Source organism: Phyllobates terribilis, unplaced genomic scaffold (assembly GCF_046119375.1).
Source record: "Phyllobates terribilis strain yellow unplaced genomic scaffold, ASM4611937v1 Scaffold_171__1_contigs__length_4068163, whole genome shotgun sequence".
Taxonomy (NCBI): domain Eukaryota; kingdom Metazoa; phylum Chordata; class Amphibia; order Anura; family Dendrobatidae; genus Phyllobates; species Phyllobates terribilis.
Window position 1 is genome coordinate 648509 of NW_027362931.1, and position 144179 is coordinate 792687.

Sequence of the window (144179 nt, forward strand, 5' to 3'; positions counted from 1 at the left end):
TGCACACTGCAGGAAGCGGCAGCAGTAGTTGGCACAGTGTTTCATCGTCAGCATCATCAGAGATGTGCTGCAGTGGTCTGCCGACCGTTTACACTACCCATCCCACGTACTCATCCTCCAACAAAACAAGTGGTTGGGCATCAGTGCACTCAATCTCTTCCAATTGTTGGCTAGGGCCAGATGGATGGCCCACGGAACCACAGCCAGCAGTCATCAAAAAGCAGAAGATACCGCTGCATGACTTGGGGCTCAGACTGCTTGCCAGGGGGTGAGGTGGAAGACAGATGCCCATGAGCCGCAGGTGCCAAATCTGCGCTTTCAGCAGGGGATTAGGTGGAAGACAAAGCAATGGGACTGAAGGCACTCTCAGCCAACCAACCTAAAACCACTTCTACTTGTTCTGGCCTCACCATTCACCCAACGATACTCGGGCCTACGAAATTACACAGAGAATCCTGTCGCCTACTTGCAGCAAAGGAAGGTGTTTCATTTGGGCACGTAGCCGACACAGATCGACCACGGCCTTTCTCTCCCAGCAGCAGCTACATTCACCACCACCAGCAAAACTGACACATCTATTTGATGCTCTCCGCTTTGTTTTCAACCCAAAAAATTGCAGAATATTACACGGCCTGTATTCAGAGAGAGAGTGGATCGCAGATTATTACACTGCCTGTTTTCAGAGTACCCCCTAAAAAAACAAAACCAAAAAATACAGTTTTGGCTACCTACTCCTCCTCCACTTTTTCCACCTCCACCGCCACCTCCACCTCGTCCTCCTCCTCAACCTCCTGCTTCACTTGGACCTCTGCCTCCTGGTTCAAGATTATAATTGTTTCTTTTTTTTTTATTATGTTATTTTAAGTCATTTTCCTATCAACATTTGTTTTCAGGGCAATTGTCCTGCACTTACCCCCATTTGGCTTCCTTTTGCAGCCCCTTAGCCCTTACTATGAACATTTTACAGCCCTTTTTAAGTGACTTCTATTGGGTTCAGGGTCAAGTTCGGTCCAAAACCAAACTTTTAACTGTAGCTTGGTAGAATCTGCTGAACCTGAACATCCATGGATCCACACATCCCTATCAGTAACACATCATTGTGTGCACATAGACGGTCATTTTTCTTGACAGCACATCTCTTGTTTACAGGACGATATAATTCTGAGAATGATTATTTTTAAGCTTAAAGAGGTGGTCCGCTACATTCTATAATGCCCCCTTCCATCCAGTATTGGTCCAAAATCAAGTGCGCGCTTTCCCTCTCTCCTCTGCTTTCATCGGCCGCAAGCGCTCTCTGGATTTTGGGATGTTCACGATTACAAAAATTGTCCTGCCCCCAGCTATAGAGTGAGGGGCCGGTGGAAGGGAGCTGCAGACCCCACAATCACTAGAGGATAGAAACTTTCACCGCACACTCAGGAGATCCAATGCAAAAGTTTTAATGATATTTAGAAAAACCTGCAAGTGGCGACAAAAAACAGTTCTTTAGTTTAGAGGGGACTTTTACGTTTCGGTCCGCTCCTGGGCCTCGCTCACATAGTCGCTCTGAGTAAGGTTGTGATGGTCCAAACCATATGAGAGAGATCCCAGTGGGGATGCATATTCAGTGGAGTCCTTATGGGGAATGGCATTAAGGGCGCTCCTGCACTTCCTGTGTGAAGGCCTTTTGGGATGTGACGTGCGGTGAAACGCCGTTCACAACCCAGTCAATCGTGGCGGGGGGGTTTAGTGCGTGCGACTGGGTCATGCCTAGGTGAATCCAAGAAATCCGGAAGTTGAGGTGACATCAGCCGAGGTCACGTGATGTGGACTGAGCAAGAAGGGATAGCGCCCCCCACAGGCACATCTGGCTACATAAGGTATTTCCAAAAATAGTTAGTTAAAAGGTGTAAATGGATGGGGGCATTTTACAATGTAGCGGACCACCTCTTTACACTTGTTCATTGGGTGATTGGCAGCAGTTTACACTGCACAGTTATTGGGAAACATAAGAGTATGTGATGAATGATTAGTGCCGGTCGTCATGGTGACTGTCTGTGACAATAAACCATAGGGAGCAGCGAGCATGGTGAATGGCATAGAATGGATGATAACTGACAATGATGTTACTATGGTAATAAACTGGGGTGGATGGTATGGATGATTACTGCAATCATTACACTGCTTATAATCTGGAGGGGAGATGATGAAGGATTCCTGCAATATTTACTGTAATGACGTATGTGCTTTATTCACAGCGGCCTGCTGATATATATTTATGTACCGTATATAGTCTGTTAATTGCTAGATGAATGCAGAGGAGAGGGAGAGCGCGCGGTGGATGCTGGGCTGTGACAGGAGGTGGCGCCACTGGGTCACGCCGGCATGAATCTGGAATGTGACATGACCTCAGCGGGGTCAGAGCCGGCTGTAGCCGGGGTCAGAGACGCCCAATGAGCCGTCAGCGTTAGCGCCCCTCACAGACCCTTATAACAACCAAAGGGAATCACAAAAAAACTTTTTTCCAAATTGAAATGGATGGGGGCATTATTGATTGCAGAGGACGACCTCTTTAATAAACCGTCCTGATATTTAGTAACAATTCTTTATAAAGGGACAGTGAACACTTCTGACTAATTGTAACTTATAATTTGTGGGGTCCTGTAAATGAAGAGGTTCCGGCACACGGCCCCCGCTCAGCAGACAGCAGACGGGTCACTCACCAGCACCTTTAGGAAGGCAGCTTTTCTAAGAAAAATAAAAGTAGCATGCCAAAAATGTATATTGAAATCCATGTAGCAGCCTTATGGCAGCTTTACATTCTAGCTGTAATTCCGGCTTATCTCGTCTTTTGGGTTTTATTTTGATTTTTCTACTTTTCTCTTTTCTACAACTACAAATCTGTCGGCTTTCTGATATTGGCTCGTGGACCTGTTGGTTCAACCACATTCACCGTCTCCTATTACTAAATCAGGATCATCACAGTCCAACGTTGTATTAAAATAATTTAATGTCATCAAACAATAATTAGAATTGCATGAACAGGATGTGGAGAGGAGAGTTTCAGAATCGGGTGGATTCAGTCCTCTCTTCCTAGACTTACACCCGGCGATATAACACAAGAAGCAGAATCATTAGAGCTGCGCTCACTTACATGGCAGACAGGACGTGTGATATAACACAATCATTAGAGCTGCGTCACTTACACGGCAGACAGGAAGTGTGATATAACACAATCATTAGAGCTGCGCTCACTTACACGGCAGACAGGACGTGTGATATAACACAATCATTAGAGCTGCGTCACTTACACGGCAGACAGGAAGTGCGATATAACACAATCATTAGAGCTGCGCTCACTTACACGGCAGACAGGAAGTGTGATATAACACAATCATTAGAGCTGCGCTCACTTACACGGCAGACAGGAAGTGTGATATAACACAATCATTAGAGCTGCGTCACTTACACGGCAGACAGGAAGTGCGATATAACACAATCATTAGAGCTGCGCTCACTTACACGGCAGACAGGAAGTGTGATATAACGCAATCATTAGAGCTGCGTCACTTACACCGCAGACAGGACGTGCGATATAACACAATCATTAGAGCTGCGTCACTTACACGGCAGACAGGAAGTGCGATATAACACAATCATTAGAGCTGCGCTCACTTACACCGCAGACAGGAAGTGCGATATAACACAATCTTTAGAGCTGCGTCACTTACACCGCAGACAGGAAGTGCGATATAACACAATCATTAGAGCTGCGCTCACTTACACGGCAGACAGGAAGTGCGATATAACACAATCATTAGAGCTGCGCTCACTTACACCGCAGACAGGAAGTGCGATATAACACAATCATTAGAGCTGCGCTCACTTACACGGCAGACAGGAAGTGCGATATAACACAATCATTAGAGCTGCGCTCACTTACATGGCAGACAGGAAGTGTGATATAACACAATCATTAGAGCTGCGTCACTTACACGGCAGACAGGACGTGCGATATAACACAATCATTAGAGCGGCGTCACTTACACCGCAGACAGGACGTGCGAGATTCCAATAAACATTTAAAGCTGCTTAGATTAAAAAGGTTATTCCAAAAATCGTCATTTATTCCCTATGGGACTGTAGGGAATAGTCGGGGCTGTAATCTGACAGTCTTATAGACAATGAATAAAGTTGTGGTCTAGCATGTACACCTCCACTCCATTCAATACAGGGCTATGCAGAGCCTGGTTCCTGGGATCTAGGGACCCATTGTCTGGATTGCTAAGGGGGCCAGTGGTTGGACCCCAAACGATGAGTAAGTTTTATTATTGATATGGGACAACTAGGAATTTTGGGAAAAACCCTTTAGTTTTGTAAGAGTCAAGGCTGTGTGGCACCCCAGGGGGTCTGGTTGCCACAGTGGTAGTAATACCATGTCTGGGAGCAAAACAGGGGTTTCCTGGTCAGGAACACAGTACATGCAACACCTCCTGCCCCAGACCAGAAAGGGGAGGATCCTGCCCTTTATAACTGGGTCTGGAGGCGGGGTTAGAGCAGTCTAGTCTAGGCAGTCTAGTCAAGTGTGAGGAGTCAAGTGGGACACGCAGGAGCAAGAAGCCAGGGACTGGAGCTGGAGATAGCTCGTCCTGGACGTTTTACACAGAGGACCGGACACCAGAGTCCAAGTCTGTGGGGATTGCATACCCAGCAGCAGATACCACAGGGCAGGAGATTGCAGGTCTCCTGGCCCCATCAGAAGCCCGGAGGCTCAGCCACCCGAAAGGACCAATACCTCCACAGAGGAGCGAGGAATACACAAGGCCTGAGTCGCCAGCCATACGGGTGAGCACAGCACGTTACACTCAGGGACATGGGCCGCAACACGACTATAAGCAGGATAGCCAAAGAGTACAGTCAGAACGGCAGGCCTACAACTCCAACTGGCCAGGAGGACTCTAGGATTGCTCCCAGACTGACCAGGCCTTCATCACTAGCTGGTACTCCCGTTGGGGCCCATATAATTGCCAACAGTAAAGACCCTGGGACTGCACTGCAAAAACTCCGTGTTGCCATTACTGATAACTTGCACTACTACCATCATCATCCACACACACTGCCCTGAAGCAACACTCTTCCTGTGGGGAGTTATACTACCCTGCTGCCAAACCATCAGCTTCAGAGGACTGTTCCGCAGCGGCGGTCTCTATTGACTGCATTCCACAGGGGGTGTAGTCGGACATTATAAATAACCTATACATAAATACGCCTTGGATTGACCACCTGGGTCACGGACCGGGTCACCGCCACAGTGACTACAACCCCCAGCATCTACAGGCCCTGCTCTGGGTACCCCACAGCCCAGGGGCGCGTCAGCTGTATGTGTATATATATATATATATATATATATATATATATATGGATTAGAATGTATATAAGTGGATTACATGAAGTGATAACATTCTATAATATATATATACACAGTATAGACACATATATATATATAATTAAATCCTCTTCTATTTAGTGAAATACTTTTCCACAATTAGACGTCAGAAGCAGAAGCCGTTGTATCATTTCAGTTTCTATTGTTCTTCTCTTTATGACTCTTTACATTCTTATCGGCATATATGTATCAGTACATTACAGCTGGAGATGATTTATTGCCGTTCATGTGATACAAATTAGGCAATGTCTGGAATCCCACTAATGGTTGGACTAGGACGGCCATTATATTAGTGGTCTGCAGGTTCTGAGCCTATAACTCAGATACAACCAGGGGGGAGTACGGGATTTCCAGGAGGGCCGCAGGCAGAACACTTGTATTTCTTATAATATATGATAAACTGTTCTCCGCTGTTTCAGCGCAGTAATAGCCGGGTATTATAGAAAGCCGACTGCTGACTGACACACAAGGTGACATCAATGGTCTCAAGGATTGAAAGTTGATCGTTCCATTCTCAGGGGGTCTTCTGTGTAAGGCTATGGTCACACATCATGTTTTTTTCTGCAGCAAAACCTGATCTCTTGCCAGATGTTTGTTCAGGATTTTTCTTGCTGTTTTGCTTATTTTTGGGTGCATTTTTGCTGCGTTTTTTTCACTGTCCTTTTCTCTCTTATATGTTTGTACATAACGTTCAGTGAAAACAAGATAAAAATTTCTGGTTTTGGCGCAAAAAACGCTGAAAAAAAACACTGAAAAACCTGACACCTGCATTTTTGGTGCGTTTTTCAGCGTTTTTTTCACCAACCATTACTTTCAATGGGTAAAAAAACACTGAAAAAAACGCTGAAAGAAGTGACATGCTCTATTTTGCAAAAAAAAAACCCATGATGTGTGCAGGAGATTTCTGGAATCTCATAGACTTTGCGGGTACTGCAAAACGCAGCTGAAAATTAGCATAAAAAACGCATTAGAAAAAACGCTGAAAAAAAGCCATGATGTGTGCATGAGATTTCTGGAATCTTATAGACTTTGCGGGTACTGCAAGACGCAGCTGAAAATTAGCATAAAAAACGCATTAGAAAAAACGCTGAAAAAAAACATGATGTGTGAACATAGCCTAAAGGTTGGTAAAGACTTAAAACATAATGCAATGAAGACTCGTCTGATCCTCACAGTCCTCTGCTTCTGAGATTTGTAGAATCTCATTCACACCTTCACTCAAGTGTAGGTACAAAACAGGGATCCAGGTCTCTAATAAATCCACACCTCATCCACCATGAAACTCCAGCTGCCTTCCGTCCAGCGCCGGACTGGGGTGTCTGTGGCCCACCAGGGACATTGACTCCAGGGGTCCACCCACCCGGGCCCACCCTTCAGCTATTTGCAGATACCTGTTCGCCGTTATCCCCATTATATTGGCGGCTCCTGCCCATCACTGTGCGCTCACCAGAAATGCCATGTACAATTACTGGAGTTTGCATTAAAGGGTTTTTATTGGTGAAGTTCTCAGCGATGCACAGGTTGGGAAGGGGGTCACTTATTTATTGGTGGAATCCGCGCTGTCAGGAGATTGTGGCACTAAGAGTATTTGGTGAGATTTTCACCTCTGTATTTATAAGACAAATCCAGGAGTGGAGCGATCCGAGGTCATGGTTTATGCATTTCTCACCCACTCCTGGTTTTGTCTTATAAATACAGAGGTGAAAATCTCACCAAATGCCAACTTGCTTTCTCTGGTGAACCTCTGTAACTGCATCTCTGCTGCTGTGTAATAGTCACAGGACAGGGAGGGGTTAAACATCCAAGGATTTAATATCTATTGGAAATAAAGAGGTTTCCCCTTATTGATATCAGATAAAACAAATGACCAACCACAATCCACTCTACCAAGACCAATATTACCAGATAGAAGGCAGAAATACCACCACACCTTGACCAGATCACATATTATCACCACATAGTGCCCAAATAATGCCACATACAAGGCACAAATACCGCCACACCATGACCAAAGCACATAATACCACCACATAGTGATCAAATGCTACCAGATACAAGGTATAAATACTGACACACCATGAGACCACATATTACCACCACATAGTGACCGAATAATACCACATAGAAGGGACAAATATCGTCATGTCATGACCAAAGTACATAATGCCACCACATAGTGACAAATAATACTAAAATAATAAAAATTTAAAAAAGCTCTGCATATTGGGTCAGTGTACAGGTTATACAGTGATCACCAGTGACATTATACACAGGAGCTCTGTATGTAGTGTCAGTGTACAGGTAATGCAATGATCACCATTGATATTATACACAAGAGCTCTGTATATAGTGTACAGGTTATACAGTGATCACCAGTGACATTACACACAGGAGCTATGTATATTGGGTCAGTGTACAGGTTATACAGTGATCACCAGTGATATTATACACAGGAGCTCGGTATATAGTATATAATGTACAGGTAATGCAATGATCACCATTGATATTATACACAGGAGCTCTGTATATAGTGTACAGGTTATACAGTGATCACCAGTGACATTATGCACAGGAGCTCTGTATATGGTGTATAGTGTACAGTTAATACAGTGATCACCAGTGACATTATACACAGGAGCTCTGTATGTAGTGTCAGTGTACAGGTAATACAGTGATCACCATTGATATTATACACAGGAGCTCTGTATATAGTGTACAGGTTATACAGTGATCACCAGTGACATTATGCACAGCAGCTCTGTATATAGTGTATAGTGTACAGGTAATACAGTGATCACCATTGATATTATACACAGGAGTTCTGTATATAGTGTCAGTGTACAGGTAATGCAATGATCACAAGTGATATTATACACAGGAGCTCTGTATATAGTGTCAGTGTACAGGGAATGCAATGATCACCATTGATATTATACACAGGAGCTCTGTATATAGTGTCAGTGTTCGTGTATAGGTAATACACATACTCACAAGTTCTTTATCTGCCGCAGACCGATATATCACATCTTCTATGCAGGACTTATCTCTGCAGAAAATATCATAGTTAGCTATAACTGATCACTTCCAGAGCACAATCCACACTTTTCCCAAGATTTCTACACTACATGAAATGACAAAAAAGCAACATAGTGCGGCACTCCACAGTAACAGTGCTCTAGTGTCATTCTGTGTCAGCGTCTGTGATTGGCTGTTGGGACTGTCACACATATAGAAATGTGAAAATAAATAAATAATAAAACAAAAATGATGTAGCGCTCCGCAGAATTTTTGATTCTCAGCGCAGATAAAGCAGACAGCTACGGGCTGCCACCTCCAGCTGCCTGGCTTTACCGTGGCTGCTGATCAAAAGTCAGGAAAGCCCAATGGGTTTTTTTTAATTTAAAAAAATAATTTAAAAAAAAATGCGCGGGCTCCCGCCATATTTTGATCGCCAGCCAGGCAAAACTAGGCAGCTGGGGGCTAGGATTCGCGTCCAGATGAGCTGCAGGCCTGCGCTGCCTGGGGCGACGCCGGGTCCGTCCTCCACAGTGCGCACAGGAAGCAGTCCCAGGGCGATGACGTCATCACCCTGAGACTGACCTCCTGCGCACGTGTGGCGCCCCTGGGGGTTCGGTCGCCACAGAGGTATTGCACCTCAACCAGAGGTGTGGTATCTCACTCTCAGGTAAGGAAGGAGTACAGCCCAGGACCCTAACACTACATCCACTACACCACATTTACGGGGGACAGGGCGAGATTGCTCCTACGGGAGAGCACAGTCCCTGATCCCTGGCTGAAGTGGGGAGGAACCACTTAGAGAGGGGGAACTATGTAGTGGATGGGTGGAGGACGTAGATCCTGGGAGCACTGTGGTAGGAGGTATAATAGGAAGGAACCATCTTGGTTCAGTCAGTCAGTGGGGAAGTTCCAATCAGTCAGACTGAGGTGCAGGCAGGGGGCAGAGGCTCTGTATGAGCTCTGCTCCATAGGCAGGCCCTGCCAAGAGGCATGAGCCTGGAAAGAGAGAAGAGAGGAAAGGGGAGCAGGAAGGCTCCAGGAACGAGGGAAGAAGGGACCCTAGGGGTACGGGCCATGCAGCAAGCCACCCGTATGCCCGCTGCTGCCAGGAGGTAGGGGGGTCAGGCCAAAGAAGTGGAACCGGGTTCCCCAACCAGCAGAGACTACAAGGCTCAACTGGGAACCAGAGGCTGCAGCACTTCAAGTACAGCAGGCCGCCCACACCAGCCACCAGGAAAATAGCCACATAGGGCCAGGGGATGGAACACAAGTCGCCCGCCAAGGCCCGAGGACACTGGATAGAGGTGCCGCTAGGTGTGAGGTTCAAGGAGAGAGGCCAGAGAGGACACACAGAAGGGGGTCCTGCTAAGTGCTCCAGAGCTACCTGGGAGTCGACTGAGCCCCTCACTCGGTAAACACAGGACGACGCGGGAAGTTATAAACCTGCAGTAATAACTTGGAGTGAAAGAACTGTGAGTAAAGACCCTGAGACTGCATTGCAAAGACTCCGCGTTGTCATTACTGATTCCCAGCACTATCACCACCATCATCTCTACACGCTGCCCTGAAGCTACACTCCACCTGTGGGGAGTCACATCACCTAGCTGCACATACCACCAGCCTCAGCGGACTACCAATAACCGCAATCCACAGGTGGCGTAGTCGGACATTGACATTAGTGCACATAGACTACTACCCTGGTTTGACCGCCCTGGGTCACGGACCGGGTCACCGCCACGGTGACTACAACCCCCAGCATCTACAAGGCCCGGCTCCGGGTGTCCCCAAGGCCCAGGGGGCGCATCACACGCGCCGGCAGTATTGCGCTGCGCAGAGGAGGCAGAGGGGCACTGCAGCAGCAGGCAGAGCAGGGAGATCGCTCTCCCTGCTTTGCCGCTGCAGAGGGCCCATCACTAATCATATCGGCAGTGCTGCCGATATGATTAGCGAACCGGGGGGGCCCTTTGTTCTCTGTACAGGTCCCAGGGGGGTAGGGGGTGGGGCTTGGGGGTGTGGCCATCGGGACCCGGGGCCCACTGGGGTTTTCCCGATCCTCCGGTGGGCCAGTCCGCCCCTGCTTCCGTCTCACCTACCACAAAATGATATAGCAGGAAGACATGTCCTCCCAATAGTGAAGCTCTGTGGAAAGCTTCTCTTATACTTACAGAACAAAGCCTTTTTTTACCTAGCTTACTAGAACTCCTGTTTTGCAATGAGGGTCAAATACCCTAAGATATGTGTTATTTCATCAAATCATGGAGTGTAAGTATAAAATTATGTCATATTAAGATTCAATTGATTCTTTAATAAGTTATTTCTAGAGTACCTCTTTTTAATATATTCATGAATTTATTTAATTTCTATTTATACTTCTTAATTCTATTAGTTTTATTACAAATTTTGAATGACAGGACGGAGACAAAGTTAGGCCTAGCTCCAGGCAGGTCAGAAACTTACTACGCAGAAGCCAGAACCAGGAGGCCCAAAACCTGCTCATTGGGGAGGATCCGGACATACACCCTTCACCCTACAGTGCTCCGGGGAGTGCCTGAATTTCCACCAGTAAAAGGTACTGAAGTGACTATCGTGTCCGTCCCTGTACTTGCTCTGGCCCGGCGTAGTCTTTTTGTCCTGCATCCCCATTCCTATACTGCCCTGAGGCCCAGCTCTACCTGTGGAGAGCAATACCATCAAGCTGCCCTATCATCAGCCTCAGTGGACTGCGCAGCGCTGGTGATCCTCACCAGAAACCACAGGTGGCGTCACGAACTATTATTTTTACTAAATCAAACCCTTTTTGGGCCGACCACCGCGACATCCCTGAAGCTCAGGCTAAAGGCCCGGGTACCGAGTTATCCCCCATCTTCCTCTGGGTGCTACATATATCTTCCCAGAATTCCTGTACTTTAGGGCATCCCCAGAGTCCATGTAACAGATCAGATTTTCCGAGTTTGCATTTTGGACAATGTACCAGACGATCCCTCATTGTTCTAGATACTGGTATGTTGAAGGCCAGTACAGCTCTGTGCAAAATCCTAAATTGTGTGTCTCTCCAGACCTCACTTAAGATGTTTTTCCGTACTGCCTGCCAACCCACCAGCATTTTTTTCCTGATTTCCTCACCCTCTATTTGTTTGGCCCAGGATCTGAATGTTTTCTCTATGTCTATTTTTCCAAGGATGCCTTTCAGATTTCTGTATATTGCGGATATATTGCATGTACCTGTTCGGTCAAATAATAGATTATCCATTGCATTCCTTCTCGTCTCTTCACTCACATTTATCAAATGCGTCATAATTGTCCCTTTTATTTGTCCGAATTGTAGGAATTGTTGTTCACTTGGCTTGAATTTTAATATTATCTCTTCCCTACTCAGCCACCTATTTTCTTCTTCATGTAGTAGATTAGCTATTTTATGGATCCCCCTCACCCTCCATTCCTGAAATAGTTTGTTCTCTACTATTTGTTGGAACACAGGATTTCCCCATATGGGTAAATCTCTCGATATTCTCCATGAGAATTTAAGTTTTCTCCTAAGTTCCTTCCATGTAGCTATTGTATCCCGATACACTATTGAGTTTTTTATTTTTTTAGGCATTAGGCTTTGTGGCGTGTGTAATAAGGCGGCTAAGTTCCACGGGTACGCATACGATTTTTCCAGGACCGTATCAGAGAACCCACTAGTGTCTTTAAACCAATCTACTATGTGACGGGAAATACACGCTAGATTATATCCTCTTATGTCTGGCAAGTTTACCCCTCCCTCTTCCCTGGAAGCCATCAGTGTATTCAGTTTTATACGAGGTCTTCGACCTCTCCATATAAATTTCCTAATAGCCGAGTATACTTTCTGCACATCTACATGTTTTAGGAGAACAGGAATGGTCTGCAGTGGATACATGAGTTTCGGAAAACTCATCATTTTTAAAAGGTGAATCCTGCCCAATAGACTCAAAGGCAAATTTTGCCACCGTTCTAATTCCTGTTGAATTTTGGAGATGACTGGAGGAAAGTTTAAGTTATATATCGACTCTGGTTTTCTCCCCAGCTTGATACCCAGATATGTTATATGTGTTTTGGATATTGGAATACTGCACATTTCCTTTTCCACCATACTACTTCTGCCTCTATTTGTTAAGTGGAGAATTTCGCATTTGCTTTTATTTAGAGTGAATCCCGAATACCTACCAAAATTTTCCATAAGATCCAGGACCCCTGGCAGATCTCTTGCCACCTCAGCCATGTAAAGTATGATATCGTCTGCGAAATACGAGGCCTTAAGCTTCATGCCCCCTATTGGTATCCCTTCATAAACTTCATGTTGTTCTAGGTATCGCGCAAGGGGTTCTAATGCCAGATCAAACATTAGCGGGGACAAAGGACATCCCTGACGTGTTCCCTTTTCAAGAGGGAAATTTGCCGATAAATGACCTGGGGTTTGAATTCTTGCTGCGGGGTTAGCATATAGGGCTTTTATAACATTTCTGAAGTTTCCCACAAGCCCAATTGTGTCCAAAACTTGACCTACCCAGCTCCACTTCACCTTATCAAAGGCCTTCTCCGCGTCTAGTGTAACCAGAGCCGGCTTACCTCGACTGTTTTCTTCTTTATTTATTGCATCTATGGCTAACAATGTACGTCTTACATTTGTAACTGCACTCCTATCTTTCACAAAGCCCACCTGTGCGGGTGTTACTAATGTTGGGAGTATCTCTGCTAATCTGTTTGCCATGAGTTTGGATATTATTTTAAGATCTTGATTTATCAAGGATATAGGTCTATAAGATGCTGGGTCCTCCACATTTTTCCCTTCTTTTGGTATTAAGCTAATATGAGCCACATTAGTGCCCACCAACAGATCCCCCCCCCTGTAACAATTCGTTATACCATGCAGTCAAAGTAGGGGTTATTTGTTGGGACATGACCTTATAAAAATCGCCCGTGAACCCATCCGGCCCAGGTGCTTTTCCAGCTGGCAATCCCCCAATGGTACTCTTCACCTCCCCCTCTGTAATGGGAGCATTTAGCATATTTAACTGTGGCTCTGAGACACAAGGTATGTTCATTTTTTTTAGAAAGTCCTCACCCTACTTGTGCCCTTGGCCTCTTCTAAATATAAGTTAGCATAATACTCCCGCAGGGTTGAGTTTATTTCCCTAGGGTTATCCACCATTAGGCTGAGTTCACACGATGCGTATTTGATGCGTTTCCGCGGCGTTTTTGCAGTTGCGTAAACGCATGAAAAACGCATGGTAGAAGGGAAGCAATGTTCCCCAATGGAAATCCGCATGTGCTGTGCCCATGATGCGGATTTTTCCGCAGCGTTAACGCTGCGGTCAAAAATCCGCAGCATGTCAATTAATTTTGCGGAAACGCGGGGATTTCGCCGCCATTGACTTGCATTAGAACGTGCCAATTCCGCAAGACAGCATTTGTACTTGCGTTATTGGCGCGTTCTAATATGCGGATGGTACCCGGGTGTAGAGGAGAGGAGAGTCTCATCCACACCCAGGTACCATTAAAAAAGCTGTAAAAAAAGAATAAAATAAAAAATAAATGTATTCTTACCTTCTGTCGGCCCGCGCAGCGCTCCCGCTTGGTTCCCGGCACTTGCAGTGAGTTGTAGGACCTGATCTGACGTCAGAGTCATGTGACGGGTCACGTGACGCTGACGTCGGCAGGTCTTTCAATTCAAAGTTGCCGGCGAGGGAGAACAGATTGAGCAGGACAGCGCGGGCCATCGGAGGTAAGTATATACACTCTCTCGGGTCACACTATATAAATCCATGCTGTTTGCTGTTTGCATGGATTTATATAGTGTGACCTAGTTGTCAAGCACTTTCCAGGTGATGCACATCGCCTGGAAAGCGCTTGTCAATCTGCATGCGGAAACGCATGTGAATCTGCATGTGGATCCGCATGTATTCTGCAGGAAAAACGCATGCACAATCTGCATGCGTTTTTTCTGCCAGGGAGATGCAGAAATTTTCTGCTTCATTTCTGCATCGTGTGCACATACCCTTAAACCCTCTCTAGTCTTAAGCTTTAAGATATTACTCTTTCCCTTCTTGCCCTTTGCCAAGTTTGCTAATAGCTTTCCTGCTTTATCTCCAAATCTCCTCAGCTCTATTTCCATTTGCGTCTTTCTAAATAATTCTTTTTTTTCCGCCCATATGTCAAAATCCCTTTTGGCCTCCCTCCATTCATCCCTATTTTAGCTGTTTTTTGTTGTTGAAAGTACAAGCATTTCTCCCTTAATTTCCTACTAAATTCCTCATATTTAGTGTTGGTTGGTTTTTTTAATGTATGCACATCCGCTATTAGTTTCCCTCTCAGGACCGCCTTTCCTGCTTCCCAGTATGTTTGTGGTTTCAGACCATCCACCGAATTGTGGTAAGAATACTCCTCCCACCATTGCTGTAATATCACTTTAAACCGCTCGTCTCCAAGAAGAAACGATGGGAATCTCCATATGTAGTCCGTTCCCCTTGGATATTGCTCAATTAAATTTAGAGAGATTGGCGCATGATCCGAAATCACCATTTCCTCAATTTTTGACTTTTTGCATCTGTCTAGTAGCCCTCTACTCACCAATATATAGTCAATTCTAGACCAAGTTTGATGTGGGTGGGAAAAGTGTGTAAATTCTCGTTCATTGGGTGATTCCAACCTCCAAATATCCGACAAATCTGTGTCCTCTATGAACTCTGCCAATAGAGTTGATTTCCCACTAGCTTTTCCCCCTCTTGTCCTCACGTGACTCAGTTGATCTTCCTCTATAGACTGTGTGTTGTTGTAATCTCCTCCTACTATCATGTTCTTTGTTGTGTTTTAAAACGTAGTTGTTCAAAATAAGGTTTTTGCTCTGTGTTGGGCGCATATATATTGATTCCACCAATTCCTTCCTCATTTCTTTCTAGCTTTAGCATTATGTACCTTCCATCTGTATCCCGTTCTACCTGCGTTACTTTGTACGGTAGATTTTTGTGCAGCAATATGAGAACACCTGCCTTTCTTCCCACCCCCTCTGAACCATACACCTCTCCCACCCACAATTTTTTCATCCTAAACATATCTTCATTTCTCAAATGCGTTTCCTGCAATAATGCAATATCTGCTTCTAGTTTCTTTACATGTCGCAGAACCATCATTCTTTTAGTCGGGGCTCTAAGCCCCTTTACACCCCATGATACAATGGGCATACTATGATATTTTCATTTTTGATTATATGTTGGCTGCTCACACCAAATAATCACAATTTTGTTCTGACTTACATTGTGTTCCTGCATGTCTCCCCTTTGAACAAAAAACAAGTTAACAACCAACAACAAACAATCACTCAATAGCATTTTTCTGTGACTTCCTTTTTCTGGCTTATTCCCCCACAAGCTCCTCCCCGGCAATATTTCTTTGGTTAAACCACCTCTAAGTTCTTTAAGTGGTCACCCCCTCAAATGACTACAAATAGGAGAGTCCTTGGGTCGCCAGTCTCATTAAAGTGTCCTTCTCCCTGCTTCATCCCCTCCATAGTGTATTACTTATCTGCTTCAATGTCCACTTCCTGGATTATCTTGTGATGTCTGGGTGTTCTTTGCCTTTGGGTCTGTGGGCTCATCCTCCAATTCTCGGATTCCTCTTCTCTCTCTGTACTTTGCTCTGCTTTTCTTCCCTGCTTCGGCGATGTTCCGACCTCTGTTTCATCTTGTCCGTTTTTCCTCAGCAGCTTCGATATGTACTCTTCTGCATCCTTCGGATTTTGAAGGCTTTTTGTTGAGCCATCTGTGTGCCTTACTTTCAATATGGCCGGGTACAGTAATTGGAACTGTATATGATTTTTAAATAGTCTGGAACAACAGTCACTGAACATTCTGCGCCGTTTATTAACCTCCACAGAATAGTCATTGAAAATGATAATTTTGTGTCCTTGAAAAGTTAACGGCTCTCTTCAACGTCTAAACGCTCGCAGAATGTTTTCCTTATCGTTAAAGTCCAAGTACTTGGCTATTGCTTGCCTTGGTCTCTGGTTTGTCTCTGGCGTATTGTTCGGTCTTTGAGGGCCTATTCGGAGCGCCCTTTCTACCCTCCTGTGAGAGGTTATTCCCAGAGCCTCTGGTAAATCATCTTCAAATATTCTCTGAAGTTGTCTGAGCTTGATAGTCTCCGGGAGTCCAACGACCCTTAAATTATTCCTACGTGATCTGTTTTCAAGATCTTCAATGCGATCTACCAAAATATGAACTTGCTTCTGCAGTAAACTGATGTCTTTATCAGCCTGTTCATTTATATCCTCCAGGCGCCCAATTCTGCCTTCTGCCTCCTCTATTCTCACTTCATGTTGTGAGATGTCTTCTTTAAGACCCATCAGCGTCTGTTTCATTGCATTCTCAAGGGAAACTCTTATCTGTGGGGTGAGGTGTTCGATTACTGATTCAGTAAGTTCTTTGTAGTTTATACTGCTGAAGTCTGCCTGCGTCTCTCCCATTAGCTGGCCAGACCCTCTCTGTCCTCTCCCATCTTCTCTCACCCCCATCTCCTGCTGGGAGTCTGTACACAATTCCTCCCCTCTTGGCTTCTGTGCTGTCGTCTGTGATAACGGCAAGGCACACTGAGAATCTTCATTGGTGGCCATTTTGGATGTCTCCTGAATCTCCCCTGTCATACCACTCACCGGGGTTTTACTGCTGCGGAGGAGATAACGTTCCATCGGCTGGTTAATCTGCTTCTCACTGTTCTGTGCTTTTGATCCTATGTTTTCTTAACAGTTTTTACTGCTTTGAGGGGGTGAAATCTGCCGGGGCTGCGGAGCTATTTCTTCTTATCGCCTCTCAGCCAGGGCCTGACCGGAAGTCAAAGTCGAGTTATATTTTATCGTCCACCGGTTTTCGCATGGATCCGGCAAAAATTCAGGAGGTACTGGATTGGAAGCGTCCTGAGGATTTAAAGGCGTTACAAAGGTTTTTGGGTTTCGCCAACTACTACCACAAGTTCATCAAAAACTTTTCTGTAGTAGCCAAACCTCTGACAGATATGACCAGGAAAGGGACAGACTATTCTAAATGGTCCAGTCCAGCCAGGGAGGCATTTAATACCCTAAAGGAGTGTTTTGCATCTGCGCCGATTCGCCTACGGCCTGACGTCACTCAGCCATTCATTGTAGAAGTTGACGCGTCTGAAGTGGTGGTGGGGGCTGTTTTGTCGCAGGGTGCGTGTCCTGGTAAATGACGTCGCCCGCTGAGAGAAATTATGACATTGGTAACAGAGAACTGTTGGCAATCAAGTGGGCTTTTGAGGAGTGGCGTCATTTTTTGGAGGGGACATTTCATCCGGTTATGGTAATCACGGATCATAAGAATCTGGTATATCTAGGGTCTGCAAAACGTCTAACGCCCAGACAAGCAAGATGGGTGTTATTCTTTACCAGGTTTAACTTTTTTGTCACTGTCACGTAAAGGCTGGGGAACAAGGGCATTAAGGCGGATGCCTTATCTCGCTGTTTTCCTGGAGGTGGAGATAATTGTGAACCGGTTCCTATACTTCAAAAAGGGGTTGTGGTTGCATCTACAGGTGCTTCTCACAAAATTAGAATATCATCAAAAAGTAAATTTATTTCAGTTCTTCAATACAAAAAGTAAAACTCATATATTATATAGAGTCATTACACACAGAGTGATCTATTTCAAGTGTTTATTTCTATTAATGTTGATGATTATGGCTTACAGCCAATGAAAACACAAAAGTCATTATCTCAATAAATTAAAATAATTAACAAAAAACACCTGCAAAGGTTTCCTAAGCGTATAAAATGTCCCTTAGTCTGTTTCAGTAGGCTCCACAATCATGGGGAAGACTGCTGACTTGACAGATGTCCAGAAGGCAGTCATTGACACACTCGAGGAGGGTAAGCCACAAAAAGTCATTGCTAAAGAAGCTGGCTGTTCAATGTTCATAGAGTGCTGTATCCAAGCATATTAATGGAAAGTTGAGTGGAAGGAAAAAGTGTGGTAGGAAAAGGTGCACAAGCAACCGGGATAACCGCAGCCTTGAAATGACTGTTAAGAAAAGGCCATTCAAAAATGTGGGGGAGATTCACAAGGAGTGGACTGCTGCTGGAGTCATTGCTTCAAGAGCCACCACACACAGAGGTATCCAGGACATGGGCTACAAGTGTCGCATTCCTTGTGTCATGCCACTCATGACCAATAGACAACGCCAGAAGCGTCTTACCTGGGCCAAGGAGAAAAAGACCTGGACTCATGCTTAGTGGTCCATTGTGTTGTTTTCTAATGAAAGTAAATTTTGCATTTTATTTGGAAATCAATGTCCCAGAGTCTGGAGGAAGAGTGGAGAGGCCACAATCCAAGCTGCTGGAGGTCTAGTGTGAAGTCTCCACAATCAGTGATTGTTTGGGGGCCATGTCATCTGCTGGTGTAGGTCCACTGTGTTTTATCAAGACCAAAGTCAGCGCCGCCGTCTACCAGGACATTTTACAGCCCTTCATGCTTCCCTCTGCCGACAAGCTGTTTGGAGATGGAAATTTCATTCTCCAGCAGGACTTGGCCCCTGTCCACACGGCCAAAAGTACCAATATCTGGTTTACACACAACAGTATCACTGTGCTTGATTGGCAGCAAACTCGCCTGACCTTAACCCCATAAAGAATCTATGGGGTATTATCAAGAGGAAGATGAGAGACACCAGAGCAAACAATGCAGACGAGCTGAAGGCTGCTATCAAAGCCACCTGGGCTTCCATAACACCTCAGCAGGGCCACAGGCTGATCGCCTCCATGCCACATTGCCGCATTGATGCACAAGGAGCCCCGACCAAGTATTGAGGGCATTTGCTGAACATACATTTCAGTAGGACAACATTTCGGATTTTAAAATCATTTTTCAAGCTGTTGTTATAAAGTATTCTAATTTACTGAGATAATGACTTTTGTGTTTTCATTGGCTGCAACTCATAATCATCAACATTAACAGAAATAAACACGTGAAATAGATCCCTCTGTGTGTAATGACTCTATATAATAGATCACTCTGTGTGTAATGACTCTATATAATATATGAGTTTCACTTTTGTATTGAAGAACTGAAATAAATTACCATATTTTTCGGACTATAAGACGCACTTTTTTCCTCCAGAATTTTGGAGGAAAGTGGGGGGTGCGTCTTATAGTCCGATATACATAAATACTGTTGCTGTGGGTGGTGGGGTATGTAGGGGAAGCGACAGCGGCGGAGTAGCGAGGAACAGGAGGCAGCAGCCTGCAGTAGCCTACACTGTGCCCGCTACTAAAGAAAATGAATATTCAGGAGCAGTGAACATTCATTTTCCTTAATAGCCGGCACACTATGCCTGTAGTGCGACTCCTGGTATGTATGGCCCCCCTCATCCTGGTATGCTTGGCACCCCCTGATCCTCGTAGCACTTCACAAAAAAAAAAAAAACAATTACACTCACCTCCTCTCTCCTCCAGCACTATGTCCCACTCTGTGCCGGAATAGTCACTGCTCCCCATGAGAGAATATTTTGTGTGCCTGAAGTTTTCTGTTTATCCCTGTCTGTGCTGCCCTGTTTGTCGGGTGGGTGTACTTCGGTGCACAGTAGCACCCCTCTTCCCTGAGTGGGGGAGAACAAGAGGAGGGCTAACTCAGGAGTTAGAGCGAGGATGGAGGCCTCGGCATCCTCACCTTCAGAGGTATCCCGGGGAATAGGGTGAGCTAGGGCGCTCCCTAGTGTTAGGGTTAGGATAGGAGCCCCTGATCCCTGGTCACCTGACAGCTGTGTCGTGACATGGATTCTTTAACTAAGGCTCTTATCACATCGATAAAATGACACCAACCACGACCGATGGATCCTGTAACTAAGGCTCCGATCACATCTACAAGACATCACCAACCACGACCGATGGATCCTGTAACTAAGGCTCTGATCACATCTACAAGACGTCACCGACCACGAGCGATGGATCCTGTAACTAAGGCTCCGATCACATCTACAAGACGTCACCGGCCACGACCGATGGATCCTGTAACTAAGGCTCCGATCACATCTACAAGACATCACCAACCACGACCGATGGATCATGTAACTAAGGCTCCGATCACATCTACAAGACGTCACCGACCACGAGCGATGGATCCTGTAACAAAGGCTCCAATCACATCTACAAGACGTCACCGGCCACGACCGATGGATCCTGTAACTAAGGCTCTGATCACATCTACAAGACGTCACCGGCCACGACCGATGGATCCTGTAACTAAGGCTCCGATCACATCTACAAGACGTCACCGACCACGACCGATGGATCCTGTAACTAAGGCTCCGATCACATCTACAAGACGTCACCGACCACGACCGATGGATCCTGTAACTAAGGCTCCGATCACATCTTCAAGACGTCACCGATCACGACCGATGGGCCTGTAACTAAGGCTCCGATCACATCTACAAGACGTCACCGGCCACGACCGATGGATCCTGTAACTAAGGCTCTGATCACATCTACAAGACGTCACAGGCCACGACCGATGGATCCTGTAACTAAGGCTCCGATCACATCTACAAGACGTCACCGACCACGACCGATGGATCCTGTAACTAAGGCTCCGATCACATCTACAAGACGTCACCGACCACGACCGATGGATCCTGTAACTAAGGCTCCGATCACATCTACAAGACGTCACCGATCACGACCGATGGGCCTGTAACTAAGGCTCCGATCACATCTACAAGATGGCACCAATCACGACCGATGGATCCTGTAACGAAGACTCTGATCACATCTACTAGACATCATAAAATCACTAGTTTATAAAGGATTACACCTCGGAAGTGACATCATATGTAAAACAAAAAAACGCCTACCCAATAAAATTCTTTATGCATAAATCTCGTATAACATAATTTAAAAAATACATAAAACAAAACTATATATATTTTTTATATTATTCACAGCTACATAGACATTATTGCATTAAATACAACTAATCAAAGCTATATTGATGAATCATATACTACTATACAGAAAGTTTTTTTCCTTAGAATATAATAGTGCATCAAATCTATTCTATTAGTTCTTTTTAAATTAATCCTCCTCTATTAGATAACATTTCATATAATGCCATAAGTCCCCACAGTCCCTCTTCATATCTACTCAACTCTCCTCCTCCAAAACCAGCTTCTCCGCCATCACAGAAGATCAACTTTTCTCTCCAAGTAACATCTCACCACCTGTGAACTTGACCCAATCCCGTTCCACCTCATCCTAAACCTGCAGTCTTCATCCCAACCCTAACCCACCTCTTCAACCTGTCACTAGCAACTGGTGTCTTCCCCTCATGCTCCAAACATTCCTCGATCACACCCATCCTCAAAAATCCATCCCTTGACCCATCCTCTCTGTCTAGCTATCGCCCCATATCACTTCTCCCCTTTGCCTCAAAACTACTGGAACAACACGTCCATCTTGAGGTGTCCCCCCACCTCTCCTCCTGCTCCCTCTTTCACCGCCTCCAATCTGGCTTCCGACTGCACCATTCTACTGAAACTGCCCTGACTAAAGTCACCAACGACCTACTGACCGCCAAATCCAAGCGACACTACTCTGCCCTTCTCTTTCTGGACCTGTCATCTGCCTTGGACACAGTAGACCATTCCCTCCTACCAGGGGTGGATTAAGAGTAGTCAGGGCCCCGGGCAGTTTAGAAGGCGTGGGCCCCCCCCTGGGCACCTGATGTATCACGTGACATGTCACATGATCCCCTTTGATAGATCATGTGATAGGTCATGTGAGTAACACACAGTTGCTTTGATCACATCTGTAGTCCATTATGTACAGCACTATACATAACATAGCGCTATACATAATAGAGCAGCGGTGGTAGATTATTTTTCCCAAGGGGCCACAAGAGAGACCATGACTGTTGTGGAAGCCGAACCAATAGGCTGAAATTAATTCTGCTCCATATTAATATTAATAAAATAATAAAAAATAATATTAATTGTATGACATAATATTGAGCAGTTTTAAGTATGCTGACATCCCCCTATATACTGTATGAGCCCCCATATAGCTTGCTAGATACAGTATGAGCCCCTACACAGCCGTATACATACATTTTGAGCCAACACACAGCCCCCTACACACAGTATGAGCCCCCGCACTGCCACCTACATACAGTATGAGCCCCCACATAGCCTCCTAGATACAGTATGAGCCCCCACATAGCAATCTATATACAGTAAGAGCCCGCACATAGCTCCCTATATACAATAGGAGCCTGCACATAGCTCCCTATATACAATAGGAGCCCGCACATAGCTACCTTTATACAGTATGAGCCCCCACATAGCTCCCTATATACAGTAAGAGCCCGCACATACCTCCCTATATACAATAGGAGCCCGCACATAGCTCCCTATATACAATAAGAGCCCGCACATAGCTCCCTATATACAATAAGTGCCCGCACATAGCTCCCTTTATACAGTGTGAGCTCCCACATAGCTCCCTATATACAGTAAGAGCCCGTACATAGCTCCCTTTATACAGTATGAGCCCCCACATAGCTCCCTATATACAGTAAGAGCCCATACATAGCTCCCTATATACAGTAAGTGCCCGCACATAGCTCCCTTTATACAGTATGAGCCCGCACATAGCTCCCTATATACAATAGGAGCCCGCACATAGCTCCCTATATACAGTAAGAGCCCATAAATAGCTCCCTGTCTACAGTAAGAGCCCCCACATAGCTCCCTATATACAGTAAGAGCCCATAAATAGCTCCCTGTCTACAGTAAGAGCCCCCACATAGCTCCCTATATACAGTAAGAGCCCATAAATAGCTCCCTATATACAGTAAGAGCCCGCACATAGCTCCCTATATACAATAAGTGCCCGCACATAGCTCCCTATATACAATAAGAGCCCATACATAGCTCCCTATATACAATAAGTGCCCGCACATAGCTCCCTATATACAATAAGAGCCCGCACATAGCTCCCTATATGCAATAAGTGCCCGCACATAGCTCCCTTTATACAGTATGAGCTCCCACATAGCTCCCTATATACAGTAAGAGCCCGTGCATAGCTCCCTATATACAGTAAGAGCCCGCACATAGCTCCCTATATACAGTAAGTGCCCGCACATAGCTCCCTTTATACAGTATGAGCCCCGACATAGCTCCCTATATACAGTAAGAGCCCATACATAGCTCCCTATATACAATAAGTGCCCGCACATAGCTCCCTATATACAATAAGTGCCCGCACATAGCTCCCTATATACAATAAGTGCCCGCACATAGCTCCCTATATACAATAAGAGACTGCACATAGCTCCCTATATACAATAAGTGCCCGCACATAGCTCCCTATATACAGTAAGAGCCCATACATAGCTCCCTATATACAATAAGTGCCCGCACATAGCTCCCTATATACAATAAGTGCCCGCACATAGCTCCCTATATACAATAAGTGCCCGCACATAGCTCCCTATATACAATAAGTGCCCGCACATAGCTCCCTTTATACAGTATGAGCCCCCACATAGCTCCCTATATACAGTATGAGCCCGTACATAGCTCCCTACTCTGATCGACTGTCAGTTCCACAGCCAGCTCAGAGAATGGTCGAATGCAAAATGCAGCTGCCTGGGAGAAACCTCTGACCATCGCATGAGGTGGCCCGAAGGCGCCCCCCTGACGAATGTACCCAGGTCACGTGCCCCCCCCGATTCCCCTAGGTATGGCCCTGTACAGTCTATATGACAATACATGACTGGTATCTATAGTACAATCAGGGAAGTTTCCTTCTGTCAGAAGCCTCTATAGACTGCGCCAGTGCAATACCTGCACAGTCTGGCCGCAGACAGAAAGACGCATCCACATCCCAGACAGGGAAGAGGAGTGTGGAGCCAGAGATCGCGGTGTGCATAAGCACTGAGCGCATACCGCGATCTCCAGCACCTTAAACACATACTTGTTCGGTCCGGTCATCTCTGGAGAGGCCGGGGGAAGAGTGTGGCGCCAAAATCGGCGCCTGCGCATAGCGCGATTTTTGGCGGTATTTTAGTGAAGACAAATATGCACAGTGTCTTCAACAAAATGGACAGCGTGGCATGCGCTTGCGCGTATTCTGGCGGCATTTTGTTGAATACACTCTGCACAATTGTATTCATTAAAATGAAAACGGATATCGCGCTATGCGTGGGTGCCGATTCCGGTGCAATTGTTAGTGAAATAACGCAGGCGATGCGCTGCAGTGGAGAGGTGGAAAAGGAAGTAGGAGTCTTTTTTTTATTTTATTTATTTATGGATGGGGGAGTACATATCAGGATGAGGAAGCATACACTAGAATGGAGGAGTATATACCAGGATGGGGGAGCAGGCTTGGGGAGCATGAACCAGGATAAGGGGGGGCCATGGACCAGGATGGGGTAGTATATACCAGGATGGAGGAGTATATACCAGGATGGGGAGGGGGGCATAGACCAGGATGGGGTAGTTCTAAAATATTGTGTTCCAAATTATTATGCAAATAATATTTTCTAAGATTTTCCCAAATTTCCTATATGAATTGCAGTCATTGTAATTTTCCAGTCAAATAACTATTAGAGTACAATTGAAAGGTTTTTGTACAAACTGCCTATGATAACAGGATATTTTTAAAAAATAAAAAACTCAAACTGCACTCAAAATGCATGTTCCAAATTATTATGCACAGCAGAGTTTTCAACCTTTTCATTTTAATAAAAAACAAAAAAATGGTCATTTTTGAAATTATAAGCATTAGCAGGTTATTACACACTGAAATCAAACAGTTTTCAACTCAAAACTTTATTCTAGGTGATGTTACATTTGCACATAGGACCGCTTGTTCGAAAGGAGCTTCTGAACTCTCTCGTCCATTGAATTTGTCAGGTTTTGGATGGTTTCTGCTTTAATTGTTTTACATGAGGACAGAATACCCTCCCAGAGCTGTTGCTTAGATGTGAACTACCTCCCGTCATCATAGACACTCCTTTTGATGATGCTCCAGAGGTTCTCAATGGGGTTGAGGTCAGGGGAGCATGGGTGCCACACCATAAGTTTGTCCCCTTTTATGCCCATAGCAGCCAGAGATGCAGATGTGTTATGTGCAGCATGAGACGGGGCATTGTCTCCCTGATGCGGCCGGTTTCTAAGGCACAGTGCGGTCCCCCGCTGCTGAAAACATTATAATGAGGGCAAATTGGCCATGGGCCCCCTGGAGGCCCGGGCCCCGGGTGGTAGCCCAGATTGCCCTTATTATAATCCACCTATGCCTCCTACTACAGACTCTCTCATCTCTTGGCATCACAAACTTGGCCCTATCTTGTATCTCCTTATACCTAACAGACTGGACATTCAGCGTCTCGCACTCCCACACCACCTCCTCACCTCGCCCCCTATCTGTCAGTGTTCCCCAAAGCTCAGTTCTAAGACTCCTGCTCTTTTCCTTCTACACCTTCAGCCTGGGACAGCTCATAGAGTCTCACGGCTTTCAGTATCACCTCTATGCCGATGACACACAGATCTACCTCTCTGGACCTGATATCACCTACTTACTAACCAGAATCCCCCAAAGTGTGTCTGCTATTTCATCTTTCTTCTCTAGATTTCTAAAACTTAATATGGATAAAACTGAATTCATCATCTTTCCACCATCTCACCCAACCCCCCATCTATCAAAGGCAATGGCTGCCCACTCTCCCCAGTCCCGCAAGCTCGCTCGCTGCCTCGGGGTAACCCTTGACTCTGATCTCTCCTTCAAACCTCATATCCAAGCCCTTTCCACTTCCTGCCGACTCCAGCTCAAAAATATTTCCCGGATCCGCACATTCCTGAACCACGAATCTGCAAAAACACAAGTGCATGCCCTCATCATCTCCCGCCTCGACTACTGCAACCTCCTGCTCTGTAGCCTCCCTTCTGCCACTCTAATCTATCCTAAACTCAGCTGCTTGACTAATCCACCTGTCCCCCCGCTATTCCCCAGCCTCTCCTCTCTGTCAATCCCTTCACTGGCTCCCCATTGCCCAGAGACTCCAGTGCAAAACCCTAGCCATGGCACAAAAAGCCATCCACAACCTGTCTCCTCCATACATCTGTGACCTAGTCTCCCGTTACATACCTGCACGCAGCCTCCGATCCTCACAAGATCTGCTTCTCTACTCCCCTCTTATCTCCTCTTCCCACAATCGTATACAAGATTTCTCCTGTGCATCCCCCCTATTCTGAAACTCTCTACCCCAAAGCATCAGACTCTCGCCTACCGTGGAAACCTTCAAAAGGAACCTGAAGACCCACCTCTTCCGACAAGCCTACAACCTGCAGTAACCACCGCTCCACCATACCGCTGCACGACCAGCTCTACCCTCACCTACTGTATCCTCACCCATCCCTTGTAGACTGTGAGACCCTCGCGGGCAGGGTCCTCTCTCCTCCTGTACCAGTCGCTGACTTGTTTTTGTTCAAATTATTGTACTTGTTGTTTGCTGTGTATATCCCTTTTAAACATGTAAAGCGCCATGGAATTAATGGTGCTATAATAATAAATAATAATAATGCGACTTATCTAATCTAATCTAATTTAATATAAACTAGTGATTGTATGATGAGTGCATTGTTGAAAAAAGCCTGGGACAGGCTGAAACATCCTTTGGAATTGGCAATGAAATAAAAGAGTAATTATTCACTGAACACGTGAGTGCTGGGAATTACTTCCTTTCTGCATATTCTACACCACGTGCACCACCACCACCGATCCACCATCCCTGTATTCATATTGGGATACGAGCACACATTTTTCACCATCGCTGCAACAAGTCGGATTTTCAATTAGGAAGAAGCCGCTGGAATTATGGCGCAATCCACAATATCAACAGATTTCCTGAAAATCCCAACAAGTGAGTTCAAAAGACGGGACTTTGAGAGGGGAAACTAAGAGGTTGATTTCATACGAGTTGCATGCTGAAACACTTGTAGAATATTATCGAGAAAAGAAAATACAGCAGGACTTAAGGGTTTAACCTACGTTCGATGCTGTTTTCAGAAGATAATATATTCTGCGATGATTTTGAGCAAGTGCTTAATAAATGCTCTATGGATTTGATGTTACTAACTATTGACAGATTGCATAAAGCCATCGCTGACCTTAAAGTTCAGAGTGCTAATATTGAAGAGCAATTAACCTCCTGTTTGAAATCGGATAAACTTTCCATTATGAAGGAATCTTTGAATTCTGTTCAGGATATTCATTGAAAGGATTTGAAAGAGAGAAAAAGAAGGAAATTTACTCGTGACACTGAAGACTGTCTTTCTAATAAAGTTTATAGATGGCGAGAGCAAACTTTCAATAGGATTAGAAATCCCAGACAATGTTTTAGGAATGATTTTTATTCATCTGATTCTAGCAGCGAGTTCTCAGGATCCTGGAGGAATCCAAGTCCTTTTTCCGCGAGAACAAAGAAGCAGAACATCACAAGAAGAGGAGGAGAGCAGGTCGCCATCACCGACACAGCTACACCTGCGATAAATTTTTTTAGATACATCAATTATTAAAAATGATAATAGTCTGGATACAGATTTATATAGAAGAAAAATACGGACAAAAATAGTGTTTTATACTTTGAAAGTGCGCACTCTTATTCTCTTTAGAGGGCTATCCCTAAATCACAGTTACAAAGGATACGCAGAATCGTGTCCGAATCCTCTCTTTGTGAACAGAGACTTACTGAAATGCGACATGATTTTATGGCGAGAGGTTATCCACGCCACCTGTTAGAGAAAGTTAAAGAGGATTCTCTGTCTAATAAAAGATCTAGAAGTGCATTATCACACAGGATACCTTTTGTCAGGGATTATCATCCAATCAATTTAAAAGTTGATCATAGTGTTAAAAAACATCGGCATATCTGACATCATGCGTATCCTCAGATATCACAGTTTGAGAATCTCCCATTGATTTGTAACAAAAAGTTGACTAATATTAAAGATAAATTAGTGCGTGCGGACCTAGGTAGTGAAAAGAGAGAATCTAAACAAACCTTTATTTCTAGTAGGAAAAAACGGTACATATCCATGTTTGGGATGTTTCCAATGTAATAATGTTGCTAAAGGAGAAATTTTTTTTTATGACTCTCAAACTGGACAACCACGAAAAAGAAAAGTTTTTTTTTACTTACCTCTCCAATAACGTGATTTATATGATAAAATGTCCCTGTGGTTTAGCTTATAGTGAAGAAACCACGCAATCAGTTGGTACAAAGATTAATAAGCACAAATCCACAATAAGGTGCGGAGATATTACCTTTATTGGTATTGCCATTACCTCTTCCAGCACATTTTCAGGAAAAAAAACCACATACTATCGCACAATTAAAATACCAAGTGCTGGAACAGGTGATAATTCCTAGAATTCCTAGGAGGGGTGGTAATATAAAGACAATGCTCCTCCGAAGTGAGGCGTATTGGATACATAATGTAAAAACGTTATCCCCGAATGTATTAGTAAAGGTTATGAAATGAGTCGCAATATATGAAATTTTATCTTTTATTTTTACCTTAAATTTGCTTGTGATTAAAAAATATACCGTATTTTTTCGGACTATAAGATGCACTTTTTTCCTCCAAAATTTTGGAGGAAAGTGAGGGTGTCTTATAGTCCGAACTGTGCCTACACTGTGCCCGCTGCTAAAGAAAATGAATATTCACTGCTCCACATGCCCATGGGCGTGGAGAACAATGATTAATTTTCCTCAAAAACGCGCACACTGTAGCCGCAGTGTGGCTCCTGCTGCCGCTGTCCGGTTTATGTTCCCGCTATTAAAGACCATGAATATTCACTACAATCCACTCCCATGGGTTGTAGTGAATATTCATGGTCTTTAATAGTGGGCACAAAGACTGCCGTCCGCAGCAGGAGCAGTGCTGCAGGTACTGTGTGAGTTAATGGTCACTGCTCCACACACACACAGTTCTGGCGCAGGGAGCAGTAACTATTCCAGAACAGCATCTCACACTGTGTGAGGGCGCATGGCAGGGACACCATGCGCGCCTTTCATAGTGAGAGTGTCGACAGCAGAGTGGGACGTAGCGCTGGAGGAGAGAGGAGGTGATTATAATTGTTTATTTTTGTGTGTGCAGCGTGATGGGGATCAGGGGATGGCCTTGTATACTAGGATGAGGGGTGCCATGCATACCAGGATGAGGGGTGCCATGCATACCAAGAAGAGGGATGAGGGGTGCCATGCATACCAAGATGAGGGGTGCCATGCATACCAAGATGAGGGGTGCCATGCATACCAGGATGAGGGGTGCCATGCATACCAAGAAGAGGGATGAGGGGTGCCATGCATACCAAGATGAGGGGTGCCATGCATACCAGGATGAGGGGTGCCATGCATACCAAGAAGAGGGATGAGGGGTGCCATGCATACCAAGATGAGGGGTGTCATGCATACCAAGAAGAGGGATGACAGGTGCCATGCATACCAAGATGAGGGGAACCATGCATACCAGGATGAGGGGTGCCATGCCTACCAAGATGAGGGGTGCCTAGCATATCAGGATGGGGATCAAGGGGTGCCATGCATACCAGGATAGGAGATTGGGGTGCCATGTATACAAAGATGGGGGATTTTGGTGCCATGCAGACCAGGATGGGGATGAGGGGTGCAATGCATATCAGGATGGTGATGAGGGCCACGTATAAGAGGAAGGAGGGGGCCATACAGACCAGGATGGGGAATATTAACAGAATTGGGGGACATTACCCCTATAACAGGGTTAGCAGCAGACCCCCTCCCCCTTAACAGGGCATCATGACCACATTTTTTGCTTACATTTTTTTTTCTATTTTCTTCCTCTAAAACCTAGGTGCGTCTTATAGTCCGAAAAATACGGTATTTCTTTGTTTTAGACAACATTGTTGCGCTGATTTAATATTGATGAATCCCTACTTGATGTAATTTCAGTGATGATACTCGACACAGTCCAAGTGGAAGTTATTTTCATAAGATAATTTACGTATGATATAATAATAATAATAATAATATAATGAGATAATCATGTTTCAACTTCATATTAGTAAATTGAATAGAAATAAATCTAATAGAGGATTAATTTAAAAATAACTAATAGAATAGATTTGATACACTATAATGTTCTAAGGAATAAACTTTCTGTATAGCATATGATTCACCAATATAGCTTTGATTAATTATAATTAATGCAACAATGTCTACGTAGCCGTGAATAATATAATAATTCAAAAAATACATAAAATAAAAAATAAATTATGTTATACGGGATTCATGCATGAAGAATTATATCGGGTAGGCAGTTTTTTGTTTTACATCTGATGTCACTTCTGAGGTGTAATCCTTTATAAACTAGTGATTGTATGATGACTGTATTGCTGAAAAAAGCCTGGGACGGGCTGAAATGTCCACTGGAATTGGCAATGAAATAAAAGATGTGACAAAGTCACTGGTAAAGTGCTGGAGGGGAGATATGTTTTCCTGAGGCCATTAGCTTTAGTGAAATAAAGCCGTTAAGTTTCCTTCAGCATATTATTTGCTGAGAAGGGTTAAGTCGCCACTTGTAAAATGTATGTCTTTATAAGAACAACCATAGAGCGGGCGGGAGGTTGTTCTCCATATCTCCACCTGAAGGTGCGGTCTGGGGTCTAAATACAAGGTCTGCTGAGGCATTACTTGTTCAGTAAGTCTGGGGAGGCAAACTCCAGACATGTTTGTGTTGAGCTGACCTGAACCTTGTGGAGTTGCTAGACTCTGAGCAGGTGGACCCCTGCTAACACAAGGACTGTGTTTTGCGTGACCAATTTATTTTTTGTTTTCCCGTTTTGCCCAAAGGGCTGTTTTATTTTTATTGACTCAATGTTGGTTTATGCCACATTCTAATAAACCAACAAGAGATATAAAGAAAGCGTACCTGTGTCTACCTCCGTGTGCAGCTGAGTGAGCGATCTAGTGAGCAATTATTCACTGAATACGTGTCGGGAATTACTTCCTTTCTGCATATTCTACTCCACGTGCACCACGCTAACGGAGTGCCGATCCACCATCCCTGTATGCAGGGTTCTAGTGAGCTGCCTACCGTCAGGAAATAGTCTAAGTATGGAATTATTAGGGTGTTCTGTTCACAAAGATTCGCTGTCATCTCCACTATGATCTTTGTAAATACTCTCGGAGCCATGGACAGACCAAAAGGCCGGGGCCCTGAACTGAAAATGTCTGATTCTCTAGTTTATGGATAGGGCCACTCTCGGGAATTTTTCAGCTTCTGCATGGATTGAAACATGGTAGTATGCATCGTTTCTCATTAAGACATACCACAGGAGAGTCCGCATAATCACACAGCTAATACACCACCACAACGGGGAGACTCATGGACGATTAACGAGAGGGCATCGCAAAAACAACTGAGAAAAATGACCAAGGAAAACATAGCGACATAAAGCCCATAAACATTATTTAGACGTAAAAAATATATAAATCTTTATTGAATATACACTGTATTCAGAATTATTAAGCAAATGAGTATTTTGCTCACATGATACTTTTTATACATGTTGTCCTACTCCAAGCTGCATATTCTTGAGAGCCAACTACCAATTAAGTAAATCTGGTGATGTGCATCTCTGTAATGAGGAGGGGTGTTGTCTAATGACATCAACACCCTATATAAGGTGTGCTTAATTATTAGGCAACGTCCTTTCCTTTGGCAAAATGGGTCAGAAGAGAGTTTTGATGGGCTCTGAAATGTCCAAAATTGTGAGCTGTCTTGCAGAGGGATGCAGCAGTCTTGAAATTTCCAAACTTTTGAAGCGTGATCACCACGTGTACATCCACCCCAACGCTCGTTTCGGCGAACCTTCGTCAGGGGGTATGTGTCAGTGTCAATGTGATCCCTTTTAAATGTTCCCACGCCAATCACCACGTGTGTAAAAAAACGGATGTCCATAGTCTGATCGATAGGTTTGAGGACCTTTGATGATGCATACCGCGTCATGATAGGCGGGGCGGCGTCGGCATCACGTGGCACCCGTGTCAGTCAGCTGACCGCGGCGCAGGTCCTCACGATATAGCAACCTAGAAACAGAAGTTTTACAGCCGATTGTTTTGACTTCATCTTGAAGGGTCGATATACCAGAAATCTGTTCAGACCTCTCAAATTTACTATAGTTCTGAAAGTGCCATCCAGCTTCTTTATCAAGAAAAGGGGGGAATATAATCCCTTTCCTTATACTTCTATGGGTACCTCCAAGAGGACAAAAAACTCTGCCTCCAGGACTAACTATTGCTTGGAAGATCTTCGGAGAGGTGTCACCATGAAGGTTCGCAAGGGTGGAAGGATAGTCTGGAATTCCAATTTTAGGTCTGCTTCCACTATCCCTAGAATCCAGACATGGGAAGATTTTTATTCGTACACATGGAGGAAGAGGGAAAGCATTCCTCCTTCCGGGGGAATGACATCACTGGGAAGACGTCCTTCCCCCTGAAGGCGACCCCCCAAACATGAAACCTTTTTTTCACTCTTCTGACTTCCTATTTTCCCTGATCCCTAGGAGGTCTTTTCCAGCTGTATCTTCTATTCCAAAAGGTACTCCTGTATTCTGGGATAGACAAACTGGGGAATCCTTTCTTTTTATCTCCAGCTTTGTCCAAGATGTCATCCAGAACTTGACCAAAAAGAAAGCCCCCATCACATTGGATTGAACACAGTTTGGTCTTTGACTGGACATCCCCAGGCCAACTTTTTACCCATAGCGCCCTATGAGTGGCAATAAAGAGGCCCGCTAACCTGGCTGCCAGCCTCACTGAGTCTGTTGAGGCATCTGCAATAAAAGCTGCTGCTCCCTGCATCAGCCAGGATCTTTTCCTTTGGGACATTATCCTTCAGTTGACCTTCTAGTTGTTGCAACCAGATAATTATAGATCTGGTTGTACAGGTCGTAGAGACCGCTGGCTTCAGGGCACCCACCGAGGACTCCCAGGTGTGTCTTAAGTAACCATCTGCCTCTCTATCCAGATGGTCTTTCAGAATACCCACATCCTCAAAAGGTAAGGTAGATTTTCTGGATGAATTGGCCACTGCTACGTCTATCTTTGGGATCTTATTCCACGAGTCTTGTTTTGGCATCTTCTCTTAGAAGATGATGGTAGTGAACCCTTTCTCTTCGTTTTTTTCTCTTAATGAGAGCCTGAATCTTTTCATTAATTAGAAATATGCGCCTCTTTTTTTTTGCTCTAATCTACACAACATGAACTCTTGTATGGATTTGGGGGTCTTAGCATCCGAGATGCCCATGGTAGCTCTCACAGCCTTAATCAACCTATCTGCGACTTTTATAGGAAAGCATGGCCTACCTCCTGTATCGCCATTAAAGAATGAAAAGGAACAAGAATCCAATCCACATTCACCTTCCGACTTTATAGATTCATCTAAATCAGGTGATAATTTTTTGGACCCCTTCCTTCCCTTTCTATTCCTTTTTTTATGAATAAGGGTCTCAAGGGAATCCTTAACTTGTGCCCTGATCACGGATCTCAAATCCATGAAGTTAGTGGATTCTTCACATGCGGTTTTCTGTATACAATCTGCACAGAGTCTTTTCTGCCACAAGTCAGGTAACTTATCCCTACAAAGGGTTCACTCCTTATTCTTTTGTGCCACATTTCTTAAGCCGTTCCTAGTAATTAGAGACAAGAAAAAGGGACTTAATTACCATGGTGAAATTTCACAAAGATCAGTCAGCATTCTGGAGTTTAATAAGGGTACCAGATTCAGAGGCTGGATCAAATCACACCATTATTCGTGGTTGGTGGTACTGTCACTTCTGCAACTCATGAGACTGCCATTGCTGCGTGAACTCTGATCCTGGCACTGACGTTCCTCCATATCACGTGGGGAAGGAGAGCCAGAGAAAACCCACTCTTTTGGCAGTCAGGCGTGATTTTAAAAGAGGGACCAGCCACAGCAACTCCCCCACCCCCTTGTGCATGCCTTCTCCAGACCCCCTGGAAGTGAAATCCAACACTTCAGGTCAGAAGTCTCCGGCATGCTCTTCATCAAGGCGCACCAATCCCAGGGCGTCCTGCACATGCGCAAGCCTGGGACATTGTTGGAGCCAACAAGCATCCAAAAGGACTTCGGCGCTCGCATCTACATGAGCCCTCAAGTGACCAGCGGTGGCGCTTCCAGGACCCGACACCTGCACTATAGACAAGGAGCCTTTCTTCCAGGCAAGGCCTGGGTAAGTTTCTCCTTTAACTTTCCTCTCCTGATTCTTCAGCTTCAGGTTCCCTCATGGACAGGAAACCAAAATGATGCGGGGTAGAGGTGCAGCCCTCTTACTCAGTATGCTTCCTGTCCTGTCCTTATTGGGTGAATTCCCTCTCTCGTGTGGCGCTGGTCATGGGGGAAAGGAAAATTTTAGAAATTGTTCTGGTATTCAGTGAGATATTAATGACAATCTTACTTATCAAAGGAAGTGTACTCATTATTCTGAGCAATTTTATTAAAAATTTTAAAACACACAGTGTACATGATTACAGTTTCTTTCCTGTATGACTTTCCTCATGTCTAACAAGATACGATTTATTTACAAAAGATTTCCCACATAGTGAACATGAATACGGCTTCTCCCCTGTGTGACTTCTCTCGTGCATCACAAGACTTAATTTACTTGTGAAGGCCTTCCCACATTCCAAACATGAAAATGGCTTTTCTCCTGTGTGAATTTTCTGATGTTTAATAAGATTCCTTTTATCTGTAAAGCATTTCCCACATTCTGAACATGAATATGGCTTCTCTCCTGTGTGAATTCTCTCATGTCTAACACATTTTGATTTCTCTGTAAAGCATTTCCCACATTCTGAACAGGAATATGGCTTCTCTCCTGTGTGAGTTTTCTGATGTCTAATAAGAGTCTTTTTATCAATAAAGCATTTCCCACATACTGAACATGAAAATGTCTTTTCTCCTGTGTGAATTCTCTCATGTATAACACAAATTGATTTATATGTAAAGCATTTCCCACATTCTGAACAGGAATATGGCTTCTCTCCTGTGTGAATTCTCTCATGTCTAATAAGAGTCCTTTTATCATTAAAGCATTTCCCACATACTGAACATGAAAATGGTTTTTCTCCTGTGTGAATTCTCTGATGTATAATAAATCTTGATTTATCTGTAAAGCATTTCCCACATTCTGAACATGAATACAGCTTCTCCCCAGTGTGACTTCTCTTGTGCAACACAAGACTTAATTTACCTGTGAAGGACTTCCCACATTCCGAACATGAAAATGTCTTTTCTCCTGTGTGAATTCTCTCATGTTTAACACAATTTGATTTATATGTAAAGCATTTCCCACATTCTGAACAGGAATACGGCTTCTCTCCTGTGTGAGTTTTCTGATGTCTAATAACAGTCCCTTTATCTGTAAAGCATTTCCCACATACTGAACATGAAAATGGTTTTTCTCCTGTGTGAATTCTCTGATGTGTAATAAATCTTGATTTACATGTAAAGCATTTCCCACATTCTGAACATGAATACGGCTTCTCTCCTGTGTGAATTCTCTGATGCGTAATAAGATTCCTTTTATCTGTAAAGTATTTCCCACATTCTGAACATGAATATGGCTTCTCTCCTGTGTGACTTCTCTGATGTGTAACAAGATTATATTTCTTTGTAAAGCATTTCCCACATTCTGAACAGCAGTATGGCTTTTCTCCTTTGTGCTTTCTTTGTGTCTGAGCTGAGCTTTTAGTTAGTTGCTTGTCACACTGAAGTCTTGTATCCACTTCGTCACCTGGAATAGTGGTAACAATGTGAGATTGCTCAGGAGATGATTCCTCATGATCAGGAGGATTATAAGAAGGTGAAGTGCTGTGAAGTCCAGGAGGTGCAGGAAGGGTGATGAGGTTTCCTCCATTAGACTGCTTCATGATATCTTCTTTTTTACAATTTAGTGATGAACCGTTATTCCCACAAGGATTTCCTATAAGGAGGAAAGATAGAAAAAAAATCACATCTAATCTACAACACAAAAGGGATTTCTAAATGTATTTTCTGGATCTCACAATGAAGACCCTCGTCAGTGAAAGTACCGGTAATAAGGAAGACAACTACATGCCATAACATTAACACAATGACGGGTAAAGTGAATGACACTTATAATCTGGTGACATTGGCACAAGTCAGGGGTGGCAGAGATTAGACAGCAAATAGACAGTTCTTAAGGGAACCTGTCATCAGGATTTACCCCCTTAATGTACCACCAGTGCCATTTCACTCTCTCAAGCTTCCTATCTCGCCCTCAGTGTAGAAAAGTGTCCACGCAATTAACAATGGAGTTTTAATCTTATATTACCGTATGCAAATGACATTGACTAATCACAAAGGTGGGCCTCATAAAGGTGGCCACCGTAATCATGTCCACAGTATGCCTAAGGACTAGTGTTGAGCGAGTATGTTGATTAACCCTTTCGGCGAGTATGCTCGGGCCGAGCACCGAGTATTTATAGCTGCTCGGTGATATGATTGAATCCCTCCCATGTGCATGATTTGCGACTGTTTGACAGCTTTATTACATGTGAGGAATGTCTATTTCTTACACATTCCTCACATGTAATAAAACTGTCAAACAGTTGCAAATCATGCACACGGGAGCGATCTAACCTTATCACCGAGCAGCTGTAAATACTCGGAGCTCGGCCCGAGCATACTCGGACAGAACATACTCGCTCAACCCTACTAAGGACATGATACGAACCTTTAGAAGAATGAAATAGCACCGAAATCATATTACAGGGTTAAATCCTAATTACAGGACCCAGGGGAGTCCTTCTCCCAATGTCTGAGAAGAAAAATCTACAGAGGTAGAAAGTGGAACGATTCCAGTATGTGAGCAACCTGTAGTGGAAATGGGCCTCCATGTACCCTCTGGAGCCTCATTATTCCATTAACCACCCTACACCACGGATCCTTCTTATCCCCTGGAGCCTCCCTACACCACGGATCCTCCTTATCCCCTGGAGCCTCCCTACACCACGGATCCTCCTTATCCCCTGGAGCCTCCCTACACCACAGAGCCTCCTTATCCCCTGGAGCCTCCCTACACCACAGAGCCTCCTTATCCCCTGGAGCCTCCCTACATTACTTGGTCTATATGCAGCTGAACCTACTGCACATGTGATACATCCGCCCCTGCCCAAAACACTAAATATATGTCCTTAAAAATTATGTTTAAAGGGAAACTGTCCGTTCCCTGTGCCCCCAGAACCCGCAGCAGCTGTGTCTGTAGATATAAACTCTCCGCCTATCATCTCTATTACATTAAACACACAAACAGATCTTTAGAAAAAGTATTGTATTTCTAAAGTTTATGATATGTAAATGAGGCCTTTGACTTGTCGATGAGGAGTTCGTGACCCGAGTAGTCGTCCCACTTAGCATGTCATCACGGCTTTGGGGGCTTGAGAACATGACAAACCTACCGCATGCGCGCGGCTTCTCCTCCTCACTGCATTGAGCCTCTGACGCCGGGTGTACGCGTCCCATTACTGAGATAGGAGAGGACGGTCACTACTGGTCAGAGTCCATGTAGATGGGAGGAGCTCGGCCTCTAGCCCCGCCCTCCTCTCCCCTCCCCCTACACAGAATCTTATCAGGAGCGGCCGTCACCTCCGATCTCAGTGATGGAACAATGTTTCCTAACTGAATAGAGATTTTACCCCGGAACCGAGAATCCTGAGACGGAAGAAGAAATACGCAGATTTCTGTGGAGACTCCGGGGACAAAGTCTCCTGTTTCCATCTCGTCTATTCTTACAATTCATGAAGTTTATTCCTCTTATTCTTGTGTAATAAAGACTGATCAGGACGTTGTGTATATTATATGGGAACAATGAGGAATACTGTCACCATGTAACAATACATCGCTTATGGTTTATGGCGCCAGGATTTGGTAACACAAAAATGTCTGAAAAGAAACAAAGTATTTATTGTAGAAAAGTCCTAAAAGAAAATGAAATAAATATATTGTTATTGGCTTGGATTAGTTGTATTACCGCAGTTACAGCGACCCTCCACCCTGGGACTGAACACTACACATTTCCCTGTACAGTCCCCTATGGGGTCCTCTGCCCTCCGCTGCCCCCTCAGCTCAGATCGGTGGTCCCTTCCCCCGGCTTCCAGGATGGCCAGTGCAGTGGTATGGGGAGTGCAGTAATACGTCTACCCCACCCTCCCCTGCCTTTCCTGTGCTGTGACCTATGGGGCAGCGCCACATCCTATTAATCTCCCAGCAGTCTGCGGGGCGTCACCAGTTACAGATGTATTCTGCACCTGCTTTCATTGCTCCTGTTTGTCTTTGGTAACCTTGTCTGGCTTCCATAATACCCCGGGATGACTTAGGCCTCCATCTACAGGACCATTCTTACTCGGCTTCCTGATTCTGACCTCGTCCCGCTTCTTGATTGTCTAGCACCTGCCATCTTTGGATCTGATCTGACATGTCGGCCTTCTTCTGCCAGCTCGCTCTACCAGCCAGCACTACTATGTGGAGCAGCCCCGGTGTCTGTGCTGTAACTCCAGATCACTGTACAGTGGTGAAAAGATGGAAGCCGGGAAACCTCTGGGACCGGCTGTATGGAGACTGTGTGTAAGAGCCTTATTATTAGGACCTGCCAGGTTTCCTCCATCGGTTCACCGTTACAGGAGGCAAATGGAGGACACAAGGAAGGGAGTCTATATATGATAACCGTATAGTCACTTCTCAGTCTCAGGGTGGACGGTCGTTTTATCACTCAACTTGTGCAGCTCATGAAGAGAGAAAAATTCTAAAAAATAACAGCAGAATAAAGATGATAAAGTAACAAGATGAGAAAAACAACTCATCCCCCACAAAAAAGCTCCTCATACAGCGAGGTCAGTAATGAGAAATAAACCATCAAGAATGGAAGAAACAATCCAACAGAGGCCGGACAGACATCTGTCTGAGATGGTGAGTCCTGCATTGAGCAGGGGGCTGGATACGGGGACCCTGGAGGTGGTCCCCTCCAACCAGAACATTCTAGGATTGTAAGTTGTTTGGTCATTTTATCTGTAAATAATTTCCCCCATTATCGGCCTTACAGATACATTATTCTATTAATTTTTATTTTTTTTTTTTTTTTCACTTTCTCGTCCTCTCATTTCCGGAGTCATAATGTTATTGGTCACTAAGCTGCGCAGTTCTCCTGCTATTCACCCTATAAATGTAAGAAAATACTGACAACTGGGCGTTACCATTGTTCCCCTACATTGTCCAATCAGCGCTGAGTGTCAGAAGTGTGGGGACACATGTATGGAGAACGGTGACACCCGGTTATCATGTCATTCATAAATGTCGGAGGAACGGCCGGGAATCTGAGCAGCAGTTTCTTTCTTTGGTAACAATTCTTGTCGGAAAAAGAATTTCATCCAATTTATTGGTAAAAAACAAAAAAACTTAAAACTTTCGGAACCTGGATGAGGACGTCTTCTTACCTTCTTTTGGTAATTTATGTATTTTACTGTTGGAAGAGAATTATTTATTCACGTTAGAGGCTCAAATGGGGGGACGATTCCTAGACGACATCTTGTTTGTCTGGAGAGACCGAGAGTGAAGATTCTTCTAAAGGGACGTTCCCAAAATCACAATGTGCTCTTATAATAAAGTACACCCTGGTTATTGTGAATATAACCCCTGTATAACATCTGGCCTCTCCTGCACATATCACCCCCTGAGTATGCCCCCTAGGATCTATATACCCAGCAGTTGAAATTGTAACCAATACACACCGAGGAGCCACATGTTATATACTGGGGGGTGGGACAGGGCTGGATGTTATACACCGGGGGGACAACAGGGCCTGAAGGAGAAGCCAGAATGCAGTGATTAATGCGTGTGGCCCAATACTATTCTCCATATAGTGAATCTCTCCATATTACAAGATTCACCATAAATGAGACGCTGACAGGGGATATAATCCGTGCATGGTGAAGGGCGCCCCCTCTGGGTAGTATTTAGTCTCCATGTTTATACGTTGGTTGAACCAGAACTCAAAAACCGACATGATGTAAGATAACGACACCTCTAGATGCGGCCATCGCAGCTGTTTGTAGATACGAGCTCCTAATCCCTTTTATGATGAAGCAATTCTCCACCCGGCACAGAGGACTAAACATCTGTCATGTACTGTCACCTACCTGGTGGCCTCCGCTTGCCTCCGACTGAGACCTGTGTTCTGGTCGTCCTACATCCAAGATGGCCTCCATAGTGGCAGAGGGACGACAGCCGTATGTCTGACCCACACATCCATAGCACGGCACTTACTGACTTACCATAGGGGTCTTCATGCCACCGGGCGGCCGGCCTGGATGAGGAGGGACCAGAACGCCGGCCTCAATGTAGGAGGCAGTGGGAGGCAAACAGAGGCGACAGGTAGGACGACTCTACATGTGACATGTGTCGTCACTCGTCAGCACCAGGCAGAGGCTGCTACATCCCCGAGATCCATAGGACGGGGAGATTCATTACCTGGAGCACAAGCTCAGTCATTTATATGGCAGCAGGGACTTGTGTAAGGAAAATATGGACGTAAAGGATGGAAAGAATATTATAGAAGGTGAAGGAAAACTAATATGTGCTTCCTAAATCATTAAGAAGAGGTGTGAAGGCGGCCCCGGTATTCATCAGTCCACAGCCGGACTCTACAGAAGCAGCCGCGCCATCACCGGACGCTTCTGCTGTGATGAGGACAACGGATAAAGCTTCACTGCACCGGAGACTTCATACAATATCACACACCGGTCATCATCATCATCACACGCCGGTCATCATCATCATCACACGCCGGTCATTATTACACACCTGTGGAAACATCTACCGGAATCTCCTCCTTCCCGTCACTCACACACGGCTGATCCCCCCTCGTCATCGCTTCTTCTTCTGTCTCGTCCTTCACTTTATTCTTAGTTGGATCTTCCTCCTGATATATCAGATGTAACAATCAGCACAATACAAGAAACCACCAAAATCTGTGACATCTATGACCTCAATCAGAACTGTCCCCTATACACAGAGCCGGTACAGGGCTCAGCACAGTCTACCTGATGACTCTCCGGGACATTGTGATTCTCCTCTGGACAGTCCTGGGAATACAGAGGACGTGGATATCTCTCTGGTGGATTTCTCCTCCTGAATCCATCTGTAGGAAACACACAGTGACGGAATAGATTGTGTCATGTGTGGCAAAGTCACTGGTAAAGTGATAGAGGGAAGATATATTTCACGGAGGCTATTAGCTTCTGTGAATTGAAATCATGAAATTTGCTCCAACATGTTATTTGCTTAAAGAGGTTAAACTTCCATGTTAAAAGGGAGTGTTTTTTGTGAATGATCATTGTGAAGGGTGGGAGGTCATTCACCATATCTCCATCTCAGAGTGTGTTTTTTGGTTTAAATACAAGTCCTACTGAGGCATTCAGTGTTCAGTGTCTGGAGAAGCTAGCTCCAGAGAGGATCTTGTGTTTGTTTTTCCTGAACCATATGGAGTTGCTGAACTCTCAGAAGGTGGATCCCTGCTATCACAAAGACTGTGCTTTTGTGTTACCATTTTGCTTTGTTTCCTGTTTTGGCCAAAGGGCCGTGATTTCTTTTATGGACTCAGTGTTGGTTTATGCTGCATTTTAATAAACCAACGAGAACTTTTTGGCCAAAGGGCCGTGATTTCTTTTATGGACTCAGTGTTGGTTTATGCTGCATTTTAATAAACCAACGAGAAGTTTTTAAAGAAACAGTGTACCTGTGTCTACCTCCGTGTGAGCGATCTACCACACATGTTATGATGAAATTATGGGAGTAGTAGTAGGTGACCACAGAACAGACATGACAGTCTCCCCTCCTCACCCTGCTGATCGGCCCATATTGCGGTCGCCTCTTGTGCTCCATGTATAACCTCAACCTTAATATCAACCAGATCTTCACCCTAAAAATAAAAATGTAAGATGAGCTCAGGTCCCATCACTTCATGGTCAGATGTTGTGGGGACTTCAGTGTCATCTACCTGATGATCCTCCGGGATGTTGTGATTCTCCTCTGGACAGTCCTGTGAATACAGAGGACGGGGACATCTCTCTGGTGGATTTCTCCTCCTGGATCCATCTGTGGAGACACACAGACTGAATACATGACCTGCCGTGTATCAGTCTATATATGAGACTTGTCTCTCAGAACTAGTAATTCTATGTTTATGCATCAGGGAATAAATTACATTGTTGTGGTCCTCACCACCGGTACCAAGGAACCAGCACATTGTGGCCTCAAGTATGAAGTGATAATCAGCGAGGCCAAAGCCTAATGCTCTCTGCTCTGCACCCGGAGGATGAGGACCCTGAGGAGAGGGACAGAGAAGACCCTCGTCAGTCAGATGGAGCAGCCGTACTAAGAAACACAACTTCTCCAAGTTTCGTCTCCAGGGATGGAACCACAGAGGAGCTGGAGAAAGCTCCACATTTCTATCCATCGGGTTCTTCTCTCCTAATTCACTGTATGGAGATTGGGGGAAGGACGGTGACCATTTACCAGTGATTATATTTTGAGATCTCATGATGTCACCATGAGGACACGGCCTCCCTCCTGGACAGGATCCTCTGGGATCACTAAGAGGAGAGAACCTTCCGTTCTATTAAAAGACGAGTTACCGCTTTCTTATTCTTCTTTAAATAGAGATAACTCTCAACATCCGCCTCGATATAAACACTAAAATAGGCAGCAAGTGTGCAAAAAGATCTGTGTTTGTCTCTGAAGGAGGAAAAAAGGGCACATGTACGGCGGACGGATGAAGTCACAGAACCCGGAAGGACGGTGTTGTGGGGAGCACCCGGTACACAGCGGTTAGCACCTATCAATGTGTAGAAAGGACAACTAGAGAGCCGGCACCGGGGTCATGGGCGCTTACTGATGCACACGGGGAGCCAAGGAGAGATTGTCTGGTCAGACTCCACAGAAAACCTCCATAATACATATTCTTCTGACAAACATCCCTTTAACCCCTTCACTCTCGCGTCTGTTTTCACCTTCCTGACCGGGCCAATGTTTTACAATTCTGAGCACTGTCACTTTATGGAGGTAATAACTCTGGAGCTTCAATGGATCCCGCTGATTCTGAAACTGTTTTTTCGTGACACATTGTGCTTCATGTTAGTGGTAAATTTAGGATTTGGCTTTTTTTTTGCGTTTATTTATGAAAATATCGAAAATTTTACGAAAAAAAATGTTGCACTTTTAATTTTTATGCCTTTTAACCAGATATGTATTAACTATTTTGTACGGTATAACTAACATTTACCACATGTCTACTTCACATCATATTTATTTTTTTTGTTAAAAGTTTAATCAGCAATTTCTTATTTTTCAAACAAAATTTACAAAACCAATTTTAAGTTTCCTCCGTTCTCCCCCTTTTGCATTTTAAGTCTGCAGTCCTGCTCCCCAATACTTATATCTATGGTCAGTTTGACGTCAATCAGCCGTTACTAACATGTCGCATTTAAGGGATCGCACTCATCGGCTGAAATAAAATTGGTCGGATATTCCTGAACAGTAGGATGATTGTCTTGCGAGTACGATGCGACTTCTCTCACCTGTCTCGCATCTGTATGACATCCGTATCAAACGCGTTTATAACATCAGCTTTTACAGACGGTCATTCTCTGACATTTCAGGCTAATTTTCTAACTAATAAAACATTTTTTATAGATCTAGAAAGATAGAAATGAGTCAGTGAGATATATCATCAGGGCAGGGCGTGTGGAGCTGCTGTACATGGATTTAGCTAATAATTAAAGAATTTAAAGTAAAAAAAGCAAAGGGGGAAAGCGGACAGCTGATGCTTATAGTCTGGGAAGCGGGTAATAAACATTAATTAACATAGATCTTCCCAGGGGATTAATATTAACATCTGCGTAGCCTTTACTGGTTATTAACAAGGGGTGACCCCCTCCCAAAAAAATGATGTGGGGGGCCCCTTCTATTTTTAATAACCAGAAAAGGCTAGGCAGACAGCTGCAGGCTGGTATTAATAGCCTAGGAAGGGGCCATGCATATTGTACCCCCTCCCAAACTAATAACATCCGCCTGCAGCCGCCCAAAAAATGGCGCATCCATTAGCCTCGGCTCTTCCCACTTTCCCTGGTGCAGTGGCAAATGGGATAATAATATTGGGGTTGATGTCAGCTTTGTAATGTCAGCTGATCTCAAGCCCAGGGTTAGTAATGGAGAGGCGTCTACAAGACACCCACATTACTAACCCCCATCAGTTTAAGTAAAAAACACACACACAGAGCAAAGTCCTTTATTTGAACAAAACACTTCCCGACCCTTTTACCCATTTAATAATATCCAAAGAAAAATAATAAAAAAACAAAGTCATCCTCAACTGTCAGCAGATAATCCATACTGATGATGTCCCGTGACGAACTCCAGCTCTGCTACATCTGTATGGTGTGTTGAGCGATGGCTCGGCACGCCAGCCAGGACACACTGGTCAGTGCAGCGAGCAGTGACGTCAGTAAGGTGAGCAGAGCTCATCGGCTATGAACTCCGGTGACCTTAGTCAGAGCAGCGCTAGACACTGCAGGAGAATTTTCACGCTACTGGCTTGCTGAGCAGTCACATCAAACAATCCAGATGTAGCACGGCTGGGGATTTTTGTTGGACAGCATCACATAAGGATTATCTGCGGACAGGTGAGGATTATTTTGTAATTTAATTTGATTTTTATAAAGGGTAAAAGAGGGTCTGGGAGTGTTCATTTCAATTAAAGGACTTTGCTCTGTGTGTGTGCTTTTTTAACTAAACTTACGGGGTTAGTAACGGGGGTGTCTTATAGACGCCTCTCCATTACTAACCCCTGGGCTCAAAGTCAGCAAACATTACAAAGCTAACATCAACCCCAATAGTATTACCCCACTCGCCACCGCACCAGGGCAAGTGGAAAGAGCCGAGGCTAGGCGCCAGAAATGGTGCATTTTATGGATGCGCCAATTCTTGGGCAGCTGAGTGCTGGTGTTCTTGCACTGGGAGGGGGACAATATCCAATTCCCTGGCTATTAATATCAGCCGGCAGCTGTCTGTTTAGCCTTTGCTGGTTGGGTCCCTGGTTTCCTGCACTGCTGGTAACATTACCATTATGTCTATCTATTGTGTCCTATTGCACTTGGTCTGTTGATGCTTATTTGTATCACCTTTGCCCAGCATACTGACTGAACCTATCACTTTATATGTTTATTACTATATCCTTTATGTCTATGAGGTATAATGCTTACTTGTGATAGTGTTTCTCTAGTCAGAAACTTTTTCATTCTAATGATATAAATAACTGATATTATATATTACTTATGTGATGTATAGTATGGACCTTTACGCATTAGTATACTCTCTAACATATAATTGGACCCATATTTCGTATTTACTTAATAGGATAATTTCACCTTTGGTCTGGGCCTTAGATGTAGCAGTGCAGTACACCAAGCTTTATATCCAGGTATACCACCATTGTTCTTCCTGAACTGGTACCTCACTTTTTGTATATATTGTATTTGTATATGAATACATATGGTATTCCTCTATATGTTTTTTTTTTTATTTGTTAATAATAAAGATATATTTTTAGCCCTTTGAAGAAAACGCTTCATCTCTTTAGTGACAGTAATTAACAGAGGCTGAAGTTACAGTTCTATCCAAAGGCTTAACCTTCTCCCCGACAATTGAGTTTGACGTTCATAGAACTTCATTAGATGTGAATAAATTTGTGAGAACTTTCACTTTGCGTTGTCATTTCATGGTCAATGAACAGAATGAGAACATGGAGAACTCGTTACAAGAAGTTTCTCATGATGATGTTCCCAATAGAACTGGAACTTTTGATGAACAGAGTTCACTTCTTGATCATAAAACTCCAGCGATTCAACACAACAGACAGTTACTTTCAATCGTTTGTTATAAAAAAAAAATCTCTATTACTATCCGGTCAAGTCTCGTCCACCAGTCTTGGATGTTTTCTAGGAAATGATTGAAGATGAACTACTTACATTAAAAAGGAACACAAAATTTCAAGGACAGAAATATCATAATCTAATGATATCAGAGCAACGAGCTCTGAAAGAACTTAACGAGAACTCTGACCTCCTCATAAGGAAAGCAAAGGACGATCCGCTGTTATATTGAATGTGGGACTTTATGAAAAATTCCATTGGGAAATCTGCAGACAAAATGTGACCGATGCTCTAAGGAAGGTGAAAGATTCTGAAAGAAGCCGCCGAGGACGAAGACTCAAGACTGATGAAGACGACAGCGGAGAAACCGCGACTCACAGATCAGAAGAGAAGAATCAGGGAATGAAAGCTGTGAGAAAATGTAGAGAAAACCAGAGCAAGTCTGGAGAAAAATCATCTATTATAGGACGAGGCCGAGAGACGTCATCACATCCACCGGAGCCAACAAGAGTCTCCTCTCACCTGGTGATGTCAGAGGCCAGAGCTCCTCCATCATCACCTCCTGGTACCGATCCTGGTGTCCTTCTAGATACTCCCACTCCTCCATGGAGAGATAGACAGCGACGTCCTGACACCTTATAGGAACCTGACAACGACACCGTCATCACCCAGAATCCTCCAGTGCTGCCCTGTATAATGTCCCAGCAGTCACCTCTCCGCTCATCACCCAGAATCCTCCAGTGCTGTCCTGTATAATGTCCCAGCAGTCACCTCTCCAGTCATCATCCAGAATCCTCCAGTGCTGTCCTGTATAATGTCCCAGCAGTCACCTCTCCGCTCATCACCCAGAATCCTCCAGTGCTGTCCTGTATAATGTCCCAGCAGTCACCTCTCCAGTCATCATCCAGAATCCTCCAGTGCTGTCCTGTATAATGTCCCAGCAGTCACCTCTCCGCTCATCACCCAGAATCCTCCAGTGCTGTCCTGTATAATGTCCCAGCAGTCACCTCTCCGCTCATCACCCAGAATCCTCCAGTGCCGTCCTGTATAATGTCCCAGCAGTCACCTCTCTGGTCATCACCCAGAATCCTCCAGTGCCGTCCTGTATAATGTCCCAGCAGTCACCTCTCCGCTCATCACCCAGAATCCTCCAGTGCCGTCCTGTATAATGTCCCAGCAGTCACCTCTCCGCTCATCACCCAGAATCCTCCAGTGCTGTCCTGTATAATGTCCCAGCAGTCACCTCTCCGGTCAACCCCCAGAATCCTCCAGTGCTGTCCTGTATAATGTCCCAGCAGTCACCTCTCCGCTCATCACCCAGAATCCTCCAGTGCCGTCCAGTATAATGTCCCAGCAGTCACCTCTCCGGTCACCATCCAGAATCCTCCAGTGCTGTCCTGTATAATGTCCCAGCAGTCACCTCTCCGATCATCACCCAGAATCCTCCAGTGCTGTCCTGTATAATGTCCCAGCAGTCACCTCTCCGCTCATCACCCAGAATCCTCCAGTGCTGTCCTGTATAATGTCCCAGCAGTCACCTCTCCGGTCATCACCCAGAATCCTCCAGTGCCGTCCTGTATAATGTCCCAGCAGTCACCTCTCCGGTCATCACCCAGAATCCTCCAGTGCTGTCCTGTATAATGTCCCAGCAGTCACCTCTCCGGTCATCACCCAGAATCCTCCAGTGCCGTCCTGTATAATGTCCCAGCAGTCACCTCTCCGGTCATCACCCAGAATCCTCCAGTGCTGTTCTGTATAATGTGTCACCCTGGCCTGGATGCCACAAAATGTATTAAAGCTGTGTCTGAGAGCAAGGGGGAGGTTCTCTCGTCAGGGGAACATTAGCATGCAATGCCTCCTGTCTCAGGCCAGTAGGGGGAGCTGGCTGCCCCTATAAAAGCTGGTACTGGGGGCAGGGTTAGAGAGAACTGGATGACCTGTCTCAGCACTGAGACGTGTCCCAGAGTGGAGCAGGGACAGAAAGTTGATTGCACCTAAGAGGAAGTGTGGCAGCAGGAGAGCCACAAGCCAGAGACAAGAGGCGATGAGAGCCTGTCTTGGCAGAGAAAAGACTTAACTTTACCAGACTTTGGTGTCTGAGGCTGGGAGGATTCCACATTCTCCAGCAGATAACCAGTCTGCAAGGGACTGTACATTCCTTGGCCTAAGAAGCCTGGAGGCCCTGCCACAACCGAAGGGACCAGTAAAGCCGTACAAGGCTGGGAGCAGAAAGGAACCCACGTCGCAGGCCATACAGGCGAGAAAACACGGAAAGCTCGGAAACGTGGGCTGTTACCCTATAAGGAGGAGATAGCCAGAAGGAGCGCAGAAAGCACGGTAGGCCTACACCCTCACCCTGACCAGGGCCAATTTCCCCGTTGCTCTCAGACATCCAGGTCCCCTCCTAGCTGGGACTGTTTGTGGGTCAGTTTACCTGTTTAGTAAAGACCCTGGACTGCAACCTGTTGTCTGTGTGCTCCTTGCTCCTCCAGCACTACCGGCACTGGAACTCTCACTACCATCACTCCCACCATCCACCACACTGCCCTGGGGCCGCACTCTTCCCGTGGGGAGTCACACCATCCCTAGCTGCACACCTCATCAGCCCCAGCTGTCTGCATGCAGCGGCGGTTCCTAATAACCGCAATCCACGGGTGGCGTAGTCGGACATTATCAATAGTGCATAGCAGACTACCACTGGCCTGACCACCCTGAGCCACGGAACCGGGTTGCCACTACTACCCCCATCGTTTCCTATTGCCCGGATCCGAGTGCCCCACGGCCCAGGGGGCGAGTCAGCTTTGGCGTAGTCGGCAGGATTTCGTGCCCGCAACCACCGGGTACTGCGTGCCTGAAAAAGACTTTTGTAACTTACCTGTGGCGAAGTTTCCCGCCGTCCGGAGTCGTTTCCCGCCATCCGGAGCCGATTCCCGCCATCAGACGCCATCTTGGACCGTTTCCCGCCGTCTTCTGCCGTCTTCCCGCCATCCGCAGCTGCTTCCCGCCATCGGACGCCATCTTCAGGACGCCGCGCGGGAAGAAGAGGGGCGTGGACGTCAAAACCGCGCGAGATCCGAAGCTCCGCCCCACGCACCGACGCTGCGCAAGGTCCTGGAAGGGAGAGAGAGCGACGCTGACGTCATCAGGACGCGACGCCAGGTCCTCGTCCATAGCAGCAGCAGCGGAGCCGTGGCCTACAGAAGAGGATCGTCGGAAGGTAGGCCACGCTTAACTAGGGGGGAGGAAGATGTCGGACACAGAGGCCCCCACTACCACCAACGCAGCTGCAGCAGCGGTGATGCCCTTTTCCCTGCCCTACATCCCTGGAGTGGCCTGGCTGCCCAAATACTCAGGGGAGCCCCATGCCCTAACTGACTTCAAGGAAAGGCTATACAGTTTGTTCCACGTTTACCCCCTGACAGAGGAACAGAAGGTCAGCATATTAACAGGGCAGTTAACTGGCGCAGCCCAAAGGGAGGTAAAATCATGGCCCACTGAGGAGAAAAGGACTGTGAAGGGTATTCTGGCCCGGCTGCGGGGTACCTTTGACACAGGTACCTCCGCTGAGATTAAAATGAGGTTCTATGGATGTAAGCAGCGGGCACAGGACAGCATCAGAGACTATGCCCTAAATCTGCAGGAAGCCTTGAGGGCTATTCAACAAACTGACCCTGGCAGTGTGCAGGAAAAGGATAAGCTGCTAACAGAACAATTCATAGAAGGACTGCTGTCTAGTGCCCACAGGGCCCAACTGCGCCTCATGTTCTTTCAGAACCCCGACCTGACCTTTGCCCAATTTAAGGACAGGGCCATAAGGGTGCTCCGTGAATCTGCAACCAGTGGCGCTATAAACCCCCGGCGCCCTGCTCTCACCTACCACCAGGAGGCGGCACCCTCCTCTATGGACCCCGTGGGGGCTGATGCAGAGGCCCTGAACCAAGCCCTGTCGAAAGACCTGCACCACCAAGTCCAGGAGCTGACCAGGAGCGTCGCGGCGTTGACCAGGACCGTCCAGGCGTTGCAAGTGGACCCGTCAAGACCCATCGAGCTGGCTTCAAGTCCGGAGGATGTCCCGTGGCGTCGACAGAGGAGGATCCCGTCGTTCCGAGGGAGGCCCACAGACCGCTACGCAGAGGATGGACAGCCCATTTGCCGTCGATGCAACCAGCCCGGACACATTTCCAGGTACTGTAATTTAAACGGGTCCAACCTGGGGCAGAGGGCCAACCCCCAGGCATAAGATCACCAGGCCCTTATAATTGGCGTGATAAGTATGTTGGGGGGCGCCCGGTTTTACCCGTGGTGCTGGACGGTATCCCCATGAGCGCCTTGCTGGATACTGGGTCGCAAGTAACCACTATCCCTTATGTACTTTTTAAGCAGTATTGGACTGATGCTGATATCACACGGTATCCAGACAGTAACTTGAGCATCATCGCCAGTAATGGCTTACCCGTGCCGCAGATGGGGTTCAAGGAGATGACCATTAAAATTGCTAAAGTTGAACTGCCGGCACAGGGAGTGATTATTGTGGACATTGACCGTCGTGAAAGTCACCCTAAAATAACTGTGGGTACTAATGTAATTGAAAATTGTCTTTCAGAGGTAATTGTAATTCTACAACAGGTGGCGGTGAATGCTAGTTCCAGCCAACAGAGAGTCCTCAACAAGGAGATAAAAGCCCTGATGAGACGGCAGCAGGTAGAACTGTCTGGTGGTGAGATCGGTAGCGTAAGACTGAGTGACCCATTCCCCATTTCCATGCCTCCCAAAAGTGAAATGATGATCTAGTGTCGGACTGCAATCGGGTTGAGAGGTAGAGACTACCAAGCCATGGTAGAACCCGTGTACTCAGACAGCAGGCCCACCATTTTGACAGCCCGGGGGGTGGTTGATGTCCGTCATGGGAGGGTGCCCGTCCGCATCCTCAACATTGGGGAGAGGGAAGTACACTTACCCAGGTACGCTACACTCGCCAAACTCTTTGTTGTCGAACACCAAGCTATCAGGGCCGTGGAAGCCTTGCCTCCATCTCCACAGGCGGAGGGTAATGGCTCCCAGAAACAAAAGGAGGACTGGTGCCAGAAACTCCATGTGGGTGCTGACTCCACTCCCCTGCACCAAAAACAAGGAGTCTACCGGGTGGTACAGGAGTACGAGAGAGTCTTTAGTAAGCACCTGCTAGACTTCGGCAGAGTAAAAGAGATAGAACACCACATCCCCACAGGGAGCCACCCACCAATAAAAGAGAGGCACAGACCTGTACCCCCTGCACATTATCAGAACGCAAAGGGCATGCTAAGAGAGATGAAAGAAGCTGGGGTTATTAGAGACAGCTGTAGCCCCTGGGCAGCCCCCTTGGTTCTGGTCAAAAAGAAAGACGGCACCATGAGAATGTGCGTCGACTATAGACAAATCAACCGTATCACCCACAAAGACGCATATCCGCTGCCTAGAATAGAGGAGTCTTTAGCCGCACTAAAATCAGCTAACTTCTTTTCTACTTTGGACCTTACTAGCGGGTACTGGCAGGTTCCTATGGCAGAGGCTGACAAGGAGAAGACCGCCTTCACCACCCCGATGGGACTGAGTGAGTTCAACTGTATGCCTTTCGGGCTCTGCAACGCACCAGGGACCTTCCAGCGGCTGATGGAATGCTGTCTAGGGCACCGAAACTTCGAGACGGTCCTCCTTTACCTGGACGACGTGATCGTCTATTCAAAGACCTACGAGGACCACCTAAAGCACCTGGCCGAGGTGTTCGAAGCCCTGGCAGGCTATGGCCTGAAGGTGAAACCATCGAAGTGTCACCTGCTGAAACCAAAGGTCCAGTACCTAGGGCACGTGGTAAGCGCGAAAGTAGTGGCCCCCGACCCTGACAAGGTCACGGCAATCAAGAGCTGGCCAAGCCCCTCGAACATCAAAGGGGTGAGACAGTTTCTCGGGTTGGTAGGCTACTACCGAAGGTTCATCCCCGGGTTCACCAAGATGGCAGCTCCTATGCAGGACCTCCTGATCGGACAGTCTAAGTCCAGGAGCCAAAAGCCGCCCTTCAAGTGGGATAAACCGGAAGAGGAGTCCTTCCGCCAGCTAAAGATGGCCCTCACAGGGGACGAGATCCTGGCCTACCCTGATTATGGCCAGCCTTTCATTCTCCACACAGATGCCAGTAATGTGGGACTGGGAGCCGTACTGTCCCAAAACCAACGGGGCAGAGAACGGGTGATCGCGTACGCCAGCCGGAAGCTGAGACCCACTGAGAGGAACCCGGAGAATTACAGCTCCTTCAAGCTAGAATTCTTGGCAGTGGTGTGGGCCGTGACGGAACGCTTCAAGCATTACCTGGCCTCCGCAAAGTTCACCGTGTACACGGACAACAATCCGTTGACACACCTGGACAATGCAAGACTGGGTGCCCTGGAACAGCGGTGGATGGCCCGTCTCTCCAACTATGACTTCGTGATCAAGTACCGGGCAGGCAAAACCAATGCCAACGCAGACGCCCTGTCGAGGATGCCTCACTTACCTGAAGGTGACGAAGACCCAGAAGAGCTGGAGGAGGTAGAACTCCCCGCGTTTCACCGATATGGAGCCGCTCAACACTCTCACCGCGTGAAGGAGGAGGATCTAACAACTGTGATGATGAATCCCCCACCTCACCACAGCTGGGCCGAGACCCAAGATAGTGACCCTGCAGTCCGCCTGGTGAAAGATCTGCTGACCCGGGAAGACGCCCGCTTAGATCCAGATGCCCCAGAGGAAGTCAAGCAGCTATGGAAGGAGAAGAGCAAGCTGTTCCTCTACGAAGGCAAGTTGTGCAGAAGGATTGTCAACCACCGGACGCATGAGCTGACCTGGCAAGTCGTGGTCCCAAGGAGGGATGCAGCTATGGTCCTGGGGGCTTACCATGACAGAGCGGGACACTTCGGTTGGAAGAAACTGGAGTTCCTACTAAGAGGAAGATTCTTTTGGGTCGGCATGAGAGGAGCTGTAGAAAAATGGTGCAGAGACTGTGGCCCTTGTCACCTAAGGAGGAAGGACCGTGCCAGCCAGAAGACACCCTTGAGGCCCATCGTCACCACGCAGCCTCTGGAGCTGGTAGCTCTGGACCATGTCAAATTGGCTCCAAGCCGGTCCGGATACATCTACGCCCTGACAATCGTGGACCACTATTCCCGTTTTCTAGTGGTGGTCCCGGTAAAGGACTTGACAGCCCAAACAGAGGCCAGATCAGGGTCCAGCGTTCGAAGCTGAAATCTTCCAGGAGTTCTGCAACCTCTATGGCTGTAATAAGATTCGTACAACGCCTTACCACCCCCAAACCAACGGGATGTGTGAGAAAATGAACAATATAGTCATTGATCTCCTGAAGACGTTGCCCCTGGAGGAACGCAGCCTGTGGCCAGAAAAACTGCCGGACCTGATAGACATGTACAACAATATCCCGGTGAATGCTACAAACTGCACCCCGACTTACCTGATGCGAGCTAGACCAGGTAAGCTGCCCGTAGACCTGGAGATGGGAGTCCTAATACCTGAGGACACCGCCCCGGATGCGGACTGGGATACGGAAAGGCAACGGCAGTACAAGAAGGTACAGGAGAGTGTGGAGAAGAGCCTGGCCCAGGTGAGAGAGAGGCAAGAAAGACTTTTCAATCAACACGCCCCTGCTGGTCCCCTAGAACCTGGTGAGCAAGTCCTAAAGTGAAAAAGAAGGCTACATAAGTTGGACGACCAGTGGGAAAGGGAACCCTACACCGTACTGCAGTCTGACCACAACAACCCAAAGGTGTGCGTAATCACCAAGGACGGAGGAGAAACCACTAGTGTCGTCTCCAGAGACCACCTCAAAAGGTGCCCCGAGCAACTCTGTAGTGCAGAAGAAGATCAGAGTGACCTTGAACCCGCAGAGGACAAGGAAGAAATGATCAGCACCGTTCTCGGAGAGTTCCCTCAGTCCTGGACTCGCATAAATGATGCCATAGTGGTACCCGTCCTGCATTTCCTGCAACCGGCACAGCAACAACCAACACCAGAGCCGGAAGGTGAAGAGGAGCAAGCGGTTCCAGAGGCAGAAGAGCCTGTACCAGCAGCCCAGGAGAGTCAACCCTCTGCTGACAGTGAGCCTGCCATGCCTGCGGTAAGCCAAAGAATCCGCAGACAGCTGCCTGCCCTACCTGTACACCCAGCTGGCACCTGTACCCCTAATGCTAGTAGGGAAAGCCAGGTTGGTCCACCACCAGACAGTGGGCTACGTAGGTCAACCAGGAGCACAAAGGGGCAGATACCCGCTCGCTGGAGAATATAGAGCGCACTAAGATTGTAAATAACCCTGTTACCAAATGTTGAATTGTTTGCCAAGTTACCTGCGTGATTATTAATAGCGTGTTTCAGTTTCTTGCAGTTACCGTAAGGACTCAAAGGTTATGGACTTTTTATAACCGGGACCTTGTATGGACTGCGTTCAGAGCCTAACCCAGGAATGAACTAAGACTGTAAAGGACTTGGGGTAGGACAGACCCCCACCTGGTTAAGGCTCCCCGTTGTGTTGGTGATATGGACGCCCGGTCACAGACCACATTGTGACCTTAAGAACTCAATTTGTGCATCATCTGTCTATTAATGTTTTATTGTTATGCATATTGTCTTTGTTTACTGTTTAGTCCCGGAGTACTAAATTTCACTAGGGGGGAATGTGTCACCCTGGCCTGGATGCCACAAAATGTATTAAAGCTGTGTCTGAGAGCAAGGGGGAGGTTCTCTGGTCAGGGGAACATTAGCATGCAATGCCTCCTGTCTCAGGCCAGTAGGGGGAGCTGGCTGCCCCTATAAAAGCTGGTACTGGGGGCAGGGTTAGAGAGAACTGGATGACCTGTCTCAGCACTGAGACGTATCCCAGAGTGGAGCAGGGACAGAAAGTTGATTGCACCTAAGAGGAAGTGTGGCAGGAGGAGAGCCACAAGCCAGAGACAAGAGGCAATGAGAGCCTGTCTTGGCAGAGAAAAGACTTAACTTTACCAGACTTTGGTGTCTGAGGCTGGGAGGATTCCACATTCTCCAGCAGATAACCAGTCTGCAAGGGACTATACATTCCTTGGCCTAAGAAGCCTGGAGGCCCTGCCACAACCGAAGGGACCAGTAAAGCCGTACAAGGCTGGGAGCAGAAAGGAACCCACGTCGCAGGCCATACAGGCGAGAAAACACGGAAAGCTCGGAAACGTGGGCTGTTACCCTATAAGGAGGAGATAGCCAGAAGGAGTGCAGAAAGCACGGTAGGCCTACACCCTCACCCTTACCAGGGCCAATTTCCCCGTTGCTCTCAGACATCCAGGTCCCCTCCTAGCTGGGACTGTTTGTGGGTCAGTTTACCTGTTTAGTAAAGACCCTGGACTGCAACCTGTTGTCTGTGTGCTCCTTGCTCCTCCAGCACTACCGGCACTGGAACTCTCACTACCATCACTCCCACCATCCACCACACTGCCCTGGGGCCGCACTCTTCCCGTGGGGAGTCACACCATCCCTAGCTGCACACCTCATCAGCCCCAGCGGTCTGCATGCAGCGGCGGTTCCTAATAACCGCAATCCACGGGTGGCGTAGTCGGACATTATCAATAGTGCATAGCAGACTACCACTGGCCTGACCACCCTGAGCCACGGAACAGGGTTGCCACTACTACCCCCATCGTTTCCTATTGCCCGGATCCGAGTGCCCCACGGCCCAGGGGGCGAGTCAATAATGTCCCAGCAGTCACCTCTCCGGTCGTCACCCAGAATCCTCCAGTGCTGTTCTGTATAATGTCCCAGCAGTCATCTCTCTGGTCATCACCCAGAATCCTCCAGTGCCGTCCTGTATAATGTCCCAGCAGTCACCTCTCCAGTCATCACCCAGAATCCTCCAGTGCTGTCCTGTATAATGTCCCAGCAGTCACCTATCCGGTCATCACCCAGAATCCTCCAGTTCTGTCCTGTATAATGTCCCAGCAGTCACCTCTCCAGTCATCACCCAGAATCCTCCAGTGCTGTCATGTATAATGTCCCAGCATTCACCTCTCCGGTCATCACCCAGAATCCTCCAGTGCTGTCCTGTATAATGTCCCAGCAGTCACCTCTCCAGTCATCACCCAGAATCCTCCAGTGCTGTCCTGTATAATGTCCCAGCAGTCACCTCTCCGCTCAGCAGCTCAATCATCTTGTTGCTGAGCTCTAGGATCTTCTTCTTCTTCCTCTCATGTATCGGGGGGTGCGGGGGAGGCTCTGTGATGGGGCCCGGGCTCCGCCCTCCTGACTCCTGGAGATGGATGATGGGAGTCACACCCTCCCCCGGTGTCTTCCTCACTATTGTGTAATCCTGTGTATGGAGAAAAGTGGTAAAACACAAAACCCCAGAGAGATAATGAAATAGTTGTGGCTTTCTAACCCAAAACCTAATTACAGGTTCCTATTAACACTTTCACCCACGAGACTGTTTTCACCTTTCTGATTAGGCCAATTTTTTCAGTTCTTATTAGTTTGACTTTAATTTTGATCAAAATTACACAGTGACCCTATTTGGGCCATGTGTGAACACGCTCTTGCATGCTGCATGTACACTCATGTATATTCCAGTTAATTTCTTTAGTTTTTTTTTTCAGTTAAAGGGGTACTCCCATCTCCAAGATCCCATCCCAATATGTAGTAGGTGTAATAATAATAATAATATTAGCAAATACCTTCAATTAGAAATGTAGTATAGTATTTTTGGTTCGCTAGCTCTCTTACCCCATGTGCAGGCATAGCAGGACCTTAGGTATCCATGGTTATGACCACTAGCAGCTAGCCAACTAACTGTGATTTTATCAGTGGACGTAACCATGGATACCTAAGGTCCTGCGATGCTCTGCACATGAGGTAAGTGGCGAATCAAAAATACTATACTACATTTCTAATTAGAGGCATTTGCTAATATCAGCTGAGGGCTGATATTATAGCCTGGGAGGGGGCCTATAACCTTGGCCCCTTTCTAGGCTATTAATATCAGGTCGCAGCTGTCCGCCTAGCCTTTGCTGGCTCCAATTTATAGGGGGACACTGTCATTTTTTTTTTTGGTCCCACTATAGAATGGACAGTAAAGGCTAAGCTAACTGCTGCGGCCTGATAATAATAGCAAGGGAAGGGGCCATGATCCTTGGCTACTTCCCAGACTATATCAGCCCTCAGCCGTCTGCTTTCCCTCTGCTGGTTATTAAAAATACACGTGAACCCACCCATTTTTTTTTTTTAAATACATTGAAATGTAAGATTATTATACAGCATATGCGTGACCAAGCATACATTGAAATGGGTCTGTGTGTGTTTCCGGTATGTGTGGAAAAAGTCATCACCATTCGTACCGGAGATTCTGACGTGTGAAAGAGCCATAATTGGATACTGGGTGAGGAGTGTGTGTGTGTGTGGGGGGGTGCCCATGTATACACACGCGTACATATCTGCATAGAGTATGTATGTGTATATATATTTTTTATATTAATTACAGGTACTGCAGTTCTTGTGGCATCCTGAATACTTCAAAAATGGTGAATAGGGGTTTGACTAGGAAATGACATTATTGGCCTTTTTTTTCCCCCATTAACTTTATTTTGCTTCAAAAACGCTTAAAAAACGCATTAAAAAGCGTCAAAAACGCACATAGAATCCGCATGCATTTTTCTGGCAAGGAGATGCAGAAATGGTCAGGAAAATTTCTGCTTCATTTCTGCATCGTGGGCACATAGCCTTATTCACAAGCGGTAGGGAGCTGAGGTACAGGATGACACTCATGGTTGAATATTGTTGTGCACCTGCAGACAGGGAGATCCTGGAAACCTCTGGTTTCATCAAATCTGAATATTTCTTCCTCAGCGCTGTGCTCTGTTTCTGCCCTGAGGTAATTCTTCCTAATATGAAGACTATCAGCTCCCCTTATTGTGTCTGTCCCCTTTTTAAGCGCAGCAGTCAGGGAGAAGGTAGGTAACTCCTTCACCTACAAAATGGCTTCCTCTTCTCAAAATGTCTGACCACCAACTGCCTCTTCAATCCTTAACTACCTCACAGGATTTAACTCCTCCCACTCCCATGTGACTGTTAGAGCTGCAGTCATTGGCTGACTGCCCAGAGGTGTTTTTCCAGAAGCTTCTGCGTATTAAACAGAGCTGGGTCACATGATCAAGCCTGTTAGAGGAAGATTAACCCTTTTTGTGCTGCCTGTCAGCAGGTCTCACAATTTATATAAAATGCAGTTTACACAAAAAAACACAGCATTTATATGAAACACACTATATATCCGGTATCCCATAGGGATAGGATCTTGGAGATGGGAATACCCCTTTAATTCTTCTGAATATTAAGTTATATCATTAATATTAACCCCCTTTACCCCCAAGGGTGGTCTGCACGTTAATGACCGGGCCAATTTTTACAATTCTGACCACTGTCACTTTATGAGGTAATTACTCTGGAACGCTTCAACGGATCCCCCTGATTCTGAGAATGTTTTTTCGTGACATATTGTACTTCATGATTGTGGTAAAATTTCTTCGATATCACTTGCGTTTATTTGTGAAAAAAATGGAAATTTGGTGAAAATTTTGAAAATTTAGCAATTTTCAAAATTTGAATTTTTATGCCCTTAAATCAGAGAGATATGTCACACAAAAGAGTTAATAAATAACATTTCCCACATGTCTACTTTACATCAGCACAATTTTGGAAGCAAATTTTTCTTTTATTAGGGACCTATAAGGGTTAAAAGTTGACCAGCGATTTCTCATTTTTACAACAAAATTTACAAAACCATTTTTTTAGGGACCACATCACATTTGAAGTCACTTTGAGGGGCCTTTATGACAGAAAATACCCAAAAGTGACACCATTCTAAAAACTGCACCCCTCAAGGTGCTCAAAACCACATTCAAGAACTTTATTAACCCTTCAGGTGCTTCACAGGAATTTTTGGAATGTGGAAGAAAAAAATTAACATTTAACTTTTTTCACAAAAATGTTACTTTAGACCCAATATTTTTTATTTTCGCAGGGGTAACAGGAAAAAATGGACCCCAAAATTTGTTGTGCAATTTCCCCTGAGCACACCGATACCCCATATGTGAGGAAAAACCAATGTTTGGGCGCACGGCAGGGCTCGGAAGGGGAGGAGCGCCATTTGACTTTTTGAATGTAAAATTTGCTTGAATAATTAGCGGACGCTAATTATTATTATTTAGTGAATCCTGCTTTGAGCAGGGGGTTGGACCAGATGACCCAGGAGGTCCCCTCCAACTCTACCATTCTATGATTCTATGACGCAATGTTGCGTTTGGAGAGCCCCTGATGTGCCTAAACAGTGGAAACCCCCCACAAGTGACACCATTTTGGAAACTAGACCCCTCAAGGATTTTATTAAGGGGTATAGTGAACATTTTGAACCCAGAGGTACGACACAGAATTTGATAATATTAGGTCATCATATTGAATAAGTTGTCATTAGTGCTCGCTACATGATTTTGCATCAGGTACTCGGGTATGCACCATGTATCGCGGGTGCTCGAGTCCCCGCTCGCATGTTTCATGGTTATTAGACACCCAAAAAAAAACATGCGGGGATCGCTCGTGCATGGCAGGCAATCCCCGCGAGGTTTTTTTGGCCACAATGCATATGGGGTGGAGACTCGAGCACCCGCGATACTCAATGCATACCCGAGCACCTGATGCAAACTCAAGTAGCGAGCACTGACGCTCGACACTAGTCGCCATATCGTCATCTTTTGTTTTTTAATTTTGAAAAAAATCCCAACGCCATCACAACCCTAACCCCAGCCCTAACCCTAGCCTAACCCTAACCCTAGAGTTTATTTTTTACGCCGTTCCTCGTGTGGTATAAGTGATTAAACGACTTTATTCTTCGGGTCGGTGCGATTACAGCGATACCAGAATCATATCGGGTTTTTATGACTGACAGCTGTCACACACTAAAAGACGCATTTTTGTAAAATCTAGTTTTTGCATCGCCATATTTTAAGAGCTATAATTTATCCATATTTTGGCCGACAGTCATGTGACAGCTTGCGGGATGAGTTGACGTATTTATTGGTGCCATTTTCAGGCACGTGACATTTTTTGATCACTTTCTATTCCAATTTTTGGGAGGCAGAATAAACAAAAACAGAACTTACAGAAAAAAATTTTATGTTTTTTTTTATTCTGTTCCGCGTGTGGTAAAATTGATAAGGCAGCTTTATTCTTCGGGTCAGTACGTTTACAGCGGTACCACATTTATAGCATTTTTCTATGTTTTGGCGCTTTTACACAATAAAAGCTATTTTATAGAAAACAATTTTTTTTTGCATCGCTTTATTCTGAGAGCTATAACTTTTTATTTTTCGGCTGATGGAGCTGTATGGCGGCTTGTTTTTTTGCGGGACAAGATGGTGTTTTCAGCGATACCATTTTTATTTACATTCGCCTTTTTGATCGCGTGTTATTACCTTTTTTGCTTGGCGCTATGGTGATAAAGCATTGTTTTTTGCTTAGGTTTTTTTTTTTTTTTTTACCATGTTCACTGAAGGGGTTAACTGGTGGGACAGTTTTATAGATCGGGTCGTTCTGGACACAGCGATACCAAAAGTGTACTTTATTTATTTTTATGTAAATATGTGTATTTAATTAATAATTTTTCCTTTCTTTGTTGTTGTTTTTTTAAAATGTTTTTACAAATTTTAAAAACTTTTTTTTTTTCACTAATTGACCTTGTCTCTGGACGGGACATCAACTTTTCCTGCCCGGATCGCTGATCTAATACTCTGGATTGCTTGCATCAGGTGCTGCATGTACGGTGAATGTCATCAAGAGGTTAAATGGAATCTGTCACCAAGTTATTGCCACTGACTGGCAGCTTTCTGCCTATGCACAGTGTACAGAGAGCGGCCAATCAGGGCTGTGGGTGGAGCTATACAGAGCTCACAGCACTACTAGAGCTACAGCAGAAAAAACAGGGATTTCATCAGAACTGCAGCGAGCAGCACAGTAAGCGACCGATCACTGGAATCAGGGTCTCTGCCCCCACATCATGATGCTCTCATAACAGATAGATGTTGGAGTAGTTACATAACACAATAAAGCTGATAGAAATGTAGAGGAGTTACCTCTCCGCTCAGCAGGGAGATGATCTCCAGGGTGAAGTGTAATAATCTTCTGGTGGTCTCGTCCTCGTCCATCCTCGGGGTCATTCAGGAGAAGGAGGGATGAAAACTGGATCAGCTGGAGGGATCTCGTCCTGCCGGCTGATAACAGAGAGCAAGAGCTGCACACAACCAGGACGGAGATCTGCATTGAGAGCTAGAGGACCTGTGGTGACGTCACCGCCATGTGATCAGGGGGCGGAGCTCAGGAGAGAAGTGAAGGACCTGTGATAATGATGACGTCACCACAGCTCCTCCCCCTCAGTGCAGCAGACACTTCATACTTCTCTTGGATCTCTGTTCTCTCTGTTATCAGCCATTATACAGAGAACTGCGCCCAGGAGACATTATATACAGAGCAGAGAACATTCCCCGCAGATTATATTCCTGGAGACAGAGCAGGATCTGTGTGACGTCAGCACTGAGGGGATTCCAGGAGGAGACCAGAGGCCTAGAGACCGGATCCATCAGTGGTCGGTGACGTCTTGTAGATGTGATCGGAGCCTTAGTTACAGGATCCATCGGTCGTGGTCGGTGATGTCTTGTAGATGTGATTGGAGCCTTAGTTACTGGATCCATCGGTCGTGGTCGGTGACGTCTTGTAGATGTGATCAGAGCATTAGTTACAGGATCCATCGGTCGTGGTCGGGGACGTCTTGTAGATGTGATCGGAGCCTTAGTTACAGGATCCATCGCTCGTGGTCGGTGACGTCTTGTAGATGTGATCGGAGTCTTAGTTACAGGATCCATCGGTAGTGGTCGGTGACATCTTGTAGATGTGATCGGAGCCTTAGTTACAGGATCCATCGGTCGTGGTCGGTGACGTCTTGTAGATGTGATCGGAGCCTTAGTTACAGGATCCATCGGTCGTGGTCGGTTACGTCTTGTAGATGTGATCGGAGCCTTAGTTACAGGATCCATCGGTCGTGGTCGGTGACGTCTTGTAGATGTGATCGGAGCCTTAGTTACAGGATCCATCGGTCGTGGTCGGTGATGTCTTGTAGATGTGATCGGTGCCTTAGTTACAGGATCCATCGGTCGTGGTCGGTGACGTCTTGTGGATGTGTTCGGAGCCTTAGTTACAGGATCCATAGCTCGTGGTTGATGACGTCTTGTAGATGTGATCGAAGCATTAGTTACAGGATCCATCGCTCGTGGTTGATGACGTCTTGTAGATGTGATCGGAGCCTTAGTTACAGGATCCATCGGTCGTGGTCAGTGACGTCTTGTAGATGTGATCGGAGCCTTAGTTACAGGATCCATCGGTCATGGACGTCTTGTAGATGTGATCGGATCCTTAGTTACAGGATCCATCGGTCGTGGTCGGTGACGTCTTGTAGATGTGATCGGAGCCTTAGCTACAGGATCCATCGCTCGTGGTTGGTGACGTCTTGTAGATGTGATCGGAGTCTTAGTTACAGGATCCTTCGTTCGTGGTCGGTGACGTCTTGTAGATGTGATCGGAGCCTTAGTTACAGGATCCATCGGTTGTGGTCGGTGACGTCTTGTTGATGTGATCGGAGCCTTAGTTACAGGATCCATCGGTCGTTGTCGGTGATGTCTTGTAGATGTGATCGGAGCCTTAGTTACAGGATCCATCGCTCGTGGTTGGTGACGTCTTGTAGATGTGATTGGAGCCTTAGTTACAGGATCCATCGGTCGTGGTCGGGGACGTCTTGTAGATGTGATCGGAGCCTTAGTTACAGGATCCTTCGTTCGTGGTCGGTGACGTCTTGTAGATGTGATTGGAGCCTTAGTTACAGGATCCATCGGTCGATGTCGGTGACGTCTTGTAGATGTGATCGGAGCCTTAGTTACAGGATCCATCGGTCGTGGTCGGTGACGTCTTGTAGATGTGATCGGAGTCTTAGTTACAGGATCCATCGGTAGTGGTCGGTGACGTCTTGTAGATGTGATCGGAGCCTTAGTTACAGGATCCATCGGTCGTGGTCGGTGACGTCTTGTAGATGTGATCGGAGCCTTAGTTACAGGATCCATCTGTCGTAGTCGGTTACGTCTTGTAGATGTGATCGGAGCCTTAGTTACAGGATCCATCGGTCGTGGTCGGTGACGTCTTGTAGATGTGATCGGAGCCTTAGTTACTGGATCCATCGGTCGTGGTCGGTGACGTCTTGTAGATGGATCAGAGCCTTAGTTACAGGATCCATCGGTCGTGGTCGGTGACGTCTTGTAGATGTGATCAGAGCGTTAGTTACAGGATCCATCGGTCGTGGTCGGTGACGTCTTGTAGATGGATCAGAGCCTTAGTTACAGGATCCATCGGTCGTGGTTGGTGACGTCTTGTAGATGTGATCAGAGCGTTAGTTACAGGATCCATCGGTCGTGGTCGGGGACGTCTTGTAGATGTGATCGGAGCCTTAGTTACAGGATCCATCGGTCGTGGTCGGTGACGTCTTGTAGATGTGATCGGAGTCTTAGTTACAGGATCCATCGGTAGTGGTCGGTGACGTCTTGTAGATGTGATCGGAGCCTTAGTTACAGGATCCATCGGTCGTGGTCGGTGACGTCTTGTAGATGTGATCGGAGCCTTAGTTACAGGATCCATCGGTCGTGGTCGGTTACGCCTTGTAGATGTGATCGGAGCCTTAGTTACAGGATCCATCGGTCGTGGTCGGTGACGTCTTGTAGATGTGATCGGAGCCTTAGTTACAGGATCCATCGGTCGTGGTCGGTCATGTCTTGTAGATGTGATCGGTGCCTTAGTTACAGGATCCATCGGTCGTGGTCGGTGACGTCTTGTGGATGTGATCGGAGCCTTAGTTACAGGATCCATCGCTCGTGGTTGATGACGTCTTGTAGATGTGATCGAAGCATTAGTTACAGGATCCATCGCTTGTGGTTGATGACGTCTTGAAGATGTGATCGGAGCCTTAGTTACAGGATCCATCGGTCGTGGTCAGTGACGTCTTGTAGATGTGATCGGAGCCTTAGTTACAGGATCCATCGGTCATGGACGTCTTGTAGATGTGATCGGATCCTTAGTTACAGGATCCATCGGTCGTGGTCGGTGACGTCTTGTAGATGTGATCGGAGCCTTAGCTACAGGATCCATCGCTCGTGGTTGGTGACGTCTTGTAGATGTGATCGGAGTCTTAGTTACAGGATCCTTTGTTCGTGGTCGGTGACGTCTTGTAGATGTGATCGGAGCCTTAGTTACAGGATCCATCGGTTGTGGTCGGTGACGTCTTGTTGATGTGATTGGAGCCTTAGTTACAGGATCCATCGGTCGTGGTCGGTGATGTCTTGTAGATGTGATCGGAGCCTTAGTTACATAATCCATCGCTCGTGGTTGGTGACGTCTTGTAGATGTGATTGGAGCCTTAGTTACAGGATCCATCGGTCATGGTCGGGGACGTCTTGTAGATGTGATCGGAGCCTTAGTTACAGGATCCTTCATTCGTGGTCGGTGACGTCTTGTAGATGTGATTGGAGCCTTAGTTACAGGATCCATCGGTCGATGTCGGTGAGGTCTTGTAGATGTGATTGGAGCCTTAGTTACAGGATCCATCGGTCGTGGTCAGTGACGTCTTGTAGATATGATCGGAGCCTTAGTTACAGGATCCATCGGTCGTGGACGTCTTGTAGATGTGATCGGATCCTTAGTTACAGGATCCATTGGTCGTGGTCGGTGACGTTTTGTAGATGTGATCGGAGCCTTAGCTACAGGATCCATCGCTCGTGGTTGGTGACGTCTTGTAGATGTGATCGGAGTCTTAGTTACAGGATCCTTCGTTCGTGGTCGGTGACGTCTTGTAGATGTGATCGGAGCCTTAGTTACAGGATCCATCGGTCGTGGACGTCTTGTAGATGTGATCAGATCCTTAGTTACAGGATCCATTGGTCGTGGTTGGTGATGTCTTGTAGATGTGATCGGAGCCTTAGCTACAGGATCCATCGCTCGTGGTTGGTGACGTCTTGTAGATGTGATCGGAGTCTTAGTTACAGGATCCTTCGTTCGTGGTCGGTGACGTCTTGTAGATGTGATCGGAGCCTTAGTTACAGGATCCATCGGTTGTGGTCGGTGACGTCTTGTTGATGTGATCGGAGCCTTAGTTACAGGATCCATCGGTCGTTGTCGGTGATGTCTTGTAGATGTGATCGGAGCCTTAGTTACAGGATCCATCGCTCGTGGTTGGTGACGTCTTGTAGATGTGATTGGAGCCTTAGTTACAGGATCCATCGGTCGTGGTCGGGGACGTCTTGTAGATGTGATCGGAGCCTTAGTTACAGGATCCTTCGTTCGTGGTCGGTGACGTCTTGTAGATGTGATTGGAGCCTTAGTTACAGGATCCATCGGTCGATGTCGGTGACGTCTTGTAGATGTGATCGGAGCCTTAGTTACAGGATCCATCGGTCGTGGTCGGTGACGTCTTGTAGATGTGATCGGAGTCTTAGTTACAGGATCCATCGCTAGTGGTCGGTGACGTCTTGTAGATGTGATCGGAGCCTTAGTTACAGGATCCATCGGTCGTGGTCGGTGACGTCTTGTAGATGTGATCGGAGCCTTAGTTACAGGATCCATCTGTCGTAGTCGGTTACGTCTTGTAGATGTGATCGGAGCCTTAGTTACAGGATGCATCGGTCGTGGTCGGTGACGTCTTGTAGATGTGATCGGAGCCTTAGTTACTGGATCCATCGGTCGTGGTCGGTGACGTCTTGTAGATGGATCAGAGCCTTAGTTACAGGATCCATCGGTCGTGGTCGGTGACGTCTTGTAGATGTGATCAGAGCGTTAGTTACAGGATCCATCGGTCGTGGTTGGTGACGTCTTGTAGATGGATCAGAGCCTTAGTTACAGGATCCATCGGTCGTGGTCGGTGACGTCTTGTAGATGTGATCAGAGCGTTAGTTACAGGATCCATCGGTCGTGGTCGGGGACGTCTTGTAGATGTGATCGGAGTCTTAGTTACAGGATCCATCGGTAGTGGTCGGTGACGTCTTGTAGATGTGATCGGAGCCTTAGTTACAGGATCCATCGGTCGTGGTCGGTGACGTCTTGTAGATGTGATCGGAGCCTTAGTTACTGGATCCATCGGTCGTGGTCGGTTACGCCTTGTAGATGTGATCGGAGCCTTAGTTACAGGATCCATCGGTCGTGGTCGGTGACGTCTTGTAGATGTGATCGGAGCCTTAGTTACAGGATCCATCGGTCGTGGTCGGTGATGTCTTGTAGATGTGATCGGTGCCTTAGTTACAGGATCCATCGGTCGTGGTCGGTGACGTCTTGTGGATGTGATCGGAGCCTTAGTTACAGGATCCATCGCTCGTGGTTGATGACGTCTTGTAGATGTGATCAAAGCATTAGTTACAGGATCCATCGCTCGTGGTTGATGACGTCTTGAAGATGTGATCGGAGCCTTAGTTACAGGATCCATCGGTCGTGGTCAGTGACGTCTTGTAGATGTGATCGGAGCCTTAGTTACAGGATCCATCGGTCATGGACGTCTTGTAGATGTGATCGGATCCTTAGTTACAGGATCCATCGGTCGTGGTCGGTGACGTCTTGTAGATGTGATCGGAGCCTTAGCTACAGGATCCATCGCTCGTGGTTGGTGACGTCTTGTAGATGTGATCGGAGTCTTAGTTACAGGATCCTTTGTTCGTGGTCGGTGACGTCTTGTAGATGTGATCGGAGCCTTAGTTACAGGATCCATCGGTTGTGGTCGGTGACGTCTTGTTGATGTGATCGGAGCCTTAGTTACAGGATCCATCGGTCGTGGTCGGTGATGTCTTGTAGATGTGATCGGAGCCTTAGTTACAGGATCCATCGCTCGTGGTTGGTGACGTCTTGTAGATGTGATTGGAGCCTTAGTTACAGGATCCATCGGTCATGGTCGGGGACGTCTTGTAGATGTGATCGGAGCCTTAGTTACAGGATCCTTCGTTCGTGGTCGGTGACGTCTTGTAGATATGATTGGAGCCTTAGTTACAGGATCCATCGGTCGATGTCGGTGAGGTCTTGTAGATGTGATTGGAGCCTTAGTTACAGGATCCATCGGTCGTGGACGTCTTGTAGATGTGATCGGATCCTTAGTTACAGGATCCATTGGTCGTGGTCGGTGACGTTTTGTAGATGTGATTGGAGCCTTAGTTACAGGATCCATCGCTCGTGGTTGGTGACGTCTTGTAGATATGATTGGAGCCTTAGTTACAGGATCCATCGGTCGATGTCGGTGATGTCTTGTAGATGTGATCGGAGCCTTAGTTACAGGATCCATCGGTCGTGGTTGTTGACGTCTTGTAGATGTGATCGGAGCCTTAGTTACAGGATCCATCGCTCGTGGTCGGTGACGTCTTGTAGATGTGATTGGAGTCTTAGTTACAGGAACCATCGCTCGTGGTCGGTGACGTTTTGTAGATGTGATCAGAGCCTTAGTTACAGGATCCGTTGGTCGTGGTCGGTGACGTCTTGTAGATGTGATCGGAGACTTAGTTACAGGATCCATCGCTCGTGGTTGATGACGTCTTGTAGATGTGATCGGAGCATTAGTTACAGGATCCATCGGTCGTGGTCAGTGACGTCTTGTAGATGTGATCGGAGCCTTAGTTACAGGATCCTTCGGTCATGGACATCTTGTAGATTTGATCGGATCCTTAGTTACAGGATCCATCGATCGTGGTCGGTGACGTCTTGTAGATGTGATCGGAGCCTTAGCTACAGGATCCATCGCTCGTTGTTGGTGACGTCTTGTAGATGTGATCGGAGTCTTAGTTACAGGAACCTTTGTTCGTGGTCGGTGACGTCTTGTAGATGTGATCGGAGCCTTAGTTACAGGATCCATCGGTTGTGGTCGGTGACGTCTTGTTGATGTGATCGGAGCCTTAGTTACAGGATCCATCGGTCGTGGTCGGTGATGTCTTGTAGATGTGATCGGAGCCTTAGTTACAGGATCCATCGGTCGTGGTCGGTGACGTCTTGTAGATGTGATTGGAGCCTTAGTTACAGGATCCATCGGTTGTGGTCAGTGACGTCTTGTAGATGTGATCGGAGCCTTAGTTACAGGATCCATCGGTCGTGGACGTCTTGCTGATGTGATCGGATCCTTAGTTACAGGATCCATTGGTCGTGGTCGGTGACGTTTTGTAGATGTGATTGGAGCCTTAGTTACAGGATCCATCGCTCGTGGTTGGTGACATCTTGTAGATATGATTGGAGCCTTAGTTACAGGATCCATCGGTCGATGTCGGTGATGTCTTGTAGATGTGATCGGAGCCTTAGTTACAGGATCCATCGGTCGTGGTTGTTGACGTCTTGTAGATGTGATCGGAGCCTTAGTTACAGGATCCATCGCTCGTGGTCGGTGACGTCTTGTAGATGTGATTGGAGTCTTAGTTACAGGATTCATCGGTCGTGGTCGGTGACGTCTTGTAGATGTGATCGGAGCCTTAGTTACAGGATCCATCTGTCGTAGTCGGTTACGTCTTGTAGATGTGATCGGAGCCTTAGTTACAGGATCCATCGGTAGTGGTCGGTGACGTCTTGTAGATGTGATCGGAGCCTTAGTTACTGGATCCATCGGTCGTGGTCGGTGACGTCTTGTAGATGGATCAGAGCCTTAGTTACAGGATCCATCGGTCGTGGTCGGTGACGTCTTGTAGATGTGATCAGAGCGTTAGTTACAGGATCCATCGGTCGTGGTCGGTGACGTCTTGTAGATGGATCAGAGCCTTAGTTACAGGATCCATCGGTCGTGGTCTGTGACGTCTTGTAGATGTGATCAGAGCGTTAGTTACAGGATCCATCGGTCGTGGTCGGGGACGTCTTGTAGATGTGATCGGAGCCTTAGTTACAGCATCCATCGGTCGTGGTCGGTGACGTCTTGTAGATGTGATCGGAGCCTTAGTTACAGGATCCATCGGTAGTGGTCGGTGACGTCTTGTGGATGTGATCGGAGCCTTAGTTACAGGATCAATCGCTCGTGGTTGATGACGTCTTGTAGATGTGATCGAAGCATTAGTTACAGGATCCATCGCTCGTGGTTGATGACGTCTTGAAGATGTGATCGGAGCCTTAGTTACAGGATCCATCGGTCGTGGTCAGTGACGTCTTGTAGATGTGATCGGAGCAATAGTTACAGGATCCATCGGTCATGGACGTCTTGTAGATGTGATCGGATCCTTAGTTACAGGATCCATCGGTCGTGGTCGGTGACGTCTTGTAGATGTGATCGGAGCCTTAGCTACAGGATCCATCGCTCGTGATTGGTGACGTCTTGTAGATGTGATCGGAGTCTTAGTTACAGGATCCTTTGTTCGTGGTCGGTGACGTCTTGTAGATGTGATCGGAGCCTTAGTTACAGGATCCTTCGGTTGTGGTCGGTGACGTCTTGTTGATGTGATCGGAGCCTTAGTTACAGGATCCATCGGTCGATGTCGGTGAGGTCTTGTAGATGTGATTGGAGCCTTAGTTACAGGATCCATCGGTCGTGGTCAGTGATGTCTTGTAGATATGATCGGAGCCTTAGTTACAGGATCCATCGGTCGTGGACGTCTTGTAGATGTGATCGGATCCTTAGTTACAGGATCCATTGGTCGTGGTCGGTGACGTCTTGTATATATGATTGGAGCCTTAGTTACAGGATCCATCGGTCGATGTCGGTGACGTCTTGTAGATGTGATCGGAGCCTTAGTTACACTATCCATCGGTCGTGGTTGTTGACGTCTTGTAGATGTGATCGGAGCCTTAGTTACAGGATCCATCGCTCGTGGTCCGTGACGTCTTGTAGATGTGATTGGAGTCTTAGTTACAGGATCCATCGCTCGTGGTCGGTGACGTCTTGTAGATGTGATCGGAGTCTCAGTTACAGGATCCATCGCTCGTGGTCGGTGACTTCTTGTAGATGTGATCAGAGCCTTAGTTACAGGATTCCTCGGTCGTGGTCGGTGACGTCTTGTAGATGTGATCAGAGTCTTAGTTACAGGATCCATCGCTCGTGGTCGGTGACGTTTTGTAGATGTGATCAGAGCCTTAGTTACAGGATCCGTTGGTCGTGGTCGGTGACGTCTTGTAGATGTGATCGGAGACTTAGTTACAGGATCCATCGCTCGTGGTTGATGACGTCTTGTAGATGTGATCGGAGCATTAGTTACAGGATCCATCGCTCGTGGTTGATGACGTCTTGCAGATGTGATCGGAGCCTTAGTTACAGGATCCATCGGTCGTGGTCAGTGACGTCTTGTAGATGTGATCGGAGCCTTAGTTACAGGATCCTTCGGTCATGGACGTCTTGTAGATGTGATCGGATCCTTAGTTACAGGATCCATCGGTCGTGGTCGCTGACGTCTTGTAGATGTGATCGGAGCCTTAGCTACAGGATCCATCGCTCGTGGTTGGTGACGTCTTGTAGATGTGATCAGAGCCTTAGTTACAGGATCCTTTGTTCGTGGTCGGTGACGTCTTGTAGATGTGATCGGAGCCTTAGTTACAGGATCCATCGGTCGTGGTCGGTGATGTCTTCTAGATGTGATCGGAGCCTTAGTTACAGGATCCATCGGTCGTGGTCGGTGACGTCTTGTAGATGTGATTGGAGCCTTAGTTACAGGATCCATCGGTTGTGGTCAGTGACGTCTTGTAGATGTGATCGGAGCCTTAGTTACAGGATCCATCGGTCGTGGACGTCTTGCTGATGTGATCGGATCCTTAGTTACAGGATCCATTGGTCGTGGTCGGTGACGTTTTGTAGATGTGATTGGAGCCTTAGTTACAGGATCCATCGCTCGTGGTTGGTGACATCTTGTAGATATGATTGGAGCCTTAGTTACAGGATCCATCGGTCGATGTCGGTGATGTCTTGTAGATGTGATCGGAGCCTTAGTTACAGGATCCATCGGTCGTGGTTGTTGACGTCTTGTAGATGTGATCGGAGCCTTAGTTACAGGATCCATCGCTCGTGGTCGGTGACGTCTTGTAGATGTGATTGGAGTCTTAGTTACAGGATCCATCGCTCGTGGTCGGTGACGTCTTGTAGATGTGATCGGAGTCTCAGTTACAGGATCCATCGCTCGTGGTCGGTGACGTCTTGTAGATGTGATCAGAGCCTTAGTTACAAGATTCGTCGGTCGTGGTCGGTGACGTCTTGTAGATGTGATCGGAGTTTTAGTTACAGGATCCATCGCTCGTGGTCGGTGACGTCTTGTAGATGTGATCAGAGCCTTAGTTACAGGATCCGTTGGTCGTGGTCGGTGACGTCTTGTAGATGTGATCGGAGACTTAGTTACAGGATCCATCGGTTGTGGTCGGTGACGTCTTGTAGATGTGATAGGAGCCTTAGTTACAGGATCCATCGGTCGTGGTCGGTGACGTCTTGTAGATTATTATTATTATTTATTATTATAGCGCCATTTATTCCATGTGAAAAAGTGGTATAATACAAGAACAATTACAATAATCTTGAACACAATGTGACAGCGACTGGTACAGGAGGAGCGAGGACCCTGCCCGCGAGGGCTCACAATCTACGAGGGATGGGTGAGGATACAGTAGGTGAGGGTAGAGCTCGTGCAGCGGTATGGTGGAGCGGTGGTTACTGCAGGTTGTAGGCTTGTCGGAAGAGGTGGGTCTTCAGGTTCCTTTTGAAGGTTTCCACGGTAGGCGAGAGTCTGATACGTTGGGGTAGAGAGTTCCAGAGTAGGGCGGAAGCACGGGAGAAATCTTGTATACGGCTGTGGGAGGTGGAGATAAGAGGGGAGTAGAATCATAGAATCATAGAATGGTAGAGTTGGAAGGGACCTCCTGGGTCATCTGGTCCAACCCCCTGCTCAAAGCAGGATTCACTAGATCATCTCAGACAGATGTCTGTCCAGCCTCTGTTTGAAGACGTCCATTGAAGGGGAACTCACCACCTCTCGTGGCAGCCTGTTCCACTCATTAATCACCCTAACTGTCAAAAAGTTTTTTCTAATATCTAATCTGTGTCTCCTCCCATTTAGTTTCATCCCATTGCTTCTAGTCTTTCCTTGTGCAAATGAGAATAAAGATGATCCTTCTACAATGTGACAGCCCTTGACATATTTGTAGACAGCTATTAAGTCTCCTCTCAGTCTTCTTTTTTGCAAGCTAAACATTCCCAAATCCTGCAACCGTTCCTCATAGGACATGGTTTGCAGACCAGTCACCATTCTGGTCGCTCTTCTCTGAACTTGCTCCAGTTTGTCTATATCTTTTTTAAAATGTGGTGCCCAAAACTGTACACAGTATTCCAGATGAGGTCTGACCAAAGAGGAGTAAAGACCGATAATGACTTCACGTGATCTAGACTGTATGCTTCTGTTAATACATCCCACAATTGTATTTGCCTTTTTTGCTGCTGCATCACACTGTTGACTCATGTTCAGTCTATGATCTATTAGTATACCTAAGTCTTTTTCACATGTACTGTTGCTTAGCTCTATTCCTCCCATTCTGTATATGCTTTTTTCATTTTTATTGCCCAGATGTAGTACTTTGCATTTTTCCCTGTTAAAAACCATTCTGTTGGTTGCTGCCCACTGCTCCAGTTTATTTAGGTCTTTTTGAATCCTCTCTCTCTCTTCTCTTGTATTAGCTATCCCTCCTAGCTTTGTGTCATCAGCAAATGTAATCAGTTTACCCTCAATTCCTTCATCTAAATCATTGATAAAGATGTTGAACAATACAGGTCCCAGGACGGTGCCCTGTGGTACCCCACTTGAGAAATTCATCCAGCTGGATGTGAAGCCATTTACAACCACCCTTTGAGTCCGATCACTAAGCCAGTTATGAATCCACCTAACAGTTGCCTGGTCCATTGCATACTTGGTCATTTTTTCAATAAGGATGGTGTGAGATACTTTGTCAAATGCTTTACTGAAGTCAAGATATACTATATCTACAGCATTTCCCTGATCCACCCAGTCAGTGATTCTGTCATAGAAGGAAATTAAGTTAGTCTGACATGACTTGTTAGTTACAAACCCATGCTGACTCTGGTTAATCACTTCATTCTTATCCATGTACTTACATACATGTTGTTTAATAATTTGTTCAAAGATCTTTCCTGGTATAGAAGTCAGACTCACCGGCCTATAGTTCCCTGGGTCCACCTTCTTCCCCTTTTTGAAGATAGGAACAACATTTGCTCTTCTCCAGTCTTCTGGGACTTCTCCTGTTCTCCAAGAATTTTCAAAGATTATGGAGAGTGGTTCTAAAATTTCTTCTACGATCTCCTTCAGTACTCTGGGGTGTAATTCATCTGGACCTGGAGACTTGAACTCATTTATGTTAGCTAAATATTCCCTCACAATCTTTCTGTTTACAGATAACTTGGATTCCTCTATTCCTTTAAAAGGACAGTGAAGATCAGTTGATGTTACATTTTCTTTCTGAGAGAAAACAGATGCAAAATAGGAATTAAAAAGTTCGGCCTTCTCAACATCCTCTCTTACCATTTCTCCATTTTCATCCTGTAAAAATCCTATAGCATCTTTGACTTTTCTTTTACTTTTGACATACCCCCAAAATCCTTTTTTATTGCTTTTGACATCTCTTGCAAGCCTTAATTCATTGTCAGCTTTAGCTAACCTGATACGTGCCCTGCAGGATCTGCAGACTGCATTATAATCTTCTTTAGATATGCCTCCCTCTTTCCATTTAATAAACATTTCTTTCTTTCTTTTTAGCATGTGTTTAAGTTCTGTGTTCATCCATCCTGGTTTCCTTAAATGCTTCCCATTCTTCCTACTTTTCGGGATTGTTAACGATTGTGCTTTGAGAATCTCATTTTTAAAAATTTCCCTTCCTTCCTGGACATTTTTGTCCTTAAGGACATCCAGCCATTGGATCCCTCCTATTCTCTTTCTGAGTCTCTTAAAATCTGCCTTTCTAAAATCTAACCTTGAAGTTTGAGTCTTCACATGTCTTCCTCCTCTAGTTATCCAAAATTCTATAATAGCATGATCGCTGCCTCCTAGGGTCCCAGCCACCTTTACCTCCTCAACCATTTCCTCCCTGTTTATAAGGATTAGATCCAAAGTAGCAGATCCCCTTGTTTTCTCCCCTACCTTTTGGAAGATAAAGTTGTCAGCATGAGAGGATAAGAATTTGCTTGACCTGTTAGTTTTACTTGAGAGAGATTCCCAACAAATGTCTGGATAGTTGAAATCTCCCATGACCACTACGTCATATTTTTTGGAGAACTTGGTCATTTGATACATAAAGAGTTCATCCATATCTTCAGCTTGCCCAGGTGGCCTGTAGTAAATGCCTACAATGGTGTCCTTTCCGTTGTTCTCTCCTTGTATTCTTACCCAAACAGTTTCCACAGAACTCCCAGTCTCTGAAGCTTCAGTCTCTGTGCAGATATACGCTTTTCTAACATACAATGCAACACCTCCTCCTCGTTTATCAAGTCTGTTTCTTGCAAATAAGTTGTATCATTTTAGCCTTTTATTCCAATCATGTGTATCGTCCCACCAAGTTTCAGTGATTCCAATGACATCATATTCCTTTTCCTGCATTAGTAGTTCCAATTCTCCTTGTTTGTTGCCCATGCTTTGTGCATTTGTATAAAAACATTTTAGTTTGTGATTGGTTTCTCTTCCTCCCATATTTTTATTATTTAAATTGTTTTGTCTTTGTTCTTCCTTTCCACTTCCAGTAGCAGAGATCTCAATAGTATTTGTCAGCTGTATGGCTTTTTCTGGCCTTTTGCTTCCCTTCCCACATTGTTCTAGTTTAAAGCTCTCCTGATGAGTGTAGCAAGGCGACTTCCAAATACATGTTTTCCAGTCTTCGTAAGGTGCACCCCATCTCTAGCAAGTAGTCCATCGTATAGGTAATTCATTCCGTGATCCAGAAATCCAAATCCTTGCTGACGGCACCATCGACGTAGCCAGTTGTTCACCTGTAGAATCTTATTCCACCTCATTGTTCCAAGGCCATCCACTGGGAGGATGGATGAGAAGACCACCTGCACTCCCAATTCTTTCACTTTCTTGCCTAAGTCTTCAAAGTCACTGCAGATGGTTTCCAGGTCCTTTCCTGCGGTGTCATTTGTCCCCACATGTATTAGCAGGAATGGGTAGTGATCTGTAGGTCTGAAGAGTCTTGATATCCTGTCAGACACATCTTTAATTTTTGCTCCTGGAAGACAGCACATTTCTCTTGAGGTTATGTCTGGTCTGCAGATAGCGGCCTCTGTTCCTCTTAACAGGGAATCCCCCATGACCACCACTCTCCGTTTTTTCTTCACAACATTCTTCTTTCTCCATCCAGGAGGATTCTGAGGGCTTACAAGGTTATTCATTGCTGGCAAAGTCTTATTTTGCTGTATTTCTTCCTCACAAGAGCAGGAGATCTTGTGAGGATCGGAGGTTGCGTGCAGGTATGTAACGGGAGACTTGGTCGGAGATATATGGAGGAGACAGGTTGTGAATGGATTTGTATGTCATGGTTAGGGTTTTGAACTGGAGTCTCTGAGCAATGGGGAGCCAGTGAAGAGATTGACAGAGAGGAGAGGCCGGGGAATAGCGGGGGGACAGGTTGATTAGTCGAGCAGCAGAGTTTAGGATAGATTGGAATGGTGCAAGAGTGTTAGAGGGAAGGCCACAGAGCAGGAGGTTGCAGTAGTCAAGGCGGGAGATGATGAGGGCGTGCACTAGTGTTTTTGCAGATTCATGGTTTAGGAATGTGCAGATCCGGGAGATATTTTTGAGTTGGAGTCGGCAGCATAGGCGGATTATGAGGGCAATCCGGGCAACCGCCCGGGGCCCCGAGCCTGCAGGGGTCCCGCGGCTCCGGGCGGGGAGTCTAATGCCGTATTGCCCTCATTATATGTGCGGGCCGCCGCGGCACATACCGGTAGCAGTGGCGAGAGGGGGGGGGCCCGGACCGCTCCCCCAGCAGCGGCCGCCGCTACTTCTTCATCGGCCGGGCCAGCACTGCAGCAGTTAACTTCCCTGTGCTGGCCTGGCCGCGTCACTGCTAGGAGACACGGCCCTGTGCGCGGCCGTGTCTCCTAGCTCTGACGTCACGCAGTGCGCCCCGGCCTGCACTGCTGCAACGGAGAAGAGAGAGAGCAGGCAGGAGGAATGGAGCCGGTGAGTGTGTATGTGTGTGTGTGTGTGCAGGTGTGTGTCTGTGTGGGCAGGTGTGTGTGTGTGTCTGTGTGGGCAGGTGTGTGTGTGTGTGTGTCTGTGTGGGCAGGTGTGTGTGTGTGTGTCTGTGTGGGCAGGTGTGTGTGTGTGTGTGGGCAGGTGTGTGTGCATGGGCAGGTGTGTGTGTGTGTGTGTGGGCAGGTGTGTGTGTGTGGGCAGGTGTGTGTGTGGGCTGGTGTGTGCATGGGCAGGTGTGTGTGCGTGGGCAGGTGTGTGTGTGTGGGCAGGTGTGTGTGTGTGGGCAGGTGTGTGTGTGGGCTGGTGTGTGTGCGTGGGCAGGTGTGTGTGTGTGTGTGGGCAGGTGTGTGGACAGGTGTGTGTGTGTGGGCAGGTGTGTGTGTGTGTGTGGGCAGGTGTGTGTGTGGGCAGGTGTGTGTGTGTGTGTGGGCAGGTGTGTGGACAGGTGTGTGTGTGTGGGCAGGTGTGTGTGTGTGTGTGTGGGCAGGTGTGTGTGTGTGTGTGGGCAGGTGTGTGTGTGTGTGAGCAGGTGTGTGTGTGTGTGGGCAGGTGTGTGTGTGTGTGTATATGTGTGTGTGTGTGGGCAGGTTAGAAAGTCTTGCCGTGTTGAACACTACACCTGACTTGAGGCCACCACCTCTTGGTTGTCCAATGTTCTTGCTTCTCTAGGGCTCTTCTCAGATATTCATTATACCAGCTCCCCAGAATACCAAAGCTAGAGTGGGTGACTGCGAGCCCTGGTGGTGGTCATAACTGCGGCCACCCAGGGACAATACTCCATAACAACAATCCCCTGAGGTGGTGTAGGATGTAAGGACCTATTCACACTACATTCAACACTGCATTCAGGTCTTTACACAAGGCTTACAACTGAATCCCTGAAATTCAGGATTGTGCTGTCTGAAATGAGACTTCTGAAAGCAGAGCAAATGGAGCCTAAAGATTCAGACTTTAGCCTCGGTTTGCTTTTGTTCAAATCAATGGCTATGTCAAGGCACATCTGAATGCCATTTTTCAGGGATTTAGATAGAAGCCTGGAAAGAGGAGATGAATGCATTGCAAAATTCAGTGTGAATAGGCCCTTATATCTGGAGTCTTGATATTGATGCCACATGCATTTTACTTGTTTTTAACTTAAAAAAAAAAATACACACACACAAATTATACACACACACACACACTATACATACACACACACACACACAGATGTGTGTGTGGGCGTGTGTGTGTGGGCAGGTGTGTGTGTGTGTGGGCAGGTGTGTGTGTGTGGGCCGGTGTGTGTGTGTGTGATGTCTGTCTGTTTGTGTGTGATGTCTGTGTGTGTGTGTGTGGGCAGATGTCATTGTGTGATGTCTGTTTGTATGTATTTTTGTGTTTCAAATGTGTTTATGCGTGTCTGTATATGTTTGTGTGTGTGCATGACTGCATGCGGCCTCCTGCTGAGTATAGTTGGCGCTGTGCGGCCTCCTGATGTCTCTGGGGGCCGTGTGGCCTCCCGCTGTGTATAGATGGCTACGTGCGCCCCCCGCTGTGTATAGATGGCTACGTGCGGCCCCCCGCTGAGTATAGATGTCGCCGTGCGGTCTCCTGCTGAGTATAGATGGCTACGTGCGGCCTCCCGCTGAGTATAGATGGCGCCGTGCAGCCTCCTGCTGTCTCTGGGGGGAGCGCCGTGCGGCATCTATACTCAGCAGGAGGCCGCACGTAGCCATCTATACACGTATACTCAGCAGGAGGCCGCACGTAGCCATGTATACACGTATACTCAGCAGGAGGCCGCACGTAGCCACCTATACACGTATACTCAGCAGGAGGCCGCACGTAGCCATCTATACGATGCCATCTATACACAGCGGGAGGCCGCACGTAGCCATCTATACACAGCGGGAGGCCGCACGGCGCCATCTATACACAGCGGGAGTCTCAGTGCTTTGCAACAGCAGTCAATAAATTCTGCTTGACTAATTCTGAGCACCATAAAGTCTGGTTCGCTTCTAACCTGCTGTCTTCATTTTCAGCTTGCTGAATTCTAACTCATTTACTGTCATTCGAGACGATGCCTTTGCTGGTCTCTTTCACCTTGAATATCTGTAAGTGCTCCACTTAATGTCATATTTTTGATTCTGTTCTTCTTCATCTTTTGGCATGTGCAATTGTATGAGCAAGTATTCATATGAATTTATGACCTACTTAAACCTTCGAGGACCTTAAATTTTATTCAATCAAATTTTTTCCAGTTTAAAACTATGGGACATATATGTGCCTTGGTCCTCAAAGGGTTTTTAAAGGGGCTGCAAACCTAAATACGAAAAAAATAATTCAATTAGTGCTTTTTGTGTTCATTTAATTTTTATTTGAAGTCCATTTTTTTATATACCTTGAAATTAAGGCCTACCCCATGGAATGAAGCCCTACCTACACGACATCTGAGAGCTACATGGATCCCGCTTGTGAGGTGCCTGTCCGTCACTACTATTCAGTTTTAGGGTCCACTCACTAAGCCATATATTCTCTCATGCAAGAGAATAGGGCCAATTATGCTAATGACACTCGGCTCAAACTCTGTCAGAGCTTCAACTGAGTGTGATCCGATTCTCTCGCAGCACAGATATGGAGAAGATGGAGAACTTAATTTCTCCATCTTCTCCATAGTCTCTGTGAGTGTTCATCGGACTGCACTTCGATGACATCCAAGTGCAGTCCAATGTTTTACGTGCACCCATAGACTTGTATGGGTGCACATGGTCCGAATATCGAATGAGATTATTTTCTCATGCCAATAATCTCAGATCTGCACTGTCCCATAGTATAACATAGGGCCGAGTCCTATCCGATAAAACATCACATAGCATTCGGCCGTGTTATACGACAGTGTGAGCGAGCCCTTAGAGTCAAGGAATATTTACATGCAGATGATGATATTACTCTCCCAGTGTATATTTTTTTAGGCGAGTTCATAGTAAATGCTTTGCCTTTTTGACATGTGATCAACTAAAGAACCAGAAAGATTTAGGACCTCCCCTATAGAGAAACGGAAAATAGTTTGGAGGACTTGCATGTCCTTTTTTATTTATTATGAGAAAATCATAAAAGATCCCGTTTTTTCACCATGCTGTGACTTTCTGCTGAGGGAGAGGGAGAGAGCTGCCCTATTCAGAGTCTGTAATAAGACCTGCTGACAAAAGGGTTGAAGATACAGTCTAATGTGAATTAACAATCAAAAAAAGTTCATTTCACAAATGGCTTGTATTTTTTTTAATACAAACTTTTTTGTGTTTACAGCTCCTTTAAAGGGAATCTGTCATCAGGTTTTTGCCACCTAATCTGAGAGCAGCATAATGTAGGGTTAGAGGCATTGATTCCAGTAATGTGTCACTTACTGGGCTGCTTAGTGTTGTTTTGATAAAATCATTGATTTGTCAGAAGGTAATTATCACTAGATGACTAGTAAGTTCTGTAGGACCCCACCCCCATCACTGATCAGTAGATTTCTGTGTACACTGAGCATGGGCAGAAAGCGGCCAATCAGTGGTGTGGGCGGGGCTATACAGAGCGCAGCATTCAGAGAGCTGCTAGATCTGCAGCAGATAAAACGGTGATTTTCTCAAAATGACAACAAGCAGCTGAAAAAGTGACACATCGCTGGAATCAGGGTATCTGCCCCAATATTGTGCTGCTCTCAGATGAGGCAGCACAATTAATATTGTGCCAAATTAATTTCCCGTGAACTATCACATGATCTATTACAGGGGATCATGTGACATGTCACGTGATAAATCAGGTGTGTGGGGGGGGGGCCGCGCCTTCTAAACTGCCCGGGCCCTTGCTACTCTTAATCCACCCCTGTATGCTGGAGATGGGAAAATCATACCGGCTCTACCTCCACCTTTGGTGGTCATGTCAAATCTTACAAGAATTTTGGAAAATCGTTTCCCAAACCTTATACGAATTGCTCCACACCAACATAGCCCTAACCCCTAAACATATTTTTCTAAACTTTCCAATTGATCCAGATAAAAAGTTCTTGTCTAAATTGGCCTCCTTCGTGTTTACTGCCGGCAAACGTCTCCTACCCCCACTTTGGCGCCCTTCAAATATCCCAAACAAGAAAGAATTAATCCTCAGAATTGATCAACTGAACCATACTGAAGAACTGGCTGCTCTCTCCATACAAAACCTTACCTCCTCCATTATGTCTGGAGTCCTCGGCAGATTTACAGGAATTCTACTCATTTTCTGTCCTCAACCATTTAATGTTTTATTAATATCTTGAAGATCTGACGTAGAATATACTGGACCCCCCTCCCCCACTCCCTCCTTCCTTTTTCCTTCTCCTATACCAAAGTCTGTCTCACCCCTCCCTCCCTCCATTTCTTATTCTCTGGTCCTATATATACCTGAGACAATCTACTTTATTCCTTATACATTATGACACTAGTTTATGAATCTAAGAAAAAATTCTTCTTTTTGGAATCAGATATTTTATTCTTAAAGTTTATATCTGACACTTCCCCTCTTCTTGTGATGTCACAAGAATAATTCACTTGAATGTATAAATATCTATATCTTATGTTTCCTTGTTATACACCTGCAAAGACTCTTCATGAAATCATCTGTTTGTCCCTACTTTATATTAGATTCTCAAGAAATAAAACATTGAAAATAAAATAAATATTGTTTCTTCTCTTTCCTCCTTTTCTGTCTGATGTTTCCTCACAGACTGTAATGATTCTATAAACTATAAAGTTATTATAATGGTGAAGGAGCTGTGATGAGGCTGCGGTCATGTGACAGTGATGACGTCACCGCAGCTCCTCCCCCTCATGGGTCATTGCCCCGCCCAGATCTGCAGATGATCCCGGCGCAGTCGCTCCTCCGGCTCCTCCTCTCTCTGACGTCACATAGTGGCCGCTTTCTCCAGTGATGAGGATTTCTCTGCTCCCGGAGGTTCTGTAAGTCCAGTAGTCTCATCAGGTCCACATCTATAGTAAGTTCATCTGTTTCCCCAGTCAGGGCTCGCTCTCACTTCAATCTGATAAAACCCCAGACTGCGTCCGTACCCAGTAATCCTCGGATTCTCTGCTCAGCGGCGTTTTGTTTTCCAGCTCCGATCGGATCGCACGCACCCATATAATCTACAGGTGCGTGTGAAACATCGCGCTGCACTCAGATACCACCCGAGTGCAGTGCGATTCCCGCCAATGCCAGCAGCAGAGGAGATGGAGATAGTGATTTCCCCGTCCCCTCCGCAGCCGTGCGAGAGGATCAGAGCATGGAGCACTGACATTCGGCTCCCGCTCGCAGCAGAGCAGCAGCGAGTGTCATTAGCATATCACATCGGGGGGTCTCGCATCGCATACCGTACGCTAGTGAGACCCCGGCCTAAGAGATACGTCTGTGTCTTGTATAGCAGAGCGGAGTTGTACAGATACCTGTCTTTACGTAGGCTCAGGTTCTCCCGGGTGCGACTCAGCCTCAGCATCCTCCCGCGCCATCTCCTCCTCTCCATGTTGTTGTGCAGAGTTCTCGGCGCCATCTTGTGATCAGGGTCTGGCGAAATTTTAATATATTATTATTTTTTTTCTCCTTTTTTATAATATTAAAATTTTTTATTAAAATGTTCTAATGCTGATAATTTAGTCGTCCGTTCAGATATTAAAATATTCACCCAATGAGAAATGAAAGCAATTCTAAACCCATAACCCTTCTATGACCTGATCACTGTCTACATACTGAAAAAACAATGAGTATACCGACATTATCACAACATAAGAGCCGAAGCCACAAATAGTAATGTGAAAGCTTCTTCCCCGGAATCCAATGTTGCTCTATCCATAAAAAACCTTCATCAAATCTCAACTTCATTCCTGACCCCGATCATTTCTATAACCATAGATGTGTTAGTGCACAATGCGGTATCTGCGCTCCAGCGAGACCACCGTGTCTGTACTGTCTGCAAGAAGAAAGAAGAGAAAGGGAACATTTGTCCCCCAGCTCTACTGACGGACTCACATTATACTCTAGATTCAGGCCTTTAGGAGACAGACGATTTACAGTCAATATCCAGAAGGCTTCCCTCCTTAATAACCTTCTCTTAATACCGCCTCCTCTCCTAGGAGCACTCACTTGTTCTATCACCTGGGATTTTGTCTCAGACAACGATATCTTCGGACTTTCTCAAAATATCCACAAGTGAATTCAGGAGACGTGACTGGGAAAAGAAACCAAAAGGTGAGTCTCCTATGAACTTCATGCTGCAACTGTAATGGAATACTGTGGAGAAAAACGCCTATCGCGAGGACTGCGAGTCCATCTGCGCCCCACTCTGTTTTCAGAGGATGGGACTTTCTGCGATCAATTCGAGCAGATTAATAAGTGTTCCCTGGATTTAATCTTGTTGACTGCTGATAGACTGCAGGCGGCAGATACAGATTTAAAAGTGGAGAATGCGAAAAATGTAAAATAAATAATATATAAATTAGGTCAATAATTTTTCCTTCCCATTTATGATATACAGAGGAGAATTAGAATGTGTTGTGGGTGAATGATGATATTTGTTTTTTAGACTTTGGTGCATATAGTTAAATGGTACGATGATTATTATCTTACTTGTTTTAACTTCTACTTTCTCACATCTCGCCCACCCTTTAACACATTCTGTGCACTCTCTCCATATCCACCCCTCCCTTCTCCCCTCTCTCATGTATAACTCTGAGGCTCCACTGATATTTCTCACCCACTCCAAACCATCCACTACCTCCATACAGCACGCAAAACGTTCATACAAATCATTGCACCACCTGCTCTTTCTCATTTTTCTCCTCCTAGTCGCTGGCAACATCTCCCCCAACACTGGGCCTCCCTGCACTAGCATACATCACTCTCCTCCAGCTGCATATAGAAACCCTGCTAATCTTAGTAACATTCAGTGCATGCCCTCTCCTATTGCTTTCATTGTGCCCTCTGGAACGCACGGTCTGTGTGTAACAAACTAACTTACATTCACGATTTTTTCCTCTCTAATTCCCTTAACCTTCTGGCTATTACAAAAATCTGGATCCAGCATTCAGACACCACCGCAGCTGCTGCTCTCTCATTTGGTGGGCTGAAATTTTTACTTACGGCCAGACCTGAGAATAGACAGGGTGGAGGTGTTGGTTTGCTCCTTTCACCACAATGTGCTTTCCAGGTCATCCCCCCAGTTCCCTCACTTATGTTTCCTTCCTTTGAAGTCCACACCATCAGACTCTTCAAACCCTTCTCACTGTGAGTGGCAGTTGTGTATCGCCCTCCAGGCTCCTCCCACCAGTTCCTGGATAACTTTGCCAACTGGCTTCTTCACTTTCTATCCTGTGACATCCCCACGCTCATCACAGGAGACTTTAACATCCCCATCGATGATCCCCTCTCCCAATCTGCCTCTCATCTACTTTCTCTAACCTCGTCATTCGGCCTCTCACAGGTTACTAATTCTCCTACACATGAAGACGGGAATACTCTGGACCTGGTTTTCTCCCGTCTATGCTCGCTGCATGACTTTACTAACTCTCCTTTCCCGCTGTCGGACCACAACCTTCTTTCCTTCTCTGTCAAGAACTGTCTCCTCACCTGGGACACCCCCACTTACCACACTTCTAGGAATACACGTACCATTAATACCCAGCAGCTTATGGACAATCTCCACACATCTTCAGCCCCCATCTCCTCCCTCTTCTGTCCAAACTTGGCATTGTCACACTACAATAATACAGTGAAGAGCGCCCTAAATGAAGCAGCACCTTCTACACGCAGAAAGACCCAACGCAGACAACGGCAGCCCTGGCACACAATGCAAACACGCTTTCTTCAGCGTTGCTCAAGGTGCGCTGAGCGTCAGTGGAGAAAATCTCTTTTAGCAGAGGACTTCATCCACTATAAATTCATGCTCAAAACCTATAACTCTGCCCTTCATCTGGCCAAACAATCCTACTTCACCCCTGTCGTCACTGCTTTCTGGTTCTTCTATCCTTTAGTATACAGGCCCGGAGAGAATAAGACACAAGACAGGTAGTATGCGTCAACAGACTCTAACTTTATTACAAAGCATAGGGTTTATATACACCCTGGAGGAAGAAACAGATTTACCATATATGGTCCGATCATACAATTTAGCTGTGCAAAAAAAGACTGGTTTCTGTTCTCGTGATGCCTATGCTTGTGTTGAAACATTTAATCAGACACATTCTGATGACTAGCAAGGACACGTTAGTTTCTATTGATACAAGGAAGGAACATTTGGTTGTTGTTTTTGACCTAAGGTAACCGTCAGACTTATATAGCATAGATGGGGTCTTTGAACTTGGGGGACCTCATCTTCTGCTATAACACCCCCCTCATCACTTCACTGTCCAACAATCCAAAATGACTTTTTGAAACCTTAAACTTCCTCCTGAAACCTAATGCACAGGCCCCCACCACCAACCTCAGCGGTGAGGATCTGGCCACTTATTTCCTAGAAAAAATCAACCACATCCATCAGGTCATTTTGGTCCAATCTCCTCAGTGCCTGGATCCCCTTCCCTGCCGCACTTCAAGCTCACTAGCCATCTTTGAGCCTGTTACAGAAGAAGAAGTTACCCAGCTCCTCACTTCTTCCCGACCTACAACCTGCAACAGTGACCCCATTCCTTCACATCTGCAGTCTCTCTCCCCGGTGGTCACCACTCACCTGACTAAAATATTTAACCTCTCTCTTTCTTCAGGTATCTTCCCCTCCTCATTTAAACATGCCATCATAACCCCTTTACTTAAAAAGCCATCCCTGGACCAGAACAATCCTACTTCACCCCTGTCGTCACTGCTTTCTGGTTCTTCTATCCTTTAGTATACAGGCCCGGAGAGAATAAGACACAAGACAGGTAGTATGCGTCAACAGACTCTAACTTTATTACAAAGCATAGGGTTTATATACACCCTGGAGGAAGAAACAGATTTACCATATATGGTCCGATCATACAATTTAGCTGTGCAAAAAAAGACTGGTTTCTGTTCTCGTGATGCCTATGCTTGTGTTGAAACATTTAATCAGACACATTCTGATGACTAGCAAGGACACGTTAGTTTCTATTGATACAAGGAAGGAACATTTGGTTGTTGTTTTTGACCTAAGGTAACCGTCAGACTTATATAGCATAGATGGGGTCTTTGAACTTGGGGGACCTCATCTTCTGCTATAACACCCCCCTCATCACTTCACTGTCCAACAATCCAAAATGACTTTTTGAAACCTTAAACTTCCTCCTGAAACCTAATGCACAGGCCCCCACCACCAACCTCAGCGGTGAGGATCTGGCCACTTATTTCCTAGAAAAAATCAACCACATCCATCAGGTCATTTTGGTCCAATCTCCTCAGTGCCTGGATCCCCTTCCCTGCCGCACTTCAAGCTCACTAGCCATCTTTGAGCCTGTTACAGAAGAAGAAGTTACCCAGCTCCTCACTTCTTCCCGACCTACAACCTGCAACAGTGACCCCATTCCTTCACATCTGCAGTCTCTCTCCCCGGTGGTCACCACTCACCTGACTAAAATATTTAACCTCTCTCTTTCTTCAGGTATCTTCCCCTCCTCATTTAAACATGCCATCATAACCCCTTTACTTAAAAAGCCATCCCTGGACCAGAACTGCGCTGCTAACTACAGACCTGTCTCTAATCTTCCTTAAATCTCTAAACTCCTGGAACGCTTGGTCCACTCCCGTCTAATCCGCTATCTCTCAGATAACTCTCTCCTCGACCCTCTACAATCTGGTTTCCGCTCCTTACACTCCACTGAAACTACCCTCACTAAAGTCTCTAATGATCTACTAACAGCTAAATCCAAAGGTCACTGCTCCCTGCTGATTCTCCTGGATCTCTCTGCCGCATTTGACACTGTGGATCACCAGCTCCTCCTCACTATGCTCCGCTCTATAGGCCTCCAGGAAACTGTTCTCCTCCTACATCTCTGACCGCTCCTTCACTGTATCTTTTGCCGGCTCCTCTTCCTCTCCTCGTCCCCTTACTATCGGTGTCCCGCAGGGATCAGTCCTATGCCCCCTCCTCTTCTCTCTATACACTGCCCCTATTGGACTAACAATCAGCAGATTTGGGTTCCAGTATCATCTCTATGCTGACACCTCTTCCCCTGACATCACCCCTACCCTAATACAAAATACTAAGAATTGTCTGTCCGCTGTCTCTAACATCATGTCCTCCCTCTATCTTAAACTGAATCTCTACAAAACTGAACTTCTTGTGTTTCTCCCCTCTACTAACCCAACTCTACCTGACATTGAAATTACCTTGGATGGTTCAACCATAACTCCCAGTAGCACGTTCGCTGCCTTGGGGTCATATTTGACACTAACCTTTCCTTTACTCCCTATATCCGATCACTCACTCGCTCTTGTCACCTGCATCTTAAAAACATCTCCAGAATCCGACCTTTTCTCACCTTTGAAACTGCTAAAACTCTTACTGTCGCTCTTATTCACTCCCGTCTGGACTACCGCAACTCTCTTCTGATCGGTCTCCCTCTTACCAAACTTTCTCCTCTCCAATCTGTCCTGAATGCAGCAGCCAGGGTCGTATTTCTGTCCAGCCGCTTCACCGATGCCTCCATCTTGTGCCAGTCATTACACTGGTTGCCCATTCGCTACAGGGTCCAATATAAACTCATAGCTGTCACCCACAAAGCTCTCCACAGTTCGGCACCACCTTATATCTCTTCTCTCATCTCTGCCTATCGCCCTACACGTGCCCTCCGTTCTACAAATGACCTAAGACTAACATCCCTCATAATTTGAACCTCGCACCTCCGTCTCCAAGACTTCTCTCGTGCTGCGCCAGTTCTCTGGAATGCTCTACCCTAGAAGAACCGACTGATGCCTAGCCCCCATGTCTTCAAGCGCGCTTTAAAAACCCATCTCTTTAAACAAGCCGACCACCTCAACTACTCAGTAAACCAACTTTCCCCTTTTTCCTCCTTCTAAATATTATTCAGAATCTGCTCCCTACTATTCATCTGTCTCCACACCCTCCATGCACACGATAACTGCACTCGATACTTGATTATTGCACTTATACATACGGGCTGATGACCGGATCATGCAGCTTTATATGAAAATCCCTATTTATTATAATTGCCAGACCTGAAATAACAAGCACTTTTCACCTACTGTGTCCCCCCATTCCCTTGTAGATTGTAAGCGTGCGAGCGGCCGGACCCTCGCTCCTAATGTAACTGTTTAAACTGTCTTACCTTGTATTGAATTTATTGTCTGTACATGTCCCCGATTAATTGTAAAGTGCTGCGGAATATGTTGGCGCTATATAAGTAAAACTTATTAGTATGTTTTTTTTGCATTTCCTACAGTGCTTGCCAAAAGTATTGGCACCCCTGCAATTCTGTCAGATAATACTCAGTTTCTTCCTGAAAAGGATTGCAATCACAAATTCTTTGGTATTATTCTCTTCATTTAATTTGTCTTCAATGAAAAAACACAAAAAGAATTGTCCTAAAGCCAAATTGGATATAATTCCACACCAAACCTAAAAAAGGGGGTGGACAAAAGTATTGGCACCCTTTTAAAAATCATGTGATGCTTCTCTAATTCGTGTAATTAACAGCACCTGTAACTTACCTGTGGCACCTAACAGGTGTTGGCAATAACTAAATCACACTTGCAGCCAGTTAACATGGATTAAAGTTGACTCAACCTCTGTCCTGTGTCCTTGTGGGACCACATTGAGCATGGAGAAAAGAAAGAAGACCAAAGAACTGTCTGAGGACTTGAGAAACCAAATTGTGAGGAAGCATGAGCAATCTCAAAGCTACAAGTCCATCTCCAAAGACCTGAATGTTCCTGTGTCTTCCGTGCGCAGTGTCATCAAGAAGTGTAAAGCCCATGGCACTGTGGCTAACCTCCCTAGATGTGGACGGAAAAGAAAAATTGACGAGAGATTTCAACGCAAGATTGTGCGGATGGTGGATAAAGAACCTCGACTAACATCCAAACAAGTTCAAGCTGCCCTGCAGTCCGAAGGTACAACAGTGTCAACCAGTACTATCCGTCGGTGTCTGAATGAAAAGGGACTGTATGGTAGGATACCCAGGAAGACCCCACTTCTTACCCCGAGACATAAAAAAGCCAGGCTGGAGTTTGCCAAAACTTACCTGAGAAAGCCTAAAACGTTTTGGAAGAATGTTCTCTGGTCAGATGAGACAAAAGTAGAGCTTTTTGGGAAAAAGCATCAACATAGAGTGTACAGGAAAAAAAAGAGGTATTCAAAGAAAAGAACACGGTCCCTACAGTCAAACATGGCGGAGGTTCCCTGATGTTTTGGGGTTGCTTTGCTGCCTCTGGCACTGAACTGCTTGACCATGTGCATGGCATTATGAAGTCTGAAGACTACTAACAAATTTTGCAGCATAATGTAGGGCCCAGTGTGAGAAAGCTGGGTCTCCCTCAGAGGTCATGGGTCTTCCAGCAGGACAATGACCTAAAACACACTTCCAAAGGCACTATAAAATGGTTTTAGAGAAAGCACTGGAGACTTCTAAGGTGGCCAGCAATGAGTCCAGACCTAAATCCCATAGAACACCTGTGGAGAGATCTCAAAATGGCAGTTTGGAGAAGGCACCCTTCAAATATCAGGGACCTGGAGCAGTTTGCCAAAGAAGAATGGTCTACAATTCCAGCAGAGCATTGTAAGAAACTCATTGATGGTTACCGGAAGCGGTTGTTCCCAGTTATTTTGGCTAAAGGTTGTGCAACCAAGTATTAGGCTGAGGGTGCCAATACTTTTGTCCGGCCCTTTTTTGGAGTTTTGTGTGAAATGATCAATGATTTGATTTTTGCTTCATTCTCTTTTGTGTTTTTTCCTTGCAAGCAAATTAAATGAAGATAATAAGACCAAAGAATTTGTGATTGCAATCATTTTCAGGAAGAAACTGAGTACTTTTGGCCAGCACTGTATATACGCCTATATATATATTTGTGGCAATGTGTATTGGTGTAAAATAAAATATTTAATTTGATAGTTATTATACTTTGTTATGGACGTTTTTTCATCTTTGCGTATATACACTGCTCAAAAAAATAAAGGGAACACTGAAATAACCCATCCTAGATCTGAATGAATGAAATATTCTCATTGAATACTTTGTTCTGTACAAAGTGGAAAAACACATTACAGGCTGATCCAACTTTGATGTAATGTCCTTAAAACAAGTCAAAATGAGGCTCAGTATTGTGTGTGGCCTCCACGTGCCTGTATGACCTCCCTACAACGCCTGGGCATGCTCCTGATGAGGCTGAGTATTGTGTGTGGCCTCCACGTGCCTGTATGACCTCCCTACAACGCCTGGGCATGCTCCTGATGAGGCTCAGTATTGTGTGTGGCCTCCACGTGCCTGTATGACCTCCCTACAACGCCTGGGCATGCTCCTGATGAGGCTGAGTATTGTGTGTGGCCTCCACGTGCCTGTATGACCTCCCTACAACGCCTGGGCATGCTCCTGATGAGGCTGAGTATTGTGTGTGGCCTCCACGTGCCTGTATGACCTCCCTACAACGCCTGGGCATGCTCCTGATGAGGCTGAGTATTGTGTGTGGCCTCCACGTGCCTGTATGACCTGCCTACAACGCCTGGGCATGCTCCTGATGAGGCTCAGTATTGTGTGTGGCCTCCACGTGCCTGTATGACCTCCCTACAATGCCTGGCCATGCTCCTGATGAGGCTCAGTATTGTGTGTGGCCTCCACGTGCCTGTATGACCTCCCTACAACGCCTGGGCATGCTCCTGATGAGGCTGAGTATTGTGTGTGGCCTCCACGTGCCTGTATGACCTCCCTACAATGCCTGGGCATGCTCCTGATGAGGCTGAGTATTGTGTGTGGCCTCCACGTGCCTGTATGACCTCCCTACAACGCCTGGGCATGCTCCTGATGAGGTTGCGGATGGTCTCCTGTGGGATCTCCTCCCAGACCTGGACTAAAGCATCCGCCAACTCCTGGACAGTCTGGGGTGCAACGTGACAACGGTGGATGGAGCGAGACATGATGTGCTCAATCGGATTCAGGTCTGGGGGAACGGGCGGCCAGTCCATAGCTTCAATGCCTTCATCTTGCAGGAACTGTTGACACACTCCAGCCACATGAGGTCTGGCATTGTCCTGCATTAGGAGGAACCCAGGGCCAATCACACCAGCATACGGTCTTACAAGGGGTCTGAGGATCTCATCTTGGTACCTAATGAGAGTCAGGCTACCTCTGGCGAGCACATGGAGGGCTGTGCGGCCCTCCAAAGAAATGCCACCCCACACCATTACTGACCCACTGCCAAACCGGTCATGCTGAAGGATGTTGCAGGCAGCAGATCGCTCTCCACGGCGTTTCCAGACTCTGTCACGCCTGTCACATGTGCTCAGTGTGAACCTGCTTTCATCTGTGAAGAGCACAGGGCGTCAGTGGCGACTTTGCCAATCCTGGTGTTCTGTGGCAAATGCCAAGCGCCCTGCACGGTGTTGGGCTGTGAGCACAACCCCCATCTGTGGACGTCGGGCCCTCATACCACCTTCATGGAGTCGGTTTATAACCGTTTGTGCAGCCACATGCACATTTGTGGCCTGCTGGAGGTCATTTTGCAGGGCTCTGGCAGTGCTCCTCCTTGCACAAAGGTGGAGGTAGCGGTCCTGCTGCTGGGTTGTTGCCCTCCTATGGCGCCCCACGTCTCCTGGTGTACTGGCCTGTCTCCTGGTACCGCCTCCAGCCTCTGGACACTACGCTGACAGACACAGCAAATCTTCTTGCCACAGCTTGCATTGATGTGCCATCTTGGATGAGCTGCACTACCTGAGCAACTTCTGTGGGTTGTAGAGTCCGTCTCATGCTACCATGAGTGTGAAAGTACAACCAATATTCAAAACTGACCAAAACATCAGCCAGAAAGCATTGTACTGAGATGTGGTCTGTGGTCCCCACCTGCAGAACCACTCCTTTATTGAGGGTGTCTTGATAATTGACAATAATTTCCATCCATTGTCTATTCCATTTGTATAACAGCATGTGAAATTGATTGTCAATCAGTGTTGCTTCCTAAGTGGACAGTTTGGTTTCAGAGAAGTTTGATTCACTTGGAGTTATATTCTGTTGTGTAAGTGTTCCCTTTATTTTTTTGAGCAGTGTATATTTTATATAATGAGACTAATATGATTATATGAATGTTTGTGGTTTTCTTCATTTTTTATTTCATTGTGATGTCATTTCCTTGTTTTTTTCTATATAAATGTTGTATTTCTATGTGATTGGCCACAATTGAGAAAAGCTCTGGAGGAGCTGAAACGTTTTGCAGATCTGTGGATGTGGAATAAATGATTGACTACAGGTGAGTGCCGGGATCTCTTTCCTTTCCCTCTCCATTACTAACCTGAGGGCTTTTAGACAGCTGTGTTTTATGACAAATCACAGCTGTCATCAACCCTAACCACCATTACCCCGATCGCCACCGCACCAGGGCAATCGTGAAGAGCCGTGCAAAGCACCTGAATTGGTGCGCCATTTCTGAGGTGGCTGAGGGCTGGTATTTTTAGGCTGGGAAGGGCCCAGTAACCGAGGACCTTCCCACCCTGATAATATCCGCTCACAGCTGTCTGCTTTACCTTTGCTGGTTATCAAAAATAGGGAGGACTCCACATCGCTTTTTTAATTTATTAGCTAAACACAAGTACAGTAAACTCCACACACAGGGCACTAATTATATATCTCACGGATATCTATCATCTATCTCAATCTTTGCACATCTAACACCTAAATATCTGTCATTTCTATTCTGCACTCTCTTCCGGCACGTGTCACACAGACGTGTGTGCGGATGTCACACTCTATGTCATCTGTGTGCAGGACGTACTGACGTCAGAGCTGCCGGCAAAAAACGGACATGTCCGGTCCGTGTGACCATGTGCGCAGCCTATAGATTATAATGGGTGTACGTGTGTGTCTCCGGTACGTGTGAAGGGGGCCTAAAGGGTATGAGCACTTTTAGTATGAATTACCAGTAGGGGGCGTGACCACTTATAGTGCCTAGGGCAGCATGAATGGCAGATACGGCCCTGAGCACAGCCCTAATAAAGTCATTAGAGCTGCAGATAAAGGGGGCTCGATCACAGCTCTGGATAGTGGGTTGTATGAGCCGGAGGTTATGTACATGGATGACGACACTAATATATGCCGCACTCTAGATGGAGATCCTACTAATTCATACAATACCCCCTTACATTGTCTTTTGGAGGAGGGTTTGGTATCGGCTGTACTTAATGCCAAACAGAACGATTAAAGGAAAATCGCCCACAATGTCCAATATTTCATACATTACCGAAAACTCACAAAGGAAACATCCATCAGTCTAGAGATACATTCAATACTGGCTGCAGAGAAGATTCCTATAATATAGTGAATATTACCAGAAAACATTTACCTATGTTATACACTGACAAGGATCCAGCAACAAGAAAGACAACTGACACGTGGATGACAAACACCAAAGGTTTCATTGAATGTGGGAGAAATAAATGTGGTTTGTGCAAGTCTGTGCACAAAGCAAAAATGTCTGCATCTACTAACCATAATAAACCCTATAATATCCGACATCTCATTAGTTGTAGCTCCACACGTCATTGACACCATACAATGTGAAGCTTGTCTGCTGCAATATGTGGGGGGCACGGTCAGACCCTTACGTCACCGCATTGGGGGACACGTTAGGGACGTTCTTGGCCCCACAACACGTAATACATCTGCAGCATCACAACATCTCATACAACACAATAGGGATTAATCACTTTACAGTTGTGGGTATTGAATATGTCACCAGACCAGCTAAGGGGGAGATTGGTATAAAAAGTACACCCCCGAGAAGCCTTGTGGATTCTGGAATTGGACTCCAGATTCCCCAGTGATATGAAGCTTCCTTCAGACCTTGTATCCATTTACTGAATTGTGTTTTTTCCTCTTTTATAGTAATTATACATAATATACACATTATAGATGCAGACACTTCATTCTTCTATTGCACGGATGCTTTTTGTTGTGGACATATGATCATCCATAGGGGTAATGTAGACATACTTGCACATGTCCATTTGGGGCTGGGGGTCTCCGCTGTGCATTAGACCCTATGATGTGTATAAGAAGCCGGTTACTGGTGATTTATTATGTCATGAAGAAGAACTGAACACAAATACCAGGTAGAAACGCAGAGATGTTTTGCTCCTATCTGTTTTTTAATGTTTCTATGATTTTAATTTGATTTGTTCAATAAAAGTTTTTGGTTTTATTCACATCGGAAAACAAGTGCTGGATTATCAGTAACGTTCTTTGTCCCGTCCATTCCTTCCCAACTGTGATTTTTCATCCAAGCATTGAGAGATGAGCTGAAAGCAGACAATGTTTTCTATAGAGGAATGGCAGACATGGGTGTTGTCCACATAGAAAGCCTCTCCTAAATCCCATACACAAAAAAGTCGCCCTACAACCTGCCAGGACACATGCGGAAACATATGAAGACTCCTGGGACTTTATACTCTGGAGTGATCAGACCAAGATAAAGGTTTTTTTGGAACTGATGGCTTCAAAACTGTATGACATTGAAGAGGTGAGGAATACAATGAGAATGCATGGGGTCTACAGTGAGACCTGGTGGTGGCCGTGTCCTTATGTGCGGCTGCATGAGGGGCTACAGGTCATTGATGGTATCTTGAATTCACAGATGTTCTGCTCTATAGTGACAGAAAAGATGCTGCCATCACTCTGTTCCCTTGGTAGGCCACTGTTACATTTCTGAAGAACAGGGTGACAGTGATTCAGTGGCCAAGTGTCTCCTGATCTGAACCCAACCAGACACCTATGGGGAATTCTGAAGAGACAAGTTGTCATCGCTCCATCCAGCATCCAGGCTCTAAGAGCTCGTTATCGAAAAAGAGATAAAAGATAGATATAGTATTGTCACTAAGTTGTTCATTCCAGGCCTAGAAAACTTGGGGACGTCTTTTAAAATCATGGAGGCCATACAAAATAATAGATGTAGTAGCCTTTGATGTGGGGTGTACTCATTTTTGCATCAACTAATTTGAGTAAAACTGAAGGTTTTGTAATGAGAGTTATATTATTACCCTTACTTTCATGTTTTGATTACAAAAAAAATGTTCTATGAAATTCAGTGTTGGCAAAATTGTAGAAATTGATCTTGTGTTCAGTGAGCTATTAAATAAAATCTTACTCATTAAAGGGGGTGTACTCATTTATGCTGAACAATGTTTATTAAACTTTATATAACACAGTGAACATAATTACACTTTCTTTCCCGTATGACTTCTCTCATGTTTTACAAGGTGTGATTTATGTATAAAAGATTTCCCACATTCTGAACATGAATACGGCTTTTCTCCTGTGTGAATTTTCTGATGTGTAATAAGATTCCCTTTACCTGTAAAGCATTTCCCACATTCTGAACATGAATATGGCTTTTCTCTTGTGTGAATTCTCTTATGAACAGAAAGATTTGATTTCTGCATAAAAGATTTCCCACATTCTGAACATGAATATGGCTTCTCTCCTGTGTGAATTTTCTGATGTGTAATAAGATTCCCTTTATTTGTAAAGCATTTCCCACATTCTGAACATGAATATGGCTTCTCTCCTGTGCGATTTCTCTCATGTATAACAAATTGTGATTTATATGTAAAGCATTTCCCACATTCTGAACAGGAGTATGGCTTTTTACCTTTGTGTTTTCTGTGTGTTAAAAAATCTGAGCTTTTTGTAAGTTGCTTGTCACACTGAAATCTTGAATCCACTTTGCCACCTGGACTTTTGGTAACAATGTGAGATTGCTCAGGAGATGATTCCTCATGATCAGGAGGATTATAAGAAAGTGAAGTGCTGTGAAGTCCAGGAGGTGCAGGAAGGGTGATGAGGTTTTCTCCATTAGAGTGCTTCATGATATCTTCTTTTTTACAATTTAGTGATGAACCGTTATTCTCACAAGGATTTCCTATAAGGAGGAAAGATAAATTAGATGTGAGTTTTTTCTTCAACACAAAAGAGATTTCTGAATGTATTTTCTGGAGCTCACAATGAAGACCCTCGTCAGTGAAAGTACCGGTAATAAGGAGGACAACTACATGCCATAACATTAACACAATGACGGGTAAAGTGAATGACACTTATAAACTGGTGACATTGGCACAAGTCAGGGGTGGCAGAGATTAGACAGCAAATAGTTCTTTAAGTGGTAATTACTGATGACAGGTTCCCTTAATGTACCTCCAGTGCCATTTCACTCTCAAGCTTCGTATCTTGCCCTTAGTATAGAAAAGTGTCCACGTAATTAAAGAAGTTGTCCACTACTATTAAAAATTCCCCCAATGTAATTAACCCGTTGAGAGAAGATTTCTTTTAATTACCTAGCTTTGTCTTTATTGCCTGTGAGCGGCGCTATCGCTGGCCACTCACCGGCATCACGCGACCCCCGGCTGCAGCCGGCTCTTGCTTCCGCTGATGTCACGTCAAGTGAGGCGTGACTCGGTGATGCGATCCCCGCGGTGGACACCGGGCTGTGGGTGGGGTTTCCCCACGCGTCACACCCAGCATCCACCGCGCACTTTCCCAATGAATGCAAGGTAATTGTGATTCACAAAATGTTATACAATTGAACGGTGAAGAAAAAAAAATTACATTTTTACCACTATAATGTTATTTTAGCCCCAGATTTTACATTTTCACAAGGGAAAATGGGTAAAAATGACGTCATAATTTTATACAATTTCTGCTGAACGGGGCAATACCCCATATGTGGCTGTACAGTACTGCTTAGCCACATGGCGAGACTCGGGAGGGACGGAGCGCTACTTGACTCTTGGAGAACAAACTTTAGTAGAACAGTTTGCAGACTCCATATAGAGAGCCCCAAAGTGGCAGAAGAGCAGAATCCCCCCTCAAGTGACACCAGTTTGGAAATTACACCCCTATGGAAATGTATCTACAGGTGTAGTGATGAATTTGACTCCATGGGTGCTTTCCAGAAACGAGCAGTAATGGATGTTGCGAAGTGAAAATGCAAATATTTCATTATAGTGGCCAGTACATTGTAGTGCCCTTACGTTGTAGCGCCCAGTACATGATTCCCAGCTAGTGCTTTCTGGAGAAATAAATTGGCTCTCCCCGCTACAGTAATGCCAAACATGTGGATGGTAACTGCACATGGTGGGGCCCAGGAGGAGGGGGCATTTGGATTTGGGAGCGCAGATGTCACTGGATTTCTTTAAGTGGGAGCCACGTCACTTTTCCAGAGCCTTTGTGCTACCAGTGATATGGACACCCCCTATATTACTGTTTACAGATGATGAACCTGAGTGGAGACTTGTTTTTTGTGGGTTGAGTAGAAGCTCTTGGTGGCATTTTGGGGTACAGAACATTTTGGATCATATTTATCCTGTGCTGTACGCTGAACACTTACAGTGGGTACGGGAAGTATTCAGACCCCTTAAAGTTTTTCACTCTTTGTTTCATTGCAGCCATTTGGTAAATTCTAAAAAGTTCATTTATTTTTCTCATTAAAGTACACTCTGCACCCCATCTTGACTGAAAAAAAGCAAAAATGCAGACAAATTTGCAAATGTATTAAAAAAGAAAAACTGAAATATCACATGGTCATAAGTATTCAGACCCTTTGCTCAGACACTCATATTTAAGTCACGTGCTGTCTATTTCCTTGTGATCCTCCTTGAGATGGTTCTACTCCTTCATTGGAGTCCAGCTGTGTTTAATTAAACTGATAGGACTTGATTTGGAAAGGCACACACCTGTCTATATAAGACCTCATGGCTCACAGTGCATGTCAGACCAAATGAGAATCATGAGCTCAAAGGAACTGCCCAAGGAGCTCAGAGACAGAATTGTGGAAAGGCACAGATCTAGCCAAGGTTACAAAAGTATTTCTGAATTACTTAAGGTTCCTAAGAGCACAGTGGCCTCCATAATCCTTAAATGGAAGAAGTTTGGGACCACAAGAAGTCTTCCTAGACCTGGCCGTCCAGCCAAACTGAGCAATCGTGGGAGAAGAGGTAAAGAAAACCCCCAAGATCACTGTGGCTGAGCTCCAGAGATGCAGTAGGGAGATTGGAGAAAGTTCCACAAAGTCAACGATCACTGCAGCCCTCCACCAGTCGGGCCTTTATGGCAGAGTGGCCAGATGGAAGCCTCTCCTCAGTGCAAGACATATGAAAGCCCGCATAGAGTTTGCTCAAAACACATGAAGGACTCACAGACTATGAAAAATAAGATTCTCTGGTCTGATGAGATGAAGATAGAACTTTTTGGTGATAATTCTAAGCGGTATGTGTGGAGAAAACCTGGCACTGCTCATGACCTGCCCAATACAATCCCTACAGTGAAACATGGTGGAGGCAGCATCATGGTATGGAGGTATTTTTCAGCTGCAAAGACAGGATGACTGGTTGCAATTGAAGGAAACATGAATGCAGCCAAGTACAGAGATATCCTGGATGAAAACCTCTTCCAGAGTGCTCTGGACCTCAGACTTGGCCGAAGGTTCACCTTCCAACAAGACAATAACCCTAAGCACACAGCTAAAATGACAAAGGAGTGGCTTCAGAACAATTCTGTGACCATTCTTGACTGGCCCAGCCAGAGCCCTGACCTAAACCCAATTGAGCATCTCTGGAGAGACCTGAAAATGGCTGTCCACCAACGTTCACCATCCAACCTGATGGAACTGGAGAGGATCTGCAAGGAAGAATGGCAGAAGATCCCTAAATCCAGGTGTGAAAAACTTGTTACATCATTCCCAAGAAGACTCATGGCTGTACTAGCTCAAAAGGGGGCTTCTATTCAATACTGAGCAAAGGGTCTGAATACTTATGACCATGTGATATTTCAGTTTTTCTTTTTTAATAAATTTGCAAAAATGTCTACATTTCTGTTTTTTTTCAGTCAAGATGGGGTGCAGAGTGTACTATAATGAGAAAAAAATGAACTTTTTAGAACTTACCGAATAGCTGCAATAAAACAAAGAGTGAAAAATGTAAAGGGGTCTGAATACTTTCCGTACCCACTGTACATCGGGGTTTCCATCTAAATCTACAAAATACACGATTCAGATGACACCCCTGAGGGATCCATTCAGAATAATGAGGCAGCAGAGTTACACTGGACTCCGTCTAGCCTCTGGTCGACTGCGCTTTTATGCACGCTGAAAAAGATGGACATCACTGGATCATAGGCCAGACGGCGTCCACAGCACCTCATTATATGGAATCTTCCCCCGGGGTTCTGTCCGAATCGCAAGCTCAGTCATTTATATGGCAGCAAGAGACTTGTGTAAGAATAATATGAAAGTAAAAGATGGAAGTAATATTAAAAAACACAATTAGGAAAATTAAAAATGTGCTTATTAAATCATTAAGAGGTGTGAATGCGGCCCAGTTATTCATCGGTGCGCAACCGGACTCTGTACAAGAGCAGCCGCGCCATCACCGGACGCTTCTGCTGTGATGTGGACGGCGGATAAAGCTTCACTGCACCGGAGACTTCATACAATATCACACACCGATCATCATCACACGCCGCTAATCATAGTCACATGCCAATCATCATCGTCATACGCCAGTCATCATCATCACACGCCGCTAATCATAGTCACATGCCAATCATCGTCATACGCCGCTAATCATAGTCACATGCCAATCATCATCGTCATACGCCAGTCATCATCATCACACGCCGGTCATTATTACATACCTGTGGAAACATCTACAGGAATCTCCTCCTTCCCGTCACTCACACACGGCTGATCCCCACTCGTCATCACTTCTTCTTCTGTCTCGTCCTCCTCTTTATTCTTAGTTGGATCTTCCTCCTGATATATCAGATGTAACAATCAGCACAATACAAGAAACCACCAAAATCTGTGACATCTATGACCTCGATCAGAAATGTCCCCCCATATATAGATCCGGTACAGGGCTCAGCACCGTCTACCTGATGACTCTCCGGGATGTTGTGATTCTTCTCTGGACAGTCCTGGGGATACAGAGGACGGGGACATCTCTCTGGTGGATTTCTTTCCATGAGTCCTTCTGTAGGAAACACACAGTGACAGAATACAGTGACATGTAAAAGTTTGGGCACCAATGGTCAAAATTACTGTTATTGTGAACAGTTAAGTTGAAGATGAAATAATCTCTAAACGCCCTAAAGTTAAAGATGACATTTCCTTTGTATTTTAGGCAAAACAATAAATAATAAATTATATATATTTTCATCTTTTACATTTAACATGGTGTTATGTTTGCATCAAGAATTTGCTGAAATTTCATGGAATCCATTCTTCCCTCTACCCGTTCCCTGTGCCATTGGCTGCAACACAACCCCAAAGCAGGATTGATCCACCACCATGCTTAATGGTTGGCGAGATGTTCTTTTCCTAAAATTCTGTGCCCTTTTTCTCCACACAACTTTTATCATTGCTCTATTTTAACCTCATCGGTCCACAAGACTTGTTTCCAAAATGCATCAGACCTTCTTAGATGTACTTTTGCATACTTCTGACGCTGAATTTCATGGTGAGGTCGCAGGAGAGGTTTTCTTCTGATGACTCTTCCATGAAGGCCATATTTGTGCAGGTGTCTCTGAAGAGTATAATAATGTACCACAACTCCAGAGTCTGCTAAATCTTTCTGAAGGTCTTTTGCAGTCAGGAGGGAGTTCTGATTTGCCTCTATAGCAATCCTACTGAAAATTTGCTTGGTCTTCCAGACCTTATCTTGACCTCCACTGTTTCTATTAACTGACATTTCTTTATTACATTTTGAACCGAGGAAAGGGCAACTTGAAAACGCTTCGCTCATAGCCTTCTCCTGCTTTGTGGGCCTCCACCATTTTCAGAGTGCTAGACAGCGGATTAGAAGAAGCCATGGCTGCTGTTTATTTGGCACATTGTTAGAGTAGGCAGGGTTTTTATAAAGCTGGCCTTTCCTAACGATGATAGTGAACGAGCCCTTACCCTAACAGGCTAAGTAAGGTCTGAATCATTGGTCAAAGTTATCTGAGCACACAAATGTCCAAGGGTAATACAAAGGAAATGTATCATCTTTAACTTTAGGTCTTTTAGAGATCATTTCATCTTCAACTTGCTTAACTGGTCACAATAACAGTAATTTTGACCAGGGGTGCCCAAACTTTTACATGCCACTGTAGATTGTGTCATGCAATGATGGAAGTAGTAGTAGATGACCACAGAACAGACATGACAGTCTCCCTCCTCACCCTGCTGATCGGCCCATATTGCGGTCGCCTCTTGTGCTCCATGTATAACTTCAACCTTAATATTAATCAGATCTTCATCCTAAAAAGAAAAAATGTAAGATGAGCTCAAATCCCATCACATCATGGTCAGATGCTGTGGGGACTTCAGTGTCATCTACCTGATGATCCTCCGGGATATTGTGATTCTCCTCTGGACAGTCCTGGGGATACAGAGGACAGGGACATCTCTCTGGTGGATTTCTCCCCCTGGATCCATCTGTGGAGACACAGAGACTGAATACATGACCTGCCGTGTATCTGTCTATATATGAGACTCGTCTCTCAGAACCGGTAATTCTATGTTTATGTATCAGTGAATAAATTACATTGTTGCGGTCCTCACCACCGGTACCGAGGTCCCAGCACATTGTGGGCCCCAAGTATGAAGTGATAATCAGCGAGACCAAAGCCTAATGCTTTCTGCTCTGCACTCAGAGGATGAGGACCCTGAGGAGAGGGACAGAGAAGACCCTCATCAGTCAATGAAGGAGCCGTACTAAGAAACACAACTTCTCCAAGTTTCGTCTCCACCAGGGATGGAACCAGAGGAGCTGGAGAAAGCTCCACATTTCCATCCATTGGTTTCTTCTCTCCTAAATCACTGTATGTAGATTGGGGGAAGGACGGTGACCATTTACCAGTGATTGTTTTTTGAGAGCTCATGATGTCACCGTGAGGACACGGCCTCCCTCCTGGACAGGATCCTCTGGGATCACTAAGAGGAGAGAACCTGATCTACTAAAAGACGGGTTACCGTGTTTTTCTTCTTCTTTAAATAGAGATAACTCTCAACATCCGCCTCGGTATAAACATTAAAATAAGCAGCAAGTTCTGCATTTGACTCTAAAGGAGGAAAAAAAGGCACATGTACGGCTGACGGATGAAGTCACAGAACCCGGAAGGACGGTGTTGTGGGGAGCACCCAGTACACAGCGGTTAGTACCTATCAATGTGTAGAAAGGACAACTAGAGAGCCGGCACCGGGGTCATGGGCGCTTACTGATGAACACGGGGAGCCAAGGAGAGATTGTCTGGTCAGACTCCACAGAAAAGCTCCATAATACATATTCTTCTGAACAAATATCCCTCTAAGGGAGACTTACACTTATTACCACCAGACCAGGATGTCAGATTGAAGTCCCCATTATTTTTGCTTTGTCTCCCAAAATTAGAACAAATGTTTTTGTGTGTGTATATATATATATATATATATATATATATATATGTATAGATATATACGGTTAGGTCCATATATATTTGGACAGAGACAACGTTTTTCTAATTTTGGTTCTAGATATTACCACAATGAATTTTAAAACAAAACAATTCAGATGCAGTTGAAGTTCAGACTTTCAGCTTTCATTTGAGGGGATCCACATTAAAATTGGATGAAGGGTTTAGGAGTTTCAGCTCCTTAACATGTGCCACCCTGTTTTTAAAGGGACCAAAAGTAATTGGACAATTGACTCCAAGGCTATTTCATGGACAGGTGTGGGCAATCCCTTCATTGTGTCATTCTCAATTAAGCAGATAAAAGGCCTGGAGTTGATTTGAGGTGTGGTGCTTGCATTTGGAAGCTTTTGGTGTGAAGTAAACATGCGGTCAAAGGAGCTCTCCATGCAGGTGAAACAAGCCATCCTTAAGCTGCAAAAACAGAAAAAAACCATCCGAGAAATTGCTACAATATTAGGAGTGACAAAATCTACAGTTTGGTACATCCTGAGAAAGAAAGAAAGCAATGGTGAACTCATCAATGCAAAAAGACCTGGGCGCCCACGGAAGACAACAGTGGTGGATGATCGCAGAATAATCTCCATGGTGAAGAGAAACCCCTTCACAACAGCCAACCAAGTGAACAACACTCTCCAGGAGGTAGGCATATCAATATCCAAATCTACCATAAAGAGAAGACTGCATGAAAGTAACTACAGAGGGTTCACTGCACGGTGCAAGCCACTCATAAGCATCAAGAAGAAAAAGGCTAGACTGGACTTTGCTAAAAAACATCTAAAAAAGCCAGCACAGTTCTGGAAGAACATTCTTTGGACAGATGAAACCAAGATCAACCTCTACCAGAATGATGGAAAGAGAAAAGTATGGCGAAGGCATGCTACAGCTCATGATCCAAAGCATACCACATCATCTGTAAAACACGGCGGAGGCAGTGTGATGGCTTGGGCATGCATGGCTGCCAGCGGCACTGGGTTACTAGTGTTTATTGATGATGTGACACAGGACAGAAGCAGCCGAATTAATTCTGATGTATTCAGAGCCATACTGTGTGCTCAGATCCAGCCAAATGCAGCCAAACTGATTGGTTGTCGTTTCATACTACAGATGGACAATGACCCAAAACATAAAGCCAAAGCAACCAGGAGTTTATTAAAGCAAAGAAGTGGAATATTCTTGAATGGCCAAGTCAGTCACCTGATCTCAACCCAATTGAGCATGCATTTCACTTGTTAAAGACTAAACTTCAGACAGAAAGGCCCACAAACAAACAGCAAATGAAAACCACCGCAGTGAAGGCCTGGCAGAGCATCAAAAAGGAGGAAACACCGCGTCTGGTGATGTCCATGAGTTCAAGACTTCAGGCAGTCATTGCCAACAAAGGGTTGTCAACCAAGTACTAGAAATGAACATTTTTTTTTTAATTATTTAATCTGTCTAATTACTTTTGGTCCCTTTAAAAACAGGGTGGCACATGTTAAGGAGCTGAAACTCCTAAACCCTTCATCCAATTGTAATGTGGATACCCTCAAATGAAAGCTGAAAGTCTGAACTTCAACTGCATCTGAATTGTTTTGTTTAAAATTCATTGTGGTAATGTCTAGAACCAAAATTAGAAAAATGTTGTCTCTGTCCAAATACATATGGACCTAACTGTATATCCCATAATGAGCAGGAGATATACTTGCGTACTTGGGGTTTTGAATTGGAATTCTAGGGGTGTGTTCTAAGAGATGTGGCATGACATGCATGATGGTTCACAGTCTGTGAAGTGCCCGGAACGTTTGTGCGTTCCACCGGCCCATGATGGATGGATGGATGGATGAAGGGGCGTGGTGATGATAAGCACAAAGACGCGGCGTGACACTCATGACAACACAGAGGAAGTAAAGTGTCTGGAACACATATGCATTCTATCGGCCCATGATGGATGGATGGATGAACGGGCGGGGTTATGATATGCATGATGATGTGAGTGATGACTCACAGGAAGTAAAGCACAGGCAATACGGACCTTTTGCAAGGGATATTGGGAACAGTAGGAAATCCGGTGATAGGAAGTACCTGCGTTCCATGATGAATATGGCAGACTAGCGTGAGTTTCCACCAACCTAAGGTAGGGCTTGAATTACACTAATAATATGACTATAGACAGCCGATGCAACTAGGGGGGTCATTTTGATTGGCGCACAACTAGAGAGAGAGACTGTATAAAATATCACAATGACCCATTCTTTGTAAATGCCAAGTATATACTAGGTGCTCTAACAAGAGGCTGGGAAAGCTAGTTAGGAGCTTGAACATGCTGTGCATCTATCTCCACCTGATGAACCCGGAAAGGGAGAAAAGCGTCGGGAGAAGCACGTAAAGTATTGCAGGGACATCTTATGAGAGGGTCAGATGTGGACTGCCCTTATCAGGTCGGGGGCAATGAGTATTGACGGAAATAATAGCTTATTCAGGGCTTACTAGGACCCCCTAAAGCTCCAACTGACGGGGAACCCTGGATTATCCGGAACTGCAATCCGACTGTACTCCCCTCTGTTCCATGGACACAGGAATATGTTGAGATCTTTCCAAATCTTTGGATTTATAGGAATTTATACATAAAGGTTTAGAGGTGACCACTGTCTCGCACACGATCTGTGCATTTCCGGTATTTGTTTATTATCTGATTTATGATTATATTTAATACTTGTATGTCTATAGGCCTATTCTGGTGGGCCTTCTTTGTGTTGTATGTGTTACTTTTATATTCACACATTGTACCAAGGTCTTTATAGGCACTATGATAGTCGGTCTATTTTAATCATATTTAATAAATGTTATATTTTAACAATACCTACATAGTGATGCTCTAAGGAAGGTGAAAGATTCTGAAAGAAGCCGCCGAGGACGAAGACTCAAGACTGATGAAGACGACAGCGGAGAAACCGCGACTCACAGATCAGAAGAGAATAATCAGGGAATGAAAGCTGTGAGAAAATGTAGAGAAAACCAGAGCAAGTCTGGAGAAAAATCATCTATTATAGGACGAGGCCGAGAGACGTCATCACATCCACCGGAGCCAACAAGAGTCTCCTCTCACCTGGTGATGTCAGAGGCCGGAGCTCCTCCATCATCACCTCCTGGTACCGATCCTGGTGTCCTTCTAGATACTCCCACTCCTCCATGGAGAGATAGACAGCGACGTCCTGACACCTTATAGGAACCTGACAACAACGACACCGTCATCACCCAGAATCCTCCAGTGCTGTCCTGTATAATGTCCCAGCAGTCACCTCTCCGCTCATCACCCAGAATCCTCCAGTGCTGTCCTGTATAATGTCCCAGCAGTCACCTCTACTCTCATCACCCAGAATCCTCCAGTGCCGTCCTGTATAATGTCCCAGCAGTCACCTCTCCGCTCATCACCCAGAATCCTCCAGTGCTGTCCTGTATAATGTCCCAGCAGTCACCTCTCCACTCATCAACCAGAATCCTCCAGTGCCGTCCTGTATAATGTCCCAGCAGTCACCTCTCCAGTCATCACCCAGAATCCTCCAGTGCCGTCCTGTATAATGTCCCAGCAGTCACCTCTCCGGTCATCACCCAGAATCCTCCAGTGCTGTCCTGTATAATGTCCCAGCAGTCACCTCTCCGGACATCACCCAGAATCCTCCAGTGCTGTCCTGTATAATGTCCCAGCAGTCACCTCTCCGGTCATCACCCAGAATCCTCCAGTGCTGTCCTGTATAATGTCCCAGCAGTCACCTCTCCGCTCATCACCCAGAATCCTCCAGTGCTGTCCTGTATAATGTCCCAGCAGTCACCTCTCCGGTCATCACCCAGAATCCTCCAGTGCTGTCCTGTATAATGTCCCAGCAGTCACCTCTCTGCTCATCACCCAGAATCCTCCAGTGCTGTCCTGTATAATGTCCCAGCGTCAGCTCTCCGGTCATCACCCAGAATCCTCCAGTGCTGTCCTGCATAAAGTCCCAGCAGTCACCTCTCTGCTCATCACCCAGAATCCTCCAGTGCGGTACTGTATAATGTCCAATTAGTCACCTCTCCGGTCATCACCCAGAATCCTCCAGTGCTGTCCTGTATAATGTCCCAGCAGTCACCTCTCGGGTCATCACCCAGAATCCTCCAGTGCTGTCCTGTATAATGTCTCAGCAGTCACCTCTCCGCTCATCACCCAGAATCCTCCAGTGCCGTCCTGTATAATGTCCCAGCAGTCACCTCTCCGCTCATCACCCAGAATCCTCCAGTGCTGTCCTGTATAATGTCCCAGCAGTCAACTCTCCAGTCATCACCCAGAATCCTCCAGTGCTGTCCTGTATAATGTCCCAGCAGTCACCTCTCCACTCATCACCCAGAATCCTCCAGTGCTGTCCTGTATAATGTCCCAGCAGTCACCTATCCGGTCATCACCCAGAATCCTCCAGTGCTGTCCTGTATAATGTCCCAGCAGTCACCTCTCCGCTCATCACCCAGAATCCTCCAGTGCTGTCCTGTATAATGTCCCAGCAGTCACCTCTCCGCTCATCACCCAGAATCCTCCAGTGCGCTCCTGTATAATGTCCCAGCAGTCACCTCTCCGCTTATCACCCAGAATCCTCCAGTGCCGTCCTGTATAATGTCCCAGCAGTTACCTCTCTGGTCATCACCCAGAATCCTCCAGTGCGCTCCTGTATAATGTCCCAGCAGTCACCTCTCCGGTCATCACCCAGAATCCTCCAGTGCAGTCCTGTATAATGTCCCAGCAGTCACCTCTCCGCTCATCCCCCAGAATCCTCCAGTGCTGTCCTGTATAATGTCCCAGCAGTCACCTCTCCGCTCATCACCCAGAATCCTCCAGTGCTGTCCTGTATAATGTCCCAGCAGTCACCTCTCCGCTCATCACCCAGAATCCTCCAGTGCTGTCCTGTATAATGTCCCAGCAGTCACCTCTCCGCTCAGCAGCTCAATCATCTTGTTGCTGAGCTCTAGGATCTTCTTCTTCCTCCTCTCATGTATCAGGGGGTGCGGGGGAGGCTCTGTGATGGGGCCCGGGCTCCGCCCTCCTGACTCCTGGAGATGGATGATGGGAGTCACACCCTCCCCCGGTGTCTTCCTCACTATTGTGTAATCCTGTGTATGGAGAGAGACACTTAGGGAGAAGAATTCCTTCCCGACTCCAGATCTGACAATCAGTAGAAATCCCGGGATCAATAACCGTCTCCAGTAATCTGGGGCCATAACCTGGAATATTATTACACTCAGGACAGACATCCAGGCCCCTCTACAGCTCTTATAGGGAATCCCCATGACAACTCCTCCTGGCAGAGAGCAGCACACAATCACTGCTCTTACAGTAAAGAATCCTTCTCTTCCTCTTCTGGATTTCCTCTTCCCGATGTCGGACTTGTTACATAACACAATAAAGCTGATAGAAATGTAGAGGAGTTACCTCTCCGCTCAGCAGGGAGATGATCTCAAGGGTGAAGTGTAATAATCTTCTGGTGGTCTCGTCCTCGTCCATCCTCGGGGTCATTCAGGAGAAGGAGGGATGAGCACTGGATCAGCTGGAGGGATCTCGTCCAGCCGGCTGATAACAGAGAGCAAGAGCTGCACACAACCAGGAAGGAGCTGCTGCACTGAGAGCTGGAGGACCTGTGGTGACGTCACTGCCATGTGATCAGGGGCGGAGCTCAGGAGAGAAATGGTGAAGGGTCGGTGATAAGACGTCATCACAGGTCCTTCAGCTCTTCCTTCCTCAGCGCCTCTCCTGATCACATGACGGTGACGTCACCACAGGTTCTCCGCTCTCAGTGCAGCAGCCTCACCCTGTGCTGTTGCGGTGATGCCCTGTTGCCTCTCTCTGTCCCCTGTTGCCTCTCTCTGTCCCCTGTTGCCTCTCTCTGTCCCCTGTTGCGTGTGTCTCTCTGTCCCCTGTTGCGTGTGTCTCTCTGTCCCCTGTTGCGTGTGTCTCTCTGTCCCCTGTTGCGTGTGTCTCTCTGTCCCCTGTTGCGTGTGTCTCTCTGTCCCCTGTTGCGTGTGTCTCTCTGTCCCCTGTTGCGTGTGTCTCTCTGTCCCCTGTTGCGTGTGTCTCTCTGTCCCCTGTTGCGTGTGTCTCTCTGTCCCCTGTTGCGTGTGTCTCTCTGTCCCCTGTTGCGTGTGTCTCTCTGTCCCCTGTTGCGTGTGTCTCTCTGTCCCCTGTTGCGTGTGTCTCTCTCTGTCCCCTGTTGCGTGTGTCTCTCTCTGTCCCCTGTTGCGTGTGTCTCTCTCTGTCCCCTGTTGCGTGTGTCTCTCTCTGTCCCCTGTTGCGTGTGTCTCTCTCTGTCCCCTGTTGCGTGTGTCTCTCTCTGTCCCCTGTTGCGTGTGTCTCTCTCTGTCCCCTGTTGCGTGTGTCTCTCTCTGTCCCCTGTTGCGTGTGTCTCTCTCTGTCCCCTGTTGCGTGTGTCTCTCTCTGTCCCCTGTTGCGTGTGTCTCTCTCTGTCCCCTGTTGCGTGTGTCTCTCTCTGTCCCCTGTTGCGTGTGTCTCTCTCTGTCCCCTGTTGCGTGTGTCTCTCTCTGTCCCCTGTTGCGTGTGTCTCTCTCTGTCCCCTGTTGCGTGTGTCTCTCTCTGTCCCCTGTTGCGTGTGTCTCTCTCTGTCCCCTGTTGCGTGTGTCTCTCTCTGTCCCCTGTTGCGTGTGTCTCTCTCTGTCCCCTGTTGCGTGTGTCTCTCTCTGTCCCCTGTTGCGTGTGTCTCTCTCTGTCCCCTGTTGCGTGTGTCTCTCTCTGTCCCCTGTTGCGTGTGTCTCTCTCTGTCCCCTGTTGCGTGTGTCTCTCTCTGTCCCCTGTTGCGTGTGTCTCTCTCTGTCCCCTGTTGCGTGTGTCTCTCTCTGTCCCCTGTTGCGTGTGTCTCTCTCTGTCCCCTGTTGCGTGTGTCTCTCTCTGTCCCCTGTTGCGTGTGTCTCTCTCTGTCCCCTGTTGCGTGTGTCTCTCTCTGTCCCCTGTTGCGTGTGTCTCTCTCTGTCCCCTGTTGCGTGTGTCTCTCTCTGTCCCCTGTTGCGTGTGTCTCTCTCTGTCCCCTGTTGCGTGTGTCTCTCTCTGTCCCCTGTTGCGTGTGTCTCTCTCTGTCCCCTGTTGCGTGTGTCTCTCTCTGTCCCCTGTTGCGTGTGTCTCTCTCTGTCCCCTGTTGCGTGTGTCTCTCTCTGTCCCCTGTTGCGTGTGTCTCTCTCTGTCCCCTGTTGCGTGTGTCTCTCTCTGTCCCCTGTTGCGTGTGTCTCTCTCTGTCCCCTGTTGCGTGTGTCTCTCTCTGTCCCCTGTTGCGTGTGTCTCTCTCTGTCCCCTGTTGCGTGTGTCTCTCTCTGTCCCCTGTTGCGTGTGTCTCTCTCTGTCCCCTGTTGCGTGTGTCTCTCTCTGTCCCCTGTTGCGTGTGTCTCTCTCTGTCCCCTGTTGCGTGTGTCTCTCTCTGTCCCCTGTTGCGTGTGTCTCTCTCTGTCCCCTGTTGCGTGTGTCTCTCTCTGTCCCCTGTTGCGTGTGTCTCTCTCTGTCCCCTGTTGCGTGTGTCTCTCTCTGTCCCCTGTTGCGTGTGTCTCTCTCTGTCCCCTGTTGCGTGTGTCTCTCTCTGTCCCCTGTTGCGTGTGTCTCTCTCTGTCCCCTGTTGCGTGTGTCTCTCTCTGTCCCCTGTTGCGTGTGTCTCTCTCTGTCCCCTGTTGCGTGTGTCTCTCTCTGTCCCCTGTTGCGTGTGTCTCTCTCTGTCCCCTGTTGCGTGTGTCTCTCTCTGTCCCCTGTTGCGTGTGTCTCTCTCTGTCCCCTGTTGCGTGTGTCTCTCTCTGTCCCCTGTTGCGTGTGTCTCTCTCTGTCCCCTGTTGCGTGTGTCTCTCTCTGTCCCCTGTTGCGTGTGTCTCTCTCTGTCCCCTGTTGCGTGTGTCTCTCTCTGTCCCCTGTTGCGTGTGTCTCTCTCTGTCCCCTGTTGCGTGTGTCTCTCTCTGTCCCCTGTTGCGTGTGTCTCTCTCTGTCCCCTGTTGCGTGTGTCTCTCTCTGTCCCCTGTTGCGTGTGTCTCTCTCTGTCCCCTGTTGCGTGTGTCTCTCTCTGTCCCCTGTTGCGTGTGTCTCTCTCTGTCCCCTGTTGCGTGTGTCTCTCTCTGTCCCCTGTTGCGTGTGTCTCTCTCTGTCCCCTGTTGCGTGTGTCTCTCTCTGTCCCCTGTTGCGTGTGTCTCTCTCTGTCCCCTGTTGCGTGTGTCTCTCTCTGTCCCCTGTTGCGTGTGTCTCTCTCTGTCCCCTGTTGCGTGTGTCTCTCTCTGTCCCCTGTTGCGTGTGTCTCTCTCTGTCCCCTGTTGCGTGTGTCTCTCTCTGTCCCCTGTTGCGTGTGTCTCTCTCTGTCCCCTGTTGCGTGTGTCTCTCTCTGTCCCCTGTTGCGTGTGTCTCTCTCTGTCCCCTGTTGCGTGTGTCTCTCTCTGTCCCCTGTTGCGTGTGTCTCTCTCTGTCCCCTGTTGCGTGTGTCTCTCTCTGTCCCCTGTTGCGTGTGTCTCTCTCTGTCCCCTGTTGCGTGTGTCTCTCTCTGTCCCCTGTTGCGTGTGTCTCTCTCTGTCCCCTGTTGCGTGTGTCTCTCTCTGTCCCCTGTTGCGTGTGTCTCTCTCTGTCCCCTGTTGCGTGTGTCTCTCTCTGTCCCCTGTTGCGTGTGTCTCTCTCTGTCCCCTGTTGCGTGTGTCTCTCTCTGTCCCCTGTTGCGTGTGTCTCTCTCTGTCCCCTGTTGCGTGTGTCTCTCTCTGTCCCCTGTTGCGTGTGTCTCTCTCTGTCCCCTGTTGCGTGTGTCTCTCTCTGTCCCCTGTTGCGTGTGTCTCTCTCTGTCCCCTGTTGCGTGTGTCTCTCTCTGTCCCCTGTTGCGTGTGTCTCTCTCTGTCCCCTGTTGCGTGTGTCTCTCTCTGTCCCCTGTTGCGTGTGTCTCTCTCTGTCCCCTGTTGCGTGTGTCTCTCTCTGTCCCCTGTTGCGTGTGTCTCTCTCTGTCCCCTGTTGCGTGTGTCTCTCTCTGTCCCCTGTTGCGTGTGTCTCTCTCTGTCCCCTGTTGCGTGTGTCTCTCTCTGTCCCCTGTTGCGTGTGTCTCTCTCTGTCCCCTGTTGCGTGTGTCTCTCTCTGTCCCCTGTTGCGTGTGTCTCTCTCTGTCCCCTGTTGCGTGTGTCTCTCTCTGTCCCCTGTTGCGTGTGTCTCTCTCTGTCCCCTGTTGCGTGTGTCTCTCTCTGTCCCCTGTTGCGTGTGTCTCTCTCTGTCCCCTGTTGCGTGTGTCTCTCTCTGTCCCCTGTTGCGTGTGTCTCTCTCTGTCCCCTGTTGCGTGTGTCTCTCTCTGTCCCCTGTTGCGTGTGTCTCTCTCTGTCCCCTGTTGCGTGTGTCTCTCTCTGTCCCCTGTTGCGTGTGTCTCTCTCTGTCCCCTGTTGCGTGTGTCTCTCTCTGTCCCCTGTTGCGTGTGTCTCTCTCTGTCCCCTGTTGCGTGTGTCTCTCTCTGTCCCCTGTTGCGTGTGTCTCTCTCTGTCCCCTGTTGCGTGTGTCTCTCTCTGTCCCCTGTTGCGTGTGTCTCTCTCTGTCCCCTGTTGCGTGTGTCTCTCTCTGTCCCCTGTTGCGTGTGTCTCTCTCTGTCCCCTGTTGCGTGTGTCTCTCTCTGTCCCCTGTTGCGTGTGTCTCTCTCTGTCCCCTGTTGCGTGTGTCTCTCTCTGTCCCCTGTTGCGTGTGTCTCTCTCTGTCCCCTGTTGCGTGTGTCTCTCTCTGTCCCCTGTTGCGTGTGTCTCTCTCTGTCCCCTGTTGCGTGTGTCTCTCTCTGTCCCCTGTTGCGTGTGTCTCTCTCTGTCCCCTGTTGCGTGTGTCTCTCTCTGTCCCCTGTTGCGTGTGTCTCTCTCTGTCCCCTGTTGCGTGTGTCTCTCTCTGTCCCCTGTTGCGTGTGTCTCTCTCTGTCCCCTGTTGCGTGTGTCTCTCTCTGTCCCCTGTTGCGTGTGTCTCTCTCTGTCCCCTGTTGCGTGTGTCTCTCTCTGTCCCCTGTTGCGTGTGTCTCTCTCTGTCCCCTGTTGCGTGTGTCTCTCTCTGTCCCCTGTTGCGTGTGTCTCTCTCTGTCCCCTGTTGCGTGTGTCTCTCTCTGTCCCCTGTTGCGTGTGTCTCTCTCTGTCCCCTGTTGCGTGTGTCTCTCTCTGTCCCCTGTTGCGTGTGTCTCTCTCTGTCCCCTGTTGCGTGTGTCTCTCTCTGTCCCCTGTTGCGTGTGTCTCTCTCTGTCCCCTGTTGCGTGTGTCTCTCTCTGTCCCCTGTTGCGTGTGTCTCTCTCTGTCCCCTGTTGCGTGTGTCTCTCTCTGTCCCCTGTTGCGTGTGTCTCTCTCTGTCCCCTGTTGCGTGTGTCTCTCTCTGTCCCCTGTTGCGTGTGTCTCTCTCTGTCCCCTGTTGCGTGTGTCTCTCTCTGTCCCCTGTTGCGTGTGTCTCTCTCTGTCCCCTGTTGCGTGTGTCTCTCTCTGTCCCCTGTTGCGTGTGTCTCTCTCTGTCCCCTGTTGCGTGTGTCTCTCTCTGTCCCCTGTTGCGTGTGTCTCTCTCTGTCCCCTGTTGCGTGTGTCTCTCTCTGTCCCCTGTTGCGTGTGTCTCTCTCTGTCCCCTGTTGCGTGTGTCTCTCTGTCCCCTGTTGCGTGTGTCTCTCTGTCCCCTGTCGCGTGTGTCTCTCTGTCCCCTGTCGCGTGTGTCTCTCTGTCCCCTGTCGCGTGTGTCTCTCTGTCCCCTGTCGCGTGTGTCTCTCTCCCCCCTGTCGCGTGTGTCTCTCTCCCCCTGTCGCGTGTGTGTGTCTGTCTCTCTCTCTCCCCTGTCGCGTGTGTCTCTCTCTCTCTCTCCCCTGTTGCGTGTGTCTCTCTCTCTCTCTCTCCCCTGTTGCGTGTGTCTCTCTCTCTCTCTCCCCTGTTGCGTGTGTCTCTCTCTCTCTCTCCCCTGTTGCGTGTGTCTCTCTCTCTCTCTCCCCTGTTGCGTGTGTCTCTCTCTCTCTCTCCCCTGTTGCGTGTGTCTCTCTCTCTCTCCCCTGTTGCGTGTGTCTCTCTCTCTCTCTCTCCCCTGTTGCGTGTGTCTCTCTCTCTCTCCCCTGTTGCGTGTGTGTCTGTCTGTCTCTCTCTCCCCCCTGTCGCGTGTGTGTGTCTGTCTCTCTCTCTCCCCCCTGTCGCGTGTTTGTCTCTCTCTCTCCCCCCTGTCGCGTGTTTGTCTGTCTCTCTCCCCCCTGTCGCGTGTTTGTCTGTCTCTCTCCCCCCTGTCGCGTGTGTGTCTGTCTCTCTCTCTCTCTCCCCCCTGTCGCGTGTGTGTGTCTGTCTCTCTCTTCCCCCCTGTCGCGTGTGTGTGTCTGTCTCTCTCTCTCCCCCCTGTCGCGTGTGTGTGTCTGTCTCTCTCTCTCCCCCCTGTCGCGTGTTTGTCTGTCTCTCTCCCCCCTGTCGCGTGTTTGTCTGTCTCTCTCCCCCCTGTCGCGTGTGTGTCTGTCTCTCTCCCCCCTGTCGCGTGTGTGTCTGTCTCTCTCCCCCCTGTCGCGTGTGTGTCTGTCTCTCTCCCCCCTGTCGCGTGTGTGTCTGTCTCTCTCCCCCCTGTCGCGTGTGTGTCTGTCTCTCTCCCCCCTGTCGCGTGTGTGTCTGTCTCTCTCCCCCCTGTCGCGTGTGTGTCTGTCTCTCTCCCCCCTGTCGCGTGTGTGTCTGTCTCTCTCCCCCCTGTCGCGTGTGTGTCTGTCTCTCTCCCCCCTGTCGCGTGTGTGTCTGTCTCTCTCCCCCCTGTCGCGTGTGTGTCTGTCTCTCTCCCCCCTGTCGCGTGTGTGTCTGTCTCTCTCCCCCCTGTCGCGTGTGTGTCTGTCTCTCTCCCCCCTGTCGCGTGTGTGTCTGTCTCTCTCCCCCCTGTCGCGTGTGTGTCTGTCTCTCTCCCCCCTGTCGCGTGTGTGTCTGTCTCTCTCCCCCCTGTCGCGTGTGTGTCTGTCTCTCTCCCCCCTGTCGCGTGTGTGTCTGTCTCTCTCCCCCCTGTCGCGTGTGTGTCTGTCTCTCTCCCCCCTGTCGCGTGTGTGTCTGTCTCTCTCCCCCCTGTCGCGTGTGTGTCTGTCTCTCTCCCCCCTGTCGCGTGTGTGTCTGTCTCTCTCCCCCCTGTCGCGTGTGTGTCTGTCTCTCTCCCCCCTGTCGCGTGTGTGTCTGTCTCTCTCCCCCCTGTCGCGTGTGTGTCTGTCTCTCTCCCCCCTGTCGCGTGTGTGTCTGTCTCTCTCCCCCCTGTCGCGTGTGTGTCTGTCTCTCTCCCCCCTGTCGCGTGTGTGTCTGTCTCTCTCCCCCCTGTCGCGTGTGTGTCTGTCTCTCTCCCCCCTGTCGCGTGTGTGTCTGTCTCTCTCCCCCCTGTCGCGTGTGTGTCTGTCTCTCTCCCCCCTGTCGCGTGTGTGTCTGTCTCTCTCCCCCCTGTCGCGTGTGTGTCTGTCTCTCTCCCCCCTGTCGCGTGTGTGTCTGTCTCTCTCCCCCCTGTCGCGTGTGTGTCTGTCTCTCTCCCCCCTGTCGCGTGTGTGTCTGTCTCTCTCCCCCCTGTCGCGTGTGTGTCTGTCTCTCTCCCCCCTGTCGCGTGTGTGTCTGTCTCTCTCCCCCCTGTCGCGTGTGTGTCTGTCTCTCTCCCCCCTGTCGCGTGTGTGTCTGTCTCTCTCCCCCCTGTCGCGTGTGTGTCTGTCTCTCTCCCCCCTGTCGCGTGTGTGTCTGTCTCTCTCCCCCCTGTCGCGTGTGTGTCTGTCTCTCTCCCCCCTGTCGCGTGTGTGTCTGTCTCTCTCCCCCCTGTCGCGTGTGTGTCTGTCTCTCTCCCCCCTGTCGCGTGTGTGTCTGTCTCTCTCCCCCCTGTCGCGTGTGTGTCTGTCTCTCTCCCCCCTGTCGCGTGTGTGTCTGTCTCTCTCCCCCCTGTCGCGTGTGTGTCTGTCTCTCTCCCCCCTGTCGCGTGTGTGTCTGTCTCTCTCCCCCCTGTCGCGTGTGTGTCTGTCTCTCTCCCCCCTGTCGCGTGTGTGTCTGTCTCTCTCCCCCCTGTCGCGTGTGTGTCTGTCTCTCTCCCCCCTGTCGCGTGTGTGTCTGTCTCTCTCCCCCCTGTCGCGTGTGTGTCTGTCTCTCTCCCCCCTGTCGCGTGTGTGTCTGTCTCTCTCCCCCCTGTCGCGTGTGTGTCTGTCTCTCTCCCCCCTGTCGCGTGTGTGTCTGTCTCTCTCCCCCCTGTCGCGTGTGTGTCTGTCTCTCTCCCCCCTGTCGCGTGTGTGTGTCTGTCTCTCTCCCCCCTGTCGCGTGTGTGTGTCTGTCTCTCTCCCCCCTGTCGCGTGTGTGTGTCTGTCTCTCTCCCCCCTGTCGCGTGTGTGTGTCTGTCTCTCTCCCCCCTGTCGCGTGTGTGTGTCTGTCTCTCTCCCCCCTGTCGCGTGTGTGTGTCTGTCTCTCTCCCCCCTGTCGCGTGTGTGTGTCTGTCTCTCTCCCCCCTGTCGCGTGTGTGTGTCTGTCTCTCTCCCCCCTGTCGCGTGTGTGTGTCTGTCTCTCTCCCCCCTGTCGCGTGTGTGTGTCTGTCTCTCTCCCCCCTGTCGCGTGTGTGTGTCTGTCTCTCTCCCCCCTGTCGCGTGTGTGTGTCTGTCTCTCTCCCCCCTGTCGCGTGTGTGTGTCTGTCTCTCTCCCCCCTGTCGCGTGTGTGTGTCTGTCTCTCTCCCCCCTGTCGCGTGTGTGTGTCTGTCTCTCTCCCCCCTGTCGCGTGTGTGTGTCTGTCTCTCTCCCCCCTGTCGCGTGTGTGTGTCTGTCTCTCTCCCCCCTGTCGCGTGTGTGTGTCTGTCTCTCTCCCCCCTGTCGCGTGTGTGTGTCTGTCTCTCTCCCCCCTGTCGCGTGTGTGTGTCTGTCTCTCTCCCCCCTGTCGCGTGTGTGTGTCTGTCTCTCTCCCCCCTGTCGCGTGTGTGTGTCTGTCTCTCTCCCCCCTGTCGCGTGTGTGTGTCTGTCTCTCTCCCCCCTGTCGCGTGTGTGTGTCTGTCTCTCTCCCCCCTGTCGCGTGTGTGTGTCTGTCTCTCTCCCCCCTGTCGCGTGTGTGTGTCTGTCTCTCTCCCCCCTGTCGCGTGTGTGTGTCTGTCTCTCTCCCCCCTGTCGCGTGTGTGTGTCTGTCTCTCTCCCCCCTGTCGCGTGTGTGTGTCTGTCTCTCTCCCCCCTGTCGCGTGTGTGTGTCTGTCTCTCTCCCCCCTGTCGCGTGTGTGTGTCTGTCTCTCTCCCCCCTGTCGCGTGTGTGTGTCTGTCTCTCTCCCCCCTGTCGCGTGTGTGTGTCTGTCTCTCTCCCCCCTGTCGCGTGTGTGTGTCTGTCTCTCTCCCCCCTGTCGCGTGTGTGTGTCTGTCTCTCTCCCCCCTGTCGCGTGTGTGTGTCTGTCTCTCTCCCCCCTGTCGCGTGTGTGTGTCTGTCTCTCTCCCCCCTGTCGCGTGTGTGTGTCTGTCTCTCTCCCCCCTGTCGCGTGTGTGTGTCTGTCTCTCTCCCCCCTGTCGCGTGTGTGTGTCTGTCTCTCTCCCCCCTGTCGCGTGTGTGTGTCTGTCTCTCTCCCCCCTGTCGCGTGTGTGTGTCTGTCTCTCTCCCCCCTGTCGCGTGTGTGTGTCTGTCTCTCTCCCCCCTGTCGCGTGTGTGTGTCTGTCTCTCTCCCCCCTGTCGCGTGTGTGTGTCTGTCTCTCTCCCCCCTGTCGCGTGTGTGTGTCTGTCTCTCTCCCCCCTGTCGCGTGTGTGTGTCTGTCTCTCTCCCCCCTGTCGCGTGTGTGTGTCTGTCTCTCTCCCCCCTGTCGCGTGTGTGTGTCTGTCTCTCTCCCCCCTGTCGCGTGTGTGTGTCTGTCTCTCTCCCCCCTGTCGCGTGTGTGTGTCTGTCTCTCTCCCCCCTGTCGCGTGTGTGTGTCTGTCTCTCTCCCCCCTGTCGCGTGTGTGTGTCTGTCTCTCTCCCCCCTGTCGCGTGTGTGTGTCTGTCTCTCTCCCCCCTGTCGCGTGTGTGTGTCTGTCTCTCTCCCCCCTGTCGCGTGTGTGTGTCTGTCTCTCTCCCCTGTCGCGTGTGTGTGTCTGTCTCTCTCCCCCCTGTCGCGTGTGTGTGTCTGTCTCTCTCCCCCTGTCGCGTGTGTGTGTCTGTCTCTCTCTCTCTCCCCCCTGTCGCGTGTGTGTGTCTGTCTCTCTCTCTCTCCCCCCTGTCGCGTGTGTGTGTCTGTCTCTCTCTCTCTCCCCCCTGTCGCGTGTGTGTGTCTGTCTCTCTCTCTTTCCCCCTGTCGCGTGTGTGTGTCTGTCTCTCTCTCTCTCCCCCCTGTCGCGTGTGTGTGTCTCTCTCTCTCTCTCTCTCCCCCCTGTCGCGTGTGTGTCTGTCTCTCTCTCTCTCTCTCCCCCTGTCGCGTGTGTGTCTGTCTCTCTCTCTCTCTCTCCCCCTGTCGCGTGTGTCTGTCTCTCTCTCTCTCCCCCCTGTCGCGTGTGTGTCTCTCTCTCTCTCTCCCCCCTGTCGCGTGTGTGTGTCTGTCTCTCTCTCTCTCCCCCTGTCGCGTGTGTGTGTCTGTCTCTCTCTCTCCCCCCTGTCGCGTGTGTGTCTGTCTCTCTCTCTCTCCCCCCTGTCGCGTGTGTGTCTGTCTCTCTCTCTCTCCCCTGTCGCGTGTGTGTCTGTCTCTCTCTCTCTCCCCCCTGTCGCGTGTGTGTCTGTCTCTCTCTCTCTCCCCCCTGTCGCGTGTGTGTCTCTTCTCTCTCTCTCTCTCTCTCTCTCTCTCTCTCTCTCTCCCTCTCCCCCCCCCCTGTCGCGTGTGTGTGTCTGTGTCTCTCTCTCTCTCCCCCCTGTCGCGTGTGTGTGTCTGTCTCTCTCTCTCTCCCCCCTGTCGCGTGTGTCTGTCTGTCTCTCTCTCTCTCTCTCTCTCTCTCTCTCCTCTCCCCCCCTGTCGCGTGTGTGTGTCTGTGTCTCTCTCTCTCTCCCCCCTGTCGCGTGTGTGTGTGTCTGTCTCTCTCTCTCTCTCCCCCCTGTCGCGTGTGTGTGTCTGTCTCTCTCTCCCCCCTGTCGCGTGTGTGTGTCTGTCTCTCTCTCTCTCCCCCCTGTCGCGTGTGTGTGTCTGTCTCTCTCTCTCTCCCCCCTGTCGCGTGTGTGTGTCTGTCTCTCTCTCTCTCCCCCCTGTCGCGTGTGTGTCTGTCTCTCTCTCTTCCCCCCCTGTCGCGTGTGTGTCTGTCTCTCTCTCTCTCTCTCTCTCCCCCTGTCGCGTGTGTGTCTCTCTCTCTCTCTCTCCCCCCTGTCGCGTGTGTGTGTCTGTCTCTCTCTCTCCCCCCTGTCGCGTGTGTGTCTGTCTCTCTCTCTCTCCCCCCTGTCGCGTGTGTGTCTGCTCTCTCTCTCTCTCTCTCTCTCTCTCTTCCCCCCCCCTGTCGCGTGTGTGTGTCTGTGTCTCTCTCTCTCTCCCCCCTGTCGCGTGTGTGTGTCTGTCTCTCTCTCTCTCCCCCCTGTCGCGTGTGTGTCTGTCTCTCTCTCTCTCCCCCCTGTCGCGTGTGTCTCTCTCTCTCTCTCTCTCTCTCTCTCTCTCTCTCTCTCTCTCTCCCCCCCTGTCGCGTGTGTGTGTCTGTCTCTCTCTCCCCCCTGTCGCGTGTGTGTGTCTGTCTCTCTCTCTCTCCCCCCTGTCGCGTGTGTGTGTCTGTCTCTCTCTCTCTCTCCCCCTGTCGCGTGTGTGTCTGTCTCTCTCTCTTTCCCCCCCTGTCGCGTGTGTGTGTCTGTCTCTCTCTCTCTCTCCCCCCTGTCGCGTGTGTGTCTGTCTCTCTCTCTCTTTCTCCCCCCTGTCGCGTGTGTGTCTCTCTCTCTCTCCCCCCTGTCGCGTGTGTGTGTCTGTCTCTCTCTCTCTCTCTCTCTCTCCCCTGTCGCGTGTGTGTGTCTGTCTCTCTCTCTCCCCCTGTCGCGTGTGTGTCTGTCTCTCTCTCCCCCTGTCGCGTGTGTGTCTGTCTCTCTCTCTCTCTCTCTCTCTCCCTCTCCCCCCCCTGTCGCGTGTGTGTGTCTGTGTCTCTCTCTCTCCCCCCTGTCGCGTGTGTGTGTGTCTGTCTCTCTCTCTCCCCCCTGTCGCGTGTGTGTCTGTCTCTCTCTCTCTCCCCCCTGTCGCGTGTGTGTCTGTCTCTCTCTCTCTCTCTCTCCCCCCCTGTCGCGTGTGTGTCTGTGTCTCTCTCTCTCTCCCCCCTGTCGCGTGTGTGTGTCTGTCTCTCTCTCTCTCTCTCCCCCCTGTCGCGTGTGTGTGTCTGTCTCTCTCTCTCTCTCCCCCCTGTCGCGTGTGTGTGTCTGTCTCTCTCTCTCTCCCCCCTGTCGCGTGTGTGTGTCTGTCTCTCTCTCTCTCCCCCCTGTCGCGTGTGTGTGTCTGTCTCTCTCTCTCTCCCCCCTGTCGCGTGTGTGTCTGTCTCTCTCTCCCCTGTCGCGTGTGTGTGTCTGTATCTCTCTCTCTCTCTCTCTCTCTCCCCCCTGTCGCGTGTGTGTCTGTCTCTCTCTCTCTCCCCCCTGTCGCGTGTGTGTGTGTCTCTCTCTCTCTCCCCCCCCTGTCGCGTGTGTGTGTGTCTCTCTCTCTCTTCCCCGTCGTGTGTGTCTCTCCTGTCGTCTCTCTTTGTGTTTCTCTGTCTCATAGTCAGGATCAGATGCTGTCTCTGTGTTGCTGCCCTCTGCTGGTTGTTGAGGCAGCGCGCAGAAGCCGTCTCTTCCGCCTGTTCTCTCTCTCCTCCTCTGTTGTCTCTCTCTCCTCCTCTGCTGTCTCTCTCTCTCTCCTCCTGTCTCTCTCCTCCTCCTCCTCTGTCTCTCTCTCCTCCTCCTCCTCTGTCTCTCTCCTCCTCCTCTGTTGTCTGTCTCTCTCCTCCTCCTCCTCTGTTGTCTGTCTCTCTCCTCCTCCTCTGTTGTCTGTCTGTCTCTCTCCTCCTCCTCCTCCTCCTCTGTTGTCTGTCTGTCTCTCTCCTCCTCCTCCTCCTCCTCTGTTGTCTGTCTCTCTCCTCCTCCTCCTCCTCCTCTGTTGTCTGTCTCTCTCCTCCTCCTCCTCCTCCTCCTCTGTTGTCTGTCTCTCTCCTCCTCCTCCTCCTCCTCTGTTGTCTGTCTCTCTCCTCCTCCTCCTCCTCTGTTGTCTGTCTCTCTCCTCCTCCTCCTCCTCTGTTGTCTGTCTCTCTCCTCCTCCTCCTCCTCTGTTGTCTGTCTCTCTCCTCCTCCTCCTCCTCCTCCTCTGTTGTCTGTCTCTCTCCTCCTCCTCCTCCTCCTCTGTTGTCTGTCTCTCTCCTCCTCCTCCTCCTCCTCTGTTGTCTGTCTCTCTCCTCCTCCTCCTCCTCCTCCTCTGTTGTCTGTCTCTCTCCTCCTCCTCCTCTGTTGTCTCTGTGTTTCTCTGTCTCATAGTCAGGATCAGGCGCTGTCTCTGTGTTGCTGCCTTCTGCTGGTTGAGGGGCAGCGCGCAGAAGCCGTCTCTCCTCTGTTGTCTCTCCCGGCCTGTTGTCTCTCCTCTGTTGTCTCTCCTCTGTTGTGTGTGTCTCTCCCCAGTCGCCTCTTCCAGCTGTTGTCTCTGCTCTTCGGGCGGGGATAAGGGCTGATAATGTCGGCCATCCAGTAACAGCAGCCCCTGTATACCCGGTGATGATGATTAATCTTCCTCAGCGCTTAGTGTCTCCGTGGAGTCAGAGGATGTGTTGTCCCCGCACAGGACGTTATTATTATTATTATAGCGCCATTTATTCCATCATATGTGTAGAGAAGTTGTCCACTGCTATAGAGAATGCGCCCGTCCATGTAAACAGTGGAGAGAAGATTTTTTCATAATTACCTTGCACTGTTATTCTTGCCTGTGAGTGGCGCTGTTATGGTAAATATATATACTTTGCTTTATTATTTAGACAATTTATATATCTTTGATAATTTTGTATTTTAATATTAGCTTAGTAAGTGTTATTCATAAATGACAGGGTGTTGTCTCTGATATAGAGATGTGTTAAAGCTTTCCTTTGTTTCTGAACGTATAGTAAACTTACAGTGTCCATTTTAGGACATTATCAGATATCAAAGTCAAACATCAGAATGATGTCAGTTTGAGGCTAAATACCCTGTCTGAGAGCTGATTTTGATAAGTGACCTTGAGATATGATTTTGACTTTAACAAGTGACTTTTACAACTGTAATAATAAAAAAAAGTCACTGTTCGCTGATGGGACTTGAACCCAAAACTCTTTGTCTAGAAACCAGTGCACTAACCATTGAGCTATAAACTCTAGGCGTTCTATTTGGTTATATGATTTTCAGTGCTAACCTGTCTGAAACTCATTGGGACATTAACAAATACCTCCTCCAAGCCAAATTCAAATGATGTATGAAGAAAGTCACACATCGTCAGAATCACAATGACTTGAGCTGGCTCGGATTGTGGTTAGAAGTATTCAAAGCGTCTCTCAATGAGTGAACATAAATCAGAGAAAATAGACATAGAACTGTGTATGTAATCTATAATACATGAAAATGCACAGATCACTGTAATCTCTGTACTTGATGTAAAACTTGCATCATTTGTGGCACCCCTGCCTTATGCAGAAATTGCAGACATTGCGTACAGAATCCCCGTGGGGTTAATTATTGTGTCCTGTGGGTCCCCATGACCATGGATGTCCAAGGCGCCTCTGCCCCCATGAGGACCACGAGTCATATACACTTTCTACCTCTTAGGATACAAAATAACCTGCTGGTACATGATCCACCATAGGTATAACCAATAGAATAATGGCCCTGGTCCCCCAGTGAGCTCATCGCTCTTGTTACCCAGCTCCTGGACCCTCTAACATTTATAATGCTTGTCTGTGCTGTTGAGGCATATCGGGCCACATATCTAGTCTCAGTCATTTTACAGTGACCCCTTATTATTGCTGCAGTGTTTCATGAACAGCTGTAGACCTATATATAGTCCAGACCGCAGTCTCACTAGTCGTCAGGAGTGGCGCCATAGGTTGATCTGAAAGATTCAGCCCTGGGTGCTGAAGTAAAAAGCGTGTCAAAGAAAGCGTTAATTAGGACCCTGCAGCAAGAAAGGGAAGAGGGAGGGGGAAGAAATCATGAAGAGATAGAGACTGCAGCAAAGTACATGTTGGTGTTGTGGGAAAGAGGGAAAAAAAAAGGATTTTTTTAAGGCCAAATGTCCTATAAGATCAACAACTACTATCCTGAACCCCTCATAGGAAGCTGGCAATCCAGATGCCTCCCTGTGCCCCGTTATCACCCCTCAGGGAGCCACACTCACTGTCCCCGTGTCTCTGGGGAGGGTCAGACTGTTAACTTCATGATAGATACTGGAGCAGCCAGTACAGTATTTAATGCAAGAACACAGATCAGAAGGTATACTGTCCTCCGAATATGTCGCTTGTAGAGGGACGAGCTACTAAATTACAAATGTCTCAGCCCCTCTGGCTAAATTTTCATGATTCAATTTCTATTGTGATCCAGGTTTTAGTTTCCCCTGATGTATCTTTTGATTTGTTAGAGACAGACATGTTGCAGAAAAATTGGAGCCTGCATAGGCTGCAAATGGCCCCAAGATGACTACCCCCATAGATGAAGGCACGCTGTGTAGTCTTTTGTCCCTGATGCGTCCTACACCCCTGTGCAGTACACGCTCTGAAGCCCATTCCCTACATACTTGGTTAGAGAACATAACCAGCCAGCTCTGGGCATGTTACAGACTTGATTTGGGAGAACTACCCATTCCCTGGTGACAGTAAAACTTAGACCAGGTGTTCATCCCCCTGTATGAAGCTGTACCCTATAAGTACTGTGGAGAACGTGGTGATACATAATAACATCTGAAAGCTCCAGAGAGGAGGTCCTTTGGTTCCTATAACCACTCCATTTAATATTTCCCCATATAACTATCAAACGCAGTAATGTTCTAAATCCAGCTACGTTATTACCAGTGTGGATTTAGAAAAGGGAGGAGAATATCAGGGTGGGATAGAGGAAGGGACTGTGAGCCAAAACCTGACCCTGTAAACTATCAGATGAGGAATCTCAGTGTGACATTGACATATGAACCTGACTGTCAGGCATTGATGGAGGCAGACACATAGGGCTTGTTACATATCACTGATGTCCCCTCAATAACCCGTCTGCTGAGAATTTTGCAGATGGTTCCAGAGCTCTGGTCAGTGATCAAGGACGGTTCATCACCGTGTATGCAGTAGTCCACAATGGTAAGGCAGTGACACATGAACCACTCTCCAGCTGCTCTGCGCCAGAGGCTGAGTTGAAGGTGCTCGCTGCAGTGTGCAATCTGGGAAAAGGTAAAGAGATTTATGTATTTTCGGACTCGAGATATATTTTAAAGGGTCGCACATGACTTTGGCGCCATTTGTCAGACCCGTAATTTCCTGACCTCAGCTGGCAAACCTATGAGGCGGTAGATAAGCTACTCACAGCACTCATCCTTCCCCGAAGGGCAGCTATCAGCGCACACACAGAACAAACTCCCCTTGCAGCTCGGGACAGTGATCAAAGACTGTTCATCACCGGGTATGCAGTAGTCCACAATGGTAATGCAGTGATACAAGAACCACTCCCCTCCAGCTGCTCTACGCCAGAGGCTGAGCTGAAGGCGCTCGCGGCAGCATGCAATCTTGGGAAAGGTAAAGAGCTTAATGTATTTTCTGACTCGCAATATGCTTTTGGGGTTGCCCATTTGGCGGAGCTGTAATTTTCTGGCCTCTGCTTTCAAATCTATAAGGCGGTAGAGCTGCTACTCACAGCACTCATCCTTCCCCGAAGGGCAGCTATCAGCGCACACACAGAACAAACTCCCCTTGCAGTAGGGAATGCCTTGGCTGACCAGGCGGCTGAGGAAGCAGCACGACTACCTCTGACTGGAATACTGGCCACAGCAGACACGGTCCCGCTAGGGGTGTGACTCAGTGACCGGAAGTGTGGGCAGCCCCTTTTCACAGAGGAGACTGTCACCGCACCGGCCCCAGTGGCTGTTGCTCATGAACTACTGCAGGGCTTCCGGACCCAGGCTCCCCCCCACACAAACAGAACGCATGAGCCAAAGCAGATGCTGAATGGTCAGAGTCAGGGGTACGGCAGGTAAATACCAGGATTTGCCTCCCACGTTGCCTGTTCCCCATGATGGCTGACCTAGCACATTCCCCCCGGTGCTCAACTCAAAGGGTGTTATGTTTGCAGTGGTGCTACAAACCTGGTGTGCTCCAGGGCTTCCGCATACAGCTGCAAAGTATGTCTAGTTTGTGCGAAATATAACCCCAGTAGACCTATTCGAATCCCACAAAATGCATGCCAAAACCAGATTACCTGTTTCAGAGACTGCAGGAGGACTACATACAGCTACCTAAGGTGGGCACTTATGAATACGTCCTGGTATGCATCGATCTGTTCCCTTGGTTGCCTGAAGCTTGGGCCCCGTGACCAAAGTTCAAGTGAGGTGGTTTGTAGATATGAGGTGCCCAAAACCATAGAGAATGACAGAGACACACTTCAATGGAGAACTGGTGAAACATCATGGCCACTCTGGGGATAGAACAGGTTTTCCATGTTCCCTATCACTCACAAAGTAGTAGGAAGGTGGAATGCCTTAATGGTACTCTGAAGATAAAAATCCAGAAGGGCATGGAGGAAACATCATTGTCCTGGGTACATTGCTTGCCCACTGCATTATATTCTGTGAGGACCACCCCAAGGGGTAGAGAGAAGCTGTCCCCTTATAAAATACTGTTTGGTGGTATCCTTAAGATAGGGTTGTATTTGCTGCAGCCTCCTACAGTTCCCTCACTGAATATATCTTGAAGTTGCACAAATATCTGACTTGCTCATAACCGTGTTCTTTCCTTAATCCCAGACCCCTACTGTATAAGTGACACACATTGGTACCAGGAGACTGGGTCGTGGTCAAGAGACATATGAGGAGACCACTGAACCCAGATACAGTGAGCCATTTTAAATACCACTGACCACTGCTATTTCTGTCAACCTCCAAGGCAAAGACACTTGGATCAACGCCAGACACTGAAAAAGGTCCTGATCCCCGGCAGCAGCAATGATGATGACCCTGCCTCTTTGGACCACGTTGATGGCAATTGCATCCCTTTCCCTAACTCTCAATGATGTACAAAAGGAGGAGAAGACTGGGAAAACAAACTGATAAAGCATCACCAAATCCTGCTGTGAGACATAGTTTCTAAAGACATTCCTAAAAGCTGCTGGATATGCACCCATAGCCCAATATCCTCTGATATTACACCATATCTCGCAGTGCCCCTAACCTCATATGAGGCTTTCACCTATAGCTGTTTCCACAAAGACTTTTGATTCTGCCCGTTACGACGGAGGAAACCTCCGATGCAAGGACTTTTGACTTCTATACGTTGTCTTGGGAGACTCACTGACATCATACGCTGCATACTACCTAAGGATTTATATCTGATATGTGGTCACCAGGCCTATAAATGGCTTCTCCCGGGTGCAGAGGGAACCTGCATCTTAGCACGCCTTACACTTGCTACGTTCATACTTCTGCATGGTGACCTAGATATAAATGCTGTTCCCAAACATTCCCTATATACATGAGCTGTAGACAATCCAACTGAATGGTAGACCTCATATAGTGGAAATGGGGATAGGGAATAAGAGTATATTCATTTACCCTTTCATTACATAAATGTTGGTATTACTCGTGTATGTAACTGCTAGAACTGGTATATTTGTTACGGCGACACTATGTAAAAAGATGCGTAAGATCAGACATCATAGACCATTAGTTATCACATCTGCAAAATATCAGTGTTCCTTTAGTAAACATATGGCGAGATTTACAAACAAGATGTCCGTCAGTGAACGGGATTTGTCCCCTCCAGTAGCTTATGGATAAAATGTCTGTAAATAATAAAAAGGGAGGAATTGTTATGGTAAATATTTATACTTTGCTTTATTATTTAGACAATTCATATATCTTTTAATCATTTTTTTATTTTAATTTTAGCTTTATAAGTGTGATTCATAAATAACAGAGTGTTGTCTCTGATATAGGGATGTATTAAAGCTTTCCTTTGTTTCTGAACATATAGTAAACTAGATATAGCCAGATCCTAAGGAATGCAGCAAAGTAAATAATTTACGACTTTGTTTTTCCCAACTTTTCTTCCTTTTTAGGTAACGTAATATAAGCCATTCCCACTTTCTTTGTCTTTGTGGTTTGTAATAAAAACTTATAACCTGGCATCTGAGGGCTGACAAGTCTGGGACACGGACAGAATTGCTTGTGTGTTCTCTTGTCTCCGATCGATCGACTCCCTGATTTGATCAAAACTGGCAAACGTGTGAAACCTTTAGAGTTTCCCCTAAAACTTTTTATATAGGTTTCTCCATCAGAGCTATCGCTGGCCGCTCACCAGGCATCATGTGACCTGGCTCTGAAATCCGCTGATGTCACGTGAGGTACCTGCTGCAGCCGGGGGTGACTTAGTGACGCGCTCCACGGTGATTGATGGGCTGTGGGCGAGGTTTCACTGCACATCACAGCCCAGCATGCTTTCTCTCTCCTCTGCATTCATTGGGAAAGCGCACGCTGGATGCTGGGCTGTGATGTGCGATAAAACCCGGCCCACTGCCCATCAATCAGGGGGAGTGCGTCACTGAGTCACGCCCGGCTGCAGCTGGTACCTCACGTGGCATCAGTGGATGACCAAGCTTGGGTCACGTGATGCCTGGTGAGCTGTCAGCGGTGGCGCAGCTCACAGGCAACAAAAACAATGGAAGGTATTTACAATAAAATCTTCACTGTTTACCATGGGGGCATTCTCTATAGCAGCGGACAACCTCTTTAATAATGGAAAATATCCAAATAATGCCGATACAATAAATATATATTTGTTTCCTATGTTCTATTAATATATTTTCTCGTTGGTATCTGCTGTACCTTGCACTGGGCACCATCATACAGGACTCTGAACAGACTAGTCTTTATGACCGTGTAAATAGATATTCCTCAACATTATAGTGAAGTATGCAATGACTTGTCATGGTAACCGCTTCCAAGGAGAACTAGTTTGGGTTCAGACACAAACGATCTCCAGATCTGCCATTATTGGTTCAAATTAAATTAAATCAATACGATGCGTCGGAGAAAAGAAAATGACACACAGCCAGTGTCCGAGTGTACAGTTCTTGTCTGCCCTCAGATCCCAAGCAACAAGTTTTTATTACACACCCAGAAGAAATGGGAATGGCTACGTAGATTACCTTAAAAAAAAAGTATTTTAATTGAGAATAACAAGGTTGTAAATTATGGATTCTGCAGATGTCATTGAAACTGGCTCTGTCCAATTAACTATACTTTTAAAAACAAAGAAGCAAAGCTTTAAGACAAAGACACCTCAGTATAATGCATATTTCCTGACTCCCTTTCATATTGTATCTATCTGTCCTTGCTGGTAAGTGGCTTCCTGCATGTTTATCATCTCAATCCTTTATGGTAATACACACTTGTCTTTCTCTGTCCATTTGGGTTCGTCTATTTTCTGAATGCAATTCATCATGGATGCATTTTAGCCTCTGTCTCCTAATTCTCCTCTCCTGTCATGACTGTGGTCTGGCTCTATAAAGTGTGGCTCTTTGGGGCGTGGTGGTTCTGCTCAGTCACTGAGCAGACGTGCTAAAACTGAACTGCCATCCTGGCTATAATCCTGATAGTTTTACCCCTTTCCCTGCACTGCTGTGGACCTTGCTGTGCCCTATCTGAGGGAGGAATCATGGGACCCCCAGTGAGCAGGAAACATCAAAGGGACATCCTGATAACTGCAGGAGAAGCTGAACCGCCCTGCATGTGGGGAGAAGCTGCGGCCATCTTGACGTCCTGTCTCAGGCTCAGCACAGTGAAGTGTAACAGTGAGAGAGCTGCAGCGCATGCAGTAAGAAGAGACCCTCCAAGCTGCTATCTCCCGGCGGGACACATGAATAATCTTTGACACAGACATTCTGAGTAAAGCAGGTATTTGGCCTCCAACACCCTGAGATAATTTCTTTGTCCACGGGTCTTCTGCTGGGTCCTGGTGCTAGCAGGTCTCTGTGGCCAGGCAGGCAGAGATCCTCCACGCTGCTATCTTCCAGCAGGATGCTGCTATTTCCCTAAGGGTACGTGCACACAGTCAGTAAACGCTGAGGACTGGACGCAGCACACTTGTGCTGTGTGCAGTCCACAGCGGCCAGATTTTACAGCATAGTGGAGGGGATTTATACAAATCCCATGCCCACTATGTGTCTCTGTACACCTGCGGACCACCAGCGGAGACGGACATGCGGCGCGTCTTCACAGACTGCAGCATGTCAGTTTCTCTTGCGGAGACAATGCGGATTCACCTTCGTGCAACGCTTTGGACGCAGCATCAGTGTGCTGCGTTCAAAGCGCTGCCAAAAAGGATCATGTGCACATACCCTAATAAACATCTTGCGTAAAGTAGCTATTTGCCTTCCAACATCCAGAGATAACCTGTCTGGCCGCAGGACTGCTGCTGGGTCTTAGTGGTATCTGATCTCTGTAGTCAAGATTCCTGCATACCTGGCCCCTGGGTCATAAATCTCTTCATAAAGATGTATCAGACCAGGAGACAACACGTCCACATGTGTGGAACTTGTAATATCAGGGTCCTATTTCCTTGGTAGTGTTCTGACATCACTGCTTGGATTCAGAGACACTGACTTGGTGCAGCCCAGTATCCAGTATTCTCTCACTACATTCTGGATGCATTGACCTACATCTTCTCTTATATAGTCCCCATACGGTCAAGGGATATGGATGTCATAGAGGGGTGAGCTGGTCTTGCTAGATTATTTAAAGTCTCCTCCCTAAATATATTTTCCCACAAGCAATATCTGCATATTTGCCAAGATGAGTAGAAACAAAACAAGTGCAGCGGAAAAACTCAAGGAGTTTGCCAGAGTGGATCCATCGAAAAACACCCGAACATTAAGCTTCATTTACAAAAACCCCAGAGCACCATAAGAGGCAAATGTCAGAAGATGAGGCGGAGGAGGGGCAGGAGGATCTAATGCCATGACAGGTTTCCACACAACTACTAGAGGCCATCTCAATATGTAAAAGCTCATTGACGGGGAAAATCGAGGAGGTTCGGTCTGATGTCTGTCTTCTGCGGCAGGATATGCAGGTCCTACGTAGCCGAATCTCTGAAGTGGAATCCAGAGTATCTGACATGGAGGATAAACTTTCCCCCATGGTGACCAAACTAAACAAGGTAGCTGGGTCAGCTGACGCATGGCATCAAAAAGTGGACGATCTTCAACAAACGAGGTTCAAAGGACGCAGTCCTTCTTCCTCAGGCACCCTGAGGAAGAAGGACCGTGTTCTTCAAAACATGTTGGTTGTATGTGGCCATTTCCAGACTCTGTACTCTAGGCCGGCATGTCACTTTTCTACGCCCCCTACCAGCCTTGCGTTCATGCGATAGCACTTCCGGCCGAAGTTCTCCTCTTTTCAATATCTTGGATCTGACAGTTACCTTCTGCCACATTGAGACCCTGCTACTTGGGCCATTACCTCTTTGGAGCCGACCTGTCTACTCACAGTAAGTAGTTTACTTACTGTCATTTAGCTGCACCACATACGGCACCTAGTGTATGTTACCAGCTGGTTTAAAGAAGTTGTCGACTACTTTTTAAGAGTCCCCCAATGTATTAACCCTGTGATTATACGTATTTGTAAATACCTTGCTGTGTCTTTATTGCTTGTGAGCTGCACTATCCTTGTCCGCTCACAGGCATCACGTGACCCCCCCACTGATGTCACGTCAAGTGAGGTGTGACATCAGTGACGCGGTTCCCGCGGTGGATGCTGGGCGGTGGGCGAGGTTACCCTGCGCGTCACACCCAGCATCCACCGCGCGCTTTCCCAATGAATGAGGAGGGGGAGAGCGCGCGGTGGATGCTGGGTGTGACGCGCGAGGTGACCCCGCCCACAACCCAGCATCCACCATGGAACGCAGAAGAGAGACCCCCGGCTGCAGCCAGAACTTGACGTGACATCAGCGTGTCAGAGCCGGCTGCAGCCGGGGGTCACGTGATGCTTGTGAGGGGCCAAGGATAGCGCCTCTAACAGGCAATAAAGACACAGCAAGATAATTACAAAACGTCTTATAATCACTGGGTTGATACATTGGGGGACTCTTAAAAAGTAGTGGACAACTCTTTTAAGGAAACAATAAAGAATTCACAGACTGCGGACCTTCAAAACTCCAGAATAAAGTCCACTATTTCAAAAATTACTGACTGAGGTGGACTCACTTTATTAAAATATAAACTTTATTTAATTTCCTTTTTTAAAAAACATAGAAATCCACCGTACACATAATCAGTCTTAACGGGTCTTGACACCTGTCAGACCACAATACTAAATATAATATAGGTTAGCATGCTCATCTGACTGTACAGCTGCGAGCAAGTATATCCTTTTAAGGTTGCTTCCTTTACAATAACAGGGTAAGGCTATTGTCTTTTTGCACTCAGCCCTTACTAGCCTAATATCCCTATAATTCACCACACTACCCAGTTTATTATATTAATCTATTTTATGTGCACAGTGCCACTTATTCACACTGTGCCCTCTACAGCCTCTTATCTCAGCTATTTCATTCATATAATGCAGTTCTCAACTGGAAATAGCTCACAGCACTGCACAGTCTGCACTCTCCATCCAGACCAATAAAAGCAAGCTATAATTACACTGCATCAACACAGATAGTGTCCTTCAGTTACAGGCTCACTATCCTTAGTTCATTGTTCAGCAGCTGACAGGGGTGTGTACTACAGTGGGGGTAAGGTCAGGGGATGAAGTGTATAGTTGTGTGTCATCAGCATAAAGATGGTACTGAAAGCCAAATTTGCTGATGGTCTGTCCAATTGGGGCTGTGTAGAGAGAGAAGAGAAGAGGGCCAAGGACTGAACCCTGAGGAACCCCAATAGTGAGAGGAAGGGGAGAAGAAGTGGAGCCAGCGAACGATACACTGAAAGAGCGGTCAGATAGGTAGGAGGAGAACCAGGAGAAAGCAGTGTCCTTTATGCCGATTGAGTGGAGCATAGAGAGTAGGAGGTGGTGGTCAACGGTGTTGAAAGCTTCAGAGAGGTCAAGAAGAATGAGCAGAGAGTAGTCACCATTACATTTTGCTGTCAGAAGGTCATTGGTTACTTTGAGTGCAGTTTCTGTAGAATGTAGGGGGCGGAAGCCAAACTAGGATGGGTCATGAAGAGAGTTAATAATGAGGTAACCAGTAGGTGGGAGTAGACCAGGCATTCCAAGAGTTTAGAGATGAAGGGGAGATTGTAGACTGGTCTGTAGTTGTTTGTGCAGAAAGGGTCAAGAGATGGCTTTTTTAATAATGGAGTAATGATGGAGTGTTTGAAGGAGAAGGGGAAGATACCAGAAGAGAGGGAGAGATTGAAGATTTTAGTTAGGTGAGTAGTGACGTCTGAAGAGAGAGACTGGAGGATTGGAGTGGATGTGAGCGAACGGGGTCAGTGGTGCATGTAGTGTGATGAGAAGAAGAGAGGAGCCTGCAGACTTCTTCTTCAGTGACTGGGTCAAATGTGGAGAGTGATCCAGAGGAGATGTGGAGAGTGATGGCAGTCACGGCACTTGGTGGCTGGGAGCTGATTTCCTGACGGATGTTCTCTATTTTCCATGTGAAGTAGGAGGCCAAGTCCTCAGCAAAAATGTCCATGATAGGGGCCTGCGCTTTAGGAATGAGGAGGGAGTGAAAGGTGTCGAAGAGTTTTTTTGGGTTGTTGGATAGTGAAGAGATCAGGGTGGTGAAGTAGGTCTGTTTGGCAAGGTGAAGGGCAGAGTTATAGGTTTTTAACATAAATTTATAGTGGATAAAGTTTTCTAGTGTGTGAGTTTTCCTCCATAGGCGTTCAGCACTACTAGAGCATCGCTGGAGAAATTGTGTTTGTGGTGTGAGCCAGGGCTGTTTTACTCTGTGTTTAGAGGTTCTGAGGGTGAGGGGCGCTACTTGGTCCAGGGCACTTTTGAGAGTGTCATTGTAGTGATTTAAAACCAGATCAGGACAGGAAAAAGAGGAGATTGGGGACAGTAATGAGTGAAGGGCGTCTGTAAGTGTATGAGGGTTAATGGCTTGTAGATTTCTAAATGTGTGATAGGTAGGAGTGTGCTGGGGCAGGCGAGGATTTGTGAGCATGAAGGAGAGGATGTTGTGGTCAGAGAGGGGAAGAGGTGAGTTATCTAGGTAGGGGATTGAACAAAACCAGACAAAGACCAGATCGAGGGTGTTTCCATCTTTGTGTGTCTCAGAGGTTGAAAGCTGTGAGAGGTCAAGGGAAGTGGTTAAAGATAGAAGCTGGGATGCGGAGGTGGAGCTGTTTATGGGGATGTTGAAGTCTCCCAGGATAAGGGTTGGTAAATCTGAGGACATGAAGTGCGGCAGCCAAGAAGAAAAATGGTCAAGGAACTGGGAGGGTGAGCCTGGGGGATGGTATACAACTGCTACTCTGAGGGAGAGGGGATGAAAGAGCCTGATGGTGTGGACCTCAAAAGAAGGGAATGAGAGCGAGGGAGCTGGGGGGATTACCTGGAAAGAGCATTGTGGGGACAGGAGTAAGCCGACTCCACCACCAAGTCTGTTCGCAGGTGTCTGGGAATGGGAAAAATTCAAGCTGCCATGAGAAATAGTGCAGGGGAGACAGTGTCAGATTCAGATGACATGGTATGACAAAGGCATGCACATGGATGAAGCTGCATCTTGTCTCCAACACGCTGTGACAAAATGGCTCCCACCACAGAGTCTGAGGTGTCTACTTCGACAATAAATGGCAGTTCAGGATTTGGATGGACTAGTAATGGTGCAGAGGTGAAAAGAGTCTTTAGCTTGTCAAAGGTCCCTTGTGCCTCTGGAGACCAGAGAAACACTTTTGTTTTCTTTGTGAGTGAAGTAAGTGGCAGAATGATTTTTGCAACGTTTTTAATGAATCTTCTATAGAAATTTGCAAACTCTATAAAGCACTGGACGTCTTTTAAATTTCTTGGGGTAGGCCAGTCAACTACCTCCAAGAAATCTTAAAAAATATCATTAATGAAGTGCTGAAAGGCGGCAGGGGCGTTGCTAAGGCCGAACGGCATAACCAGGTATTCAAAATGTCCATATAGTTCTAAAGGCTGTTTTCCACTCATTTCTTTGGTGAATTCGTGTGACCAAACAGTATAAAATCTCAATAAGCCAGATCTTTGGATTTGTTAATCCAAGAGATATACCCTATTATCTTTGTGTATTTGTGTCTGGTCAATAAGAACAGACCAGTATTTGTATTCTATTCGTTTGGAAACAATCATGTTTACTATGCTAATGACAAATTGCACTAAAAGTCAGCTAGATGTGTATTTACAAGAGCCCCTGTGATACCAACTATGTAAATAGATTAGCTAAAACAATGATAGCTGAACCCTGCACCTTTACCTCTGACATGTGACTAATGACCCTTCACCTGTCGGTGTACTTAAAAAGGACATGTGCTTCTGTAGCAGTGAGACTTGGGACAGAGAATCAAGAAACATCAGGAAGACTTTAGAAGGAGAATGAGAGACATCCTTCAGGACAGCAGATGGATTGCATGGCATTACTCAAAGAGACACAGATTTGAATTCTACATTATTCTAGTCTAAGGGTATCGGCCCTGGAAAGATATGGATCTGCTCCATTTGACCATCAGAGAGATATGGATACATTTTGGGGAAACCAGGGTGGGACGAGGAAGTCACCTGGCCCCATGGATATGTTTTTTGTCTCAGTCCAGGTTGGGACCCTCGGGTCTCCTGGCCTTGTACCTGGATGGACTGCTAGCTTCCTATGCTTGCCGCTACCTTCTCTCTGTGGGGGCCCCCCAGAAGCGGGGGGCCACTGGTTGAGGCAATTGGCCCTGGAAGTCTCCAAAGTCACAGCTGTTCTATCCCAGGCGGGCGGAGAAGAAAGGGTGAGACTGTGTCATGTTGTACCATCTTGGGTATTTGCCGGGACTGTTCTGTGTGTTTATTGTCACTTTGTGGTTCAATAAAGTATTGCCACGCTGTTTTACCCTCACCCTGTGTTGCCTGAGTAGCATTACGCCCACGGAAGACCCCTGGTCTTCACAATTCGTATGAGATTATAAACCCTGCTTAGATCGAGTTTGGTAAAAATCTTGGCAGAAAGTAGTCTCTATAGCAACTCAGGAATTAAGGGGAGTGGGTAGTGATTTTTGATGGTAATCTTATTTAATTCTCTGTAATCAATAAAGGGCCGGAAGGTTGAGTCCTTTTTTCTACAAAAAACAAAGGTGGCAAAGAAGAAGGTTGAATGAAGCCTTTCTCTAAGTTTTCATCTATGTACTCTTTTAGTACCTTCAATTCTGGTTCAGAAAGATTGTAAATTTGCCCAAACGGAATAGATGCTCCAGGAAGCAATTCAATGGGGCAGTAGTAAGAACAATGAAGAGGCAGTTGATCGGCTTTCTTCTTACTGCAGACCTCACTGAACTGCTGGTACTGAGGTGGTAGTTTTATCATAATTCTGATGAAAAATCTTAGATACAAGAATTTGTTTGAGAACAGGTAAATTAGCATGGCAATTGTTCTTACAGTACTTAGAGGGAAAGGTAATGGTCTTCAATGCCCAGGTGCTAGAAGGGTTATGGGTTGAGAACCAGGGAATTCCTAGAACTGGAAATTTGGAGAGGAAATAAGATGAAAACTAACGGCTTCATGATGATTTGGTACAGATTTCAAGTTAAATTGTGTCATGAGTAACAGGTCCAGAAGATAAAGGTGATCCATCCACAGTTTCCATATTGATTGGCATGGATTTAGTCCAACTTGCAATGTTATTATCAAGTGTGAATTGTAATGCCATGAAATTCCCTCCTGCTTCAGAATCTAACATAGCAGAACATTGTATTTTTTGGCTCCCAATTATGACCTGTGTGGGAAAGACAAAGTGAGAAGATGGTGATTGCCTTTTGCCTTTATTCTGCATTACGGATGAGATGGTCTGCATAACCGGATCTAGCTGTTCTGAAAGGTCTGAATTGCTTACAGTTCTGGCATTGGTGATGGTATAGTCCTTTTATTAGTTCCCACAATAAAGGCATACATTTTCAGTACGTCGCCTCTCCTTCTCTACTGCAGAGAGAGGTTTTCGGATTACATCAATTTGCATAGGTCCAGGGACACTTTCCATGTCCTGTTGATTTTTTAATCAAAGGAATAGTTAGGGTTATTTCCAAATACTCAGTCTTTCCTTTCTTCGTTCAGTGAGTCTCTGATCAATTCGGAAGCACAATTCAATAAAGTACTCTAAATTGTCCTGGGTCTCAACCCTTGCAAGTTCATCCTTTATTAATTCTGATAATCCTCGTCGAAATTGACTCCTTTGGGCAGCTAAATTCCATGTGGTGTCTGCCACCCATCGGCGGAGTTCTGACGGATACTCAGCTACAGAGCACCGCCCTTGACATAAATTATGCAACTTAGTTTCCACTGTAGCACAGCGATTCGGGTCATCGAACACTTGATCCATAGCTGTGATAAAGGAACCTAAGTCATTTAGGAGGTCAAAATTCTTTTCCACATAAGGTGAGGCTCATGCAAGAGAGTAATGAGTTAGGAGATTAATAATGAACAACACCTTTTTCCTGTCACTGGTAAACGGAGAGGGTTGCATCTGGATATCGATGCGACATTGATTAAAAAATCCACAGTAATGATGACGAGTCCTAGTGAACTTTGCGGGTAGTGGCATGCGTGCGTTTGATTCTGAGCCTAAGTAGCGCAAATCCAGAAGTTGCCTCTGCAACTCAATCATTTCTTTTTGCTGACCAAACACATGTGTTTGCAACTTAGAAATTTTTTCTTGGTATGTAGCACCAAAATTCTGAGGTTCAGCAATTTGTTGTCTCAGGGTGGCTGCAACAGACTCCATATTGTGTGTGAGATTATTGTTAGGAACTGACCTGGTTTGGAGTAGTGATATATCAGGGAAGCCAGGAATCGGTGCACAGGTAAGCAGTATAACTTGAAGGGTTCAGCAAGTAGCATTGTCAGGGAAGCCAGTCACAGGTAAGCAGTATAATTTGTATGAAGCTGCAGAAAGGTAAAGCGCTGCAGAATATGTTGGCGCTATATAAATAAAAAGATTATTATTATTGTAAGGGAGAGTTTGACTAGAGGCTAGGAGCTCAATAATTTCGCAAGGGAAGGAAGTGCCAGGCCAGGTTTAAATACGGTGTTCAATCAGGATGAAGCCAATCAGAAACAACATAGGGTAGAGCTTCTCATAATCAATACAGATACAAGAATCTAAGTTAGCCGCGAACTATCCAACAAGCTGAATAGCGCAATGAGAAGAGCTGCCGTCTAGTGCACCAGAGCTGCTGGGTTCGAGTCCTGACACCAACGGCGACTGATAGACCCTGAAAGTAAGGCTCTGATCACATCTACAAGACGATACCAACCACGATAGATGTATCCTGTAACTAAGGCTCTGATCACATCTACAAGACAACACCAACCACGACCGATGGATCCTGTAACTTTGGCTCCGATCACATCTACAAGACGACACCAACCACGAGCGATGGATCCTGTAACTAAGGCTCCGATCACATCTACAAGACGTCACCGACCACGACCGATAGATCCTGTAACTAAGCCTCCAATCACATCTACAAGACGTCACCGACCACGAGCGATGGATCCTGTAACTAAGGCTCCGATCACATCTACAAGACGTCACCGACCACAACCGATGGATCCTGTAACTAAGGCTCTGCTCACATCCACAAGGTGACATCAACTGCAACCAATGGATCCTCTAACTAAGGCTCCGATCACATCTACAAGACGTCACCGACCACGACCGATAGATCCTGTAACTAAGCCTCCAATCACATCTACAAGACGTCACCGACCACGACCGATGGATCCTGTAACTAAGGCTCCGATCACATCTACAAGACGTCACCGACCACGACCGATGGATCCTGTAACTAAGGCTCTGCTCACATCCACAAGGTGACATCAACTGCAACCAATGGATCCTCTAACTAAGGCTCCAAACACATCTACAAGATGGAGACCAACCAGGATCCTGTACTTAACCTCTACTGACATTTGCAGTATATATACGTCATTGTTGGGGAGGACTTCCCGTCCAGTGCAGTATATATACGTTACGGCGATCACCCGCGCATAGCCCTCTGTGCATAGGCAATCGCCGCCAGGTGTCATCTGATTCTGACAGCTAACACTCGGGACTCAGTGCCAGGAGCAGTGCCCGCATAGTTCCCGGCACTTTAACCTGCAAAATTCTGCGATCGCAGCATTCAGTATGCAGGCAGAGGGAAGAAAGCCCCTCTGCCCTTGGATCGGAGACCATGCAACGTCATTACGGGGCTCCGATCATTGCCATGGTGAATGACATCCGGGTCACCAGAGCTAGCAAAGTTGCTAGACCATGAGCAGTGCATGATCTAGCAACTTTGTGTGTCAGTGCTGCACTGACAGTTTATAAGGTATAGGACTGCTGCTGCATGCCTATGCTTTATAAGCGATCAGGTAGAAAAAAGTGAAAGTGCCATAATGGGACAAAATAAAATTGTAGAAATATATTTAAAAAAAATAATATATATATATATATATATATATATATATACAGTATATTGTTCCCATAAATAAATATTTTTCTGAAAAAAAACAACTAAGAAACACAAAAAAAGTACACATATTTGGTATTGCCGTGTCCGGAACGACCTGGCTTATAAAACTGTTCCACTAGTTAACACCTTCTTTGAATGATGCAAAAACTAGTTTTTGCAATAAAAAGAGTCTTTTAGTGTGCGACAGCAGCCAAACATAAAAACCTGCTATAAATCAGATATCACTGTAATCACACTGGCCCGAAGAATAAAGTCGTCTAATCACTTATACTACATGAGAAATGATGTAAAAAATAAATAAAACCAAATTCTTGACCTGCTGTTGATTTATTCATTCTGCCTCCCAAAGATCACAGTAAAGCTCAGCTCACATTTATCCTGCGCTCTGCGCTGAGCGCTTACACCGGGGTTTCCGTGTAAATTTCTGAAATACGTGAATCAGGCGGAACCCCCGGCAGAAGATTCGCAATAATAAGGCAGATGGAGGCACAGTGGATGCCGTCTGACCTGTGATCCGGCAGTGTACATCTTTGTAGGTGTGCATAGAAGTGCCATCGACCACAGTTTTGTGCACTTCTGAAAAGGACAACGCTGATCAGAAGCCAGACGGAGTCCAGAGTAACTCTGCTGCCTCATTATAGTGAATGGATCCCTCAAGGGTTTCATCTGAATTACATCACTTGGAGATTTAGATGGCTACCCCGATATAAGTCCTCAGCGTAGAGCACAGGATAAATGTGATCCAAAATGTTATGTAAAATGTCCCTAACAAAAGTTTCAAATCAATCCACAAAAAAAGTAAGCCCCCCCTCAGGTCCATAAACTGTCAATCAAATATCGGGGCTTTCACGTTACTGGTAGCACAAAGGCTCTGGAAAAGCACTATGGCTCCTCGTCCCTCAAAAGAAATTCAGCAAATTCTGTGCTCACAAATCCAAATTTCCCCTCCCTTCAGAGCCCCACAGTGTGTCTAAACCACATTCAGGCGTCCACATGTTTGGCATTTCTGTAACGATGAGAAGAATTCTGTGAAGCACCTGTGGATTCAAGGTGCTTACCACACATCTAAATAAATTCCTTGAGGGTTCTAGTTTCCAAAATGGGATCACTTGTAGGGGTTTTCCACTGTTTAGGCACATCAGGGGCTCTCTAATCGCTATATAACATCCACAGACCATTCCATTAAAGTCTGCGTTCCAAAATGTCACTCCTTCCTTTCTGAGTCCTGCCGTGCACCCAAATAATAGTTTCCCCCCACGTATGTGGTATCTGCGTGCTAAGGAGAAATTGCATAACAAATTTTGGGGTCCATTTTCTCCTGTTACCCTTGTGAAAATGCAAAATGTGAGGATAAAAACATTTTTGTGGTAAAAATATGATTTCTTTTTATTTTCATGGCTCTACGTTATAAACTTCTGTGAAGCACCTGGAGGTTCACGGTGCTCACCACACATCTAGATAAGTTACCTGAGGGGTCTAGTTTCCAAAATGGTGTCACTTGTAGGGTTTTTCCACTGTTTAGGCACATCAGGGGCTCTCCAAACACTATATGGCGTCCGCTAATCCAGCAAATTTTGCATTCAAAAAGTCAAATGGAGCTCCTTCCCTTCCAAGCCCTGCTGTGCGTTCAAACACAATTTTCCTTCACATTCTGGGTATCAACGTACACAGGAGAAATTGCATAACAAATTTTATGGTGCAATTTCTCCTGTTACCTTTGTGAAAATGCTAAATTTGAGGATAAAAAAAACATTTTTGTGGGAAAATTTTTTTTTTTTTTTCATGGCTCTACGCTATAAACTTCTGTGAAGCACCTGGGGGTTGAAGGTGCTCACCACATGTCTTATAAGTTCATTGAGTGGTCTAGTTTCAAAAATGGTGTCACTTGTTGGGGATTTCCACTGTTTAGGCACACCAGGGGCTCTCCAAACACGACATGTCGTCCGCTAATTATTCCAGAAAATTTTGCATTTGTTATGGTAAATATTTATATTTTGCTTTATTATGTAGACAATTCATATATCTTTGATAATTTTGTTTTTTAGTATTCACTTTACAAGCGTTATTCATATGCAATAACATAGGGCTGATATAGAGGTGTCTTTGTGTTAAGTTTCTTTATTATAGAAGGCATAGGAAAGCTGGGTAGAACCAGCTTTCAAGGAATTTAAGTTTACATGATTTATGACCTTGTTATTCCCAACTTGCATAGTTTCTATGTTAGGTAATGTAAAGCCTGTAAAGCCATTCCCCTTTTCCTTATCTCTGTGGTTGTAATAAAGATCTGTGACTGGGCATCTGAGAGCAGACAAGCCTGGGACACTGACAGAAATTAGCTGTGTGCTGTTGTCTCTGATCAATCGACTCCCTGATTTGATCAAAACTGGCAAACATGTGAAACCTTTTGAGTTTCTTCTAAAATTTTCCATATACAGTACAGACCAAAAGTTTGGAAACACCTCATTTAAAGATTTTTCTGTATTTTCATGACTTTGAAAATTGTACATTCACACTGAAGGCATCAAAACTATGAATTAACACATGTGGAATTATATACTTAACAAAAAAGTGTGAAACAACTGAAAATATGTCTTATATTCTAGGTTCTTCAAAGTAGACGCCTTTTGCATTGATGACTCTTGGCATTCTCTTGATAAGCTTCAAGAGGTAGTCACTGGAAATGGTTTTCACTTCACAGGTGTGCCCTGTCAGGTTTATTGAGTGGGATTTCTTGCCTTATAAATGGGGTTGGGACCATCAGTTGTGTTGTGCAGAAGTCAGGTGGATACACAGCTGATAGTCCTACTGAATAGACTGTTAGAATTTTTATTATGGCAAGAAAAAAGCAGCTAAGTAAAGAAAAACGAGTGGTCATCATTACTTTAAGAAATGAAGGTCAGTCAGTCCGAAAAATTGGGCAAACTTTGAAAGTGTCCCCAAGTGCAGTTGCAAAAACCATCAAGCGCTACAAAGAAACTGGCTCATATGAGGACCGCCCCAGGAAAGGAAGACCAAGAGTCACCTCTGCTTCTGAGGATAAGTTTATCCGAGTCACCAGCCTCAGAAATTTCAGGTTAACAGCAGCTCAGATTAGAGACCAGGTCAATGCCACACAGAGTTCTAGCAGCAGACACATCTCTTCAACAACTGTTAAGAGGAGACTTTGTGCAGCAGACCTTCATGGTAAAATAGCTGGACAGGCAACAAGCAGAAGAGACTTGTTTGGGCTAAAGAACACAAGGAATGGACATTAGACCAGTGGAAATCTGTGCTTTGGTCCAAATTTAAGATCTTTGGCTCCAACCACCGTGTCTTTGTGCGACGCAGAAAAGGTGAACGGATGGACTCTACATGCCTGGTTCCCACCGTGAAGCATGGAGGAGGAGGTGTGATGGTGTGGGGGTGCTTTGGTGGTGACACTGTTGGGGATTTATTCAAAATTGAAGGCATACTGAACCAGCATGGCTACCACAGCATCTTGCAGCGGCATGCTATTCCATCCGGTTTGCGTTTAGTTGGACCATCATTTATTTTTCAACAGGACAATGACCCCAAACACACCTACAGGCTGTGTAAGGGCTATCTGACCAAGAAGGAGAGTGATGGGGTGCTACGCCAGATGACCTGGCCTCCACAGTCACCAGACCTGAACCCAATCAAGATGGTTTGGGGTAACTGGACCGCAGGGTGAAGGCAAAAGGGCCAACAAGTGCTAAGCATCTCAGGGAACTCCTTCAAGATTGTTGGAAGACCATTTCCGGTGACTACCTCTTGAAGCTCATCAAGAGAATGCCAAGAGTGTGCAAAGCAGTCATCAAAGCAAAAGGTGGCTACTTTGAAGAACCTAGAATATAAGACATATATTCAGCTGTTTCACACTTTTTTGTTAAGTATATAATTCCACATGTGTTAGTTCATAGTTTTGATGCCTTCAGTGTGAATGTACAATTTTCATAGTCATGAAAATACAGAAAAATCTTTAAATGATAAGGTGTGTCCAAACTTTTGGTCTGTACTGTATGTTAGGGGGTCCCTTCGCCGCCTCCAAAAAACCTCCACAATGACGCCAGGCCACAAGTTGGAGGGAGACTTTCTCATTTTGTTCAGGCCTCGGAAAACATTTCCTCCAGTCCCTGGGTCCTCAACCTAGTGAGAGATGGACTAAGGATTCAACTCCATCAGCGGCCATGCCGCTCGTTTGTGATAACTACTGTAAGAAAATCCCCAGACGAACAGCTGGCCCTAGAATCAGAGATCTTGAGCCTGATGAACAAACGAGTGCTATGCGAAGTTCCGGTCAGTCAAAAAGGAAGGGTATTTTATTCCCCTCTCTAATAAAAAAAACGGACGGTTCATTCAGAACTATTATAAATCTAAAAGGCCTCAACCGATTTGTAGACAACCATACATTCAAAATGGAATCGATAAATTCAACAATGAAGCTTCTTTTTCACAATTGCTTTATGGCAGTGATAGATCTCAAAGACGCGTATTATCACGTTCCAATTCATCCAGATCATCAAAAGTATCTAAGGGTTGCTCTTTACATCCAAGGAAGTTGCAGACACTTCCAGTTCCAAGCTCTTCCCTTCGGGTTGTCGATTGCGCCAAAGGTATTCACCAAGCTGATAGCCGAGGTGACAGCTTTTCTTCGCATTGAAAATTCAGTTATAATACCATATCTGGTCGACTTCCTTATAGTGGGAAATTCAGAGAACCACTGTATTTCACAACTGAATCAAGTCATGGCTCTCTTGCAGAACTTAGGCTGGATGTTTAAAACCCCAAAATCAAGGCTAGAACCCGCAAGGGTCAAGGCCTTTCTGGAGTTTACTCTAAACTCCGAGTGTCAGACTTGTCTTCTACCCAACAGCAAAATAGACAAAGTCACAAATTTGGTCTCAGCAGCCATACACACCCCAGACATGTCCTTAAGGAAGGCTATGTCCCTGCTAGGTACTAACATCATGCATTCCGGCGCTCAAGTGGGCCCAATTTCACACAAGAAACCTTCAGTGGGAAATCTTGTCAGCACAAAGATTGATAAAAGGGTATTTAGAAGGAAAGGTACATCTCTCCTTGCGAACCAGGAACGCCCTCTTGTGGTGGACAGACAGGTCAAATTTATCTTTGGGGGTCCAGTGGGACACACCAGTACAAAACATCATCACGACCGATGCAAGCAACTCCGGGTGGGGCGCACACCTAGAAAATCACATAATTCAAGGCTCTTGGTCATTCCTAGAGAAAAATGGGTCGTCAAATCTAAAAGAGCTATGGGCAGTGAGGAATGCTTTAGAAGGCTTCCTCCCTTTACTCCAGGGTCCTTATGTTCGGGTTATGTCGGACAACAGAACCACTGTGGCCTACATAAACCACCAGGGGGAACAAGATCTCATTTTCTTCTGGAAGCAGTAGGCAAGCTTTTTCAAATAGCAGAGCAAAATCTTCTATCACTTATGGCGCTACATATACGAGGCATAGAAAACACGAGAGCAGACTTCCTAAGCCGCAGCAAGTTGAGACAAGGGGAATGGGCCCTGAATCCCAGAATATTCCATCAGATAGTACAGCTGTAGAGTCTACCAGAGATAGATTTGTTCGCCAACAAAAACAGGAAAGTGGAGAAGTTCTGCTCACTAGACCCAAGGGGAAACTCATTGGCAATAGATGCTCTCCAGATTTCTTGGAGCTTCAATATGGCCTATGCCTTCCCTTCAATAGCTATGATACCTCTGGTAGTGAGGAAGATCAGGAAGGATCAAGTGAGAGTGATTCTCATAGCCCCCTTCTGGCCAAAGAGACCATGGTTCTCCCTTTTGAGGATGATGTCACGATCAGACCCATGGATCCTACCAGAGACTCCGGACCTTCTAGCTCGGGGACCAATACTCCACTCTCAAGCGAAGGGTTTCCACCTAGCAGCGTGGAATTTGAGAGTGCAATATTGAGGGGCAAAGGTTTTTCATCAGGTTTAGTGTCTACTCTATTAAAAAGTAGAAAGCCCATAACCACCAAAATCTATGGTAGAACATGGAGAAAAATTTCAGATGGTTTCCTGTCCTCGAAGGGCGGATCCTCTCTCTCAGGTGTGCTGTAATGGG

At 46.8% G+C, this 144179-nt stretch overlaps 2 protein-coding genes across 2 annotated transcripts; both read right to left on the bottom strand.

The window, feature by feature from the left end:
• Positions 1-35058: 35058 nt before the first annotated feature.
• LOC141212352 (uncharacterized) lies at positions 35059-106504 on the bottom strand. The gene is made up of 8 exons (XM_073664908.1): positions 106493-106504; positions 105534-105657; positions 101335-101432; positions 101177-101255; positions 99890-99987; positions 99650-99767; positions 95185-95882; positions 35059-36240 (listed from the first exon to the last, which is right to left on the bottom strand). The coding sequence occupies exons 1-8, from the start codon at positions 106502-106504 to the stop codon at positions 35059-35061; spliced, it is 2409 nt and encodes an 802-aa protein (XP_073521009.1).
• LOC141212346 (oocyte zinc finger protein XlCOF29-like) lies at positions 56654-61931 on the bottom strand. The gene is made up of 2 exons (XM_073664902.1): positions 61689-61931; positions 56654-56884 (listed from the first exon to the last, which is right to left on the bottom strand). The coding sequence occupies exons 1-2, from the start codon at positions 61770-61772 to the stop codon at positions 56654-56656; spliced, it is 315 nt and encodes a 104-aa protein (XP_073521003.1). The 5' UTR covers positions 61773-61931.
• Positions 106505-144179: the final 37675 nt, after the last annotated feature.

Excerpts from the sequence above, each read along its gene's own strand:
- LOC141212352 (XM_073664908.1), bottom strand. Across the intron at positions 101,256-101,334 it reads ATATCCCGGAGGATCATCAG|GATGAAGATCTGATTAATAT; the intron begins GTAGATGACACT and ends TTTTCTTTTTAG. Across the intron at positions 95,883-99,649 it reads TCCTGTAGATGTTTCCACAG|GAAATCCTTGTGAGAATAAC; the intron begins GTATGTAATAAT and ends TCCTCCTTATAG.
- LOC141212346 (XM_073664902.1), bottom strand. The coding sequence starts at position 61,772 with ATGACCCCGAGGATGGACGAGGACGAGACCACCAGAAGATTATTACAC. Across the intron at positions 56,885-61,688 it reads TCTCCCTGCTGAGCGGAGAG|GATTACACAATAGTGAGGAA; the intron begins GTAACTCCTCTA and ends CTCCATACACAG.